Source organism: Microcaecilia unicolor, chromosome 2 (genome assembly GCF_901765095.1).
Source record: "Microcaecilia unicolor chromosome 2, aMicUni1.1, whole genome shotgun sequence".
Taxonomy (NCBI): Eukaryota; Metazoa; Chordata; class Amphibia; order Gymnophiona; family Siphonopidae; genus Microcaecilia; species Microcaecilia unicolor.
This window is the reverse complement of record NC_044032.1, coordinates 372,482,342-372,626,520: the sequence shown is the minus strand read 5'-3', so window position 1 is coordinate 372,626,520 and position 144,179 is coordinate 372,482,342.

Here is a 144,179-nt window from a genome sequence, read left to right as displayed (position 1 = left end):
TTGCCGAAAATGAATGTGCGTCAAAATAAATATTGCCATGCGTCCATTTGGGGTCTCAGACCTTACCGCCAGCCATTGACTTAGCAGTAAGGTCTCTCGCGTTAACCATGCGGTAATCGGAGTTACTGCCCGATTTTCACTGCGCAGCAGAAAATAAAATATATTTTCTGGCACACGTAGCGGACGCATGTAAAAAAGGAAATTACCGCACAGGCCACATGACAGCCGTGCGGTAACTCCGAATTGGCGTCTATATGGCTTACTAAAAGGGCTCCTCAATGTGGTACTTTTTTGTATTTTTGTGATGGTAAACATGATCACAAAAGTGACTACATGTTAACAAACAACACAGGTCACAAAATGACATGCATCTTTTATAGGTGTTTGGAGATTTTTTTTGTTTTGTTTTTTTGGGGGTCTTTTTATTTTACATGAAAAAAACAAGAATGGCACATACCAGCCATTTCACAGTCCAGAACTAAAATAACAGGAAAGATTCCTCTTCATATATTAGGAAAAAAATACACTGACAAACTGTTGTATTAATCTTTGTTATGCTTTGTAGTCTAGCACTTGCTAGTACATCTGGAGGGGCATAATGGAACAGAAACGCCTATCTCCATGGGCGTTTATCTCCGAGAACGGGTCCATGAAGGGGCGGGGCGGATCGTATTTTTTAAAAGAAAAAGACGCCCATGTTTTATTCGTCAAGGTGTGAGCTGGGCGTTTTTGCTTTTCAGCGATAATGGAATATGAAATCGCCCAGCTCAAAAACGAATAAATCCAAGGCATTTGTTCGTGGGAGGGGCCAGGATTCATAGTGCACTGGTCCCCCTCACATGCCAGGACACCAACCGGGCACCCTAGGGGGCACTTTTACAAAAACCAATAAAAGGTAAAAGAGCTCCCAGGTGCATAGCACCCTTCCCTTGGGTGTTGAGCCCCCCAAATCCCCCTCAAAACCCACTGCCCACAAGTCTACACCATTACTATAGCCCTAAGGGGTGAAGGGGGACACCTACATGTGGGTACAGTGGGTTTGGGGGGGTTGGACGACTAGTAGCACTAAGCAGCACAATTGTAACAGGTAGGGGGGGGATGGGCCTGGGTCCACCTGCCTGACGTCCACTGCACCCCCTAACAACTGCTCCAGGGACCTGCATACTGCTGCTTGGGAGGAGGGTATGACATTTGAGGGTGAAAGTAAAAAGTTGTGAAACATCATTTGTTGTGGTGGGAGGGGGTTAGTGACCACTGGGGGAGTCAGGGGAGGTCATCCCCGACTCCCTCTGGGGGTCATCTGGTCATTTAGGGCACTTTTGGGGGCCTTATTCGTCAAAAAACAGGGTCCAGGAAAAGTGTCCTAAATTCTAGCTCAAAACTGTTCCAGTATCGGCGAAGGGCGCCCATCTCTGTTCGCCCGATAACCACGCCCCAGTTCCGCCTTCGACACGCCTTCGATACGCCCCCGTCCACTTTGTCCGCATCCGCGACGGAGTGCAGTTGAAAGCGTCCAAAGTTCGGCTTTCGATTATACCGCTTTATTTGTTTTTGTGAGAAGAACGCCCATCTCCCGATTTAGGTCGGAACTTGGGCGTTATTCTCGTTCGATTATAAGCTGGCTGGTCTCTTGTTTTAATGTCCTGGCCCAAAATATTCCAGACATCTATAGGGTTAGTTATATATTTAAAGATGCTAGTCCTCAACGCTACTGAATTCCTAGTCTTCAAGCAGTGGAGGGACCCTAGTGGTCATTAAGGACTGATGTCTAAACCAGAGCTGCTAAGATATCCCGTTTCTGGAGGGAAATATTAGTCCAGTTCTGGATTTCTGAACTGATGCATTATGGGATGAGCTGCACTGATTTCACTGCGTAGAACCAGGGATTACAAACACCACACTACTGCGGGATGTACGTTCAAAACTAGGAAAGGCCAGAGTTTTTTTTCATGAAATAGGTAATTGGAAGCTCTGCTAACCCTTTGTTAGCCTTGATATCTCTTTGTGTCAATATTTATTCGTGCAGGACTAATAATATTTTCTTCATTTTTATAGCATATGTGAGCTATTGATGCCAACAGTATTTGGCTATGATATACAGCTATATCCTTGGGATTTTTCTTTTTGCTAATGCATATTATTAGTGGCTGTATAAAAAGTATTTTAGGAAGAGGCAAATTCTCAAAGAAAACTGAACATTTCACAAGGCATTTGCCCTACCCCACCCCCAAAAAACCTAATTGCTTAGTTAGACATCCTTGTAAGAAGAGAGGGTGACATTAATCTGAGAAACACCTTTTGTGGGTCAAATAACTAAGATATCGTGAGGGTCATTTTTCGATACTGAATGTTTTGCAGAAAACATCCAAAAATCCAGTAACGAACACGGCCATTTTCTAACCAGAAAAACTTTGTTTCGAAAATGGCCATTTACTAGATGTTTTTGTGTTCAGTGCATCTATCTTTCTGGACCATTTTTGAAAAAAAAAGTCAAAAGGAAAAATGTACAAAAACAAGCCACTGGGATGTATGATGTCCAGCATTCTTACAGACATTCCAGCAGAGCAGTGGGGCACATAAAGATCCCAGGTATACATCTCACTATTACCCCCTTTTACTGTATGACAAGTCCTCCAAAATCCACCAAAAACATACTGTACCCAACTGTATACTACATTAACCCTTATGTCTGCAGGTGTCACCTATATTCTATTCTTTTATAAATCTTTCCTCTAAAACTAAAATGGACGCTTTGATCTTACTTAACAAAGATCCCTGTTTACTGAACAATTTTTCATAGAAACAAAATGGGGCAAAACTTTTAGGGGTCCTTTTACTAAGCTGCAGTAAGTGCTATAACGCAGACACATTCAAGCATCCTGCAGTAAAGGTCCTTTTGCTAAGCCGTGATAAGCGCGAGCACATGCTTAAAATGGCTTTCACCATGGGACATGATCAGGCATCCTACGGTAAGTTCCAAGTCAGCGCACTCTACCTGTGCACTAAAAAAATATTTTTACATTTTTGTTGGAGAGGTGTGTCTGGTGGGGGGGGGGGGTAGAGAGTGGGCATTCCTGCATTAATCACTTAGGGGTCCTTTTAACAAGCTGCGGGAAAAAAGGCCCCGCACTGGCAGCAGGGGCTGTTTTTCCCACACACCAATGCCCTTTTTAACACAGCAGGTAAAAAGACCCCAGGCACACATATCATGTGGTAAGAGAACTCTTACCGCATGGCCATGTGATAGGGAGCCCTTACCGCCACCCACTGAGGTGACGATAAGGGCTCCAGCACTACCCAGCAATAACCGGGCAGCTCGCAGTGATGCCCGATTATCTCTGGGTTACCACTGTGCAAGCCATTTCTGGGGGGGGGGGGGGTCTTTTCCCCCAGAAATGGTGCGCGCCCGGGGCAGGACTACTGCCGGCACCCGGAAGAGCAAGCAGTAAGCTTTGGGCTTACCGCCCCTCTGTAAAAAGGCCCCTTAGCGCAGAATTAGCACAAGAGCCCTTACTACGCACAAAATAGGTGTCAGTAAGTTGTTATTGTCTGCCTTCTGTATATGTATACAAAAACATAATTTATAAAGCAATAAATAGTATTTGCCCTTATTACATTAAGGGCCCTGTTTACAAAGGCGTGCTAGCGTTTTAGCATGCGCTAACCGTGTAGACGCCCATAATATTCCTATGGGCGTCAACACAGTTAGCACACGCTAATTTTTAGCATGCGCTAAAACCACTAGCGTGCCCTAATAGTTTACAAAGGGTTTTTTTTTAGTATAAATGTTATTTGTTTTGACTAGCATAAGTAACCATATTATTTAGAGATATTTTGTATGTGGGGTAGGCAGCCACCATATCCTATTGCCCCTGCATCAATAAATGATACATATCAGTAGTGTATGAATACATTATTAGCAGTATCAAAATCTAGCAGCAACAATTATAAATACTTTTTAAAAAATTATTTAGGTATCATTCCTACAGGACCCTGGCAAATAGGTCTAATATAACAATGCACATTTAGCCACTGCAGTGTCTGGACTATCCTTCTTCAGTACCAACAATAATCATTTTTACTTAAAAGAAAAGAGATAAACATTCCCTTTTAGCACATCCCATAATTCGACTTGCAAATGAGAAGTTTACTGGCAAGACATTCCATGTACTCTAGACACTGTGTTTTACATGGAGCTTCAAATGGTGTGTGAGAGTGCCTAATGCTTCAGATAATGATTGTTATGCAAAACTGGGAACCTTGCATCATCCTTCAGATGCTAGGTGATGCAAAATAAGCCTGCAAGAGTCTGATAACATACTAAGCAAACAGGGAGATGTGAAAATGCACTGCACGGTACCAGCAGTATATGTGATGTGTACAGGGAACAGATTTGATCCAAAAATAAAATGCTAGATCTTGGCAAAGTTAAAAAGAATCTATATGAAGCTTCAAGGCTAAAGCAACAGGCTGAGAATAACATAAGCTTGGTTCAAATCCCTCTGTGGCTCTTTGTGATGTTGGTCAAGTCACTTAACCTTCCATTCACTCAGGTGCTAACTTAGATTGTGAGCCTTCTGGGGACAGGGACATGCCTACTGTAATTTATTTATTTTAAAATGTATAGAACATTCTATCTCAAGGTTCTAGGCGGTTTCCGAAAGCACATACACAATAAAATCATTTCTAACTTAAAGTTAACATATCGATGACAAATACAAAAAAATAACACATGCAAGTAATAGCCAAACATAAGATTTTCTGTCACAGCAGTTACTTTAAAAATAAATTATGTCTAAACATCAGCAAATGCTTGAGTAAACATGTATACCTTCAACTGTTTCCTAAATTGCACAGTACAACAGATTTTATGCAATGTTTCTGCTAATGTATTCCATAAGCCAGCCCTCTCTATATAAAAAATAGAGGAACGGTATTCAATCAAACACGTCGAAAGGACGGGACATCAAGCAACAATTTGCCTTCAAATCTCAAAGACCTAGTTGCCCTATAGATTTTCAAAGAACTTGCCAAGGTCAAAGGAACATTGTCATTCAAGGCTTTATGAATCAAGATCAAGATTTTAAATTGTATCCTCCGGACTACAGGAAGCCAGTGTAACACCTTTAAAATAGGTGAAATATGACCAAAATGAGTTAAATTTGACCAAAGATGAGCTGCAGCATTTTGGCAAATTTATAAGGTTCAAAGTTTATAAGCTGGCAAACCTAGTTAAAGAGAATTACAATAGTCCCACAAAGGTGTAACAAAGGCTTATACCACAGTTCTGAAATTAGATTGGTCCTTCATTCTTCGGACCCATCTAAGTTTAAAGAACACCTTTTGAATCGTACATTTTAGTTGTTCAGTAAAGAGAGTAGAATCAACCCAAACACCTAACTGGCCATCAATCATCCATATCTGATATTTTGTTGTTGGTTCTGTAAACCTTGTCTGTTGTTTATGTACTGCTAGCCATATTGAACTTAAGTATGTTCGGGATAATGTGGGGTATAAATATCAAAATAAATAAAACTATTTCAAATGTGAGGCAATAGGAATCTCCAAGTCACCTAACACAAAAGTCTTGGGTACTGATGATGGAGAGGCTTTACCAGAAAGAAACAGAACTTAAGATTTTGACAAATTTAATTTAAATCTATTGGCTGGGAGCCATGGTCTTACAGACTGAAGACAAACATTCAAAAATTGAAAAGCTGTATATAGGCGGAATTGGACATCTAAGCAGGACAAAAGATAGCTAATTGGACTGATATAAATGTTAAATAATATAGCAAAGAGCACTGAGCCTTGAGGGACACCAGAAAAAACGTCAAACCAATCAGAAAAATCATTTTCAGTTTGTACTCTAAGGGCCCTGTTTACAAAGGTGCGCTAGTGTTTTCAGCATGTGCTAAAAATTAGCGCATGCTAACTGTGTAGATGTCTATAGGAATATTATGGGCATCTACTCAGCTAACGTGCACTAAAAACATTAGTGCACCTCTAGTGCAGCTTAGTAAACAGGGCTCTAAATTTTCTTTGAGAAATGAATGATTCAAACCACTTTAGTACTTTGCCGCCAGTGATTGCAAACGGTCTATTAAATTCCCATGGTCAACAGTATCAAATGCAGCCGAGATGTCCATGAAAAACTCAACACCTCTGTCAGATCCAGCATTTATAGAATCAAAAATGTATTCCAGCAATTATTAGTGTCCAAAAAGTCTTGAAGTTGGTTCAGAACTACCTTTTCAAAATTTTTAGACAGAAATTTCAAAGTTGAGATAGGGCGATAATTATTCAAATCGTTCAAAACTCCTCTTTCATTCTTCACTAAAGGAAACACAGCTGCATTTTTTTTAAACAGCATGGACAGAAGCCTTGGTCAAAGATATATTAAGTAAGGGGTACTTTTTCTAAGGCGTGTTAACAGATTTATCGCGCACTAATGATTAGTGTGTGGTAAATGATAAAGACACCCATTATATTCCTATGCACGTCTTATCATTTAGGGCATGCTAATCATTAGCATGCCTTAGTAAATAACTTATAGGACCCACCAAATCAATTTGTATAGCTTTAATAACAGTAGGAGAACATTCATCCAATAAACGGTTGAAATTCAGCCATTTCAAAATCTCCCTAATCTGCTTTGGAGTAGTTAATGAAAAATCACTCCAAATAATGGAAGGAATAGTTAAATTACTTTTTTGAATAGAATGATTTTGGAAGGACAAAGAAATCATCTGAACCTTCCCATTAAAAAAAAGTTGCAAAATCTTGACAAGTAAGAGTACCATCTGACTTATCATTACTGTGATGAGTCAGTTTCCGCACTACTGAAAACAATTCTTTTGTACTGTTTGGGGCCTTGGAAATAAATTTATCAAAATAGCTCTTTTCTGCTGTCACAGTAAGGTTTTGATAATCTTTTAAACAGGAACGATATTCCCTAAGAGAATCCTGATTATTTGTTTTAAGCTACACTCATTCTTTCCTTCACAAGTTTTATTAAGCCAACTTGAATAGTGTCAGAAAACCAAGGTACGGAATGGTTTCTGTATTTCAAACTAGATTCAACAGGCGCTACTATATCAAGGCTATCAGCCAACAAAGAATTCCCAATAGTTTAACAATATCATCAAGTGATAAAGATTCCAAGTTAAGCAACTTAGGGTACCACAAACTCATGAGTTACAACTGAAAAGGACATCAGCCAAATCCAAAACCTCTTCTCTTACTTTAGATCATCGGTTGCCATGCTACATTTCAGGTACTGGAGGAGGGGTCATATCTAACAGCAGTACCATGACCCCCACCCAGGGGTGTGCTGGTAAATTTTTAACAACAGGCTCTTTCTCTGGACGTAGCCAGCTCTGCAGTTGGAAGGGCCAGGGGTGGCCGGGGGGGGGGGGTGGGGAGCAACACTTGCCTCTCTCTCCGCCCTCCCTTCGTGCGGGCACGCTAGGCATACCTTTGCTGGCAACCAATAAATGGACTGCCACCACTCCCAACGTCTTGCTCTGAGCAGCATGCTGAAACTTCTCACACATGCTGGAGAAGACCCAGCCTGCTGCTCTGAGCTGGAAACAAGGAGCTGGGAGCAGCAGCAGTCTATTTACTTGGCTGGCAGGGCTCAGCATCCCCACCAGCAAAGTAAAAGAGAATTCAGCAGGGGGCCCAAGCCCACATTTTGGGAGACAGTTGTTAAAGTAGCCATGGAGGGCCCTACTTTAACAACCGGCTCCCAAAATTCTTAAAAACTTAACAACCGGCTTTTGCGAGCCTGTGAGAGCCTGCTCCAGCACACCACTGCCCCCATCCCTCATTCTCCACTCAATTTATAGCCACTACAGGGTTTAACCACAGTGCACTGCTGATCCCTGCAGCATCACGGCCTCTCTTCAGTGCGGTGCTAGATCAGAGGCAACATAGCTTTACCGAGTTAGGTCTTGTCAAACGAATCTGATCTATTTCTTTGACTTGGTAATCAGAAAGCAAGAGGTACATGATGGTAGAAAAAGACTGCACAGTCTATGCAGTCTGCCCATCCACACCACTGGGCAGCTCCACAATCTCTTCCTCTCCCACAGAAACCCTCTGTGCTTGTCCTATGCTTTCTTGAATTCACATACCTTCCTCGTATCCACAACCTGAGCTGAGATGCTTCTCCTCTAACCACTACCCTTTCTATGAAAAAAAATATATATATTCATTTAGATCAGTGGTTCTGAACGCAGTCCTTGGAATATGCCTAGCCAGTAAGGTTTTCAGGATATCTGCAATTAATATATATGAGATATACCTGCATACTATGGAGGTAGTGCGTGTAAATTGACCTCATGCATATTCTTTGTGGATATCCTGGAAACCTGACTGGCTGAATGTGTCCTGAGGTCTGGGTTGAACCCCCCCCCCCCCCCCCCCCGTCTTTTTATTCCTGAATTGGTCCTCTTCATTCTCATCTTATGACCCCCCCTTGTTCCAGAGCCTCATTTTCATTGCAAAAGGCCCATCTCTTGTACACTTACATATTTCAATGTCTCTTTCGTAGCTCCCATATCCCCCCCCCCCCCCCATGTTTAGATGTTAAGTCTGTCTTCAAGAAAAAAAAATTATAACCAGGAGAAGATAGAAAGATGAAAACAACAGGTAGAATGAGAAAATTATAAGTTAAAAAAAAACTGGCATAGAAAAAAAATCAAATTTAGCTGTTGAAATTTTGCAGTATGTAGGTAATATGCACATGCTGTTTTTCTTATTTGTATGTGTAGTAGGGATCTGCATTTGTTAGCTCACACTTGGTTCAATAATACATCTTAAATATTAAGCGCAATTTTGATTTCACAAGTGTTAAGAAGTTCTAATATGTAACTAACAAAGATATTAAATTGAATATAGACAATGACCTGATAAAAAAAAATCCCCTGAAAATCAGGAAATATTATACACTGAAAACTTCAGGCCTGTGTACATCCGTAATATGTTCCTGCTGCATATTTTTCATTAAGCAAGTGAAATGAATTGGGGGAGGGGGTATCAGCCCTTCCTCTGGGCTATATGAGATTAGCAATGAAAACTGTCTATGAGGGGAAGACAGTGGAGCAGGTGAGGGAAAATGGAGGGGGTTGTGGAGATGGAGAGGCAGAGAAAGATGAAGGGGTGATCTGTGAGTATGAGGAATTGTAGAACTGAATGACAGTAAGAAGCCAGAGTAGACAGAAAGAGCAGACAAACGTGAAGACAGAAATGAGTGTATAGGAGGGCAGAAAGAATGCTTTATAACCAGTAACTTGTGTATGTTTTATGTTTCTTGTGCATATCTATTGTAAATCACAGTGAATACGATATATAAGATTTTCCAAGTGTAACCTGGGTCTCACTGACCAGCTGTGTTCTCTTCACTCAACTCGGGTCACAGCAGATTTCCAGCTATCTCCAACTATATCTTTGGTCTTTCCCCCTCCACTCACACTCCTCTCACTCAGATCAATGTCGTTCCTCAATTGAGCTTGGGCGCAGGCTGGGGCCTGATAAAGATCCGGAAGGCCATAGGATGTTAAGCTAGGCTTTATTCTGAGTATCCTCAGGAGCAGGCTCTGCACCCTCTCATGTTCAAGGAATACTCACCACACCAAGAAATTATGTTTTATGCAAAAACTTTACTGAACTCTGCAATGGGCAGTTATCCCAAATTCAATAATTCCTTATGTACAGTCGGCATTTGGTTTTAGAAGTTTTCTGTTCATCCAAGACTATTTGGTACAGTCTTATCCACTAAGTTAACAGCTTCTTTTAGCAATCCCAAAATATGTACAAATATACACCTCCTCCAGTTCAACACCCATCTCTTTGGGATGTATAATCCAAGGCTATGCTGATAGTATTGATTGTCAGCAGCAAACTCCTCCAGGATCAGACCTACTACTACTATTACTACTACTACTTATCACTTCTATAGTGCTACAAGGCATACGCAGCACTGTACACCATACACAAAAAAAGACAGTCCCTGCTCAAAGAGCTTACAATCTAGATAAGACAGGCAGACAGACAGAACAATTGTCCTTCCTTGTCTGTCCTCTCCTCAAGAGCTGCACCTCAATGGGCTGCACCCTCTGGTCTTGAACAGGCTCTTCCCTGTTCCTGTTTGTGAACTGGGCTCCCCTTGCCTACCCAGAGCACTCCCCTCAAACAGCTACTGCCTTTGGCTGACAATAACCCCCCTTTAATTCAGCCTTAGGTTATCTGACCTTTCCAGGATACCCCTCTCCTCCTAGGGTCCTCGCAGGGGTGAGGGCAACCAAAGACCATGTGCTCAAACAAACAAGAACTTTTATTACCTTCAAACTCCACCTCTACTGTCAATCACTAACTAGAAACATTTCCCACTGCTGCTTATTCCAGGAATCCACCTCCTTGGCCTGGATCCTCTACCTGCCACATCTTAGATGACTTCCCACAACTCCAGATCCCTCACCTCAGAGACTCTGGAGCATTCTCTCAGATGACTCTAGTAATCCCCATTATAATGGGAGATTACATAAATTAAAAAAATGATATGGAGGAAAAGTATTGACAGTGCCTTTCACTATAAGGCTCGAGAGCCCTCATCAACCCTAAATATGTATGCCCTGACTCTCTTTCCACAACAGACACTCTCTTCTCTGGGGGATTGCTGCCAGAACTATATATGAACAGCTCTCCAGGTTTTATAACCTGTGATGTTCGGCTTTCAGGAAGAGGGCTCCAGAGGTGGGGCTGGCAACAGCCTCCTAAGAAAGAGATGGGGATCTAAACTGGGAAAAGGGGGAGATGATCTGAAAAGAGATAATGGACGGGGACAGGATGATGGAATCAGACTGGTAAAAGAGGGTGAGGGTTGACTAAAGATAGGGTTGGGGAGAAAGCTGCTTTGAGGATATATGAGAGAGTTTTAGTGAGGAAAGGGAGAAGGAGGTGGCGGAAAAGGTGACTCAGTAAGCCACAAGCCTATGCCTCATAGAATAGACATGTATTTTCTAAACAAAAGTGCACTTTCCATTCCCTGTTTGGGTAAGTCAGAGTTAATGCGGTACATTATCTGTGCATCCATTCTTCTAGCTGCTGCAAAGCTTGGTATAGGTCTTGCTTTACAAGTATAAAAGCTAATTACAACTCAACACTGAAGCTAATCCCAGCATCTGCTAATTAAAAGATCACATCTTATGCAGACTCAGCATCACCATTCAAATGAAAACATTAATCAGTTTGGAAAATTCAAAATCAATCAGCTAGAAGTAGAAATTTTTTTAGCCCTCACTTTAGTTAATATCAGACACAAAAATTATGAGCACTAAAGAGCAAATGTCAGCTTCAATATCTGTCTTCTGATTATGAATTATTCAATTCAATAAAACAGAAAGGGTTTTTATTTCTCTTTGTAGAGATAAGAACACTGCTGTCTTTTTCCTGGTGAATTTACTTGTGAAAGGTGCCACAGTGAATACATGCTACAAGTCCATCAATTTATCTACCTACAAGCATTGGGACCTTGGAAGGTTTGTGCACGCTGTCCCAGTTTTACTATACCGACCTACCGCTAATCTCCTGATACTACTTTTGAAGTGGTACCTGAATTCAGCCTCATTTCTTGCCAGCCTTTCCCTTCCCTAAGCCCCCCCCCCCCAAAGAGAATATCAGTAATTCACAACTGTAGCCTGTTTTAATTTCCAGACACCCTGCACTCTCAAGAGTCCTCCAACTTAATTTGATCTAGGCCAATGAACTAGCAAAAGGCTAAATCATATGACATAAGGCAGTAAAGTAAAAATAAATGAAATGGCAGAAAATAACAAGGGGTTATAGCAGCAGGCTTCACCAACATTCATCCGTGGGTCCACTTCAACAACTTTACCTTGTGGTTTCACCAACACTCATCGGTTGGTACGCTTCTGTAAATTTTCCATGTGGTTTCGCCAAAACGTGTTCATGGATTCGCTTCGATAAATTTTCCTTATGATTCGAACACTCATCCATGGGTCCACTTCAATAAATTTTCCTTGTGGTTCAAATACTCATCCGTGGATCTGCTTCAATAAACTTTTCTTGTGGTTTAACCAACGTTCAAAACAAACACACACACACACAGTGAAGGTGACTAAAAATGATAGCCAGAAGATGTGATAATAACAAACGTTTATTTTCATCCAAGACTTGACAAGAGCCGTGTTTCATCCTAATAGGCCTGCATCAGGAGTCTTATGAGGATATAAGCGAAAAAGATCTGTCTGGTATTAAGTATTCCAATTATTGTAATGGTATATGGACAGTCCTGCTCTGCATCTAAAGACTGATGGTCCAGACCAAAATTACTGTTGAACTGTCTCTATTCACTTCAGCAAAATGCTGCTATCAAAATGACCAACTCCTTCTTGTCGTGGTTGATCATCCTTTGGTGTTGCATCCCTCTCTTCTGTAACGGGGGAACCAGAATTCAAAACCCACTTCTTCCAATGATACTTCTTGCAATCTTGGACATATTACTTAGCCCACATTTCCATAATCAGTAACAGTGCTTAAACTGTCAGCTGTGCACAGCAGCTCTAACAAACACTGAAACACATGAGGAAGAATCATTTTTTCACTGCAGATGGAACTGGAGCACTGCATCTCAAGAAGCCATATCTAAAAGACTCATCAACAACAGCTGACTCCTGTAAAAAGGCAGTTTAGATACAGCCAGATTTTCACCAGTCAAAGAAACAGAAAACGATGGCAGAAACAGATCAGATGGCCTATCCAGACTGCCTATTCCAAACCAACAGCCCAGTGTCTGCAATACCTTCTTCCTTCTCAGAAGTCTTCGATGCTTGTCCCACACTTTCTTGAATTCCAATAGTCTTCATCTATACCACCTCTACTGGGAAATTGTTCCAGTGTTCTCATCTCAATGGAAATAGTATTCCAGTGTTCTCATCTATATGACTACCACATGGAAACCAGTCCACTGTTCTCATATCTGCTACCTCCACTGAGAAACTGGTCCATTATTCTCATCTCTGCCACCTCCACTTGGAAACTGGTCCACTGTTCTCTTCCCTATGACCACCACCGGGACACTGCTCCATTGATCTTACTTCTACTGAAACGCTGTTCCATTGTCCTCATCTCTACCAGCTCCAATGGATCTCAAAGATTACAGGCAGAATGTCAGCTCTCTGCAGTCTTTTCTCATTAACTGCTGCTAGTCCTCATGCCTTCCTAAATTGGAACTGTATGTTCTGTGGAAATGAGCTGTTCTATGATTATAATAAAATTTATATGCTATCTAAGAGGTCCTTTTATTAAGGCACGCTAAAAAATGTCTTGCGGTAGTGTAGGTGCAGGTTTTGGGTGCGCGACGATCCATTTTTCAGCACGCCTGTAATAAAGGCCTTTTTACAATTTTTGCCGAAAATGGACATGTGGCAAAATCAAAATTGACCTAGAGGTAAAGACTCACATGGTAACTGAGCGGTAACGACCTACACGTGTCAAACGCCAATTGGCGTGCATCCGATACGCGCGTCTGAAAAGAAAAATTTTTTTTCAGATGCGCATATCAGACGCGGAACAAAAATGAAATTACCGCAAGAGCCATGCGGTAGCCGGGCGGTAACTCCATGTGGGCACATGTAGACGCTTATGCGGCTCAGTAAAGGGCCCCTAAGTTATTTCATTACTGTGTATTTCTATAGCACTAACCAATGTACACAGCACTAACTCATGTCAGGCAGCTGCAAATAGAGCATATTCCATAGAACGTAATTGAGTTTGCAATATCAATCTAAAAACTGTCTGCACAAGTAGTATAAAACAGCAGGTAATATTCCTACAGCATTCATTAACACTGGATCAACCTTTGTACTGTATGTAGAGAACTCTCCAACACACAAAATACATACTCTACTATCAAACAGCAGAGCACCAGCATAATTCATCTAAGTGTCAATACATTTTCTACCTACTTGGTATTGGTCAGTTTCCAGATATTATGACTTCAGGAAATTACCACCCTGTTCAAGAAGGCCTACCTTCCAGACGTTACTTAGTTTACTTAATATCTGTTACAGCAAATATATGGACCTTAATAATTTTCTTTTATATTTTATTATCTTGTTGTTTTAGACGATACGTTTACGATCACAATTTTTACTACGACATTATTATGACATTGTTTATTGATATTGTAGCATACCCTTGTTATTGTGTAAGCCACATTGAGCCTACAACTAGTGGGGAAATATGGGGTATAAATGTGTTAAATAAATAAATAAAATATTACATCATGAACACACATTTGCCCTGGTTTTCCCAACTTATGTCAAAGATCGTGCAGTAAGGCAAACAGGATTTCAGCTATTCCATGTGACTCCAGATCCCCTCCCTTGCCCCAAATTGAACAGAATTACACATGAGGAGACCATTTTATCTGCCAAGTGAGGTTAAGTCTGAGTTTCATATTTTCCAATCTTTTTAAACAAACTATATGCTTATATATTACAGCAACATTTTTTGAAGAAAATTGTACACATTTTAGACTGCCCGAGTCTTAGACACTTAGGTCCTGTTTACTAAGGTGTGCTACTGTTTTTAGTGTGCACTAATGCTAGAAACACCTATATGTTCCCTTGGGTATCTCTAGTGGTAGCACAAGCTAATTTTTAGCATGCGCTAAAAATGTTTGCGTGCTTACGGCGCAGCTTAGTAAATAGGGCCCTTAGTTAACCTGCTGGTTCCATTAATGTTCACCTGGCATGTCTATTTTTAACTGTTTCTATTAGATAATTGATCATGGTTCATATCTGAGATGGGCAGACCTGCTCTCAGCGTGTTCAAACCCAGGCTTGGAACTACGAATGTTTGGAAGTGAGTATCCCGTTCAGTTTTTGGAAATCACAATGTATCCTGCTGGAGTCAGATTTGTTAGGGGTCTTTTTACTAAGCTGTGGTAAGTGCTAGCTTGTGCATACCGCAAGTTAAAATGGATTAGTGTGGGATGCACATAGGCATCCTGCAGTAAGTTTTAGATTTATTTATTTATTTGTTTGTTACATTTATACCCCACATTTTCCCACCTATTTGCAGGCTCAGTGTGGCTTACAAAGTATCGTAATGGCGATTGCCATTACGGTTGATAACAAATACAAGGTTGTGTTATGGTCACAGACAACATGCTAAAAAAATCTGTTTTACATTTTTCTGGGAGGGGGCATATCTGAGGGTGGAAAGTCATCCTTTCTGCACATCAGCAAATATACATTAATGTGCACGAGATGTATCCAAAACTTGTTACTGAGTTAAGTGGGGGGGGGGGGGGGGGGGGGAGGAGGGGAGGGGGAGGGATATGGAGATTATTGATATCTTCCACCTAACTGTGGTAATTTCATCGCTTGTAACTTACTTTGTTTATGCTTAATAAAAAAGAATTGAACATACATTAATGTGCACTAATTGATTAACGCAGGATTAGCATGTGAGCCCCTATATTCTACAAAACAGGTGTCAATAAGTGCTCACATGCTAATTTTTAAGGGCCGTGTGCCTATGGCAAAATTAGGGGCCCTTTTATAAAGTGGTGGTTAGCCCAACGCAGGCTTACCGCTCGCTGAAAGGGAAGTACTGCTGGGCTACCGCAGCAGCCCAGCGGTAGTTCCCACCCCCAGCGTGTGCCATTTCCAGTGCTACAAAAATATTTTTATTTTTGTAGCGCCGGTATGTACCCAGCAGTATAATCAGGCAGTGAGTGTCCCCTAGTCTTTGTACTTTTGGAACAAGTAAAAAATCGATTTACTTCTACTCATTCTACATTGTTAATGGCCACACACTAATGCAACGTTAGCGTGTGGCCATTGAGAAAACAAAATTGTCCATTTTCCAACTGTGCGCAGGAAAAACCCATACTAGGGAGTGCTAAGGCCAACTTTTCCCTAGTCTGGTGAAAGCACTCCTGAATTATTCTTTTCAAACTCAGACTGTGAATCTAAATACAGCTGACACAGATTGACAAAGCCCGTCATGCAGAAATTTCAGTTTTCAGTGTCCATATTTATCCATACTAATTTCTGATCTGCTCATTTCAACACTACTTATCAAAAGTGTTCTAGTACATGGTGTTTAGATTTAATCCAAACTAGTGTTTATTTTTAATTCAGACATTTAGGGTCATAGTTATCAATGTGACCTAACATTAAGACATGTTATTTTACCACTAACTCGTGACATTTTAGCATGGGTCACATTTTATGTAACGAGACCTAGCCCCGATATTCAAAACCATTTAACCAGCTAGTTAAAGGGCACTTAACCGGCTATCTCCTGCTCAATATAAGGACAAAGCTGAGCAGACTTCTACAGTATATGTCCCAGAAACACCAAAGAAAGACCATGATCAAGTATATAATAACAAGTTCATTATTGATTTAATCTTGAATTGATAATGAATATGACTGTTGGGCAGACTGGATGGACTATTCAGGTCTTTATCTGCTGTCACTTACTATGTTGCAGCTGCAGCTTAAAATGGCTTACCGCGGGATGCGCTCAGGCGTCAATGTGATAATTTTTGAATCTGTGCTTGCAAACTGCACACTAAAAATATTTTTTACTTTTGCACAGGGGGCATGTCTAAGGGGTGTAGAGTGGATGTTTCTGAACTAATTAGTAAGTGCACCTGTATTACCACATGCTGATTAACACAGGATTAGAACGTGAGCCCTTACCGCCTGCAAAACAGGTGGCTTATGCAGTAATATTTTTTAATGGCTGTATGCTAATAGCAACATTAGTTTAAGGCCATTAATTCCAAAAAAAGAGAAAATCGGCCATTTTCAGGCTACGGTAAAAATGACCTTAGCATGCAGGAAAGACCCACATAAGGGCTCGCTAATGCCACTTTTTACCACAGCTTAGTAAAAGGGCCTCAAGGTGAAGTTTCCACCAAAGTACAATTGTCCATGTTTCTATGTTTCCATAGTCACATACAAGATACATATTTCATCTTTTCTTCTGCTACCATTGTATACCTTAACATCTTCTCAAATACCAGCTTTTACATCCAGAGAATACTATCATATGTGAATTGCCTTGTTACTATAAATTTATATGTGACCCAGGGTCATGTGGAATAATGTACTGGCCTCAGTATTCACTCAGTGGCTGATGGCTTAATATATTCTTAGACTGCAGGGGTACCACTTGCCCTGCCAGATATATAATTTTCCTATAACAGAGTTATTTTTTATTTGGCTTCTTCACTGGGAATGGTGCCAAGGGTAGAGGGAGATGTTCTGGAGGGAAAAACATTGCTAGCCTCTTTTCTGACACTCAGAAGCAAGCAGGCTGCCATTTCAGGCCTTGTGAAGGGCTGGGTTCTGAAGTACCCGGGATCAAGGCAACAAAGAAGAGTTATCTTTCTTTCCTTTCTGCCAAGTTGTCGAGAGGGAGCACAGGGCTCCTGAGTTTGCCAGTCTTTTACTATTCCTGGAAAAAGTGCAGGGGTTGAGGATCTTTGCCTCCTTTTTACTCTAAAGTAGAGGAGGATGGTATAGTCCTTTGACTAGTCTGAACTCTAGTAGGGTAGAGGATGTGAAGTGTATTCCTCCACCCAACTCTAGGAATACCTGGAGAGAAGTCCTAGGCTGGGATGAGTCTCACAAGCCAGGGGTTCTAAGAAGAGAGAGAAATCTGGCATAGTGTATTGAAGTTTCCCACCTGTGGAGAGAACAGAGAAGAGAGAAAGAGGATTTTGCAGGCAGAGGAGCCTATAGAGTCAAGACTGGAAGTGGAGTGGAGAAATCCAATCGTGAAGGAAGACAGGAAGAGGTATCCCAGTGTCAATTTTTGTCTTTTCTTTTTTTGTGTGTCTGTGAAGCTAAGAGTGCTTATTCTGATTTTAATTATCCAGTAAATACTATAAGGCTGTTACTGAGCTAGTATTTAACTTAATACATAAAGATGGTGGTGGCGGGGGAGTTATCAATTTGGGACACACTTAAGTTGTGTTATTTTACTGTGAACTCCAGTTATTAGTAACTAGTCTCACAGCATAAAATGGGACCTGTGCTGAAGCAGACAAGTTTGAGGTAAAATAACACATCTACAAATGAACAACCTAAGCTTTGATCAGCTGCCAGTGAGCACATAACACGTTTGGAATATCACCCCCTAACCCCCGGATTCTATATAGCGCACCTAGATATCCGGGCCAAAATCCAAGCATATTCTGTAACAGCACATGTAAATTAATTGGCTTAACAGGCCAAAGAACGTTATTAACAGCACTTAACAAGCAATAATGAGCACTAACTGGCAGCGGCGTAGCAAGAGCGCGGTGGGGGCGGTCCGCCCCGGGTGCATGCTGCTGGAGGGTGCAGAGAGCAGCCGCGCGCCTGTCGGCTCTGCTGGTTCCCTGCTCCCTCTGCCCCAGAACAGGTTACTTCCTGTTCCGGGGCAGAGGGAGCAGGGAGTCAGCGGAGCCGACAGGTGCGCGGCTGCTCTCTGCACCCTCCAACAGCCAAGAATGCACCCGGGGGGGGGGTGTTGTGATGCACCCTGGGGGGACGGACGCCGCTGCAACCGGGGGTGGGGGGTGCGCGGCAGCGATCTGCCCCGGGTGGCAGCCGACCTAGGATCGCCACTGCTAACTGGCAATAATTAGAATTTATATGCACAACTCCCTAAGTGTATTCTAAATTCTAATGTGCGCAGGCAAAAAGGGCCATGAATATGGGCAGGGAAATGGGATTTCCAAAATTTACACGCGTAGTTATAGAATATGCCCCAGTGTGCATAAATCTACATGTTGGGATTTACGCCACATTTTTTATTGGTGTAAATGGAGGCGTGTAGTTTTAGGTGCTGTAATATCAACTAAGCTTATTTTATGTACCGTGCTTAAATCTAGGCACCACTTATAAAATAATCTTAGTCAGCGCTGTTTTCTGCAGACACCATATATAAAATCTCCCCCTATATGTTTATATCTAAAATTGAAATCTAGACTGGGCTATGACTCTTCTGGGTGAGTGGAAGGGAGAAATACACAGGTTACTACAAATTTATAAAGGGGTGCCTACTTTAAGAGATCAAAAAGGCTCCTCCGTAGCCACTATTTCATCAAGACACATGGAGGGGCATTTTCAATATGATGTCTAAATCCGAATTCAGATGTTTTGAGGAAAACATCTCAAAGAAAAGTATAGGTCACAGCCATAAAACGTTTAAATTTCTGGTTCTATTATGGCTTTGAGCTAGACATTTTCATACTCAACACATCCATCTGTAAGTGCCATTTTTGAAAAAAAAAAAAGTCCCAGGGAAAAATGTAGAAAAGCAAGCCATAAGGAGGTTTGTCTGGCAGCCTCACAGACATCCCAACAGTGAAAAAGGGGCAGCCTAGTGGTCAATGCAGTGGACTTCACATAAAGGGACCCAGGTACAAAACCCACCTAAACTACTACTACTACTACTTATCATCAACTCGGGCATTCGGCACACACTCAGACGTATCAACCCCGCCCCCTTCAATACCACACTACAAGCCGTATCTTCGATAGAATTGGATTTATTTTGGCCGCAGCCAGGAACATCAAAATTGTTACAACTTAAACAAATTACATTACATCTTCTAATAATCATTATGCCAGCATGCATTTCTACCCGGGTACACAGCTTCTACATGTAGTTGCATATTCTGGGCCACAGGCCAAGCCGTACCAAGCCCCTGTGGCCCCCTGTGCTGTTTTCCAAGCACCCAACGTCACTTGGTGTCTCCCATTGAAGGAGGCACCTACTACATTTACAAAATGACGTTCTAGGCCTCCCGGCCGTCGAAGCCAGGAGACAAGCTGTATACATGTTGTTTCCTTATAACAAGGCTGCTCACATGCAAGCCTACCATTTGCATCAACTTGATAACTTTCCACACAACTTTTTCTGCAGCAGTAGTTACCCTAAACTTGTAACTGTTATGTATCAAGCTGCTGTGTACCCATTGCTGGCTGTGCATAAACATTGTAGTCTAACACCTCGCTGCGACAAACCTTGCCTCTCAAGTGGGTGGGCAGGTGGGCATTGCTCTTCTCCTGCCTCCAAATTCAAAAGGACTTCCTGTGCAGTTCGAATTCCTCTCTCCTCCTCCCTTGCTCCTCCCCTTCTTTCCTGCCCCCTCCCCTTGCTACCCCTTGTTTCCCTCCCACTACTACCTCTGCTCTCTAGCTGGCCCTCCCTGTACCCTCCCCCACACTTCTGTCTTCGCTGGCCTTCAGCCCGGTTGTGGTCGGTCCCCCTTTAACGGGTGTGCCTGGTTCTTTCTATAGCGCTACCGGACATAAGCAGCGCTTCACACTTGAACATAGAGAGACAGTCCCTGCTCGATAGAGCTTACATTTATATTGTATTGTGAGCCCTCCAGGAACAGAGAAAACCTACTGTACCTAAAGGTCCACCACAACAATAGCCCTCAAGATTGCAAGTCACTTACACCTTTAGCTACTGGAGGTATTTTTATTTTCTAGGAGGGCTCACATATTTGTACTCAAAGAGTTAAAGTGGGTATTGAACCTGGGTTCTGTTGTTCATTGTCCACTATACTGACCACTAGGGTACTCCATCCACTTGTTTGCTGTTTTCTTAGGAATGACCATAATATCTGGGGCTGTCATAGAGCCTGGTATCTACTGTCACTGTCACAGCTGTGGGGATGGGAGAGGGTCAGTGACCACTGGGGAATTAAGAAGTGGTCATGCCTTAATCCCTCCAGTGGTCAACTGATCAGTTAGGGCACCTTTTCCTGACTTAATCATGACTGAAACAGGTCTAGATAAAAACAAACTTCTTTTTTTGCCCTTTCTTTACATGATCTGTTCTTTGTTTGCAACATATCAAAGCACTACTTTTATGTCAAATGGATTGTATAAGAGGTCATTTATATGCATAGGTGGCTACATATGAGTCGAAATGAATTTATAAAATTATCCAAAAGGGGCCGATATTGAGACCATGGGAGGTTGCCCGGCTAACTCCCGCAATCAGCGCTAAACCCAGTAATTCAATGCCGGGCCATTTCCGGTGACCAGCACTGAATATCCAGTTTATTTTTGGCTGACTTGAATATAATCAGCTAAGTCATTATTCAGACATAGCCAGTTATGTTTATACCGGCAAAGATATCCCGTTTAGTCACACTGCTAAATAAAGCCACTAAAGTGATCTCAAGGTTGAAACAGCTGTGGGCTGTAGGAGGCCCTAAGACCACATTGACTATTATTCTGATGTCAATTCCTCCTTATTTAAAAAGGGCGCTTATGTCTGCTACACACATTATTTTTTGTTGTTCTCTCTTCCTTTTGTACTATTTGTTTTGTCCTGAAAGGGAGTTGTTTCCTCTGTTTTTGTATTTGAAGACTAAGGTTAACATGAGTGGACACTAAGCAATGTGAAAGCTGACATGGTCTCTAGTTCTCCTTTCAGTGACCTTACTAATGCTGGTGGGTGGGTGGGTCTGACATCAAAGTGGGGGAGGAAGGCCATAGCCCATCAGGCCCAGGTGCATGGACTCTATGCATTTATATGTTCATTTAATAAAATACGTAAGTACAATGCAATCTCTGTCTCTGCTCCAGACACGGGAAACCCTTATGCATGGCAGCTTGTATTATATGAGTTTAAAACATGCAGAAAATGTTTCATAAAATTAGCCCGTATCCTCCGGATTATATATATCATGCCCAAATTTCTGTGCTCAACTTTGTGCGTGCATTGGAGATGTGCGAGCAAATAAATTGGCTAATGAGCTCGGAAACATCAATATTTGGGTGCAAACAACAAATTATTGATGTTAATTGACAGTCTTAAAATTTTGCATGCGCATCTCGCTGCTCACTAGTCTATAAAGCATATGTAAAAATGGGGCATGACCAGGGGCATGTTCCAAAAAGTTGCACACGTATCAACAGAATTTGCCCAAAGTGTGCATAAATTGTGCACCGACACGTACATCTGTTTTTAGCAGGCATAAGTACAGCGCCCAAAAAATGAGGCACGGGATCCGCACCAAATACTAGTCTATAAAGGGTGTGCTTCCATTATAGAACAGCGCTTACCCCCAGATTCTACATAGAGCGCCTAGAGTTACGTGTGATTCCATGCATACATCTAGGCATACTCTATAACTACGTACGCAGATTAATTGTTTTAACAAGCCGTTAAGTTTTGTTAACAGCTCTTAACCAGCAATAATTGGCAAAAATTAGAATTTACGCGCATGCAGTATTAAGCATATTCTGTAATGTACTGTGCCTAAATTCTAACATGCACTGGCAAAGGGGCGTGGTTAGGGGGGTATGGAAATGGGCATGTTGTGGGTGTTCCAAAATCTACATGCATTGTTATAAAACGTGGGCTAGAGCACATAAATCTACATGCAGGGATTTACACCAGCTTTTCGTTGGCGTAAATGGACATGCATACATTTAGTCACATGAACTACACTTAAGCGTATTCTAAATACCGCACGTAGATTTACATACAGTATTTAGAATACGCTTAGACGTGATTGCCTAATCCATGTTAATTTTAAGCGCCATATATAGAGTCAGGCCCTTAACGCTTACATTTTTTCATTTATTGAATTCCCTCCAAAATGTCTAGACAATGCTCACAGACCAAAAGGCAGCAAGACATAACTATGTTTAACCAAACAAGGCAGGCAGAGGGGGAAAAAAAGTAAACTAGAAAACACAGATGTATCTATTGCTACAAATCTAAAATCTTTTCCTTAAGTAGCAGTTACAGAATATTGACAAAGTTATCTTTGAACAGCTTTATAGCCCATTAAGGGGCCCTTTTACTAAGGTGGTAGTGTAGATGCGTGTTTTGGGTGCGCGCAGAATCATTTTTCAGCGCACCTGTAAAAAAAATGCCCTTTTTAAATTTTTGCCGAAAATGCGCATGTGTCAAAATGAAAATTGGCGTGCGTCCATTTTGGGTCTGAGACCTTACCATCCGCCATTGACCTAGCGGTAAAAGTCTCATGCGGAAACCGGGCGATAATGACCTACACGCGTCAAATAGCACTTGGCGTGCGCCCAATACGCACATCCAAAAATAAATTCTTTTACAGACACACGTATCGGATGCACAAAGAAAATGAAATTACCGCAAGAGCCATGCGGTAGTTGGGCAGTAACTCCATTTTGGTGCATGCTGGGTGCACGTAGACGCTTACGAGGCTTAGTAAAAGGGCCTCTAATTATTTGACTACTCAAATGGTTCTTTTTTTTTTTTAATTAGGATTGAAGAATAAATACTGCAACGAAGAACACAAACTATTTGAAATGGGGTGAAAAATAAAGGAGCTAGTCACTCATGACTGTTGTGAGTCATTTAAAGTCACATTTCTAGTCAAGGCTATTGACATCATGTTTCTTTGTACAACTTCAGAAAGATGGAAGTACAAAATAATTTAAGAGAGAATGAGAGATTCAAACTGTGGAGCTCAAAGCCTGGTACTGACTGTACAAATGTGTACAACAGAATCCGTCAAGGCCAAAGGCTCTGCTCCCAGCACAGAACTATATATTCAGCTAATAAAAAGAGCTGCAGGGGCACAGATCGCCATCACACTAGGGAGCTATGAACGCCAGACACACTCAACATTTTGTACCATCCTGGGGGAAAGGTGAAGTGAAAAATATCAGTCTGCAAAAAACATAGCTACAGTATAGTGTACAGAGGTAAACACATTCACAAAGGAACATATTTAGGTTCTGGTTTTTTTTTTTTTAAGAAAACAGAACGTAAATACAAAATCATTATTCAGGATGGATTTAAAGATTCACGGAGATGTGTACATCAAATTGCATTTTAAAATTCAGCTATTTTTAAAGTTCTGTAAACCTAATCAGTCTTCCACACCTACAACATAAACACAACAGAATGAACAAGGAGTCAAATGCATTGGGATATTAGTATAAGAACACCTTTGAGAGCAGAAGTCAGAATTCATAAAACAGAATCTGAATTGTTTCAATTCCTGTAACTGCACAGGATGCAGATTATGTGCTCTATAAAAAGAACACGTATTCACGCACAATTAGCATTCAGTCAAAAGCAATTGAACCCACTACAACCACCAGCCCTTGTGTTTATTCATTTATTTATTTATCAAATGTCTATCGCGCATTATCTGCAAAATCTAAGTGGGTCACTGTTCAACATCCTTAAAATTATATTCACACACAGGACATTAGTCACAAATAATCAAAACTTAAAGAAAAATACAAATAAGACAACAACCTAGTCACCATCATCCAATTGCTAGCTGAAACAAGTAAGCTTTTGGTAGTTTTCTAAAACTCAATAGGTCAGAAAGACAACTGCTAGGGGGTCAGGAACCATTGTGGAGGAGGCACCAACCTGTGTGGCGGTGAAGAAGGACCAATGCCACAGTAGATGACCTCATACCTCTGCAGAACCCTGGATCGGGCAAGTCGGGGGTTGGGGGAGGGTAGAGGAGAAGTAGATTTCTGTGGCAGGACATGGTGTTTCTGAGTAACAGTGAGCAGTGTTTCCTTGGTAAGGGGCAGGGTTGGACTGGAGGAGGGTCAGGAGACTGCTGCAAAGCAGTCAGGGAGCCCCACATTTGTAAGGGGGTGTTGGGTATGAGTGGGGATGGGGTCAGGGTTGTAGCCTTGGGAAGGGCACTTATGGTGTCGGAGCCCAGGGTCAAGGTAGGGAGGCTCATACAAAGTGGCTTAGGAGGGGAGTACTGAGTGGAGTGGAGTGCCATTGCATTACATGTATCAGCTGTGCTACCATACTGCTGGTGGTGCAATTGTACTTATCTCTTCCTTTTCAGGTGGCAGCAAGTTTGGCTGTGCTACTAGCAGTCAGGACAACTAGTGTATGCAGCTTTCACAACATTTTTAACACAGAGACTCCCATTTTAGTGCAGTGGACAGTAGCTCGGACCTCTGCTATTGTTTATCACACTAAAACCCCGTGTTATCTGCTTAACACAGCTTAGCATAAGGGCCCCTAGGTCTCACTGTATAAAATAAGATCTGTGGTAAAATAGTACAAATTTGTGGTAAAATAACACAACAACAGCACGTTAGTGAACATATGCTTCTGCTCTCTGTCTAGTCCCTCTTCTTCTGTTGCTCCTGCCCCTGGCCCGCCTGCCCCCTCCACCGGCTCCACAGTTTCATTTTCCTTTTTGTCTACAAAGTAAGCCCTATACTAAGTGTTTTACAGCAAGTGCTGTTGAAATAAAAGCTGCAAGTAAAAAAAAAAAAGAAAAATTCAATAGTCATTTTAACAAAGCACTTTAAAGTCTGATAATGATTTTCAAGTAAAAAAAATGCATCCCTTCAACAGCTTTGGAACCTAATGCTGCATAATTATGACAAAACGAAAACAAGTTGTACTTCACAAGAATTAAATTGCAAAATGGGATCGAGTTTTTTCTAGCACTGGAGATTTTATAACAGGTGGCCTTATGCTCACACGCACTTGGGGGTCTTCCTTCCATCCCACCATACATCAAACATGTCTGAGAATCACCTCCTCCCATGAGAAAGTGCCATTTCTTGCCTCTTCACCTGAACAAACATAGAGGTTATATGCCACTAACAGTCCAATAGAAATTAAGACAAAACCCATATCTACTAAATGTATCCTCCTTGTTGGGTATTTTCAAAATAAAACTGGTAGGTTGATCTTATTAAACGTTAATTTCAGAAAAAAGAAATGATATTTGTCCACTGCATTCCTACGGTATCAGGCGAGTTCCCACCTGGACAGTTCTCACCAGACAGTTCCCACCCATCAGTTCCCCCCCCCCCCCCCCCCCCCCGGGACAATTTCCTCCCAGTCATTTCTCACCCTCCCTAGCTTTTTTTTTTTAACCGACCGTAGCTTCTTTTTTGTATCGGGTCCCATAAGTTCTGGCGGTGCTTTTTTTTTTTTAATGGCGTCTGGAACAAGGAGGTTAGAGCAGCATATGGATGTACACAGAGGACGTATAATAACAGAATAACTTTTCATAGGTATTCATTGTTATTAATCATAATCAGTGCATCATTTCGAGGGATTGAATTAGGTTTAAACCTAGTTTGGGGGGCATTGTCCCGTCCCCCCCATATGAACTGCAGTTTGTATTTATCTATCTATTTATTTATTTATTTACTTATTTATGACATTTAGATCCCAGATTAAACATGAATTCGGCTAAACCTAGTTTGGGGGATGTGGGGGAGCATTGCCCCCCCCCCCCACATATGAACTGCACGTCTGGAAGGGGGGAGGGATGTGTAAAAGATAATGTTGTGGTGGGGGGGGGGGGTGAAGGGGTATTGGCCTCCCCAAATGATCTGGATGAGAAAAGGGAGGGAGATTACTTGCCTTTTGTGTTTTGTATTTTTTGGGTTATGGGTGGGAACTGTCCTCCCTAGTGCGGTGGGAATTGTCCTAGGTGGGAATTATTCAGATGGGTATTAGTGGGTGGGAACTGTCTACTTGGGAACCGACCTAGAACCATTCCTACAGGTGTACCTCTGTTTTGAGTCCTTCTTAAAAAAGATGGAGTAGAAAAGGAAGGGCTGATTTTCAAAAGGTACAGGTGTCTCATGGTTAAGCCTCTACCCCTTAATTCTATAAAAGTCGCCAAAAGGTGCGGGCACAAATTTTGGCACTTGTCCAACTTGTGCATGCAACTTAATTGAATAACGAGTCAATTAGTGCCACAAGTGACTTTTATACTAAAAATCTCTTTCAGGTTTTAGGCTCCAATCCCTTGACAAAGCAATGGTGAAACGGATGTCCGTCAAGGGATTTGTGGAGCTAAAGATAAGTGCCACATCACTTTATTTATTAGTATACTGCTAGTCACTTAGCACAGTCTTTACAATTAATTCAGCAATATTTTTGCACGTTACATAGTTTTGGATGGAAGGGGATTTTTGGGGGGTGAATGTGGCTCCTTAAAATTTGAACATGTGGACTGTCGACCTTTTCCCCCATTCTTTTTCCATATGTTGATGTATTTATTTGCATGGTGATTTATTGGTCCAATACTGGTTGATATTGTTCTGATATAATTGGACCACAATGAAAGCCTTTGGATTGCTCAGATATTAAGTAACATTAGCACATGGCTATTAACACAAGAAAGAGAAAAAGGCCATTTTTATAGCTGCAGCAAAAATGGTCTTAGTGTGCAGTAAGAACCCATGCGAGTTGCACCAAGAGCAGTTTTGGCCCCAGTTTAGTAACAGGGCCCCTAAGAAACTGTCTGAGTACGCAAAGGGGCCCTTTTACTAAGGCGAGGAAGGCCTACCGTGGGCCATGTGATAATAGAACATTATCGTGGGATTTTATTTATTTGTGACATTTATATCCCACATTATCCCAAACAAGTTTTGAGTTCAGTGTGGCTTACAAATAAACAGTACAGTATACATAACAGAGACTAATGCATAAGAAAGTGATTTTTTTTATAAGAACCCAATTATACAATATAGATGTACTGGGATAACTATGGATATTTAACATTTGGAAAATCTATTAAGAATGAGAAATTGTACATGAAGCATTGAGAAAATTAATGGTAAATAAAGCAATAACCATCTCAGGTAAGTATTAGTTGTTTGAGATATGGTTGTTCTTTGTGAGGGTTTGCTTGAAGAGGAATGATTTAACGATTTTCCGGAATGGTATATTCCTGTATATTTCTTATTTTGGGTGGTAAGGAGTTCCACCATTTGGTTACTAAGTAAGTGAAGTCTGCAGAGTGGACAGTTTTGTAGATTACTTTTTTGCAATTTGGAATGTTGTCCGAGATAGTCTCTCGCCTCGCATTTAACATTTCTTTGAGATAAGTTTATTAATGGTACCATATAGTCTGGAGCTGTGACATTTAGGAATTGAAAGATAAAGGCACAAAATCTGACGGTGATTCTCGCTTTGATGGGAAGCCAGTGTAGCTAGATTATCAATAAAGAGGAGGCACTTTCAAAACAAGAGATTTTATATATGAATCTGGCTGCAGTGTTTTGAGTGGGATGCGCTGAGGTGTCCTGTGGTATTGTTCCGCTTAGTGTGTGCTAATCCCACACTGGAAAATAAATATTTTTTATTTTCCAGTGCAGGAGGTGTGTCTGGGGGGCGTGCTACCCGATTAGCATGGGAGTAGCGCAGGAGCCCTTATCGCCTCCTAAATGCAGTAAGGGCTCCTGGTGGTAATAGTCACGCACTAATGGGGAAATTAGCACATGGCCATTACAAACAAACAAAATATGAACAGTCATTTTACTGCCGTACTAAAAGTGGCCGCAGTGCATGGGGAACCCACATGCTGACCACAGCGCTGACCACTTTTTAGCGCAGCTTAGTTAAAGGACCCCAAAGAATGTAGGAAGTATCTCGGTACATGACTTGGCAGTGTACGATGTTATCAAAGTTAAATTTTATCCTTACACATAAGTTACCCTGCTTATAAAAGTAAGCAGCTAAAAACAAGATAACAATGTGCGAGATACAGCAGGTGCATATCTGTCCGTAGACTCAGAATAATTATTTGAAGATGGAGGGTAAAATTGAGAGATAACTATGTATTTCGTGGTTGCAAATGCTTTGGACCTTTTGACAGGTACATATATTTTTTTTAAACCAACTTTAAATGGCATTTTCTGTTAATTTGGCAGTGAAAAAGCGGAAAGCTTAGAAACTGTCTTTAAAAGATAAATTTAAACCAGGTTACAAAAGGGCCTGCTTTACACACATGGAAAAGAAACATTAACTAGTTAAGTTGTGCTGCACCTACTGTTTTAGTGCTGACCCCCTTGCAAGTATCAACACAGAAAGGTCAAACTCCGGCTATGCTGGACTTAAGCAAACAATGGACTTACAAGCAGAATTAATTGTGAGCAGAGAGAATAACAAAACGTTTCCTGATCCAGCTACATGGTAACTGGCTAGATTTTGTGACTGTTTAGGCTAAAATACAAGGTCCTGCCAGGCTGAATTGTATTTATTTATTTGGAAATATATTAACTACGTTTATGTAGAGATTTACCCAAGGTGGTGTACAGCAGGTACAGTTTAATATCAAACTCATAATTTTGTTAACATCATAACAATAGTAAAATAACCAAGAATAAACATAAATACAATAAGGGATCCTTTTACTAAGCCGCGTAAGTGCCTACGTGTGCCCAACACACGCCAATTCCGACTTACTGCCTGGCTACCGCATGGCCCGGTTGCGGGCGGTAATTTCAGAAAATATTTTTATTTTCTGCCGCGTGGGCGGTAATTGGCATTTAGTCGTGTGTTGACCGCTACCGCCCAGTTAACGCATGAGACCTTACTGCTAAGTCAATGGCTGGCGGTAAGGTCTCAGACCTAAAATGGACACAAGCCAATTTTCATTTTGTTGCATGCCCATTTTTGGCTCCTCCCCAAAAAGGCATTTTTTTACAGGTGCGCTGAAAAATAATCCTGTGTGCGGCCAAAACACACGCCTACACTACTGCAGGCCATTTTTCAGCGTACCTTAGTAAAAGGACCCTTAAATAAGGTAAACTTGAAAATACCAAACAGTCTGTTGTTCATTCTTAAGTAAAATAACTCCCACAGCTAACATTTTTTCTGTACAGAATCTTTAGGACAGTCACATTTCCTGCCCTGCTACAGCAAAGTGGAATGAAAAACAATCACTGACCCCCTTTTTGTACTCATCACCAGAGATACAGAACGGTTTACTGTAACAGCATTTCCATTGTTGATTTTAATCATGGGACCCATGCTTCCATGTCTATCTGACTGCTGTGTGCTTCTTTAAGCAAGGCAGCTTAAAGGTTCACCACAGAAGAAGCAGGTGACACCCTTGTTACTGGAGACAGGATCAGATGAAGGAACCCTAACTCTTAACAGCAGGCCAAGTAAGCTCTGGGTTCAATCGCTTGTCCAGTCTTTGCTTTAATATACTTAAGAAGACCAGGCAAAGTTGTCTCAGTCTTTCACTGGAAAAGAAGGTAGAGTTAGGTTTAATTATGTCAAGGCAATTTATTATTAGTTATTGGTTGTTGTTGTTGCTGTTGTTGTTTTTCATTGATTGATTGATTTTTGACAAAACCATTAATGGGAAAAGATAAAGAGGGTGTATGCACACTAAAGAGAGAAAAACTTTGCAAAGTTAATTCTGTGTACTAGAATGTCAAATAGATCATGTTACTGGCAATGCCATGCACTATTTAATTTATGGGCATGAACCAGAATTTGGAAACTTTGTTTTTGATTTGCAAATATGAAAATGTTGCAAACTTTTATGTATGCAACCCTTAATTGAATAGTTAAAATATAGCTGCACAATAAAATTATGATAAGTAGCTCATGAACTATTATTAGCATGTAGCACAATTATGTGCAAAACTAACTATAAAGAAAGGTACTTAAAGTTCTTTTCATAAAATTTGGGAAAAAAACTATACATGCTATTTTTCTATCGCACTCACCTGCATGGCAGATCCAGGAATAAAACAGTGAGGGGTCCTTTTACTAAGGTGTGCTGAAAAGTGGCCTGCACTGGTGTAGATGCGTGTATTGAGCCCGCGTAAGTCCATTTTTCTGCACACCTGCAAAAAAAAGGCCTTTCTTTTTTTTTTTTTGCCGAAAATGGACATGCGGCAAAATGAAAATTGGCGCGCGCCCATTTTGGGCCTGAGACATTACCGCCACCCGTTGACTTAGCGGTAAGGTCTCACGTATTAACTGGGCCATAACGGTCAGTGTGCGTACAATGCCGATTACTGCCCGGTTAGCGCCACGCACTGGAAAATTTCCGGGGTGCCTACTGGAAGCGCATAGAAAATGAAATTACCGCCAAGGCCACGCGGTAGCTGGGCAGTACTTCCAAACTGGCGTGCGTTGGGTGCACGTAGGCACCTACGCGGCTTAGTAAAAGGGCCCCTGAATGCTAAGATTGCCGACATGCATGAGGTTTCTAAATTACCGTGTCATTCCACGTCAAGTGGTCTGGTGGTCCCTGCGCGACCATCATGGATTTCGATGAAATTTTCAGTGAACATTCATACATATCCCCAGTGAACATTGGTAAAGTTTTACATTCGCCGATGCAATACTTGCTGAGATATAGTAATCTGTTTGACCCCATACTGCAGCCTTCGCGCAGGGACCACCAGACCACATGACATGGAGATTACTAAAGTGTGTTAAGCAGAATACACTGAACTAACATACATCTAAGTTCCAACTATACCAGAAACTACCTAGAAAAGCTTTTAAGTTTTCTGGGGTAAAGAACATATATTTATTATTGGCATAATTCAACAGATGCTTGCAAGAAAAACAGAAAATTAAGGAAGTGTCAAGAACACAAGTCTCTTGGGGCACAGAAAGAAACAATTTATGATGCTGCTTCATTTCTCTAGTTACATCCGGGTGGGCCCAGTCCCTTTGCCGTAGAAAAACAGCTTGAGCTCTGCGAAAATATGGCCTCATAAGCATGTCCAGATCTTGGAAAAAAAACAAACGGTTTATTAGTCTCTTCTGACACAGTTCATTCTAGAATAGCTGTTAGAACTAAACTGTAAAGGGATAATGGAGTTTCCTCACTTCTTCAAGTTGGTCAATAATTAAGGGCCCTGTTTACTAGGGCGTTCACAATTAGCGGACGCTAAAAACGCTAACATGTCTCCACAGCAGCTTAGTAAACAGGGTCCTGATTTTAATAAGAGACAGAAGATTTAAAATGTCCATTAGATATTTTTTGAAAGTTTTCTTTGGTGTCAGACTCAAGACCCTGGTGAAGTTCACTAATCGCAAACTGAAGCTCCTACAATCATTTTCCATTTGTCACAATTTATGATGTACATGATCTTAGGGGCCCTTTTACTGAGCTGCATTAGGCGCTAACACATGCCTAACACAGCAAAAATGGCTTCACGTGGGACGTGTTAATGCGCATTCCCTTTGCCATGCTAGTCACACATACACACAAGGAGCGACATGTTTATCCACTCCTACCCTAGCTGAGATAATGTTCAAGCACATTTCTGACCTCATGTGCAACCTTCTTTAAAGTAGTTCCTTATGTTCTTACTCCTGTTACTCTATCTTATCTATCTATGTTCCATCTTTGTTTACAGTACAACAAAAAAAGTGGGAGAGCGACCAAGGATACCAAAGACTGGAAGCTGTATGTTGATAAGAAAGTTTATTGAAGTATGAAGACTCGACACAACGTTGTGTTTCGGCCGTTTGGCCTGCATCAGGAGTCTCTTTCACAGAATGCTTCTGAAAAATGATGAAGACAAATCTTCAAACTAGCACAATAGTCTTTAAAAAGACTGTTAGAGTAGACGCGCTGGTCTAAACAGACTTCTGCACACACTGCGAAGTGGCGGATTTCTTCTTACATATACCCCATCTTTGTTTACACCCTACACTGTCTAGTAAGATGTTTTATTGTGAACTGTGTTGACATTGTAATGTAGCTTACGATGCCATATTTTGGGGCCCTTTTACTAAGTCGCGTAAGCATCTACGCGCAACCCAATGTGCGCCAAAATGGAGTTACCGCCCGGCTACTGCGTGGCTCTTGCAGTAATTTCATTTTTGGCGCACATCCAATAGGCACGTCCGAAAAATAATTTTTATTTGCACGTACGTATCGGACGCGCACCAAGTGGCATTTTACGCAGGTAGGTCATTACCGCCCAATTATTGTGTAAGTCTTTACCACTAGGTCAATGGCTGGCGGTAAGGTCGCAGACCCAAAATGGACGCGTGGCAATTTTAACTTTGCTGCACATCTATTTGGCAAAAATTTTAAAAATGCCTTTTTTTTACATTTACGCTGAAAAATGGATCGGTGCGCACCCAGAACCCACGCCTACACTAGCGCAATCCATTCTTCAGCGCACCTTACTACAAGGATCCCTTTGTAATTGTCTATTGCTTATGCTCAACTTATTCTTGCTGTACAATGCCTTGAGTGAATTCCTTCAAAAAGGCAGTAAATAAATCCTAATAAATAAATTAATTAAAAGGTATACCCTACCAATCCAAACATAAATGCCTGATCTTTGCAACACAACAAAACTAAAGAACGTAATGGACATAACACAACTCTTCCGCTGTACGATTCCCTAGTGTGGCTGTGCCACATGAGCTTTATCTTTACCACAACATCACTTTGTATTTGTTTACACCGGAGTCTGCAAACACCTCTCTGGTACTATGTAAGCCACATTGAGCCTACAAATAGGTGGGAAAATGTGGGATATAAATGTAACAAATAAATAAATAAATAAATGTGCATGCGCTAACCATGCACTACATATTTCTTTGAGGAGGCGTGTCAGGGGCGGAGAATGGGTGTTCCTGCACTAAGTATTACCATGCACTAACTGGTTAACACAAGGATAATACAGGAGCCCTTGTTACCTACAAAATAGGTGGTAGTAAGTGCTCCTGCTGCAATTGTTTTTAAAAATTGACTGCGCACTTATGGAAACGGCTATTAATGGAAAAAATAGAAAATCGGGGTATTTACGGATGAGGAAAAATGGCCTTAGCGTACGGGAAAGAGCCACGTAAAGGCAAGCAAAGGTCACTTTTTACTGTAGCTTAGTAAAAAGACCCATCTATCTTTTATTAAATTATTTTACGTCTGAATAATCTCTTCCAAGCTTTTCTCAAGACGTTTCAACTCTCTGGTCACATCAGCCAAGCTGAAGTTCTGTCTCTGAGCTAATATTTCCACATTTCTTGGAACCCCAAAAATATCTGCAGAAAAGAAAGATAGGCAGCTGAGCCACAAAAATAAATAAATGAGTGCGCGCACGTACACACACATACACAGAAAAAAAACAAAACAGAGCACTGTGTTAAGGAACTCTACTTTTATTGACTTTACCTGATCAAATAGAACCTGGCATGCTTTGCCATCAGGCTGCATAAGGGTAGACACTGAAGTGATTACAAGAGCTCTCAATCTGCACATTACGAATACAGAATATGGCACCTTCTTGTTGGCCACGGTATTTTCCAAAGCCAAGAAAAACAGTTTCTGCCTGAACCGATCAGTACACATATGGATCAGAAACCAATACATTCCCTGTTGCAAATGTGAATATTTTGGAGCTCACAAAGGTAGAAAGAATAACAAAATCCCACAGAGAAAGCCAGCAGAAGAAATACATTTTACCAGTAGTTGCCAGGAGTGCAAGTATTTCTAACTGCCTTCTTCAATACAACAGTCTTTTTCAAGACCCTTTTTTGGTAGACCCTTATCAACTATCAAATCTTGGTAGACAGATTCACATGTGCCTACCATCATGGTGGGCTGATTCCAGTTGCTATTATTAGATACAGTAAAACCTCAGTTTTCGTTGACTTCGGTTATCGTCGTTTTTTTCTTCGAAAAATTTGTCTCGGTTTTCGTCGGTTGCCTCGGATTTCGTCGGTGTGCCCACGCTGCTAATTTATTCTTTACATTAGTCTTTTATATTGATTTTATATTAATTTCTTATTGCCTTGGTTTTCATTGGTTTCGGATTTCGCCGATTGCTTTCAGATGGATTAGCGACGAAAAACGAGGTATCACTGTATATGAACTTATACACACGATAAGACTCCTGAGGCAGGCATGTTTGTGCCGAAACATGGTACCTTGTCGAGTCATCTTGATGAGTCACCAATAAAAGACTGTTTTGAAGATTAGACTGTATAAAAAGTAGTGGCATAGCTACAGGGGGCCACAGGGGCCCCAACCCCCACCAGCTAAAGCATTTGTCCCACGCTGGTCTTACATTGCCTGGTGCCCTGTCCTGTTTTCAGTTGCTGTGCACACTCGTTGTAATGAAACTGAGCATGCTGCTCCCCCCTCCTCCCCACTGCCACTGTGAAGGTACCTTGGCTGGCGGAGGAGTGGCCGCAGCAGGGTGCCCCCCCCACCTTGGGCTCTGGTCTCCCCTCCTGTCGAGGTCTGGCTATGCCCCTGATATCAAGTGTTCCTTAGTCTCCATTTGGAGCACCTGATCCATTTCCTACTTTTGGTTCCTCTGCTGAATATTTTGATGCCAACATCAATAGGTTTCTGTTCTAAGGTGTTTACACCATATGTAAAATTAGGGGGTAGATATTCAGCCAGCGGTTGTGAGTGGTAGATGCCCATAATATTCCTATGGGTGTCTACATGGTATGACACACTAAAAACAGGTCCCTAAGTGCAGACTCTGTCCCCCAACCATCCACAAAATAGCCGACTTTCACTTTAGTGGTCTGTGGTGATATTCAATAATACTAATCAGTTAAGTACTGCTGAATATTTATTTATTTTATAATGACATTTGTATCCTGCATTATCCCAAACAGAGTTCACGTTCAATGTGGATTACAATCCAGACAATTTAGTACACACAAATTTTAGTTAAAAATCTTCTAGTTATCATTGATTCCAACCCTTTTCTATTTATGAATTAGCCCGACTAAGTTAAAAGAGGGCGCTATAACTTGGCTGAGCCCTTCCAGAAAAAGAAGTGCTTCTGAGAATTAGCAATGGAATGTGGAGCATGTGAAGAGGTTTTAGGTGTGGGGGAAGGTGATTGGATGAAGTAGGAGTACAGAAATTTGAGCGGGAAAGGAGCTGAACGGAGTAGTCAGCTGAAGAGAGGAGTGTCTTGTGAAATTTTCTATTTAAATTAAGTATTAAAATTGCCCGCCCACCCAGCACGTAGGTTTTGGATGGTTAGAGAGTTTTAGGGTCTTGTATTATTGTAGGTTTTGTTGCAACTTAAGAGTTTGGGATAGAAGTTAGAAGAACTGAGTGGTGATTGTTAGAAGTGTAGGCAGTAAGGCATGTGCGATACTGCCGTGCTTTTAGGTTAAAAGAAAAGGGGTTTGAAAAATAATTTAAATTATTTGCAGTCTTGCGTTACTGCAGGCTCTGAACAGATGAGTTATGTATTGAATATATGGACCAGTATGATACCGTCTGGTCCTATTCAGTTATTTATGTTCATTTATTCTTAAAAGTTTTATTTATGATAATAAATTTGCGGCCAAGATTTGCCACCTAATAGTTGGCAAGTCTGAGTTATTGTGATTCATTTATGCTTTATGATTTATGTTCTGAATGGGCAAGGTGCGAATGCCTAAGTTAATCCTCTATGTTTATCCCACAGGTTTTTGAATTCCATCACTTCTGTCCCCACCACCTCCACCGGGAGGACATTCCAGGCATCCGCCACCTTCTTTGTGAAAAAGTATTTACTGATCTTGCTCCTAAATCTACCACGCTGCAACCTCAATTCATGTCCTCGAGCTCTACCAGTTCCTCATCTCTGAAAAAGATCCGTTTGTATATTAATACTTTTCAAATATTTGCACATCTGTCCCTGTATCATATCTCCCCCGTTCCTCCTTTCCTTCAGGGTATTCAGGTCTTCAAATCTCTTCTCGTAAGTCTTTTGGAGTAAACCCCATACCATTATTATCACCTTCCTCTGAATCACTTCAAGTCTTTTTATGTCCTTTGCAATTCAATCTCCAAAACTGAACACAATACTCCAAGAGGCCAAGTGGGGCCTCACCAATTAACTGTACAGGGGCATTAACACCTGTGTTAGGCTTTTCTCCATGCAGCTTAGCATCGTTCTAGTAATGAACGTCTCTCCTTACCCTTATACCTTTATGGAATATGAGTATCTCTAACTGAGAAACTTCATCAGTTACATCATTATCTTCACAAACAGAGGGACAGACTAAAACCTCTATTTCCTAAAATAAAGCAGCAAAAAGAAAACCAGGTACTCTCAGTCGTATGCAGTCACTCTCCCTCTAATGCATTCTCACCCTTGGCTTTAAAGAAACCATAAATCACAATAAGCATTTTCTAGAGATATTAGACTGTGCTTCTTTCACTCACTGGAAAGTAGAATGTAATGAAGTTAAGCTTTATCCAAATAAGCTGGAAGAGATCTTGCCCTAACTAAATCAACTTAAAAGATTTACTGGAAAAAAACAGGGAGAGTTCCTGAAATAACTTAAAAATTACATTGCAGACTTATTACTAGTAATATGTAACCTATCATTAAAATCAGCTACAGTACCTGAGGATTGGAGGGTGGCCAATGTAACATCAATTTAAAAGGATGATCCAGGGAGCCAGACTGGTGATCCTGAGATGGGAGCCAAGTAAAATGGTAGGAGGTATTCTGAAAAACCGAATCACATGGCTTATTGGGGCAGAGCCATCATGGAGTTAACAATGAGAGGGTTTGCCTTAACAATCTGTTAGATTTTTTTAAAGATGTGCATAAGGGTACCAAGTTGATATAGAGGTGCATTTTCAAAGCACTTAGACTTACAAAGTTACATAAAGTTACATAAAGTCCCCTCAGTGGTCATCTGGTCATTTAGGGCACCCTTTTGTTCCTTATTCATTATAAAAACAGGTCTAGCTCAAAACATTTTAGTTTTAGTCCTGGATGGTTTTGTTTTATTCCATTATAGTTGAAAAACGTCCAAGTATTAGGAACCCCCAGATCCTGCCTTTAACATGCCCCTGGAACACCCCCTTGTGATCTGAGCACACTTCTGACAGACTTCATAGCATAACGTGTACAAATTGGTTTTGAAAAAATCACTTTGGACATTTTTGTGAGAAAAACGTCAAAATTCAGATTTATGCCACCTTTTGGACGTTTTTCTCTTTTGAAAATCAGCTCCATAGTAACCTATGGAACTTTGTAAATCTAAGTGCTTTGAAAATGAGCCCCTTTGTACCTGGATTTTCAGAAGACCCCCTCGTGCATGTTCCTAAGGAAATAAAAATGTTAAGGATAGGAGGCAATAATCAACTGTGAATTGGGAATGGCGTAAAAGGAAACAGCAAGCAGGGTTATAAGGTCAATTTTCTCAATGGAGAAAGGTAGTGTGGGATTGAAAATAGTGTTTGTTAACATATTTATAAATGAACTGGAAAAGGAAGAATTGGTGAGATGATTAAATAAGAATTGGTGAGGTGATTAAATTTCCAGAGGACACAAACCTATTCATGAGCAGATTGTGAGGATCTGTAGAAGGACCCTATCATAATAGAGGACTGGCCCCTGATATTCAGCCGGCAGTGCTGTTAATGTCTGCCACTGGCGTTGAACCCAGATATTCAGCATTGAATATCTCTTTCTTTTAAGCCAGCTAACGCGTACCTGGTTAACTCGGAATTCAGAGCTAACTGGTCATTCACCAACAAATAAAGATAGGACAGCTATTTATGCACTAACACTGGCCAGTTAGCTCTGAATACCAGGCGCTAACTGGACTATGTCCCCAAAACGCCCCTGAAATAGCCAGCTTGCACTTCGGCACTAACCATTCATTTTCAGCAAAGATAACCAAGTGCTTTAAGTGCTGCTGAAAATGACCAGATAGCCAACAATAAGCGAGTTAACCAGTCGGTGGCTGTTCCCAGCTTGTTAATTCACTTTGAATATCGGCCGGTGGATGTCTTAGTGGTAAATGAAATTTAATGTGGACAAGTGAAAAGTGATGCCTATAGGGAAAATAATCCTAAGTAAATATAGGCATGCAGGACTAGATTCTATATATCATGCCAAAAAAATCAGCACCCCGAAAAAATACGCCTAGGTATATTCTATAAAGTATGCCTAAATTTAGGCACTGTTTATAGAATACGCTAGTCCGCACAACTAAATTTAATCACAGGCACTAAATGACTATGCTCAAATTAGGCGTGGACTGGGTGCATTCTATAATACGTATAGTTTTTAGAAACACCCATGACCCACCCATTCCATGCCCATGGCCGCACCCCTTTTCTAACTACGTGCCTTAGAATTTACGTGCATTAATTTACAGGATACTCTTAGACAGTTGTGCATGTAAATTCTAACTAATGCCAATTAGTGTCAATAATTGCTTAATTGGTAATAATTATCAGCACTGATTGACTTGTTAGCGAATTAAGTTGCGCACACAAATCCAGAAATCGACCGGATTTGTATGCAAAACTTGAGTCGCACTATACATAATCTGGGGGATAATGCATGGTTCCATATCAGGAATCACCACACAAGAAAAGGATTTTGGATTCAAGGAGGACAGTATGTTTAAATCTTGAGATCAGTGTGTGGTGGCTGGCAAAAATGTGAATAAAATGTTAGGAATTATTTGGATGTTATAATGCCTTCATATTAACTCACGGTATGATTGTGCCTTCCATTCATGGAATCCCTTTACTAACCTGCATTAACTGCTAATGCACACTTAGGGCCCCTTTTACCAAACAGCAGTAAAAGGAACCTTCGGTGGCATTGGCGCATGGGTTTGCTGTGTGCCAAGGCCCTCTTTTACCACCACCTGGTAAAAGGGAATTGCCGGCCCGGGAAGGAAAATGGCCATACAATAAGTGAAACACTTGCCGCACAGCCATTTCCTGGGATAGCCCTTACCACCCCTAAGCAGCTAGAAATGTAAGAAGGGGCGACAAGAATTTTTTTGGGTATATTAGTGAAAGGAGGAAGGCTAAAAATAGAATTATGTGGCGAATGATGAGGAAAAATCTAATGTACTAAACAAATACTTCTGTGTTCACAGAAGAAAATCTGGGAGAAGGATCACAATTGGCTGGCAAAGGTACATATAAGCATGGACTGGATATAGCACTGTTCTAGGATGAGGGCGTTTATGAACAACTTGAAAACCTCCCTTCTCCAGGAGTTGAGCCCCTGGGTGCAGGCGGCCAGCAGGGCTTACTGGACTGGGCAGGAACTGGACACCATAGTAACATAGTAGATGACGGCAGAAAAAGACCTGCACGGTCCATCCAGTCTACCCAACAAGATAAACTCATATGTGCTACTTTTTGTGTATACCCTACCTTGATTTGTACCTGTCCTCTTCAGGGCACAGACCGTATAAGTCTGCCCAGCACTATCCCCGCCTCCCCACCACCAGCCCCGACTCCCACCACCGGCTCTGGCACAGACCATATTAAGTCTGCCCAGCACTATCCCCACCTCCCAACCATCAGTCCCGCCTCCCACCACCGGCTCTGGCACAGACCGTATAAGTCTGCCCAGCACTATCCCCGCCTCCCAACCACCAGCCCCGCCTCCCACCACCAGCTCTGCCACCCAATCTCGGCTAAGCTCCTGAGGATCCATTCCTTCTGAACAGGATTCCTTTAAGTTTATCCCACGCATGTTTGAATTCTGTTACCGTTTTCATTTCCACCACCTCCCGCGGGAGGGCATTCCAAGCATCCACCACTCTCTCCATGAAAAAATACTTCCTGATATTTTTCTTGAGTCTGCCCCCCTTCAATCTCATTTCATGTCCTCTCGTTCTACCCCCTTCCCATCTCCGGAAAAGGTTTGTTTGCGGATTAATACCTTTCAAATATTTGAACGTCTGTATCATATCACCCCTGTTTCTCCTTTCCTCCAGAGTATACATGTTTAGGTCAGCAAGTCTCTCCTCATACGTCTTGTAACACAAATCCCATACCATTCTCTTAGCAGGAAACACACAACAGAGTCAAGACTACAAGCTGCCGGGCAGCCACTAAGACAGAAACACAGACAGGAGGGAGTCAGGACTAAAAGCTGCCAAGCAGCCACTAATAAAGAACACAGACACAAGACAAGGATATGCAGACCAGAAACAAGACTAGGAACTAAACAATAAAACCAAAGCTAACTACACACAAACCAACAAGAACCAGGCAAGAAGTCAGAATAAAACTGGACTAGGCAGAAGTGCACATAGCACACCCACATACCAGGGACCTTAGATGATGCAAAGGCAAACACAGAAGTTTCTAGGTGATTAATAAAGCCCATCAGCACCTGAGGCTCAGCTGCAGCAATCTCAAGGCAACTACGGGCGCTGTTCAGGCACAAACAAGAAAGACAAGTCTGGCAGCCCGGAAGATCCAGACCGGACTAGGCTGAAGCCTGGTAGGGACAGCAAGACAGTCTATGGCAGCCACCGGTTCTGGCACTAGAGGGCGAGGGGAGCACAAACCAGAATCAGGCAGAAAGCATACTGAAGCACAAAGTGGCTCAACATACACAGATGCAGCACAGTGGAGAAATCAGAGCCATGCTGGAAGCAGCCAGCACACAGCACACAGGAAGAACAGACAAATGCCAGCTTAGAAGCTGACCGCCAGAAATAAGGTAAGCCTGAGAGGGGTCACGACCACAGACGTGACAGAGAGCTCAGAGAGGTTCTGGTGGGTTCTCTTAAAGATTTGTTTAATAAATCCTTGGAGATAGGAGAGGGTCCAAGGGATTGGAGAAAAGCTGATGTGGTCCCTCTACACAAAAGTGGTGTCAGAGAAGCTGGAAACTACAGGCCGGTAAGCCTCAATTTTGTTACTGGAAAGTAGAGGAAGTGATGCTAAAGAAAAGGATAGTGAATTTCCTGGAATCCAATAAGTTACAAGATCTGAGACAGCATAGTTTGTCCAAAGGTAAATCTTGCCAAACGAATCTGATTGAATTCTTTGACTGGGTGACCAGAGAACTGGATTGAGGATGTGCGTTTGATGTAATCTACTTAGATATCAGCAAAGTCTTTAAAACGGTTCCTCATAGGAGGCACCTGGATAAACCTGACAGGCTAAAGTTAGGACCCTAAGTGGTGAACTGGATTAGGAACTAGTTGACAGAGAGGGTGGTGGTTAATAGAACTCACTAGAAGGAAGGAAAGGTCAGTAGCGGAGTGCCTCAAGGATCAGCTCTCGGGCCAATTCTGTTCAATATATTTGTGAGTGACATTGCCAAAAGGTTAGAAAGTAAGGTTTGCCTTTTTGTGGATGATATCAATATTTGTAATAGAGTGGATACCCTGAAGGGAGTAGAAACATGAAAAAGGATCTGCAGAAGTTAGAATAATGGTCTAATGTTTGGCAATTAAAATTCAATGCAAAGAAGCGCAGAGTGATGCAGTTAGGGAGTAGAAATCCAAGGGAGCCGTATGTTCTAGGATGTGAGAGGCTGACATGTATAGATAGGGAGAGGGACCTTGGGTGATAGTATCTGAGGTCTGAAGGTGACAAAGCAGTCTAACAAGGTGGTGGCCATAGCCAGAAGGATGCTAAGCTGTATAAAAAGAGGCATAACCAGCAGAAGATAGGAGGTGTTGATGCTCCTGTACAAGTTGTTGGTGAGGCCCAACTTGGATTGCTGTGTTCAGTTTTGGAGGCCGTACCTTGATAAGGATGTAAAAAAGACTTGAAGCAGTTCAGAGGAAGGAAACAAAAATGGTATGGGGCTTACGCCAAAAGACGTCTGAGAAGAGACTGACAACCTGAATATGTATACCCTAGAGGAGAGGAGGGACAGGGGAGATATGATACAGACGTTTAAATACTTGAAAGTATTAATATAGAAACAAATATTTTCCAGAGAAAGAAAAATGGTTAAACTAGAGGACATGTGGGGTGGTAGACTTAGGAGTAATGTCAGGAAATTCTTTTTCACGGAGAGGGTTGTTGATGTCTGGAATACTCTCCTGAGGGAGGTGGTGGAGGAAAAAACTGTGACGGAATTCAAAAAGGTGTGGGATGACCATAGAGGATCTCTAATTAGAAAATGAATGGTATTTAAAAAAAAAACTTAAATGGATGCAGGTATGTTTGCATGTCAAGTGGCACTTTAGATAGCAACTCTGGCTGTGAAGGACTAAGGCCAGTGCTGGGCAAGCTTGTATGGTCTGGGTCCTGTATATGGCAATCCGGTTTAGGACAGTGTTGGACAAACTTTTACGGTCTGTGTCCCGCAATTGACAAGCCCACTTTGGATAGGCTGGATTGGGCTTCGACAGGAAACTATGACAGGGCTGGGTGGACTTCAACGGTCTATGTCCCAGAAATTCCAAAGAGAGACAATGTTCAAATATTGTGTGTCATATTCATTGTTGGTTTAATCAAGACTTGATAATGAGTGTGACTAGTGGGCAGACTAGATGGATCGTTCAGGTCTTTAGCTAATGTCATTTACTATGCTACTATGAGAGTTGATAGCCCTTTGGTCTGACCTGGTATGCTACATTTTTATGTTCTTAAGTATTTCTATCTTATTAAGATATCTGGAAAAGCCCATACAGGTACCAAGGGACTGTCATGTGCCTACCCTTTGGCTGCTTGCCTAAAGTTGGTTTATTTGTTGGACATACTATCTTCAATTAAAGAAAACTTACAGCCAGCTCCCTAAACTGTTCATTTCCCAATGGACTTTGAGTGTGATTTCTCAAGGCACATATCCCATCCTATCCTTACTGGAAATTTCATTTAATATACCACACCTTTTGTTCAAAGCATTAGGTCTGTCACCTGATCCTCCTAAGGCCTGACAACCAAAGACCTAGTAGCATTCCAGGAGCTGTACTAAAAACCAACTGCACTGCAGAGCAAGGATCAACAAGTCCCCAACCCACATGGAATAAGAAGGCCACCCTGAAAAGAACACTATTCCCTCTACAATGCTGCACTACAATCTGGCTGGCTGTGCTAAATTCACAGTGCTCAAGATGAGAAGTTGCGAGAGAAGAGGACATTTTTCTGGTAAGTTAACACTATTTTGCTTTGTGCTTTGGGAACTTAAAAGATTTGGGTTTAAAGGAGGAATTGTAGGTTAGCATTCAGACACCTTTTCATAGAATAGTGAAAGTTGGAATTTTGGCACGTACAAGCCTATGTGTGCATATACATGTGTCAGTGCCAGTAATCTGGTTATTTACATGCATGTCTGGTGCCTAAATGCCAGCACCTACTTTATCAAATTAGCCTCTAATAGCCCCACCACCTGAGGACGAAAGGACTCACAGGAGGAGAAGGAAGAGGAGGAGGTGTGAGTGCACTGAGTGTGCTAAACCAGTGGTTTCCAAACCTGTTCCTGGAGGCACCCCAGCCAGTCAGGTTTTCAGTATATCTGCAATGAATATTAATGAGATATATTTGCATGCAATTGAGGCACTGCATGCAAATCTCTCTCTCATGAATATTCATTGTGGGTATCCTGAAAACCTGACTGGCTGGGATGCCTCCAGGAACAGGTTTGGGAACCACTGCTAAACAAAGCAGGGCCCAGCTATCCATATCCTGCACGTGACTCATTAATTTCCACACTCCATTGCTTATGCAGGAAAAAGAGAAGCATCTGTGACTACATGTGTGCTCAGAAATGAGCTCCTGCATGTTTAACAGCTATCCCTGTTGTCATTTGCTGCTACACACCACTGAGTGTGAAGTCCAGGTATAGATATTCATTTGAAAATCATACAGTGGTGATTTTTCTGTAGCACATTTCAAGCCTGAAGAAACACCAGTGGGTAAACAATGTTTTAGGAGACCTTGTGGGATTGGGGGTTGTTTAAAGGATTTTTCCTCCTTCCAATGTATTTTATGTAGGACTTATTGCTTTATCTACTCAGAAGCATTTGGATAAATGGGTGATAAATTTAATAAAATGAAATAAAAAATATTTCAGATGAGGGCCCATACAGTCTCAGAAGCATAAATCTGCGTGCACTCATTGTCAGGGCCGGTCAAACCCAGTAAGCAGGGTAAGCACCGCAGGGGGGTGCCTGCCTTCAAGGGCGCCGCTGTGGCGTGGCACCGCCCTTGGGGGGGTTAAATCTTTTATTTACCTCCGTCCCATTGGTCGTGTCATTTCAAAGCCCTGCCTGTCTCTAGCCTTCCCTCCCTTCGTGAGTTCGTTCCTGCAGAGTCCAGCCTTCTGACTTCATTTCCTTGAGGGCGGGACTCTGCGGGAACGAACTCATGAAGGGAGGGAAGGCTAGAGATAGGCAGGGCTTTGAAATGACGCGGCCGCTGGGACAGAGGTAAATTAAAAAAGACTTAAACCACGCAGGGTGGCAAGAAGGAAAAGGGGGATGTTGGGGGGAGAAGAGGGCAGGCAGGTGGCCATAAAGGGGATGGGGGCGAAGGAGAATCGCTGGACAGGGGCAGGGTGGGAGAAGAGAGAAAGGAGATGGGGGGGGGGGTGCAAACTGATAGTCTGCAGGGGGCGCCAGAGACCCTAGGTCCGGCCCTGCTCATTGTAAACTGCTGTACGACCTGCACAATGAACTTTTTTTTGTTTCATAACATAAGATAGAAAGTGACAAAAAATAAGCCAAATTAAGAAAAAAATCACTACTGATTTCACAGAAATTATTAATTTTTCTGATCAACATTGCTATTTGGAAAAGCAGGAGCATCTTACTGACAGTGCATCAATAAGTTTGAGAGCAGGGATGCTTGTCTGCTTATTTTCTCCTCAGCAATTTAACAAATTTGGCAATCTCAGCTCCCTCAAATCACTGCTAATTTATGCAACACAGTTAGTCCTGGAGAAAGAAAGAATAATCACAATTCAATTAAGATCACCATCCATAAAACAACAACTACAGGTAATGCTGATATTCAAGCCTGTGATTTCAAATGGCCTAGAAATGATCTAGGAAAAAAAGACATTTCATAAGGAACTAAACGATCCTGTTTTCTGGGGTGTGTGTGCATATGTTTAGCTGGGTTTTTAAAAAGGGTTTGGACACATTTCTGGGGGAAAAGTTCATAAATCGCTATTAAGGTAGACCTTGGAAAAGTCACTGCTTATCCCTGGGATTAAGTAGCATGGCATTTTATTACTTTTTGGAACTTTACCTGGACTGGCAGTGTTGGAAACAGGCTACTGGGCTAGACAGAACATAAGAATACTAATAAAAAAAGGCCCGTTTCTGGAGCCAATGAAACGGGCACTAGCAAGGCTTTCCTGTGCCCCTCCCCCCATCAAACGCACCTTGGTTGTTAGTGAGGGCATTGCACCGCCGTGGCCACCGTCGATGTGTGACTGTGGCCCCCCCCCCACCCAACGCACCTTCGTCGTCAGTGGGTGGCCCATTGCGGCACCCTGGCCGTCGTCGATGTGAGTGAATTGCTCCGCCTCCGCCCTCAACGTCATAACGTTTGACGCGAGTGCGGGGCCCCGAGACTGTGATTTTGTTGGCTTCAGAGCTTCAAACTTACGAACCTTGGCTTCAGTGACGTCATCACGTTGAGGGTGAGTTTTATATATATAGATAAGTGTTGCCATACCGGGACAGACCAAAGGTCCATCAAGCCCAGTAACCTGTCTTCAACAGTGGCCAATCCCAGAACAGTAAAACAGATTTTATGCCTAGTGGCATTCCTTGCCTGGATGGCACCCGGGGCGGAGCGCCGATGCGCCCCCCCCCCCCCCGGGTGCAGTGCGCCCCCCCCACTAAATTACACCTCCCCCCCCCGGCAAAATGACACCCCCCCCCAGGTGCACACCGCTGAGGGGGTGCCGCGGCGCGCACCTGCTCCGAATTCGCTAAACTTCTTTGCTCATTCGCTACAGCTCCCTCTACCCCAGAACAGGAAGTAACCTGTTCCGGGGCAGAGGGAGCTGCAGCGAACGAGCAAAGAAGTTTAGCGAACTCGGAGCAGGCGCGCGCCGTGGCACCCCCCAGCGGTGTGCACCCGAGGCGGACCGCCCCCCCCCCCTTGGTACGCCGCTGTTTATGCCACTGGTCTGACCCAGTAGGGCAACTCTTATGTTCTATGTTCTTATTTTATATTACCACATATATAAGCAGATTGAAATAAACTGTCAGGATCCCATCAGACCCTCCAGCATGTGATGAAACTTTGATGGGGGAGGGGGCACACAAAGACATACACACACACATAGTTATGGTGGTTTCATGAGCCGTCTTCCCCTTGGATAACAGTCTGGGCAAGTTCGACAGTATCAATATCTCTGATGGGATCCAAGACAATTTAAATTGTTATTACCATTTTCCTAAACCAGTTTTATAAAACCTGAGCCTTGCATGCAAAAATTCCTACTCCTGAACCGGTTATACTGAGCTATGAGGAAAATCTTCACTTGCAGTCTCAAGTCCAAAATGGCTCCAATTGGCAACTATTTAATATCTCATCAATTAGCACCAGCTCGATTTTGATGCTGTTCACTCTGATTGGCATCTAGGTTATAGTCCACAGTGACACCAGCCAGCCATTTCAGAAATCAATTTATCCCCCACGCAGGGGTGAGAAAGATTATTAATTTTAAGTACGTTAAACCATTTTTACTGATTGTTCTTTATTATGATATTCACTGTGCTGTGTCTTGATGGGTTATTTCGCCTGAAGGGTGGTGAAGCAAATTCTACAAATAAAGAAACCCATGTTTTCGCTTCTATGATGGAGAAATCTAAACAGTGCAAACTTTAATCAGAGTGCAAGCTCTGCATACCTAGAATTAGGTTATTACATGGAAAATTATTTCTGTTTTTTACTCCCATGCCAAGAAATGGATACTGCTATTTGCTCATATACATTTAACAGCATACATTTCATAGGAAGACCCCTTAGGGGGCTCCAAGATATTGATATGATCTCAGAAAACTTGCAAGAGGGTCCTGTGTTGCATCCCACTTGGGGATATCAACTTGGTAATTTAAGAATAAAGAGAACATCAAGACCCCAGTTTTGTAATATATTTTTAAAAATATATACAGTAACATCACCACCATAAAAGCTGCACATAGTATTATCTAATAAACATTTTCCAGATATATTATTTTATGGTAGAACTGTTCAAAAATTGATCCCAAATGGAACCACCATACTGTATGCATGAATTACTAAGATTTTTCCCACAGATGCAGAATGGGAATAAACCTTGTTAAGCACACCCTAGAGAATACATCCTCTATGCAGGATAAAAACGTTAAGGCTGTTCTTCCATTGCAAACACTAACGTCCTGTTTTTCAAATAGCTGCTATGTGCCTTCATCGTAAAATACAATGATTCCGTTCATAATACTAATTACATTCTAATAACTCTCAGACATCCTAATATTCATCACCGCATAAGCTTCTCTGACTTCTATATATTTAATTCCACTCGAATAAATGAACAAACCTCACTGTGTCTTTCATGTTAACAGAGAAGAGTGTTATTAACAATATCATGGGATAAGCACTTGAGCGCCCTTAGGGTTAGTTCTTTTCCAAGTCATAATAGTAATAAAAAAAGACCAACATAAAATTTTGAATTTGATTTTTTTTTAATCTAATAGTTTTTTGTTATGTATACCTTTATAATTGCACTGTGCATGAAAACAGAAGTCCTATTATAACCTGGCCATTATAGCCATTTTCATCACATTTATGCAACCCACTGACAAGTGTGTTGAAAGATAGATACAGGTGTGCAAGTACCATCTTTCAACACCCAATACAGCAAAGGACTATTTTTCTAACTAACGCATCAATACATTCATTCACCTTTATTCTTCACTTTGCAGAAGGCACAAATTCCTTCCCATCTCCCAACATAACACATGCAAATTAAGCATCTTTGCTGGACTTAAACCCCCAGATTTTAAATATGGCACCCAAAAGATACGTGCACAATTTAATTAAAAAGCTAGTTAATACGATAATTGGGTGCTAACAACCAATTATTGATGTTACTTGGCACTCATTAAAATTTGCGCAAGCAAATGGCTCTGCACTAGTCTATATTGCACGTGGGGCCAGATTCTATATATGGCACCTAAAAAATCCACACAGAAAACATTTCTAAGTGTATTCTATAAGTAGTACCTAAATTTAGGCACGGTACATAGAATATGCTTAGTCGATATCCCAGCGCCTAAACCAAGCGCATCCATTTACACCAATGAAAACATGGCATAAAACCCAGCATGTAGATTTAGGCACAGAGGGCCATATTCTATAACTATGCATGTAAATTTCAGAATGCCCATTTCTCCACCTCCAACCATGTCCCTTCTGCCTGCGTGTGTTAGAAGTTAGGTGCACTGCGTTACAGAATACGCTTAGCGAGTTGTGCCTGTAAATTCTAATTATAGAATATGGCCTCAGCGTGACTAACTTGGGTACATAAGTACATAAGTATTGCCATACTGGGAAAGACCAAAGGTCCATCGAGCCCAGCATCCTGTTTCCAACAGTGGTCAATCCAGGTCACAAGTACCCAGCAAGATCCCAAAAATGTACAAAACATTTTATACTGCTTATCCCAGAAATAGTGGATTTTCCCCAAGTCCATTTAATAACGGTCTATGGGCTTTTCCTTTAGGAAGCCGTCCAAACCTTTTTTAAACTCTGCTAAGCTAACCGCCTTTACCACATTCTCTGGCAATCAATTCCAGAGTTTAATTACACGTTGAGTGAAGAAAACTTGTCTCTGATTCGTTTTAAATTTACTACATTGTAGCTTCATCGCATGCCCCCTAGTCCTAGTATTTTTGTAAAGCGTGAACAGATGCTTCACATCTACCCGTTCAACTCCACTCATTATTTTATAGACCTCTATCATATCTCCCCTCAGCCGCCACGTTTCAGAAGGCATAAGTCTGGTGCTTAAAGTTAGGTGAAGGAATCAGTACTAAGCATGATTCTATAAAGAGCATGCACCTTTTATAGCATTGCGTGTAATGACGTTTTTTTCCGGTCCCAAACTTTGAGTGCCATTTACTGAATCCAGCCCAGCAGCATTAGTGTTGCAAAAGCAGGCTTTTTAGGTTAGTGTCCCTTTTATCCACAGTACCAATGATAAACCTGGCACGACAAATGCAGATTGTTTATGTTTTTGACCCCTATAAGCCACCAAAATAACTGGGATTTATCTCCTGAGCCTCTGTTGGCAGAGGAACAATCAAGTTCCAAGCTCGCTTACTCACAATGATGACAGTCAAGCTAGCGGCTCTTGTACTGTAGTTCAAATTGCTGTTATGTATTGCAGACGTTCCAACCAAAGAATCGCAAAGTTTCTTTTCCCAGCTTCTCTTCTTCTTTCCCTGTTCCTCTCCCATTGTTTCCTTCTCTCAGCATCTCCTCTCCTTGCTCTTCCTCAATGAAGTTGTCTTTTGGATTTATTCATACTGCTATACTCAATGCCAGGAAAGCTGAACTGTTTCTCTTCCAAGCTACCAAAAGGGTACTATAGGCCAAATTCAGTAAATATCGCTGAAAAATAGGCATCGGGAAAAAATTGCTCAGCCCTATTCTATAAAGAGCGCTTCGGGCTGAACACTCTTTATAGAATAGCACTTAGGGAGGAATTCATCAAGGTTCGCCCTTTACTGCACCTTGATGCCCCTCAGGATTCAGCAGGTTGCTAGAATACAATCAGTTACACATCTAACTACCAGTACTTAGGCACAAGGATTTACAGCAGCCACTGAGTCGGCATAGTGCATGTGTCAAAAATTAGGCGTGCATCTGCAGACTTATGTTGTATTCCGCAATGGCAATTACGTGCTTAATTGCCGGTATAGAATTTCTGTGAGTCTTACGTCCTGCACATATGTGCAGGACATGAGACTCACAGAAACAGAAGCCTGCCCTTGCACATCAGCAACGCGGCTGCACTGAAGAAGAGGACTTCAGCTGGCGGGGGTTGGGGACCCCACCAGCAATGGTACCCAACAGCAGCGGCGTGGGAGGGTTGGCGACGGGAGGGGGGTCGAAGGGGTTGGCGGCGGGGGGGAGGCAGGGCCAAATCTACAGGGGCCCATGCTCCCGTGGCCCCACGTAGCTACGCCCCTGCTTCCATCAACATCTTTACCAGGCTGAGCCCCAATTAGCTGGGAAGTGATCAACCAGCTATACAGTATAATGGCATGCAAGTGGCCCGGAAGACAGTGTTACCACTTGGACCTAAGACAGAGATGAATAAGAAGGTCTAACATAACCTTCCTGTATTAGTGGCATTTTCCTCATAGGGTGTGTGTTATTTCAACAACTCTGGGCTACCGGCAGTACCAATCTTCAGCTGCTATGCATTCCCTGGTCTAATGTCACTTTTAGCTTTATGTATAGTTCTCACTTAAAATCCTAAGCAGGTTAAAAGAGTACAAGTACTGATTTTTGAAAAATTACACACGTCCACAAAAAGGCTTAGGGCAGAATTTCCTACACAGTGAACCTAATTAGCCTCCAAACACTGCAAGAGAAGACTGAATGACAAGGAGCACGCTATGAAAAGCAAAGCAGAATAATATAAGCAGTGGTGTTCCTAGGGGGCCTGACACCTGGGGTGGATCGCCGATGCACCCCGCCCCCCGGGTGCAGCACCCCTCCCCCTGGTGCAGCGCCCCCCCCCCCTGGCGAAAGGACACCCCCCCCCCCCACCCCGGTTACTTCCTGTTCCGGGGCAGAGGGAGCATGGAAACGAAGGAAGCTGACCGGCGCGCGGCACCCCCCCCCCCAGCGGCGTGCACCCGGGGCGGACCGACCCCACGGCCCCACCCTTGGTACGCCACTGAATATAAGGCTCCAAGTATTACCTACTGAAGAGGGAGGTGCATTACTGATCCCACTGGTCAGTATTCAGAAGGCAGTGGACAGCATTTCTTTAAGCGCTGGCTGCTCTCAATTGAATTAGATCCAGATACAGTACAGTCTCAATTATCCAACCTTCACTAATCCGACCATCCAGCATGTCCAACAGACCCCCCTCCTCTCCCGGTAATATCACACTGCCTGTACTGCACAAGACAAACAGTCATGCCCTATACTGTACAATTGTTTTCATTTTTTTTCATTGATGATTAGTGTTAATAAACAATATTTTAAATAGATGCTTGTTCAATTTTTAAGGGGTTATCATCATTTTCCATGTTATCCGACTTTTCACTTATCTAACAACGGGCCGGTCCCGTTTACACTGGATAATCGAGACTGTACTGTATTTCAATGCCAGCTCCTGCTAAGAGTTACCTGGGTATCACCAATATTCAGAGGCAGTACCAAGATAGGCACCCAGTTAATTTAACAGCAGCCTTTTTGCTGACCCAAGTTAACTGAACTATTATCCAGATAAAACCAATGAATACTGGCAGTGCCTGAATAACTCCTACTTCTGCCCTGACTCCGTCCTTGGAGGCACTAAAAAGATAGGGGGTAATTTTCAAAAGGTTTCCTAAAGTTAGGCACTGGAATGATCCACGCAAAGAACAAATTCTATACCGGCAATTAAGCACGTAATTGCCCTTGTGGAATACTAACATAAGTCCGCAGGTGCACGCCTAATTTTTGACATATGCACTATGCCGACTCAGCGGCTGCTGTAAATCCTTGTGCCTAACTACTGGTAGTTAGATGTGTAACTGATTGTATTCTAGCACCTATGCATGTAAGTGCTAGGCATGCCTCTACTAGTATTCTAGAACTCATGCTCATAAGTGCTAGGCATGCCTCTGATAGTATCTAGAACCTGTGCAAGTAAATGCTAGGCACACCTCTGCTAGTATTATAGAACCTCTGAGCATAACTGCTAGGCATGCCTCTCCTACTATTTTATAACCTCTAAGCCTAAGTGCTAAGCACACCTCTGTTAGTATTCTAGAACCAGTATGTGTAAGTGCTATGCACGCCCCTGATTGCCTGAACCCATCCCAGGACCACACCTCCTTGCAGTTGTGAACTATGGATTTTTCACGCACAATTGATAGAATACCAGCTAAGGGAAGTTACCCACACAATTGCAAGTTAGTGCCAATTAACACCAATTATAGCCTACTACTGGTTGTTAATGCAAATTACCAGCTAATTATTGAACTAACTTGCACGAGTAACTAACACTATAACTTGCACTCTCAACTTTGAGTGCTAAGCCCCAAATTCTATAAATGATGCCATAAAAATCATTGCCGAAAACCACGTTCTTAGAGTGATTCTATAAACTACACCTAAAGTTAGGCATAGTTTATAGAATAAGCCAATGTGCTGTTCTTGCGACTAAAATTTAGGCACACCCATTTAGGCCATCTAAAACCTGGCCTAAATCCCTACACCTAACTTAGGTGGAAATCAGGTACATTCCTTTATAGTGCGCATAGTTTTTTGAAACACCCACAACTCACCCATTCCACACCCCCTTTTCGGCTACATGCATTAGACTTTACATGCACCATGTTAAAGAATACGCCTAGAAAGTTCTGCATGTAAATTCTAATTAAGGCCAATTAATGCCACTAATTAGTTAAGTATCAATTATCGGCGCCGATTGGCTTGTTAATAAATTAAGTTGTGCGTGTAATTTGGCCATGCGGCCAAATTATCTCGCACAACTTAAGGCGCCATTTATAGAAATTTGGGGATAGTACTACAGCGATCAGACAGGATATTCAGCAGCACTATCCAGTTATGTGCCACTGAATATGATGAGGGGATCTGGTCAGTGCTAGCTAGTTAACTGGAAAAGATCCTCTCCTACTCAGTTAACTGACCACACAGTGCACACAAACTCAATTTAATGCACATATCCTACTATTTAATACACATAAAGTTGAATTTTTATTCAAATTAATGGTTAAAAAGAAGTAAAGAAACACCCCCCCCCCCCGAAAAAAAATAGGGCAAACACAAATATTTGTCTTGTACATATCTCTGCTAGTGAATATTTTAATTTACTTTAGCCACCATTTCTCTATTGAGGTAACTTTGTTCTAAGCAACAAGTTCTATGAGGAGTGGCAAAATATTACCTGTGCAAAATAAAGGCACATTGTACCCTGCTATTTACATAATCTGTGGCATACATGGTTTTAGCACCCTGTTAATGCAAATCTACTTTCTAAAATATACAGTCATTTACTAACCATGCACTAACACAATTAACATGCACTGTTTGTGAATATTTTTGTTTTGTTACATTTGTACCCCATGCTTTCCCACTCATGGCAGGCTCAATGCAGCTTACATGGGGCAATGGAGGATTAAGTGACTTGCCCAGAGTCACAAGGAGCTGCCTGTGCCTGAAGTGGGAATCGAACTCAGTTCCTCAGGACCAAAGTCCACCACCCTAACCACTAGGCCACTCGCCTCTCAGTTGGAAGTATAGTGCACCTTTTTCTGGAGAAGAGTCAACGCCAGAAAGAAAAAAAGAATAACACTAGAGAAGTAATGTGGGCTACTTTCTTTCGTAACTGTGCATTTGTGGGCAGGAACAATTCCCATACAGACTCCTTGTGGCCCCTCTGAGAACTCCTGACAATGTGGTGTAAAATGCAAGAAGAATATATGGATTCATCATATGCTGCACTCCTCATGATTCTTCTAGCACCTCGGCATTCGCTCCCAGCCCTTGAGGTCCGCCAACAGGTCGTTTTCAGAATATCCCTAATTAATATGCATGAGATTTGCATACATACTACCCCCACTGTATGCAAAGCTCTCTCATTAGCGATATATCCCCCAAGCCTGACCTACTGGTGGCCCTCGATGACAGAGAATGAAGACAACTGCCCTAACATGTTCTGAAAATGAGTGTGAAATGAATGCACAAGTCGAAAGGCATCAGGCAGCAGTCAACAACTGTGCACAACTTAAGTTTGTGGAATACCTTGATCCAACAATAGCCTTTTTAGAATTTTTATGTCTACCATGATTTGTACCAAAATGTGTGAATTATGTGGGAAAGAAAAGGTGATCAATCTGCCAGAAAGTTGTGCGGCACAATTGCCCTTGATTATTTGTGAAACCAGTGGACCTATCCCCCCAAAAAAACATTCACTATCCTTGTGGACCCTTTGACGTGTCCTACAACTTTTCATGTAGCTCAAGTGCAACATCAAAAAAATAAATAAAAAAATTATGGAGGATAACTATTACAAATGCGTAGTCACTGAATCCCTGAATATGGCACTGAAAAGGCAAGTTATTAATAGGACAGACACACACACACACTCTCTGATTACATACAGTAAGCTTCTCTCCCTTCATAAACTAAAAATGTTAAGAAAATGAATAGTTCCACTGTAACCCTTCAATTAATTTGCCTTCATTTTAAAAGTCAATCTACTTCCAGTAGGTTTCCTAGAGATTGGTAATTTATTGGAAATCAATACAGAAGAAACTCATTCATTCCTCATCCATCTATTTTACAATTTCTCCACATTTTTTCTTTGTTTTCAACAAAAATGGCCTGAACACACACCAACAATTTCCACTGAAATTATTCTGCTTTCTGTCTTGTACAGGGGTTCTCAACCCAGTCGGGACTATCCTCAACCCAGTCCTCAGGATATCCACAATGAATATGCATGACATAGATTTGCATACCCTACCTCCACTGTATCTATCTTATGCATATTCATTGTGGGTATCCTGAAAACCTGCACTACCTCCATTATATGCAAGTCTATCATGCATATTCATTGCATATTCATCCTGAAAACCTGACTGGCTAGGTGTGTCCTGAGGACTGGGTTGAGAACCCCTGGTATAGAGTGAATGTGAGGGACTGGGAAGTCCTGGATACCCTTGTTTCTGTATACAGCTATACTGAAGTGGAAAGCTGATTTATATGTTACATTCCGAAAGGTCCTCCAAAAATACAGTTTCCCCCAAGATTCATCTGGCTATCCCCTGAAACCATTCTTGAAATGTATACTGAAACTGTTTCATAATGCTGCCTTAATAGATAAACATTTACAGTAATCTAACAAAAATGATGCCAGGTCTTATGATTATGACTGCATTTTTAATCAGAGGGCATCTTATCACTATGAGTATAATGGCTCAGTATCCTACACAAATGCTTCAAAGATGGAGAACGTTTTTACCATTAAGTACAGAACATAAGTTAGCTGTATGTAAGACTGAAATTCAGTGAACAGTGGGTAAACAGATGAGTTGAACGAGAATCTACAAAATTGGTGAATAGTTCCATTTTAGGGCTAACAGATGTTTAGAAGCACATGTTTAAGGGTCAGCTAAGGCCCTTTTCGAAGGGAATATACAATACATGATGCTAACATTCTTCTTTCCAACCCACATAAGAGTTTTCAGCTTCAGATGACGTATATTGCCTGAGGAACGGCTATTAACAGTCTTGAGAACTAATATTTTCTAGACATTCCTTCATTTTATCCATGCATAATCTCTACCCACTTTGCTGTTTCTTTCTTCAATTAATTTTGCTCTCAGTGGGTTTACACTGCATCTGCCCTACATGCTAGATAATCAGAAGATGTAAGGGCAAAAAATAGATGGCATCAACCCAGAAGAATTCGCTTCCAGTCCTTAAGGGCTGCAGGCAGATCTGGTTTTCAGGATGTTTCCTATTAATATGCTGATCTGTTTGCATATATTTGGTACAAGAATGAGGCTGTATTAACCCACGCAATGCTGCACAGATATTTTTCAGCGATTTAATAAATCTGTAGGTTGTTTGACCATGAAATCAACAATACATATGGCATACTGTATATAAAAAATAATGCATATTTTTATGCATGGCTTCCATGTAGCCTAGCTTAGGCACCCATTTACTAAAAAAAGTTAAGAAATAGGCTTAGAGTGTTTTAAAGCATAACATTCTCACACACTAAGCCCATTTCTAACGCAACCGGCTGTTTTCTTTTTGTGGGTCTCGTGCTAATTTTTCCATTAGCGTGCAAGACCTGCAAAACTATTAATGCAAGAGCATTTACGACCTCCTAATTAGGAGGCACTAGGTGCTCCTGCGTTAAGTCTGCGCTATCCAGTTAGTGCACGCTAATATTAACACGTTAGTTGGATAAGGCTTCTATGCCCGTGCCCCACCCATGGCACCCCACCTCAAAAAAATAAATAGAGCATGATTAATACGCGTTGACAGGCAAATTACTGTGAAATGCTTTAACAAGTTTTGTGGTAAGACTTTTTTTTCCTGCATTAACCCCCTAATTCTATAAAAAGTGCTAAAAGCTACATGTACAAATTTAATTGACTAATGAGGTAAACAGTGCCAATTATTGGCTTGTTAACAATTAGATTTTAATTGGAATATACACGCGTAAATTTAAGTGCAGAGTTTTACGAACGAGTTCACAAAGGAGGTGTGCAAATGGGAAGGCCATGGATGGAACAAGGGCGTTCCTAAAATTAATGCACATTAGTTAAAATATGCCTAATTTAGGCACGAAGATTTGTACCACGTTTCAGTTCGTGCAAATGGCCATGCCTAACGTTAGGTGTGATTCCCTGGCTTAAGCACTATTCTATAAACCGCACCTAATGTTACAAGTGGCTTATAGAATAGCGCTATATATAGAATTCACCAGTAGGTGTGTGTTAGCAGCTTAACTCGGCTTAGTAAAAGGGTCCCTTAATGACTTTTTGGCTGGTCCTCAGTAAGCAATCAAGATCAGCAAACCACAGTGCCTTCAACAAAAGAACAAAAACGGTAGCTATGTGAGCACTGACAACAGTTTTAAAAAATACTAATGTCACCCACAGGGGCGTAGTAGCCAGACAGTCAATTTTGGGTGGGCCTGAGCCCAAAATGGATGGGCACAGAATTCAGCCCCTTCTGGCCCCCTTCCGCTTTGTTCTCTGCATTCTGCCTCTCGCCCTACCTTCAAACACAAAATATTAAATACCTTAGTTGGTGGGGATCCCCAAACTGTACAGCTGAAGATTTCCTCCTCCTCGGGCAGCCAATGTTCTTCCAAACAGCAGCTGGCAGGCACTTAACTTGAGCTGACACCACTGCCAGGAGTCCGTATATGCTCAGTGCTTCCACACGGGTGAAATGTGGAGAGGGGCTGGTGTGCGGTGCCAGCTGTCATTTGGAAGAGCATTGGCTGCCTGAGGAGGAGGAAACCTTTAGCTGGTGAGGTTTGGGGATTTCCACAGCAAGACTGCCACAATTTTGGGTGGGCCTGAGTCCAAATTGGGTGGGCCACAGCCCACCCAGGCCCACCTGTAGCTACGCCACTGGTCACCCAGCAAGAATAACTGAGAGCAGAAAGAGATCAGCAAGTCCATCTCATCTGTGCCTTTCTCCAGTCTGCTGCAATACCTCTGAACCCCATTATCCAATGGTTTTGTGAAGGTTTCATACAAAATATGGAATCCACGTGTATCACATGGGATGGGACACTACAAAAGAAACTCCACCTCTGGAGGTTGGGGATGCAGGGTTTCACAGGGAGTATCGATTTCTACTGCTCTCAAAGAAGCTCAGTGTCCACTGTAACCAGAGCCTGTGTGCTTTATGCAGTCCCAACATTTGGAGGAAAGTTTTTACAATCACTTCAGGCAGCTCAGCCAAAGACATGCTTCAAAATGTCATTTTAACGTCTTTGAGAAGAAAAAGTACCCAAGTGTACAAAACAGCAGCTCCCCTTATGGGCCAAAAGCTCCCTCCTAGAAAATGATGACATTGCAACATCAGTAAACACAGCCTTCCTCTTATCTTAAAGCCCCTTATTTTCAGTCTGCACCTAATCGTGTGGAAAGTGTTTTATAACAGATTGCCTGACTGGGAGGCCAAATCGCTGCCTAGTTTAGGATTACTTTATAAAAACACACATGTATGTGTAAAAAGCCCCCTGAATGTCTTTTTCTGTAGGCCCTTCACTATGCCTGCACCTTTTCCACAACGCCAGCCACCCCTGCATTAGGGACTAAAAACTCACTACACTGCTCACTTTACTGTCATTTATTATTTAACAAAGGTCCTGCAGAATAAATGTCTGTAGTACGGCTCTAAACAAATTTCATTTCCAAAACCCCCGCTATCTGCAGCCCAGCGGGTTGTATTGCCAAGATAAGATCACACATTTGATTAAATGTGTCAAAAAAAAGAAACACGCCGAGCTTGCTTAATAATGTCAAATAATAAAAATGCCATGTCCACAGCATACTAATTTGCAGTGTTCTGTCTCCTTAAGGGGTTAGTTTCAATAGGCAAGGTCAACAGTACATGGGAGTTGTGCTAATTAGAGCATGTGCTAAAACACCAGGCCCCTCTCCTCCGCTTACTCAGACCGAAAGAAGACTTCGGTGCACCTGCGGCCGCTTCCTCAACATGAAAGCAGCACCCAGGAAAAGAAAGGACAGAACTCCGAGACTCTGATCGATCAGACGGGCAGGCGTTACAGTGGCATCTTTCAAGGAGGTTACCCTTTCCAATGAGAAACAACAGTCCTCACTGTCCATACAACTGAAGGGCAGAACAAAAAAATATATAGGGATCGATATTAAGCGATTTAACCCTTTAGTGTCCAACGTTCCCATCAATCTGTTCCCATACGGCTTATTACGGGAACATTGGACACTAAAGGGTTTTAAACGGCTCCTGGCCGGTTACATCACTTGTGCGGGGCTATCCACTGATATTCAAGAGCACTGAACTGGCTGCTAAACTCAAGGCCGGCCATTTTGTGGGTGGTCCGTGGGTGGAGTTGGCCTTGCTCTCATTCAAACCCAGGGTTTTGGCAGTGGGAGGGACTTTTTTCCTGAAATTTCCTTGTCATGTGGGGTAGCAATCCTTATATTTTCCTTGATCCTATCCATTTGAAGCTCTTTCTTGCTGATAAAAAAACATATATATATATATATATGAGGCTCTTTTTGCTTTTATTTTATGTATAGGTTTTTTTTCTTTTTTAAGAGTTAGAGTTAATGTTTATTAGATTTTGCTCACATCTTTCTAAGTAGTAGTTTAAGGTGAGTTACATTTAGGTAAACTGGGTATTTCTCTGTCCCTGGAGAGCTCATAATCAAATTTTGTACCTAAGGCAATGGAGGGTTAAGTGACTTGCCCAAGATCACAAGGAGCAACAGAGGGATTTGAAGTGGCCACCTCTGGAAGTCAAGACTGGAACTCTAACCACTAGGCTACTCCTTCACTCTGCCTGGGTATTCTCTGATCAGTTTTCTTAATGTTTCTTGCTACTTTTTTTTTTAAGTGTAAAACATTTTTTTTTAATTAAAGAGAGACCTGAAATGACCAACATACACCAGGCTCAGTAATTTTTGTTATATAGAATATCAAAAATTCCCCCACCACCTCCCCCCCTCCCAAACCCAGGCTGCAACCAGGTTGAAGTAAGCACAAAAAAGAACCAGATCACAGAAAACTACAGATATACCAGCTGCTCCATTGAAAACAAAATACAAGTATCTACTCCAACCCCACCCACCTACTCCACAGATCAACAGCATTATGCCACACACTCCCAAACCTTCTCCAGATTGTCCAAAAAAAAAAAAATCAACCCCACAAAGACATACTAAGGGACATGATACTAACCTTAACCCAACATTCTTATTAGTTTTTATTAATATTCTAATAGGTCTCTCAGAGTGTGGAAATAATGTGATTTCCATGTATGGGTAAAGCACACCAAATTGGCACTACCGCCAGGCTAGGGTGTGTACCCAGCAGTAATTCTGAGTTTGGAGCATGCCAAATCCCATGGTCGAAAATAATTTTCTATTTACTACCGCTGGGGCAATCTCGGCAGTAATCAGCAGTTGGCACGCGCTGCATGGTTACCGTGTGGGTAGTGCTTGAGCCTTTACTGGGTGGTGCTAAGGGCTCAGGCTGTGAATAACCACGCACTAGTTTTAATTTCAGTGCACGCCTATTTCAAAACGCCCTTTTTCCCCTCCCCAGTAAAAAAATATGTCCCAGTGTGCGCCTAAAACACGTGTCCACATTACTGCAGGCCACTTTTTACCGAGGCTTAGTAAAAGGACCCCTTTATGTGGTGCCACTTATGTGGTAGAGTGCTGAATGTCACACTTAAGCACATAAGAGATAGCCAGCCACATCAACCTGGATATTTAATGCCGATGTCCACACTAGAAGGCATGCAATGAAGCTACAAAGTAGTCAATTTAAAATGAATCAGAGAAAACAATTTTCTTCACTCAACGTGTAATTAAACTCTAGAATTCATTGCCAGAGAATGTGGTAAAGGCAGTTAGCTTAGCGGGGTTTAAAAAAAGGTTTGGCCGGCTTCCTAAAGGAAAAGTCCATAGACCATTATTAAAATGGACTTGGGGAAAATCCACTGCTTCTTTCTGGGATAAGCAGCATAAAATGTATTGTACTTTTTCAGGATCTTGCCAGGTATTTGTGACCTGGATTGGCCACTGTTGGAAACAGGATGCTGGGCTTGATGGACCTTTGGTCTGTCCCAGTGTGGCAACACTTATACTTATGTACTTATGGCCTGGCATTAAATACCTGGGAATAATGTCAGCAGTGGCTATCTAAATTCTCTCTGTTGCCAGATGAATATCGACCCGCTAGATATTACAACTCAGTCAGTCCAATAGCATTAGTAGGATGACTTTCTACAGATGCTTTAATTCTCAAACTGCAACATTTTATATTATTTAATAAAACTTGATATCCTGCCAATTGCCCGTGGGTGCTAGTAAGTGGCTCACCGAATAAAAAGGTATAAGGAAAGAAAAAGAAGTGACAATTAAAGAAAAGACAGGAAAAGAACAAAGATAGGCAAAACGAAAAGCGGTAAGTAAGGGGAACAAAGGAGGGGAGGGGGAAGGCATTAGCCTAGTGGTTAGAGCACCAATCTTGACATCCACAGCTGGCCAGTTCAAATCCCACCGCTGCCCCTTGTGATCTTGGGCAAGTTACCCAACCTCCCCATTGCCTCCAGTACAGAATTAGATTGTGAGCCCTCCAGAGACAGAGAAATACCCAGTGTACCTGAATATAACTCACCTTTAACCATCACTGAAAAAGGTGTGAGCAAAACCTAAATAAATAAAAAGTACTGTCACAAGCCTAGACAGAAAAAGTAAAATCAGCCATACACTAGTTGATATGACCACAGTTGGAGCAAAGTCTTAAACCTGTGATAGGAGTGTTCCAAACAGATGGGAAGAAAGTTCCCTAAACATGATCCCCCATAACTCTCTCCCTCACGCAGATGAATCCCATTCTTTCAGATGGGACAACACCAAGCTGCCTGGCACACACCGCATGCCACCCAGACAGACAGAGCTGGATATAGAAATTAAACAGTTGAGATGTTCCACACTATGCTTTGCTGCTGTCCTGGGTTAAGGAGGATCATGCCAATTCAGATGCCTTACTTCACAAAGTTTAGGAAAGGGCTTCCCTGCTGTAAAGGAGAGGAATTCGACCCCTGCTGAACAGACATAACAGCACTTTTGATACCAACACATATAGCCCAAGACTCTGCAAAAGGGGGGGGGGAGAGGGGTTAAAGGGTTTCACATGATCTAGAAACACCCTTTAGTTTCTGCCAGCAGCAGAGGTTTATTCACACATCTGTCCAGCTGCTTTTGGAATTGCTTTGAGTGAAAGGGGGAAGGGACACTGACAGGGAGGGAGAGGAGAGTTGACAGGGAACCATTGAAACAGCTCTTACAGGGTCAGCTGTCATTGCAATATACTTCGTATTCAAGTTACGCACCCAAGCAGAACATCAAACCCTAGGTTCAGTCCGTCCTCTGTTTTCACAGGCTTAGTCTAATGGTGAGTTTCTGGAGCTGTGCTGAATAGCAAAACGCACTGCCTCCACGGGACTTGTAAACGGCACTGTAAGCTGACAATACTAAAGCGGGGCTGTACTTGCTACTTAATGTTTCTAGTGGGGCGGTTTTTTAACTAGTGGCATAGTTGAAAACATACCCAGTGTTGCAATTATGAACAAAAAATGGGCAGCCGTGACAAGACTTCACATACATTCCGAGTATACATATGGTGTCATTGCTTTGCAACAGAACACAGAGCTATCTGGATGTGAATGCTGTTGCTACCATGTTAACCTAAATATTTTGCATCCAGCTCTTACAGGAAAAGGTTATTCTCTTCTGCACACATCATTAGCACCATGCTGCTTGTTACTTTCATTGGACTCTGGGTTTATATTTTAACAGCGTGCTGCTTGTCACTGATACCCTTCCAGCTTACAACCAGTTCTCATGCTGAACTGGATGGAGAAGCTGTTTCCACAGGTCTGGAAAGGACAGGGTTGCTATGCGACCCAGGTGAACCCTGACAGGAGGGCCCAAGTCTGGTTCTGCCCCACTCGAACCAAGGCCGCAGATGTCTTTTCTCTAGGAAAGGTAGGATGACAACTCCACAGATGCAAAGGACCATAAACCAGAACTGGATCCACCTGCCAGGCCAAACTAGGTCAAATGATAACTCAATGGAAGAGGGAGAGTGAGGCCTGCATTTCTATTTCAGTTTCTAGCAGTGATTTTAATGAAGCCATGGTAGCATCTGTGACCAAACTGTGTCACCTTTTAATTACGTAATTAATTATTACCAAAAACATTCATTCTTCGTCTAGGTTAAAGGTGTTCTTTCACCTCCCCCCAATATTCCCCATTAAAGGCAAAAATGTAATATCTTTGACTTTACAGTTTCCAAAATTATCTATAAATTACTAATGTGCACAATCATGCAAAAAAAAAATTTTTATTTGGATTTTACTCACACCTTTTTCAGAAGCAGCTCAAGGTAAGTTACATTCAGGCATACTAGATATTGCCCTGTCCCTGGAGGGCTCAAAATCTAAGTTTTGTGTCTAAGGAAATGAAAGGTTAAGTGACTTGTCCAAGATCACAAGGTGTGCAGTAGTGGAATTTAAACCAGGCACCCCCGAATGTCAAGCACAGTGCTCAAACCACTAAGCTGCTCCTCCACATTGGTGGAAAAGAGGTCCTACACATTAATGCATTTTGGCACACAATAATATGATAGAGCCTTTTAATAAATCTAGCCCTAAGTGGTCAAAGGAAAACTTGCTTTCCTCCCTGTCCAGGACTACCCGCTTGCCCAAGTAGTCATCTTAAAAGTTGCATTTTTTTTATAACGACAACTTTTTTGGGAGGGGGAGAGGGTTCTTCCTGAGGCTGGCGCAGATCCAAAGGGGAAGGAAATTTCTCTGGTGTGACGAGAGATAGGGTGATTTTGTTAATTCTGGACACATTTAGAGTAGATAGGATCAGCTATTCTCAAGTTACAAACACGCATACAGTCCATTTTAAATAGAAAAGCCTTCAGCAAGGAAAATCTGATGATAGTGGATAAAGGGCACTAGGCTGAGCACCAGGAAAGCTTGGGTCAAATCCCACTGCTGGTCCTGGTGATCTTGAGTAAATCACTTAACTCTCCATTGCCTCAGGTACAAATTAAGGGCCCTGATTACTAATCAGTGTTATAGGCGCGTAAATGTTTTAAATGTGCATTAGCCATGTACGTGCGTTAATTATGTACATACCTATAATATCCCTATAGGCACCTACATGGTTAGTGCGCGCACTAAGTGTAGGTGTGCTAAAAACACTGACACACCTTAATAAACAGGGCCCTAAATCACAAGCCCTCTCAGAACAGGGAAATACATAGTGTGCCTGAATGGAACTCACCTTGAGCTACTACTGAAAAGGTCTGAGCTAAATCTAAATAAATAAGTTATTAATAATAATAACGGGGTCGATATTCTGCTGGCAAAGATCAGTATTTCGCTGACTGCCGCCAGCATTAAATCCAGAAATTCAATGCTGGGCCATGTCCGGGCATCGGAGCCAACATATAGTCGGTTAAGTGCGATATTCAGCACTTAACCAGCAATGGGTTATCACATATAGGACAGACTTTGATGCAGTCCTATTTATGTGGTTCACCTGGCCTATAGTAGCCTAGTGGTTAGTGCAGTGGACTTTGATCCTGGGGAACTGAGTTCAATTCCCACTGCAGCTCCTTGTGACTCTGGGCAAATCACTTAATCCTCCATTGCCCCTGGTACAAAAATAAGTACCTGAATATATGTAAACTGCTTTGAATGTAGTTGCAAAATACCACAGAAAGGTGGTATATCAAGTCCCATTTCCCTTTCCCTATTAAGTGTTGAATATCGGCACTTAACCGACCAAGCACCAACTCCACCGCCAGAACGCCCCCAAATTAGCCAGTTTGCAGCTCAGCGCAAACTGCTGCTGAAAATTAGTGGTTAGCCCTGACCAGGCGATTTAACCGGCATGGAGTCATTTCTGGCCAGTTAAATCACTTTGAATATCGACCCCAATAATAATAATTTGTGCTTCAAACCAAGTATATTTTCTGGACTTTTCTCAAATTTATCAACTTGCATTCAGTGAAATGGAAAGCTTGGCAGTGTACAGTTGTGTTGACAATGACATTCCAGCTAAAATTTTCTCTAGAACCCTATACCAAGGTAGGGACAGAAACTGTGCCCCTTCCATGACAAAATGGGACAACAAACTGTAATAACCTTGCTCCTAGCTCTGACCTGAGAAGCCCTGATCTGGCAGGAGAACCGGATAGTTCTCTAGGTTATCAGGAAACTGAGGTGCTCGCTTTCTGCCGCCCTTTTGCGGCACGTGACAGTTGTTACTTGATGAACATCAGGTGGCCGGGTTAAAAAAAATAAAACTACAAATTTCCATCAGGGCTGGCCCAACCATCATGCACCATGCTGCCCCCCCCCCCCCCCCCCAGTCAAAGCAAAACAAAAGATCTGTCAGCCACACAAACTCTAAGAATCATCAATACATAACAGCTCTGTTATGAACGGTGGGCAGTTTTCAAATTGTTTATCTGGGTAAATGACTTTTGGAATCCGCTCTTTATTTGTGTGTGTGTGTGTATGTGTGAGATATAAATACACAACACGCAGAACAGCAACAAAATTTAATATTTAAAAGCACGTTGTCAGGGGGAGGGAGGGGGAGGGCAGATTAGAGGCCTGAAATTTGAGTGGTGGGCATTAAAACTGAAAGTCTGCCTGGGGCATCAAGTAGCCTTGCACCGGCCCTGAGTTCTACATCCCTAAAAATACCACCACAACCAGCATGAAGCGTTATCCTTGTTGACAACAAGCTTTACTACCAGCTACGTATTCACAGAAACAAAGTTGTGCTCTTGTGCCATCCCATCCTGCCTGCTGCCTTCAGGACAAGGTGAATTTCAGGATGGCAAAGGAATGTGGAGAAGGACTGCACTGCCGCTATCTGTTCTCCTTTCACAGAGAAGATAAATGGAAGACTTTTGGTTGCCATCTTTTCAAAGCATGACATACTTGCAAAGAAAATACAACAAAGACAAGCCTGTGGAGGTATTTCTGTTCCATTGTAGGCAGAGAATCAGTTCCACCCCTCGCCTTGCCCCAAATTATTTTTGACAACCTAAGCGAATACCTTTCGACTCTTGGTATGAAACAGACATAATTTGGAGTTTCTTTTCCATTCAGATTGCACAGGCCCCTTCTTCTTTCTATCCTGACAGCGGATTCGGTTGAATATAACCACTCCAAACTGTTTTGTTATAAAGTCTGCACACATGATTTTATTTTCACTTCCCCTAAGAAAAGCAGAGCAAAATATACTAGATTTTTAGCAGAAACTGGATACTGGCGTACCTTCGGAATTTTCAGTCACCCCCCCCCCACCCCCACCCCCACACACACAAAAGGGACTCAAATCTTCTCAATATAAATTTCTAGGAAAGTAAGACACTGGTTAAATAATTACAACAGCACTAAACACACACATACAAGCCAAAAAGACCTGAGTTGATACTAGACGTGTTGAAGTGTCTCATGCTGGTTGTCAGTCCTCAGGAAGGAGGGCAAACACCCAACCACTTAGCTCTGCATCTAAAACGCAGTGCATAAAACAAATGGAAAGGAAGAACACAGAGGTAGAAGCAGAAAGGCTGGTTTAGCAAACTACATAAAGCCCAGGCCAAGGTGAGCCCAACCCCTCTATCTCAATAGCCAGACACCACTTCCAGAGCCAAACAAGCAGGCTCCATAACTCCAGTGATGTGCTACAAGCTATCATCACTGAGCACCTAGGACTCTGAATCAATGAAAGCTGATCTCAGTCCAGCAGCAATTCCCTACAAAATCCTCTCTGCTAAACAGAGATCTTTCTCACAGTACAAAGATAAGCAACTTGTTTGTCCAGCCCCCTTCCTGCAGTCTGTGGCTATCTTTGTGTATATATTTTTATTTCTGTCTGGGAGCCATTCACTCTTCCCCAGCAGCTGGCTCTGTAGTACCAAACCGGGTGCGCAAGAATGCAAATACTTCATAATGAGTAGGCTAAATGGGAAAGTAAGTACAACAGACAGCAGTTGTTTTGGCTATAGCTGTGATTGTTAAGAGATTCACAGTGATCCATTTTCTCTGGGTTTACAGATTCTTGAACCACCACACAGACCAAGTAACACACAGACCCCAAACCTTCCAGTGTCAAACTGAAACACTGGCTTTTGCAACTGTGGTGTATAATAGCCAGACACCTCCCCCCTCCTTCAATAAAATAAAACAGAGAATAGGAGAATGAGCCATCCTGCAGACTGCAAGCTCACAGTAACCCATGGTATCAAAGGTCCCAAACAAAATTTATCCTGGAAAACAGCACACAAATGTTTCCCCTGTGATGGCATGCCTGCTATCTCATCAGCGATTTGCAGCAGCAGCCATTCATGGTATTCTGATAGGGAGAGGGGAAGGAAGCTTCAAAATTCAAATTGCCTGCAACCCCCCCCCCCCCCCCCCTCCAAACCAAGCCATTCATGCTGAGAGCCAAACACTTTCCAGCAGCAGGTCAGGCTGTATTCCCAGCAAAAAGGACAGGAACAAAAACCACACTATATTTTTTACAATCTTGCTTTTACAGTGTTTCACACTTTCTGGGCAGGGGGTAGGGAGGTTGGGGGGGCGGGGATAAATATGGCAAGCACCCTGGAGATAATTCATTTTGTTTCTCACTCCCTGATACGGATACATATCTATGTGTACACATAATGTTCATACATATATTATCTAACACATACACGAACAGAGCAGAAGTCAAGGGGGCTCTGAAATCCAGACTAAGGAATAACAAAAGAAAAACACAGCTTTCCAACTGCAGCTTTAATGGCTGTTAAAGAAACATGTTTAGTCGCCTGCAAACGTGTATTATTTCTATTAAATGAGAACATCTGCCTACACCTACCTGTAACCCGGAGAGATTCGAGATGTTATTAAAAACATCTTCCATCCCCCCTCCCCCTCCCCCTAATCTCTTAATATCTACTGTAGTGAGCCGAGCAGCTGCAGCTCTGTAGTGACACAAGGCTGAATGTTAGGTGCACGGATGGACCATCTTCTCGCATCCTGCATATAATAAGACAGGGACAAACGGGGGGATGAACAATAAGCGGGCACCAGAGGGTTTTGAAGGGACCGGGCACAATCTCAGAGTGAAACACTGAAGGCATGGTCAGAATTCTTGATTAAAAAAAGGAAGCACTTTTTCCTTTCTTTTATTTTTTTTTCTTTAACTGGTTTTTGCTTATTGCCCATAAAAAGAGAGACTCCAAAGCAGAGCATCTACCTCCCCCCCCCCCCCACCTAAAATGAAAAATAAGGATCCAGGTTACCCCTGCACCCGATCTTAAGGAGGGGTACGGGGGTTTTTAACGCAAACCCTGCAAATCCTTCAAAATCCAGGTCTAAATCTGCAGCTTCCCCAGCGCCGCCTCTATTTTTCCCTGTCATGTCTTGGTACAAATCAGTGACAAGATCTTTTGGGGGAAAGGAGGGGAGGGGGGGCAGCAAGACAGATAACCTCGGCATCTCAAACGCAGCCTAGGCAAAGCCAAAGCAAGCCGGGCTGTCAAAATAAATCCCCCCCCCCACCCCCCATCGGCAGGAGACGGCCACAGGCTCTTTGCCATGGCGATTACCTTTCTTTTTTTTGCAAAACCTCCTCTCGTCGCCCCGAGTCCCGTCAGCGGCTCAACAACCTGCAGCGAGCAGCAGCCGCCGCCTGCCCGCCTGCCATGGACAAGGATGCAAAGGAGCCAGCCAGAGCCGAGCAGAGAGAGACCACACAATTTCAAAAATCATTGAGAAAAAAAAATAAGAGAGGGGGGGAGGGGAGGGAAAAAAAAAGTCTCTCCTTTCTTCCTTTTATCGCTCCCCGCTACATAGTCTCCTCTCCAAAGCCCTCTCCCCCCTCCCCTCCTCTTCGTGTTCCCTTTGCAAAAACAGAACCGATGGATCACAGAAATCAGCTCCTCCGTTCCACCACTTCAGCCAGGTTATTCTTATTTCTCCAGCAGCAGACACCGGCTCTCTTAATATTGCTGCAGTCACTGCATGATCCTCCTCCTCCCCCTCAAGCACAAAAAAGCAATGTTTTATAGACCAAACAAAGTCCACGGTGCACACACACACACAGCTGGGATTTTGCTTCTTTTTTTCTTGTTTTGTATCCAGTCTGCTACTCCCGGGAAGAATAAGTAAGCATCATAAACGGATTGCAAATTGCACCCTCCCTTTTTTTTTCCTGGTTTTTAAATTCCGGGTGGCTTTCTCTCCTGCTAGATTTCTTTCCACGACGTGCAATTCCTCCAAGGGTTAAGCTGCAAGGCGAGAGAGAGAAACCCGCTCTCCAGGCTTTTATTTTCCTTGCTGCTGCTGCTGCAGCCTATGCCTTGCCGAGAGAAAGGTGCTCCGGGTAACATCACCAGAGAGAGAGCCTGAAAGATGCATGGGAATGAGAGACATGCATGTGCCTCTGTGCATGGCAAATCCTCGCCTCCCCAACTCTGAAGAGGCAGAGAGAGAGAGAGCTCCTGCAGCCCCCCCCCCCCCTTCCGATCGCCTTCTTCTCCCCCCCTTTAATAAGAGGGATTATTTTCAATCAGCCGCCCACATCCAGCAAGGGAGCGAGCCACCGCACCGGTGCCAGAATAAAGAAGCAAATAAATGAATAAGGAACCGAGAAGGGCGAGGAAACAGTTACTAAAGGGCTAAAAAAGAAAACGACAAAAGAAAAAAAACAACAACTAAGGGTCGCTCTAGAGGGACGACAAGCGAGAATGATGCTGGAGCAGTGCTCGGTGGCTGCTGCCGGGAGAGTGACTGAGCGGAGAGCCAGGCACCGGCACGGAGGGAGGGAGGAAGAGAAAAGAGGAGCGAAAACCCGGAGCTGGATCGCCCCCTGGCTCCAGGGACAAGGGCTCCCCCTAGCAGCAGCTCAGAAATAAGGATGGAATCATCTCTCTCTCTCATCGAAAGAATTAACTTTTGAATTTTTAGTTCATCATTTGGTTAAATATCCTTAAAAGTGTAAAAAAAATGGCCTGACTGCTTCAGTTTGAGAAAAAAAAGGCCCTTAAAATTAGATCTGCTGCCTAACTTTCTCAGTTTATTAATAGGCCACCTATTATTATTATTATTATTATTATCATTATTACATTTGTATCCCACATTATCCCACCCTTTTGCAGGCTCAATGTGGCTTACAATTCATTGTGGATACTGGAAATAGAAAAGAGTATACATCTGTTTTAGCAGAAGTTTTGGTTACTTGATGGTAAAATACATGATAGTGTTAAAGCCATAGATATTAGGTGCATGATAGTGTGAAAGCAGAAGACATTACAGAACATTCTTGGATATCTTAAGGAAAGTAGAGTTACGCGTGTTGTTCATTATGATATATTTTGTCAAAGAGATACGTTTTCAGGAGTTTGCGGAAATTGGTCATTTCATAGACCGATTTCAGGTTGCGTGGCAGTGCGTTCCAGAGCTGTGTGCTTGTATAGGAAAAGGTTGATGCATACATTGATCTGAGAAAGCCTAACTCCGGGCCTTTAATGAACACAAAACTTTATGTGTGTGTGATCAGAAAAGTAAAATTATTGTTATTATTATTGTTAGATTATTGGTATACCACCTTTCTGTGATACAAACAAAGCAGTTAATGAAAAAAAGGATAAAAAGTCCTCACAGGTGTGAAGCAAACAACAAGCAATGAGTGAGGAAAAATAAATCCAAGTAAAATGTTTCTTAAGAGTCCATTGTGTTTATTCAAATACAACACACTTGCAGTTCAGTTGGAGGCATGACTCTACACATGCCGTGTTTCGGCAATACCGCCTGCTTAAGGAGTCCAATCCTCCATGATACTGGTTCTTCTAATTTGAGACAGACCGAAGGGCATAATATACATAAGGCACTGGTGATTGAACGTGAAATGACACTGTCCTCTGCAATCATTTTGCTAAATGCAATAACACAATCTACAAGCTAACGACAAAAGGAAAAAAAAATCCTCACTGGTGTGAAGCAAACAACAAGCAATGAGTAAGGGAAAAAAATCCAAGGAAAATATTTCTTAACTCCATTGGGTTTCTTAAAATACAACACACATGGAGTTCGACTGGAGGCAGGACTCGACATAGGTTGTGTTTCAGCAATACTGCTGCGTCAGGAGTCCAATACTCCATTTAGCTGTAAAAAGTGGAGGAGTGGCCTAGTGGTTGGAGCACTGGTCTTGCAATCCAGAGGTGACCAGTTCAAATCCTGCTGCTGCTCCTTGTGATCATGGGCAAGTCACTTAACCCTCCATTGCCTCAGGTACAAACTTAGATTGTGAGCCCTCCTGGGACAGAGAGTTATCCAGAATACCTTGAGCTACTACTGAAAAAGGTGTGAACAAAATCTAAATAAATAAAAGATAAGATACACAAAAAAATAAAGTTGTCAAAATCAATCTAATGTATAAATAATAACATATTTGTAAAGGTACACTACCAGATAAAATATACATTTAATATTGCCATGGAAAATGATAATGTACAGTAAAAGGGATACCAAATAAACCAGTGAGATTTAAAAATGCATACTACCAAGAAATAGATTCATATAAATATGGACATAAGCAACCAATAAAAATAAATAAATAATCAAATGAATTTAGAAAATCAATATCAATATAAAGATTGATTTATTACAATCCACTATCCAGTAGACCAATCTGATGGAGAAAATGAGAAAAATCTACATACCTAGGTATACACAAAAAAGTAGCACATATGAGTTTATCTTGTTGGGCAGACTGGATGGACTGTGCAGGTCTTTTTCTGTCATCATCTACTATGTTATGTTACCTATGATATTGGTTCTTCTAATCTGAGACAGACCGAAGGGTGCAATATACATAAGGCATTGGTGTCTAAAGATCTCTTTTACAAAGCCGCGGTAGGGCTACCACGGTAAATCACCGTACTGCCAGACAACCACAGTAGCCCAGCGGTAGTTCTGGCCTGTGCCATGTGTCATTTCCAGCGCTTGTGAGGAAAACGTTTTTAGCGTCAGGGGCTTACCAAGTGGTAATCAGACAGTGCCACTCACAGCAGTTACTGCCAGGTTAGCGTGAGAGCCTTTACTGACTCATAAATAGGAGGCAGTAAGAACTCCCCCAGGAAATGGCCACTTGGCAAGTGTTTAACTTACCAAACAAAGTAGACTACACAGTTCTCTATTCCTTCTGATACTTCAGGATATCTCGGTAGGTCTCATAAATCACATGTATAAACCAATCCCGTTCTTGCGATTGTGAATAATCATAGACCAAAAAAAAAACCCCTCCTTCCTCAACGTGTGCTATAATGCAGTGGCGTAGCTAGGTGGGGCCAGGGGGAGCCTGGACCTCCGTAGATTTGGCCCTGGACCCCCTGCCTACGACCCTCTTGACCCCCCCTCCCGCCGCCAATCCTCCCCCGCCATCGCCATGGGCTACCTGTGCTGGCAGTGGACCCCAATCCCCGCCAGCCGAGGAGGTCCTCTTCTTCCCACGAAGGTTTCGTTCTGTTTCTGACGTCCTGCACGTTGTATGTGCAGGACATCAGACTCACAGAAACAGGTGACAGTGGGGGAGGGTTGGCGGCGGGAGGGAGGGTCAAGAGGGTCGTCGGCAGGGGTCTCAAAGTTGGCGGCAGCGGCAGCAGCGGGGGGGGGGGTCGGCAATGGCAGGGGGGGTCAGCGGCACTGGAGGGGGGGCTAAAATGTGCCCCCTCACCTCGGGCTCTGGAGCCCCTTCCCGCTGAAGTCTGGCTACGCTCCTGCTATAATGTGTGACAAACTAATGTGTGGAAAAACTATTTTTCTTCATTTTTTTTCTCTTATTTCTTTTTATCACCACAAAACTCCCAAATGACCAACAGTTCAGTAAGAGCTTGTATTGTTCCACTTATCTTTAAGCTCAGCCGGTCCCGACAAGCACCTGTTTCGCTGTCGCTTTCTCAAGGGACTAGAGCTGGGAACATTTCTGGTTATCTCACTGCTGTCTTCTGTCAGCACTGCTCAACATAAAACTATATAGTGAAAGATCCCTGTGATTTATGAGACCTTTTCCTCATAGGCGTAGTTTGACTGTTTCATTTGGGGGGGCAAAAAATGGGCGGAGCATATTAGCATATCATTTGCATATATACATATGCAAATGAATATGCTAATATGGAGGAAGGAAATGAAATTTACAGGCAAAATATCACAGATGCACATTTCAAAAAGCTGACATTTCAATTAATAAATTATGAATAAAATAAACTTTTATTTACCTTTGTTGTCTGATCATGTAGTTTTTCTATTCGCTTTGATCCCAGTGTCTTCTGTTTTATGCAGTGTCTTCTTTCCAGTAGGCTTCCCTCTGCTCCCCACCCTCCCAGTCCCATCCATCTCTTGCTCCTTCCCTCTGCTCCCCACCCCTCCCAGTCCCATCCATCTTCTGTTCCTTCCCTCTGCTCACCATCCCTCCGTCCCATCCATCTCTTGCTCCTTCCCTCTGCTGTGCCTGACCTCTCCAAATCCCATCCATCTCCTGGTCCATCCCTCTGCTCCCCACCCCTCGCAGTCCCATCCATCTCTTGCTCCTTCCCTCTGCTCCCCACCCCTCCCAGTCCCAACCATCTCTTGCTCCTTCCCGCTGCTCCCCACCCCTCCCAGTCCCATCCATCTCCTGCTCCTTCCCACTGCTTCCCACCCTCCCAGTCCCATCCATCTCCTGCTCCTTCCCACTGCTTCCCACCCTCCCAGTCCCATCCATCTCCTGCTCCTTCCCTCTGCTCCCCACCCCTCCCAGTCCCAACCATCTCTTGCTCCTTCCCGCTGCTCCCCACCCCTCCCAGTCCCATCCATCTCCTGCTCCTTCCCACTGCTTCCCACCCTCCCAGTCCCATCCATCTCCTGCTCCTTCCCACTGCTTCCCACCCCTCCCAGTCCCAACCATCTCTTGCTCCTTCCCGCTGCTCCCCACCCCTCCCAGTCCCATCCATCTCCTGCTGCTTCCCACTGCTTCCCACCCTCCCAGTCCCATCCATCTCCTGCTCCTTCCCACCCTCCCAGTCCCATCCATCTCCTGCTCCTTCCCACTGCTTCCCACCCTCCCAGTCCCATCCATCTCTTGCTCCTTCCCTCTGCTCCCCACCCCTCCCAGTACTATCCATCTTCCCTCTGCTCCCCACCCCTCACCCCCGCGCGAGGTCCAAGATGGTGACTCCGTTTACCCCCTCTCTTCCTCCCTCCCTCCGGCGCAGGCAGCAGTCTTTTCCAGCGTTCCTGGCAGCTGTAGCGATATACACGCTGCCTTCGGTCTGCCCCGGAAGCCTTCTCTTCAAGTTCCTGTTCCCACCTATGCGGGAACAGGAACTTGAAGAGAAGGCTTCGGGGCAGAGCCAAAGGCAGCGTGTACAACGCTACCGCTGCCAGGAACGCTGGAAAAGACTGCTGCCTGCGCCGGAGGGAGGGAGGAAGAGAGAGGAGTAGACGGAGACGCTCCTCTCCGTCCGCTTGGCTTTCCTGCCCTCTCTGTCTGCGTCCCGCCCGAAAGGAAATGACGTCAGAGGAAGGCGGGACGCAGATAGAGAGGGCAGGGAAGCCAAGCGGACGGAGAGGAGCGCGTGCCTGCATGTGTTTTTTTTTTTTTTAAACTTTTTTTTTTTTTTTTAACTAATGGCGCGGCAGCGCCTCGCGTCGTTTGGGGGGGCACTGCCCCCCCTCGCCCCCCCCCAGTCTACGCCTATGCTTTTCCTCCTATCGAGATATCCTCAAGTATCAGTTAGAAGGAATAGAGAACTGTGGAATGGTCTACCTAAATTTGTGAAAATCACCCCTGATCATCCGACCTTTAAAAAATACCTTAAGACCTTCTTATTCTGGAAAGCTTACGCTCCTGACCCACCCTGCACCACTGTCTATTGAATTCCATTTCTCTTTCCACATTTCCCCACCTCTGCTTTACTTACTTGCCTCTTTCATTACAATGCCACTGACTGTTGTAGACTTGATGTATGCTTTCTGTAAATTCCTGTAAGCCACATTGGGCTAGCCCTTGGGTTGGGAATATTTGGGATATAAACGCTATAAATAAATAAATGAATATGAATAGACTACCATGCAAGAGAAATTTAACGCCGATGAAACATTGTGAAAGAGCTCTGATTTAAAGTGCCGAGGCAACCCACTCTAATAAATATTCAGCTCCCGGTAATATAGAACTTTGTGGTGCAATCAAAAAATATACTTAATATTAAAAAGCATTATGATGGTTGCGGCAGCAGCGCCCTCTGGAAGATAATGGTAAAGCGGAATAGCTGTTATTTAAAGTGTCAGCATGCCGCTCTCATATGTTTTTCAGCTGCCGGTAATATAGAGCTTTGTGGGGCTTCAAAAAAGAGAACAAAATGATGATGTGAACAGCATTGTTTACTAAAGCTGATCTCAAGTTATCTGCAGCAGGACCCATTTTATTCCTATGGGCCCTGCTGCAGATAACTCAAGCTAAGCTTTAGTAAATAGGAGGGGGGGGGGGGGGGTCAGTTTATTAAAGCTGCCAAAACACTAGAATGAGAAGATCCTGCCTAAAAGGCACTTATTGACCAGTGTATATCTAACATATAATCCATGGCTATTAGAAAGTACAGCCTCCGTGCAAGAATAGTAAATACCATAATATAAATATTAAATTACTTGAACATGAAAATGACAATCTCCTCTGCAACCGTAATGCAAAATGCAAGCACGCAATCAGCGTGGAGCTTTCACTTCTAAAAAGTAAAAAAAATGCACACCCAAACAAAGTTGCTCAGACTCAGTTTTAAAAAGAGCAAAACTTCTGCACAAAAACTTCCTCATGTGTGCACAGTGTGAGAGATTAAATAAAGACTCAAGTAGAAGATAAATTTAAATGATATTATGAGAACCACGCAAGCTCAGCCTAGGAGAAAAACAGAATTCCTGCAGAAAACTCCACAAGTGTGCCAATGTACCTAAACCTTAAGTCCCAAACATGAGAAGTGAAATATGAATACCTATTCTGTTCCATGCAAGTCAAATGTGTCAATGAAATGCAACACACCTCACACCTAACATTTGAGAGAACTAGCTGTGTCAACCTTATAATGATGGTGACACAAAAGGGTTAAAGACTGAGGCCATGATGTACAAAGCCTAATGAGCGAGCAACATGGTTTTTATACCAGTTCTAACCGGTTTAGCGAGCAAGAAAACGAGACATGCACAAAAGGGTTCTCTGAGCTCTTTTCCTATCACTGTAGCAGCTAACGAAAATGGAATGCAAAGCTATTATAATGAGCTAATTACTATACAAATATGCATGCAAAGCGATGCCCAGAAGCAGTCCCTAGCATTACCGAGGAAAGTTTAATGGGTGGTCAGGAGCTGTCGGTACTGCCTATGACAGCCAAAACAGTAGAGGGAAAGGGTGGGGTTTTTGTTGGGTTTTTTTTTGTATATCTACAGTTATATTCATGCAGATTTTTTTTCTCCTGATAAAGGGCCACTAAAACAGATACCACAGTGCACACAGTACATTTTAGTCATCACTTTTTAAATCGATTGCCTACCTTCCTTTTCTTTTGAAATTAGCTGTTCTAGCATGATCGAGAACCCGGGGGTGGGAAGCAGCTGAAAGTTTTGGGATCTGCCGCCACCACCCCTCTGACCCCCCAGGAGACTGCAGCTCATATTATTGCTCTGTTTCGTCCAATGCCAGGTTCTGGTCTGCCCATGAGTTCAAAGTAACTGTGCCTCCGCAATCCTCCATGCCACCTCTGTTCTGCTTTTGCCGCTACATTCTCAAAATTGTCTGGCCGAGCACCACAATCAGCAAGTACAGGCTCCCAGCATCACAGTTTTTGAAAAGGAAAAAAAAAAAAAAAGCTACGCCAGTTTTCTGTCTGCATGTATGAGAGCCGTCTGTAGAATGTAGCCATGGGCTGGTCTGCACACACTCAGCTGGCCGACTGGCTTCCCCCATATTGCATGCAAAATACTGATCAGCTGGTCTGCACATGCTTAGCTGGCCAACTAGCTTCCCCCATATTGCACACAAATGAGCTGGGTCGCAAAAGCAATGAGCAGCTCATTTGCATGAGATTCTGTTTGGGAATCCATCTGTATTTCCAATTCGGTAATTTTTACCGATTTGAAGGTACGGATGGATTCTTAATGGGGATCTTAGTACATCTGGGCCTGAAGCTTACAAATGATAACAACTTCTTGAATTTTGCATTACAGTTGGAGAGGAGATTGTCTCAAATTAGAAGAACCAGTATCATAGGGGATTGGACTCCTGATGCAGGCAGTATTGCCTAATCACGGACCATGTCGAGTCATGCCTCCAACTGAACCGCATGTGTGTTGCATTTTAATAACATCACCTGACAAATCAGGGATGGATTCCCTACAGAAACGTCGAGACAACCAGAGAAGTAGGGAAGGGACGTAGGTCAACCAAACAAAGGAAACGCCAGAGGTTGACTGTAGTAATAGGCATTTATTGAAAAACCAGATACAGTTGACTTGACACGGTCCGTGTTTCGTCAAAACGTATGCCTGCATCAGGAATCAAGTATCTACATATGTAAATGTACAAATACAAAAGATGTATAAAAAATATGAAAAAATACATGGAGGTGTATTTTCAAAGCACTTAGCTTTTCAAAGTTACATATTAACCCATGGAACTTTAAGTGCTTTGAAAATGAGCCCTATAGTATAATATACAAAAACATATCAATAAATAGATATATACTAAGAAAAAGAAGGATAAGAATATATATATATATATATATATATATATATATATATATGCAATCAATAAAAGAGAAACCAATAAAAGATGTTTTTAAAGAATATTCAGTGTTAAAAGAATTTTAATCCAGACCCCTTAAACGCAGATTAAACTGAATATATGTGGAATGGTGTACAAAAAAATAATAATAATAAACAGATCTCAAAAAATGAGTCACAACAAAAGACCAAGTGAGGAGGAGAGACAGTCCCAGATTCCAGAGGGACACAAAAGAACTTAAATCAGCCTTCAGCTAATCTGTCTGAATGATATCCGTTGTGCCTTAAAACTGGAAAGACAAACCAAACCAGCAAACACTAAAATATAATAGCAAACAAATTGTCACTAAATCCATATGACTACTACTTGTAATGTATGTGAAGATGGCTGGAGAAATAAACCAGAATATGCTGTGCCAGACTGCTGCATATTATCGGATTGTGCAATATGTTGTTTAAATGCTTCATGAATTTGAAATCTAAACCAGCCTAAACCATACCAGCAATGCAGTAACATAGTAACATAGTAGATGACGGCAGAAAAAGACCTGCATGGTCCATCCAGTCTGCCCAACAAGATAAACTCATATGTGTATACCTTACCTTGATTTGTACCTGCCTTTTTCAGGGCACAGACCGTATAAGTCTGCCCTCCACTATCCTCGCCTCCCAACCACCAACCTCTCTTCCCCCACCTGCTCCGCCACCCAATTTTGGCTAAGCTTCTGAGGATCCAAAATTGGGTGGCGGAGCAGTTGGGGGAATGCAATGCAGTGTTATGTATTAACTACTGCGTTCAATGTCAGCATTCAAATTTCTCAGTGTGGAAGCAAACAAAAGAGCAGATCACTAGGTGGTTTTAATAAGACTTTATTGGACCAATAAAGTCTTATTAATACCACCTAGTGATCTGTTCTTTTGTTTGCTTCCACGTTGGATTTTGCAGATCATCTGCCTTCTTGTTTTCTTCAAATTTCTCAGTACACGATGCAGGAAATGACTGTGTACTGAAACAAAATAGCACATAAGACCGACACACAGCAGATTAAAATGAATGGTAATGATGCTTTTAGTTATTGGGCCGCAATGCAGAGAAATGCGCAAGAAATCACACACCAGATCTGAGGAGGCGTGAAAGTAAGGTCATTTTTGTGCATTAGCACCTGCCAGGATTTAGTTCAAATATCTTATTGAAAATTTTGAATATATACAGAACTTAAGTAACAAAAGAAATAGTCAGTTAAACTCAGGAAAGAGCATACCAAATAATTATAGGGTCCTTTTACTAAGCCGCGGTAGAAAGTGGCCTGTGGTAGTGTAGGCGCGTGTATTGGGTGCCTGCCGGACCAGTTTTTACTGCATCTACAAAAAAATGTTTTTTTATTATGGGACGGGAAAAGGGCCTGCGCTAATAATGAAAGCAGCGCACGCCCAAAACCGGCCTGAGCCCTTAATTACACTCATTGATCATGCTCAGGGACAATCCTCTGACACTTTATATTATGATCAGAGATAATAGCATGAATAAATTTGCATGCTATTATCTCTGATCGTAGGGGCGGTAAAGCCCCGCGCTGTTCCAGTGCTATTTTTAGAGCGCTGTTTGGAACAGCGCGGGGCTTTCGATCATCTGGACATAAACCATTAAAAAATAACAATAGGCCACAATTAAAATGTAGGGATAAAAATTAAGAACCTCATGTTCATTCTACACTTCATATACTGCCTTCCTGATACAGTCAAAGCAGTTTACATATACTATTCTTGCAGGTACTTTTCCGTCCCTAATGGGCTCACAACCTAAGATTATTTGTACCTGGGCCAATGGAGGGATAAGTGACTTGCCCAGTACCACAAGGAGCTGCAGTGGGAATTTAACCCAATTTCCCAGGATCACAATCCACTGAACTAACCATTAGGCTACAGTGGGATTTGAACCCAGTTCCCCAGGTTTTCAAGTCACTGCACTCACCATTAGGCTACTCCTCCACATTGAATTAATGCATCTACCACCTCTCTTGCCAGCATGGATCTGGTTCATGCCTCCCTGGAACCCTCTTTTTCTTGCTTGTCTTTCAGTCCTCCAGCTTGTACTTGTCTGCAGCTATTTAGAGGTCAGTGAGATGAGCTATGTTGAAGTTAAGCAGTCTGAGACTTCTGAAAAGTCCCATCTAATACCTTCACTGCTGATTTCAAATGGTAGAAGCTATAGGAGCTGACTTTTCAAAATGATTGGGGGAGGGGGAGTTCCTAATGCAGACTGAGATCACCACAGTTAAGAGGTTTGTTCAGTTTTGGGGTTACTCTACAGAGAAGGAGGTAGAAAGCAGTGACTACATCTGTAATAACACATGAGGAGGTATGTTAAAGAATCAGGACTGATCTAAACAATGGGATTGTTTGGCAGATCTAGGAGTCTGATTTTACTTCACTGGTTGTCAAAATTAAAAGTATTCATTTGAAAAACGCGGTGACTGTGGTTTGATTTACCCTTTGCTTCTGGGACTCTTTTGCTTTTTTTTTGCTTGGTATTCACTGCATTCCATCTCTACTTCCTTTTTGCTTTGTCTATTGTCCTACTGTCTGCTGAAATATGAAGTGAGAATGATTCTATGCTTTTTCGCCTTCTGCAGAAAACTTGGCTCTTTTAAATAGATATTTCGCTTTATATGACTTTGACTCCTTGGGTATGGGGTTTTAAGTTAAATTGCTTTATTTATTTATATATATTAGGCCCAATATTCAAAACAATTTAACCAGGCAGGAGATTAAATTGCTGATTAAATTGCACTGAGCAGGCTGGGAGTAAATATGCTGTGGCATTTAACTGGATGTGGCTGCTGAATAACTCTGCTAACACTCTCTGGGCAGTGCTGGGGAGGTTTGGGAGCAGAGTTGGGGTGGTCCTGGAATTTATGTGCTGGTATCTTTATAGCTAACAGAGCAAGTAAGATTGATTAAATAGCAGGTCCTAACTTTGCTCAGTTTAACTATGTGGGTATGGCTGAATATCGTTGACAACAATGATAAAGGGGTTGGGATGACTTCCCTGTGAGGAAAGGCTGAAGCAGCTAGGGCTCTTCAGCTTGGAGAAAAGACAGCTGAGGGGAGATATGGTAGAGGTGTATAAAATAATGAGAGAGTGGAACAGGTGGACTTGAATCGTCTGTTTACTCTTTCCAAAAATACTAGGACAAGGGGGCATGTGATGAAGCTACAAAGTAGTAAATTTAAAACAAAATGGAGAAAATGTTTCTGCACTCAACCTGTAATTAAACTCTGGAATTCATTGCCAGAGAATGTGGTGAAGGTGGTTAGCTTAGCGGGGTTTAAAAAAGGTTTGGACGGCTACTTAAAGGGAAAGGGAAATGGGACTTGATATACCGCCTTTCTGAGGTTTTTGCAACTACATTCAAAGCAGTTTACATATATTTAGGTACTTATTTGTACCAGGGCAATGGAGGGTTAAGTGACTTTCCCAGAGTCACAAGGAGCTGCAGTGGAAATCAAACTCAGTTCCCCAGGATCAAAGTCCACTGCACTAACCACTAGGCTACTCCTCCATAAACCATTATTAAAATGGACTTGGGGAAAATCCACTGATTAATTCTGAGATAAGCAGCATAAAATGTATTGTACTTTTTCAGGATCTTGCCAGGTATTTGTGACCTGGATTGGCCACTGTTGGAAACAGGATGCTGGGCTTCATGGACCTTTGATCTGTCCCAGCATGGCAATACTTATGTACTTATATACTTATGTACCTGCATAATATCTGGGTATCACCACTGACCTGAGTATTCAGTGCTGCTGTCTGGACATGCAAAAAAAGCACAAAAGGGCCTTCAGAATGGGTCGTGTTTTGGCGCAGAAAAGCGCCTGCCTTGGGTCCATTTTATTAAAGATTGTACTATTGTTCCAGTTCTGGAGCCCCTTTTGTGCTTTTTTTTTTTTTTTTTGCTGCTTTGGTTTGTGTAATTTTGGACCCTCTCTTTTGTAGTCTGGCTGTCTGGACATAGCCTGATATTGTACATCCAGGTCTACTTCAACTGGTGGAGGTGAGTTCTGCTGGCTGAATATAGACTGGATTGTATTTAACAACTAATGCAATATATTTATATTTATCAGGATTTATTTACCGCCTTTTTTTTTTAATTATTTTATTTATTCATTTTATATTACATTTATGTCCAATACATAAATGGGAAAGAAAAGAGAAAATATCAATTAAAACAAACATTAAGGAAACATATCATCTTTGTTAGTCCACATTATTGTCCACAATTGGGGGATCCAAGATCAGGAAAACAATCTCAAAGAAAATAAGAAAAACACGGAATGGTTAATCTTACAATTCATATTTTCTAAGGGAGGAAGGTTAATCGGTAATTGCAGCCGGTACAGTGATAACTTAAAGGAAGTTGCTGCAGAGGGTTCTTCATCTGTTCTTTTAACTCCACAAACTCTTATAATTTCCTGGGTTCAACAAATAAGTAATCAGGAAATAAAACACTTACAAAGGAATCGCTCTAGGAAGATCCCACCTAGGGCAATGATTCTTGGCTAGTCTGCGATTCCCTTGATAAGTCAGGAAATATATTTATCTTTGAACCCAAAAAAACTATCAGCCATATGTCGGAAATACAATTTCAAAACATTGTTCCTATCTAAATCAAAGGCAAAAGTCCCTAATAGTATAATTCTATATACAGGGTATTTTAGGAAAATTTATCTTTCTCAAGTTATTTTTCCTTAATTGGTTCTCCAGAAGTTCCAATTTTTTACAAGAAACATAATTGTCCTTCATTACCAGATTAACTGATTTTCGTAGCAAAACCATTTCCGAAATCAAAGTCTTTATTTTTTTATCTTGGACTTCCACTTTGTTAGATAAGTATTGATATAATCACATATTTATTCTTAAAAAATTTTTGACATCTGAAGAAGAGAGTTATTCACACTCTGCAGCACTTCCCATAGTACGTCCATTGTGACATTGTTTGGCTTCACCAGGTCCAATTTCTCCACAGAAACTGCTCCAGATATCTTCGGGGGGAAGAGCTCACTCTCCAATCCCCCAGTTGGTTTATTATCCGGAGTCAATGTTGCGCCAGGACCTCCACGGATAGCGTGAAAATCCTAACCAACTTCGGGCATTTCCACTGTTGACCTTCATAGCGAAGCGTTACTGTTTCCGGGTCTTGGAGAGGTCATGCCAACAGGGGGACTCAAAGTCACTCCCTCTCCACTGAGATTCGGCAATAAAGCCTTGCTGTTCCCCGAAGCAGGAACCGATATCTCCGACGTTATGACCTCGAATCTCTCCAAAGTAGACTGAGAAGTGGTGGGAACCCCAGCCGTGTTTGAGGAGGACAACACCACAGCTTTGCCTTTCTTCTTCCCCATTCTCTGGGGAGCGTGCCTACTTCTTCAGGTATTCTGGTGTAAAACGGGAACTCAACTAACGTACATCCTCCCTGGATGCCATCTTGGATCCTCCAGTTTGGGACACTCTTTGTCTGGTTTCTCCTCAGAGGCCTGTCTGATATGGGTAACCCTTCAGCATAGCCCTCTAAGTCACTGAAACACGGAAGCCCCTCCACCACTTACAAGGTGGTGTCCCTTCGGAGGGGTATTTACCGCCTTTTTGAAGAAATTCACTCAAGGCAGTGTACAGCACGAATAAGTCAAACATAAGCAACAGACAATTGCAGCAGCAAAAATATTCAAATAACAGTACAAGTTTGGCATAGTATACTACATTACAATGTGAACACAATACACAATAAAACATTTGAATAGACAGCCTAGGGTATAAGCAAAGATGGAACATATAGTGGGGAATTTTCGATATTACATTTAAGTCCAACTTTGGATGTTTTGCTAAAAATGTCCAAAATTAAAGCGGGAAATATAGCCATTTTCAAAACAGAAAAACAACTTTTTTTTTTAATGGTTATTTGCTAGATGTTTTTGTGCTCAGTGCGTTTATCTTTTTGGTCCATTAAAAAAAAAATGTCCAAGTGAAAAATACACAAAATCAAGCCATTGGGATGTAGCAGGAGCCCAACATTCTTAGTAGAATGGCCACACAGACATTCCAGGAGAGTAACGGGGCACCCTTGGGGGACACTGCACTGAACTTCAAATAAATGCTCCCAGGTGCACATCTCACCGTTGATCCCTTATCTTGTCTGCTGAGCCCTCCAAAACCCACTACCTCCAACTGTACACCACTATAATAGCCCTTCTGGGTGAAGGGGGCACCTATATGTAGGTACAGTGGGTTTCTGGTGAGTTTTGGAGGGCTCACAATTTCCACCACAAGTGTAACAGGTAGGGGGATGTATGGGCCTGGGTCCACCTGTCTGCAGTGCACTGCACCCACCACTAGACTACTCCAGGGACCTGCATGCTGCTCTAATAAACCTGAGTATAACATCTGAGGTTAGCATAGAGGCTGGTAAGTAATGCTTTTAATCACATTCTGGGGGGAGTGGGAGGGGGTTACTGACCACTGGGGGAATAAGGGGAGGTCATCCCTGATTCTCTCTGATCTTGGATACAATTATTCTCCCTCCCCCTTTCTCTCTTTTTCTGCTCCCTTACTCTCCCTATCTTCCCTTCCTTCTCCTCCCCCCATCCCTCTTGCCTGGGTCTCTCCTCTAAGAATCCTGCATTTCTCATCATTCCCCACATCCCTTCTACTTCCCCTGTTCTCTATCCCTCCTTCTCCTTTTTCACTCCTGATCACACAGATCCCTTTCCCCCTAAAAAAGGACCACATAAATTAAATGAGCACAAAGCAAATGCCAGAAAATGACTTAAAAAAAACGTAAGAACATAACGTTAGAATATAAGCGTTGCCATACCGGGACAGACCAAAGGTCCGTCAAACCCAGCATCCTGTTTCCAACAGTGGTCAATCCAGGTCACAAGTACCTGGCAGGATCCCAAAACAGGAAAAGAACACAGCAAAGGTGACAAGATGGATGACAGTACAGTACAGTACAGTACAGTACATTTTATGCTGCTTATCCCAGAAATAAGCAGTGGATTTTCCCCATTTTAATAATGGCTTATGAACTTTTCTTTTAGGAAAATATCCAAACATACAGTGCATAATTTCATAAGCAAACATATGTGCATTTATGAAAATGGATTCAAGAACTACCACAGAATCTTTAAAAATCCAGCAAAGGAAACTGGGGGAGGGGTGCATATGCTTACATAAGTACATAAGTATTGCCATACTGGGAAAGACCAAAGGTCCATCAAGCCCAGCATCCCGGCCCCAACAGTTTGTTTATTGTTGTAATTCACTTTGAACTTACAAGGGTTAAGCGGATAAGAAATTACTAAATTAAACTAAAACTGTTTTCATTTTCATCTCTTTCTTTTTTTTTTCCAGCTTTTTACTTTTCTTTCTTCTATTTGTACCAATTCCTGTCTGACGTTTGTCTCGTCCCCTTTGTCCATTATCCTCTCTCTCCATCCTCATGCCACATCCTTCCTCCTTCTCTCTTTACTCATACTGTCTCACTCCTTCTCTCCTTCTGTATTTTCCTTCCTCAGGTCAATTCCCTCCCCCTTCTTTCAGAACCTAAAACAATTTTTCCCCTTTCTGCTTCCTTCTCGCATAGAAACAGAGAAAAATGTAGGTAGATAAAGACCATATGGCCCATCCAGTTTGTCCATCCATGCCATCTACAATCCCTATTACCTCCTTAGAGATCCTATATACTTGTCCCAAGCTCTCTTGAATTCAAATACTGTTTTTGTCTCCACCACTTTCACCGGGAGGCCGTGTCACGAATTCACCACACTTTCCATAAAATATTTTCTCAGAAACTATTACAAATAGATTTGGCACATTATCTGACCTACACATTTAATAAAAATAAATAAATAAATAAATAAAAAATACAATATTAATTACGATTTATCAACTGCCTTTATGAAGAGCTTCACCAAAGGGAGTGTACATGAAGTATAAATTGCTCTTTACCTTATTCCTACTTCTATAGCTCATCTTGTCAAACATGCGTGGGATAAACATAAAGGAATCCTGTACAGAAGAAAGGGATCCTCAGGAGCTTAGCCTAGAATGGGTGGCAGAGCTGGTGGTTGGGAGGCAGGGCTAGTGTGGGCAGACATATACGGTCTGTGCTGGGGCTGGTGGTTGGGAAGGGGGACTAGTGCTGGGCAGACTTATACGGTCTGTGCCAGAGCCGGTGGTGGGTGGCAGGGATAGTGCTGGGCAGACTTATATGGTCTGTGCCAGAGCTGGTGGTTGGGAAGCGGGGTTGGTGGTTGGGAGGCGGATATAGGGCTGGCCAGACTTATACGGTCTGTGCACTGAAGAGGACAGTACAAATTAAAAAAGTAGCACATATGAATTTATCTTCTTGGGCAGACTGGATGGACCGTACAGGTCTTTTTCTGCCGTCATCTACTATGTTACTATGTGTAGCTCCCCAGAGACACAGGACACTCTCATTTCTCAGTGCCAAGGATCTCTCTCTCAGGGGTCATGTTTATGTACATGTTAACTTTTAGACACAATAGACTCAGTTCAGCGACACTTATCCAGGTATGAGTATCTCCACTGATCTGGAAAATACCGTTGAAAACCATTACTGAATGGCCAGGTTCTATCAGGAGAGCTCGGAGGTTTAGAGGTAATGTTGCTATGAAGTGCAGGTATCTGGATAACTATTTGGTAAGTTAGGAAAGCAAAATATCCTAGTAAAACTTTAAATGCCCAGCCAGTGTTTTAAAGCAATACCAAGGGGCTTTGGGGCTTTTTCACTAAACTGCTGTAAAATTTGCAGTTATTGTGGCGTAACATGGGATTTTACTGCATGGTAGTTGTAAATGTATTTATTTTGTTACATTTGTATCCCACATTTTCCCACCTATTTGCAGGCTCAATGTGGCTTACATAATACCGTAAAGGCATTCGCTAAGTTCGGTAGGGGACAAGTACAAAAGAAGTTATGGTGGTATAGGGAAGATAAGATTCAGTCACATGGGGTTAAAGGTAGGAGGGTTTGATAATTTAAAGTGGCACCTATGGGGAAGGGGGGGGTGTTCCCACTATTTTCTAATGCAGGTCGTTTAGTAACATTCATATTAGTGCACAGTGCCTGTTCCCAGTTAACGAGGAAGCACTTAGGACTAGATTCAGTAAATGGCGGCCGAATTTGGGCACTGAGAAATCTGCACGAAGTGCTATTCTATGAACAGGGCTCTGAGTTGCGCACCGTTTATAGAACAGTGATTAGAGCCGATTTCCACAGTAATCTTTGGGTGCAAAGATTTACACTGACTGAAAGCTGGTGTAAATCCTGGCATGTAAGTTAGGCACGGATCCCTGGTATTTAGTAATACTGCGTGCATCTTCAGTGAATGCCCCTGACAAAGCCATGCCCCACCCACTTTTGAGTTGCATGCTAAAAGATTTGCGCGTGGATCTTTACAGAATAGTGTGAGGCAAGATGCGTGCGCAAATCCAAATTGTTGCCGATTAGCACCAATAATTGATTGCTAGCAACCATTTATTGGTGCTAATTGTCTCGTTAGCCAATTTAGTTTATGTTTATTAAATATACCGCCTTTCATAAAATCAAAGCAGTGTGCAAATAAAATCAATTGAAATAAGGAAAGGATCGCCAGCTATGAAGAAAAAAAAAGAGAAAATAGTAGATAGTGCGTGATTGTGCACAATTTTTCACATGGAAATTTGTGCACCTTTCATAGAATCTGAGGGATAGTGCCTCCTATTGAGGAGGTGGTAAGTGGTCCTATGTTAACTCTGTGTTAGGCAGTTAGCATGTGGTAAGTGCAGTGAATTAACTCAAAATGCCTTCAATGTCTACTCTTTGCCCATGTCATGCTCCTTGACACAAAAAGCACTTACCAAGCAGTTTACAGCATGGCAACTTCTAATTACCACAAAACCCCTTAATGTGGCTCTGTGCTAGCAGTTACTGCATAGTAAACTGTACATATGGTGCTTAACACTGTTTAGAAGAAAGGCTCTCGAGCATGGAGGTTAATATTGGGAAGAATCTTTTCTAAAGTGAACCCAAAAATATCTAGAAATAGAACAAATATCTAAAAACAATCTGCAAATGAACCAAAATATTTTTTAGCTCACACCACTACTCCTGTCTAGATGCATTTCTAAAAAAAGGTTTTGTGGTTAAAGTGAAAATGTCTTGATGCGTTTTTTTTCAGACATAAATTTCTGTTAAATTTAATTTATTTATTTAGATTTTGCTCACACCTTTTTCAGTAGTAGCTCAAGGTGAGTTACATTCAGGTACACTGGATATTTCTTTGTCCAAGGAGGACTCACAAAGAACCCGAATTATAGCTACGTCATGCAAGGTTCCATGTTAGGAGTTACGGACCAAGAAAGGGATCTGGGTGTCGTCGTCGATAATACACTGAAACCTTCTGCTCAGTGTGTTGCTGCGGCTCGGAAAGCGAATAGAATGTTGGGTATTATTAGGAAAGGTATGGAAAACAGGTGTGAGGATGTTATAATGCCATTATATCGCTCCATGGTGCGACCGCACCTTGAGTATTGTGTTCAATTCTGGTCACCGCATCTCAAGAAAGATATAGTGGAATTGGAAAAGGTGCAGCGAAGGGCGACTAAAATGATTGCAGGGATGGGACGACTTCCCTATGAAGAAAGACTAAGGAGGCTAGGGCTTTTCAGCTTGGAGAAGAGACAGCTGAGGGGAGACATGATAGAGGTATATAAAATAATGAGTGAAGTGGAACAGGTGGATGTGAAGCGTCTGTTCACGCTTTCTAAAAATACTAGGACTAGGGGGCATGCGATGAAACTACAGTGTAGTAGATTTAAAACAAATCGGAGAAACGTTTTCTTCACCCAACGCGTAATTAAACTCTGGAATTCATTGCCAGAGAACGTGGTGAAGGTGGTTAGCTTGGCAGAGTTTAAAAAGGGGTTAGACAAGTCCATAAACCACTACTAAATGGATGGGAAAAATCCACAATTCCAGGAATAACATGTATAGAATGTTTGTACATTTGGGAAGCTTGCCAGGTGCTGGGCTCGATGGACCCTTGGTCTTTCCCAGTGTGGCATTACTTATGTACTAACCTAAGATTGTACCTGAGACAATGGAGGGTTGAGTGATTTGCCTGTGATCACAAGGAGCAACAGCAGGATTTGAACCGGCCACTTCTGGATTGCAAGACTGGTGCTCTAATCACTAAGCCACTGTTAAGTTTCCATCTCACATGCATTGAAGCATTTACCCCTGGATTCTATATAGTGTGCTTAGACTTAGGTGCCAAAATCGGCGCAGATTCTGTAACACCTCGTGTAACTTACTTGGCTTAACAAGCTAATGAGCGCTGATAACAGTACTTAACAAGCATAATAAACACTAATTGGCACTGATTAGAATTCAGGTGCACAACTCGCCAAGCGTATTCTGTAACGATGTGCGCCGAACTTCTAACTCATGGAGGCAAAAAGGGGCATGACTATGGGTGAGGAAATGGGCGTTCTAAAATGTAGGTGACTAGTTATAGAATTTGGCCCAGTGCGTCTAAATCTACACGCTGAGATTTACACCAGGTTTTTGATGGCGTAAAAGGCTGCACGCAGATATCAGTGCTGAAATATCAACTATTTGTATTCTATAATCGGTGCCTAAATCTGGGTGCCATATATAGGATCTCCTCCATAGGGGCTTATTTTCAAAAGAGAAAAAAACGTTTCAAACACGGCATAAAGTGGCATCTGGATGTTTTTCTCTGAACAAAGTCCAAATCTCAATTTTTGAAACTCGGATGGTCATTTTCGAAAAAGATGGACATCTATCTTTTGTGTTCGAAAATACTATGGACGTCCTGTGATTTAGGCATCTTTGTGATTTAGATGTCTTTGTTTTATGGCCATTTTCGGAAAAAAAAACGTCCAAGTGTAAAACGTACAAATTCAAGCCATTGTAACGTAGGAGGAGTCAGCATTTTTAGTAGACTGGTTCCCCTGACATGCCAGGACAGCAATAGGGCACCCTAGGGGGCACTGCAGTGCACTTCATAAAATGCTCCCAGGTACACATCTGACCGTTGCTCCCTTACCTTGTGTGCTGAGCCCCCCCAAAACCCACTACCCCCCAACTGTACACCACTACCATAGCCCTTACAGGTGAAGGGGGCACCTACAGTATATGTGGATACAGTGGGTTTCTGGTGAATTTTGGGGCTGAAACTAGGAGCTGAAACTGGGGACTGGTGTGATAGTGGGGCTGGAACTGGGGGCTGAAAAGGGGGGCAGATGGGAGAAGTGGGCTGGGGCTGGAACTGGGGGCAGGTGGGATAATGGGGCTGGACCTGGGCAGAGTGAGAAAGAGGGGGGACAGATCCTGGATGGAAGGGAGAAAGAGGGAGGGCAAATGGTGGATAGAAGGAGCAGAAAGAAAGGGCAGACAGTGGATGGAAGGGAGAGAGAGAGAGCAGACAGTGGTTGGAAGGGGGAGAGAGAGAGGGCAGACAAGGGCAGATGGTGGATGGAAGGGGCAGAGGGAGAGAGAGGGAAGACGGATGGAGGGAACAGGAGAGAGAAGGCAGATGCAGATGCTGGATGGAAGGGAGAGAGTGAAGACGAGGAAAGCAGAAACCAGAGACAACAAACTCTAAATAAAATATATTTTTTTCTTTTTTTGCTTTAGAATAAAGTAGTATTGTAGCTGTGTTAATAACTGTTTATAAAAGAACATGGAAATAAGGTAATCTTTTTATTGGACTAATTTTAATACATTTTGACTAACTTTCAGGGAACAAAACCCCCTTCCTCAGGTCAAGATAGGATATTGTAACAGCACTATAATGTATTGACCTGAGGAAGGAGATTTTGGCCTCTGAAACCTAAATGTATTAGTCCAATAAAATGGTATTATTTTCTATATTTGTTTTATTTCTATTTGCTAATTTGTAAAGTGGTGATTGGTATTTGTTAGTTTTTTTCAAATTTACATCTGCTGTCTTTGTATTTTGCACAGTACTAGGGGACATTTTCTGTTTGTGTGGTGTGTTGCATTGTATGTAGAGTCTGGCATCTTGGGGGTTCAGTTTAATTTTTGTCTAAATAGAAAGGTTATAGTTTCTTATTCTATAGTGGATTAGGGTGTATCTGTGTCTGTGAAAAAGACATGGCTTTCAGTTGGCATTGACTGTGCAGGATCTACGATCTGTACTATTCTGTCTGGTTTAGTTTTACAATAGGTGAATTGATGTTCTAGTGCTCACTGTAGTGTTTAAGATGCTTTCCTTTTCCTTGTGTGACTCGTAGAAATTACTGCTTATGGTATGGTAGAATTGCTGTATAGGTCCTGAGTGTTTTGTATTATCAGTATGCCTAGTACTGGATTTTGGAGGGGGGGGGGGGGGAGGTTAAAAATTGGCCAGCCCCGGGTGTCAAATACCCTAGATACACCACTGGTAGTGCATTAAAATTTCTCTCATTCATTATGGATATCCCAAAAACCTGATTGGCAGGGTATGCGCCAAGAACTTGGGTGAGAATGTGATTTTATGGTGCAAGGTTTCTCCAGTGAGCACAATCAGGTGCAAGCAAGTCCAGGGCCAGTGTTAGGGGGGCGGCAAACAGGGCAGTTATCCTGGGGCCCCAAGTCATAGGGGGCCCCAAGTCTGCCTGAAGCTGAAGGAGGCATAGCTTGCAAGTGGGTCTGGGGCCCTGCCCGAGTCAGTTTAGTTTCTAGGAGTTTGCTTAACCACCTTTCAGTAATTAACATCAAAGTGGTGTACAATATAATTTAAAAAAAACAGAGGGGAGAATTTGAGATGAGGATTTATTTCAGCATGCAATCAGTAGGGTTTGACAGGGCTTTGAGCCGCTGAATTGCTGAGAATGAAACAGGGCAGGTCCTAAATACTGAAAATTAGTGCAGAAAAGAATTTGTGGTTACTGTAGACTTACTGCTATGCAATAGCAACATGCATGTGCCATAAAGTTTTGATTTGTTTGTCTTTTTTCCTGAATTTGGGCATTTTACAGTTTGCTTTACAAATTTGACTTCTTAACTGTTTTCAGCAGACATTTTAGAACATTTTAAGATGCATTATACATGTGTTAAATCAATTCTATGTACACTCAAATGTTTAAAGTAAGTTGTTGAACTGAATGTGTGTTTACAAATTCACAACCTTACTGAGCAATAGCACCTTGGTTACCAGAGAAATGTACTAGCGTGGAGGTAATTTTACAGGTCAGAAGTGAACAGTGCACATAGACCGCACCTCAAATATTGTGTTCAATTCTGGTCGCCGTATCTCAAAAAAATATAGTGGAATTAGAAAAGGTGCAGAGAAGGGCGACGAAAGTGATAAATGAGATGGGACGACTTCCCTATGAAGAAAGGCTAAAGCAGCTAGGGCTCTTCATCTTGGAGAAAAGGCGGCTGATGGGAGATATGATAGAGGTCTATAAAATAATGAGTGGAGTTGAACTGGTAGATGTGAAGCATCTGTTCACGCTTTCCAAAAATACTAGGACTAGGGAGCATGTGATGAAGCTACAATGTAGTAAATTTAAAATGAATTGGAGAAAAATTTTCTTCACTCAACATGTAATTAAACTCTGGAATTTGTTGCCAGAGAATGTGGTAAAGGAGGTTAGCTTAGCGGAGTTTAAAAAAGGTTTGGATGGTTTCCTAAAGGAAAAGTCCATAGACCGTTATTAAATGGACTTGGGGAAAATCCATTATTTCTGGGATACGCATTATAAAATGTTTTGTACTTTTTTGGGATCTTGCCAGATATTTGTGACCTGGATTGGCCACTGTTGGAAACAGGATGCTGGGCTTGATGGACCTTTGGTCTTTCCCAGTATGGCAATACTTATGTATTTATAGTCTAAAGGAGAAGACACTAACTATTGTGAGCAAAGTTCAATAAGGGGCCCTATTACTAAACTGTGGTAGGACCTACACACATGCAGCAAGCGCCAAAATGAGGCTACCGCCAGGTTAGCATCCCCCCTCCCCCCGGTGCTAATTTCAGATTGGTCATGCACTCATTCCAGCAGTAGAAATTAATTTTTTTATTTTCTACCACATGCAGCGTTTCCGGCAGTAATCGGCAGTTGGCATGAGCCAAACATTTACTGCACATGTTGCGCGTGAGCTCTTACCACTAGATAAATGAGTTGTGGTAAGGGCTCAGGCCATAAATAGGTGCACACTAGTTTTAATTTTAGCCCGTTTCCCCGGTCCATTAAAAAAATGCTTTTTTTCCCAGATGTGGTAAAAAGTGGCTCAGCGCGCACCAAAAGCACACATCCACACTACCGCAAGCCACTTTTTACCACAGCTTAGTAAAAGGACCCCTAAGTGAGGTGGCCGATGAGGAGCAAGGGTTCCAAACATAACAAATAGACGAAGGGGAGACTGGCACTCAAAAGATGTGAAACCATTGTTGTTGCGCACCAAGACCCCATTTTACTGCCGCTGGTAAAAGGCTTTTTTGTTTTGTTATTAAAGGAAGGAAATGGCGGTGTGGAAAGTTAAACACTTGCTGTGTGGCCATTTCCTGGGAGGTTCCCTTACTGCTTCCTATTTAAGAGGCAGTAAGGGCTCCCAAGTAGCCCGGTGGTAACCGGGCAGTGCATGGTGCAGCCCAATTATCGCCGGGCATGCCCCCGGAGCTAGAAATACATGGAGGGGAGGGGAGGAAGATGGTGCCCATGGAGTGGAGGGGAGGAGAGGAAGATGGGAGGACATGGTGCCTGCAGAGAGAAGGAGAAGGCGAGAGAAGATAGATAGGAGGAGATGGTGTTCATGGAGAAAGGGGAAGGAAAGGGAAGAAAGAAAGTATGAGATGGTGCCCATGAAGGGGAGGGGAGTAGAGGAGAGGAGATGGTGCCCAAGGAGGGGAGGAGAGGAGAGGACAGGAGGAGAAAGAGGAGAAGAGATGATGCCCGGGGAGGGGAGAGGAGGAAGATGGGAAGACATGGTGGCCATGAAGAGAAAGAGAAATGGAGAGAAAAGAGATGGTAGAAGTTGGTGCCCATGGAGGGAAGGGAAGAGATGGAAACTAGATAGATATGACCAGGAAGAAGAAAAATGGAAGAAAGTTGAGTGTGAAAGATGGATACAGGGCAGGAAGTGAAGGAAAAGGGGGAAAAAACATAGTGAATAAGACTATAGGTCCAGGAAACAGAGTTCAGAGCACAAGAAAGCAGAATCAGACACAGTGAACAAGGTAATTTGAAAGATAAAAACACCAGACAACAAAGGTGAGATAAATTATTTTATTGATAGTTTAGTAGCTGAAATACGTCTGTTTTGAGAATCTGCTGTTTATATAGTGCACTGTACAGAAGGAAATATGATGGGGCGCTTTATGTGCTCAAGCACATGATTAAATATTTTAATATCCACTAGATATATAAAGAATATTTAGGGTGTGGAAATATATAATCGTTAGATACTGCCAAATCACATTGCATTTCCACTAGATGAAAATGTTAAAGTATCCAACAGTAATACCGTTATGTGCGTCTGAAGGAAAAAAGGCCTCAGAGAGCTCCTAGATAATGACAATCTATCGGAGCTTAAACGGGTCTATATAGATCTTCTGTTCATCATTGGCCAAAATCCTTCTGTAGTGTGTGGTGTTTTAAAGTATCCTTCACACAATTGTGTACGTGTTAAACTTGATACTCTATTTCAGATTTCACTCAAGTTGTCACACTGTAGCAAAATCACTCTACGCGGTAAACAGTGAATATATAATGTTTGAAAGAACACTTATCTTTCAAATTGTCAGCATTAAAGACCATATGATGGAAGACACGACAGAATTCATCAACCCAGTAGATCGAAGGAGATATACATGTATACTTAAGACTACTACTTCCTGCAAATCAGATCATGTTATATATTGTTTACGTCGTCCCTGCAATAAAATCTACGTAGGGCAGATATCTAGAAAATTGATTATTCAACTAACAGAACACAAAAGTGTTATACATCTTGAAAAGATTGGACTGCCACTAGTAGACATTGTAAGCTCAAGCAACACAGTTTTGATGATCTGAAATGCATTGTTTTGCAAGCAATGCAATGCTTCCCTAGAGGAGGAGACATATGTCGGATCTTGCTGCAACGGGAACAGAAATGGATATTCCGATTGCATTTGTTAGAACCAAATGGCCTTAATTCGCGTGTATAGAGTGGTATCACTTTTTTAAAAAAATTTTGTTTGACAGACACCAAATCTATTTAAACATTCATGTTTTCCCCTTTTCATTGATTGATCGACATCTACCTCGGCGTCTGACGTCACCCACTCTACAATAAGGTCAGCCATTTTGTAATAGCTCTAGCGCTATGCACAAGAATACAGCATTAAAGACCGATTCCAGTACAGTTACTTTGAGATAATTTTGAGCACTTAGGACATCGTGATTGCAAGTATACAAGTTCTTCTTTTTATGCCCACAGAAGCAGTCCCGCCACCAAGACCCTGAAGCAGCGAGACGAAATGCTAGCCATCGTTGACTTGGGGCGAGGGAGAAAAAGAATGAGCTAGAATCGTGGAATTCCCTAGTGCTGACAATTTGAAAGATAAGTGTTCTTTCAAACATTATATATTCACTGTTTACCGTGTAGAGTGATTTTGCTACAGTGTGACAACTTGAGTGAAATCTGAAATAAAGTATCAAGTTTAACACGTACACAATTGAGTGAAGGATACTTTAAAACACCACACACTACAGAAGGATTTTGGCCAATGATGACAGAGGATCTATACAGACCCGTTTAAGCTCCAATAGATTGTCATTATCTAGGAGCTATGTGAGGCCTTTTTTCCTTCAGACACACATAATGGTATTACTGTTGGATACTTTAACATTTCCATCTAGCGGAAATTCAATGTGATTTGGCAGTATCTAACGATTAAATATTTTAATAGCAATTAATTCTGAGATTTAAAACTTTTAATCGATGAACAGCCCTAGTGCCTACTTTCCTTTGGTATATGTGCATATTTAGATGTGAGCTCTTACATCGCACCTAGGTTCCAGAGAAGCGCATGTTAATAGAATTAAGTTATGTGTGTAACTTTATGCCCCACCCAGGCTGCACTCATGTGTATGTCTACTCATACTATGTTCTGTTGGAGATATGCCTGAAGTTACAGAAGAGTGTTTAAGTAAATATTTGACATTTACACATGTATGTATGCACATATGCGAATATATTCAAATCCTCAAACCCAACACTATAATGATTTATACGTACTTATACGCACTTATATAAGCTTGACAAATGATAGAAAATAACTCCTTCCATCATAAGAATTGCAAAGAAATTATGAATTTTGTATAAAAGCCTCAGCTGGTGGGTGACTCGTTTCACACGAGGAGACTCAGCCTTGTGGCATACCATAATTGTCACTGGCTTTTGCGATTTCCATTAACTCTTAACAAACAAAAACCTAAGGCTTATTTATTTATTTGTTGCATTTGTATCCCACATTTTCCTACCTTTTTGCAGGCTCAATGTGGCTTACATTATGCCGTAATGGCGATCGCCATTACCGGATTGAGAAATACAAAATAGTAATACATTAAAGTTCAAAAATGTTGAAGTAACTTATAAAGTACGTTGGATAGACAGTTCATTTCAGGCATGGGAAATAAGGGGGTGATGTGTTAATGTTCATTGGTGAAAATTGATTGAAGCGATCTCAAATATGATTGCTTATTACTACTACTACTATTTAGCATTTCTATAGTGCTACAAGGCGTACGCAGCACTGCTTATCTTCACTTAACTTAAAGGGACCTGGTGCCAACATGGGCCATGTTTTGCTGCGATTATCTATGCATCAGGGCTCAGTCCTAGACCATGCTTTAATCAGCTCCTTCCTTATTTCATGCATTTTATTTCAACATTTGATTTGAGGGTATTATTATCCCTGCTATCAATATTGGACTGGTTAAAGTTTGATTTTCATATGCACATATATGCCATTATTCTAATCCTCTATTTACATATAAATGTGTAACTGTTAAAAGTCTATTCTATATAATTACATCCATAATGCGGTAGTCAAGTGAAGTGATCTGCAGAGAAGGCTGACATCCCTCTGTGGACAGACATGGACACCTCTTTTAGGGGCCCTTTTTCTACAGTACAGTGTGCACTAATTTATTTATTTATTGCATTTGTATCCCACATTTTCCCACCTATTTGCAGGCTCAATGTGGCTTGCATTGTTCCGTAATGGCGATCGCCATTTCCGGAATGAGAGATACAAAGTGGTATTGCATTAAAGTTCATGATTGACAGAGTAGATTAAGCAGTCAAGTATAAACAGCTTATAATCAGAATGAGAGACAAAGTGATATTGCGTTAAAGTTCATTCGTGGTAGAGTAACTGAGGTAGTTGAGTATAGAGAGTTAGGTTTTATCCAGTTCTGGTATAAATTTCGCTGTCTGGTATTTAGGATGGATCATTGTGGTATGCCTTATTGAACAGGTTGGTTTTTAGTGATTTTTGGAAGTTTGTTAGGTCGTGCATTGCTGTTATGACGTTTGGTAGTGCATTCCATAGTTGCGTGCTTATGTAAGAGAAGCTGGATGCATATGTTGATTTATATTTTAGTCCTTTGCAGCTGGAATTAGCTTGCACTAAATGCTAAGAAGAACATTTTATACTTGAAGCCCATGTTACACTTATGGGCTTCTCAGCATTTTGCACGTGCTAATTCCATTAGAGCACCGATGCTCAGAAGCAAATGTGGGCAGTAGAGGCCAATAGGGCCACAACAGTGCCTGCGTTTGCTCCCACAGAATGCTGAGAGGGCTCGAGTGTGGGGAACAATGAGGATGCTGGCTTACAGCATAAATAGCATGCAAATGCATGCTAATGAGGTCTTTCAATATTCCTCCCAAATGCTCAGCGGGCAGCCCACCAAACTAGGGCACTCTTCCCTCTGTAAACTCTACAGTGGCTTGGAGCTGGAGTTAGGGTGTCTGGACATCGGGGCCACCTATTTGAAGAGTAGATTCTGTTTATTCTGTTTTGCTGTTGTCATAAATCCAGCCCTGCTTGCACTTCGAGCTAGGGTTACCATATGGCTCCAGTAAAAGGCGGACACATTGATCCAGTCTGGGTTTTGCTTCCATTGAAAGCAATGGAAGTAAAACCCAGACTGGCTCAATCTGTCCTCCTTTTTCTGAAGCCATATGGTAACTCTACCTAGCACAAGACAGAAATTGAATAGTGTACCTGAAGGACCAGCTGGAGTGTTTCTCAAAAAAAAAAAAGGAAGACCCATAGCTCTCCAGTGGGAGAGGAAGGTGAGAATGAGGGTCCTGACTGCTCACTCAGTACAGCTCTGGAGTTTCACTGCTACCAAGAAGACTAAAAGTGCAAAGGGCACTGGCTCGGCCTCAGGACAAAAGTAGCAGCAAGTAGCTCTCATCAAGTCAGCACCACTTCTTCCTCCTTCCCTCCTCCCTCTCTGGCGCTCTGGCCATGCGCTCAAGAGCTGTGCTCAACACAACTCTTGAGCGCATACGCTAGGCACCATCCTACTACAGATACAGGGGCGTAGCCAGACCTCGGCAGGAGGGGGCCAGAGCCCGAGATGGGGGGGCACTGTTTAGCCACCTCTCCCCACTGGACCGCTGCCACAACCGCACCCCCCCCGCCGCCCCCGCTTGCCTCCTGCCCCGCTGCCGCATCAGGTACCTTGTTTGCTGGCGGGGGTCTCTAATCCCCGCCAGCTGAAGTGTCTTCTTCAGGTCTGGTAGACTCCAGCACCTTCGTTGTGTGATCATCTTTTTCTGACGCCTTACGTCCTGCATGGGGCTACATGCACGGTGCAGGACGTAAGGCGTCAGAAACAGATGATCACACAACGAAGGCACCGGAGTCGACTGGCACTGACGAAGACTCTTCGGCTGGTGGGGATTGGGGACCCCCGCCAGCAAACAAGGTACCTGATGATGCGTCGGCGGGGCGGGGGCGGCGTCAAATGTAGAGGGGGCCAGGGCGTAATCTGCGGGGGCCCATGCCCCCATAGGCCCATGTAGCTACGCCCCTGCTGCAGAAGTCCCTAATGCTCAGAGCTACGAACATGCCTAAATGTGCATCTCATTAGTGTTCAGCATTAGGGAGTTCCTTCACCATGTTGATCCGGGATATTTTTCTGGTGCTTTTCGGAACAGCGCCGGAGCTTTGAACATCTGGGCCTAAGCTTTAGTAAAAGGGCTCCTTAGTACTTGTAAGGGAGCTGAAACTTGAAGTAATGAACTCAGACCACTCTGAGTCTGGTATTTTCTAAATGAAGTCCGGCACAGGCACACTCAGGAGCAGACATAGTTATTTCTGAGTCACAGCAAAAAATAATTGCAAAAACTTTACTTCAGTGAAGCTCTTCTTTCTTGGAGGGCTGAATCAATTTAATTGTACAGACTCACAAAACTTCTCAGGCTACTTCAGCTGCCTGCTAAGTCCCTGCATACACAATGCTAAAATCAGCAAAGAAAACCCAGAATGGCCCTGAACAATTTCATATTCAAGGTACGAAACCTGCAGAACCTTGAGCTGGAAAAAAAGGAATGAATCAAGTCATCAGATGAATCTAAGCAGAAAGAATGCCAGAGGAAAAATACACTCTTAAGCAGAAAGCATGTAATGTGATCAAATTTACAGGTACCACAAAAATATTCAAAGTACAGACCAACCTAAAACAGAGCTGGGCAACTGGAATCTTCCATAGTGTTAAAGGAGTTCATCAGGAAAGATGTTAACTCTTTAATTTCCTCTTAGAGACTCACATAAGAATAGCTATACTGGGTCAGACTAATGGTCCATCAAGCCCAGTATCCTGCTTCCAAAAGTGGCCAATTCAGGTCACAAGTACCTGACAGAATCCCAAATAGTAGCAACATTCATGATAGCTACATTCCTGATAGTTGCAAAAATATATCCCCTCCCCCCTCCTAGAAAGCTCTGACCACCACCTATTCCCACAAATGCTTTTTTTGTTGTTGTTTTTGTTGTTGTTTTAATTCTATCACACAAAAATCCAGAGCTTTTTTCACAGGGCAGGGTTCCAGATTATTTAGGAACACCTGGTGACACTGCACCAGTATTACAGATGGTAGAATGAAATTTGGGTTCGTTTCAAGTAAACATCTGTTCTATATGATTGGAATGCCATGGTATTGCAGGGAGTGAACTCGTTTTTTTTTTAACTGTGAGGTAACAGAGCAAAAAATAAAGACACAGTTAATGCAATTGCTTAGCACAGTGGTTTTAGTGAGCTGGCAGTAGGCCAGGAGAGGGCATAAAAGTTGTCCTGTCTACTTTTTGAAAATTTTTTACCAAAAAGTATCCACAGACATTTGTTCAGCTGCCTCTTCTATGGGAAATAATGCAATTCTGTAAATGGCGCTTAAAAGTGCATGTCCAAATGTAGGCATGCACACAATTTGCGTGCACAATTTTATTGATTGACAAACCAATTAGCACTATAATTGGGTACTAATAGTCAATTATAGACACTAATTGACGTTAATTGAAATTTACATGTGTATTTTTAGTCATGCAGATCAGTGCGTAAATTTTATGCATGGCTGTGAAAAGGGGGGCATGACCATGGGATGGTCATGGGCGGATCAGGGGTGTTCCTAGAATTTATGCACACTGCTATAGAATAGGGGGATTCACGCCTAATTTAGACCTCATTTAGACCTGAGGATTTACACCAGGGTTTACCTAGCGTAAATCCTCATGTCTAAAGTTATGTGCTAACCCCTAAATTCTGTACATGGCGCCTAAAGTTATATGCATTAAATTGGGTGCACACTCAATTTACAATTGTAACTTAATTGAATAATGAGCCAATCTGTGCTGATAATCGTGTGGTAACAACCAATTATCAGCACTAATTGGGTTTAATTAGGAGTTAGGTGCACATCAAATCTGCATCAATAATGTTACGTGTATATCTGCACTGTGCCTAACTTCTATCATGCATAACTATGTGGGACCATGGTTAGGGGTATTTGGGGGAAATTCCAGGCATGTTCCCAAAATTTAAACACGTAAGTATAGAATCACACCTAAATGTAGGCATCTATATTTAGGCCTGCTATGAACAGACCTAATTCCAGACATTCACATTTAGGCATGGTTAGGCGCCAAGCACGATTCTATAAAATATGCATACTCCTTATAGAATTGCACTAAGTGCATTTTTTTGTCGCTGATTTTCTAGACTCCTAATCTAGAATTTGGCCCTTAGCGTATTCCATAAACAGCACCTGACTTTCAGCGCTGTTTATAGACTAGCGCTTAGCACGCTATTTTTTTTGGTGCTGATTCTTCAGTATTATTTATAGAATTTGGTCCTTCATATGCATCATTTTCCAATTCTGTCCAAAATGTGCTTTTGGGAATGCCTTCTGTAACTGTAGATAAAAATATGCACACTAAAGTTAAATTTAAAAAGCATTTCCACATTCTGGAATACACTGCCTGAAAGGCTCCGCTTAACACAAAACTGTCTCTACTTCAGGAAGAAGGTGAAAGCTTGGCTCTTCAACCAGGCCTTTAATGGAAGAAGTAATTAACTTCTTAAGTCTCACTCACACAGGACATATTTATCCACTCCTACCCTAGCTGAGATAATATTTAACCATCTCTCTGATCTCATGTGCACCTTTCTTTAAATCAGTCGCCTTACTTTCTAACTCTTCTTACTCTCTTACCTATCTATATGCTACATCTTGCTTTACCCTTCACTATCAATTAAAATGTTCTATTACATATTGTGTTGACATTGTAAGTAGTATACCATGCCATACTTTGAATTGTTATTTGAATATTTTTACTGCTGTAATTGCCTATTGCTCATATTTGATCTATTCTTACTGTACATTGCCTTGAGTGAATTCCTTCAAAAAGGCGGTAAGTAAATCCTAATAAATAAATAAATAAATAAAATAAATATACAACCTGTGTTAAATGCAGAAAATGTCTGTTAAAAAATTGCACAGCTGTCTACACACAAGTGCATGCGCCACAAACCACAGGTACTTATATGTGATCTGTGCTTAGGTGTTCCTGGAGGTCTTGATTGGGCAGATAGAGTTGCAATGGATGTCCATACTTTCTGAAGTATTTGGGTAGATGCATAGAGTACACTAATACATTTATACCTCTGGAGCAGGTGTGAATTTATAGGTCAGTTCTGGGTGCCTATTTTATAAAGGCACGTAGATGCCCATGCTGTTGCTTTGAGGGTAATTTCATAGGGGGGGGGGACCTATATATTTTTTTAGTTTATTTTATTAAGGCACAGAGGTGCCTATATGCATTGTCAAAATACTAGCACAAATACTGCAGAAATCATGCCTATAAAGTAGCTGCATGTAATAAATGTAAACTGCTTTGGTTGTACCACAGAAAGGCAGTACCCTTTACTCTTTACCATAGAAAGACATGGGGATGGGGACAAGCGGTAATCCATAGTAAAAGAAAATTACTGCATTTACCACAAAACCTATTATCACACTACTACTACTACTACTTATCATTTCTATAGCACTACTAGACGTACGCAGCGCTGTACACTTGAACATGAAAAGACAGTCCCTGCTCGACAGAGCTTACAATCTAATTAGGACAGACAAACAGGACAAATAAGAGATAAGGGAATATTAAAAGTGACACTGGGGGAAGAGTAAAAAGCCTTGCTCTTGCGGTAAACACCCCCCCCCCCCCCCCCACACACACACACACAAAACCACTGTGATTACCACAGGTCCAGCATCTGCTCCTTCCTTCTTTTCTTCCTTCCTTCTTCCCTCATCTCCACACCCCTCTGCATCACATCTCAATCTAACCTCCTTGGTTGTGTCTTTTTACCTTGTGAAGAAGATCCCCTTTAGGCCTTCTCTAGGGCCTACCCTCCTCTGCTGGCTCCCATCTTCTGATGTAAGGAAAAATTAATTCTTACCTGATAATTTTCTTTCCATTAGTCCTAACAGATCAATCCAGAGATTTGTGGGTTGTGTCCCTCTACTAGCAGGTGGAGATAGAGAGAACCTCCAAGGTTTGCTATATGTGGACCTGTGCAGCAAACTGAACCTCAGTATGAAAGATACTAAAGCAGTGGAATGGAAACAATAGAAAACTCTCCTGACGTTGTCAGACCAATTGCCCAACATACTTCCACCACTTCCATATTTATTAATTTAATTTAATTTATTTTTTAAAATCAAACGAAGGAACATTCAGAACAACAGAACCCGAAAAAAACTAACCAACCGCAACAAAACCGCAGACAGTAAACCCAAGGAAGGGGCCTCTGGATTGATCTGTTGGGACTAATGGAAAGAAAATTATTGGGTAAGAATTAATTTTTCCTTCCATGGCATCCCACAGATCAATCCAGAGACTTGTGGGATGTACCCAAGCATTCCTCAAGTAGGGCAGGACACCCCGAACCCGGCAGAAATCATCGACGAGTCAAACACCGCATCTTGACAAGCTGCCACATCCACCCGATAATGACGAATGAATGTATGAACCAATGCCCATGTAGCTGCCCTGCAGATATCTTCCAGAGAAATCAAACGGGACTCTGCATAGGAGGAAGCTTGAGCTTGCGTAGAATGAGAAGAAACTTGTAAAAGGGCTTGCTTGCCCAATGCCATGTATGCCGAAGAGAAGGCCTCCCACAACCAACGGGCTATGGTGTCCTTGGATGCCATATGACCCTTCTTACTGCCTCTAAAAAGGACGAAGAGATGGTCAGAAAGACGAAATTCATTCATCATCTCCAAATACCTGAGAAGAGCCCGTCTCACGTCGAGGCAGCGAAGAGCCCGGAATTGCTCAGGGTAATCTTCCCGGCAGAAGGCCGGCAAATGCAGGGACTGCCCCAAGTGGAAACGAGAAACCACCTTGGGCAAAAACGAAGGAACTGTCCTAATCGATACCTCCGCCTCCGTAAAATGCAGGAAGGGGTCTCTGCAAGAAAGGGCCTGCAACTTTGAAATTCTCCGAGCGGAAGTAATGGCTACTAGGAAAATCGCCTTCAAGGTGAGATCCTTAATCGTAATCCCCGATAAGGGTTTGAAAGGAGGACGCTGAAGCACTTTGAGAACTAGAATAAGGTTCCAGGATGGCAGAACTGGCACATGAGGAGGGCGCAAATGATTTATGCCCCTCAAGAAACGAACCACATCCGGGTGGGAGGCGACGGACGCCCCTCGAAGCCAGCCTCTAAAACATGCCAGAGCTGCCACCTACACCTTAAGAAATCACCAAGACAAGATTACTGTCTTACAACAATAACAATAAAAAAATATATAGCTGTTGTAGTATCCTCTATTCTTTAAGTCCCCAGTGGCAATGAAGCCACTGAAGAAAAAAAAAAAACCTCCCCCACCTCAGAATTCTCAGAAATTCAAACACACTCTGAATTACATCTGAAGCTGACATATCTCAACCCTTTCACACTTCAGATTTATTTCTGTATGAAATTTAAATTAACTTCAATGTCTTCCCTATAGAATACCACAATAAAAAAAATGCTCCTCAAACTGTATACACTTTGAAGGGTTCTCACAGAACTTGTATGTATTTGAATTCTCTCTCCTTCCCTTTAAGTTCTCACAGCTTTTCAGTTAGATTAAAAATCACTACTAGGTAATTCTGATAATTATCAGAACAAATTTTCACTTTACACTTTACTTTAGAGCAGTACTTCCTCTCACCAAAGGGTCACAAAAAGGTTAGTCTATCCAAAACACCATTCACACTTTAGCTCTCACTTCCACTCACCAAACGTCTTCAAATATTAGTCAAACAAATTATTTCTTCAACTCACACTTTTAACCTCCCAGACTCTCAGATATCTACCTTGCTTGTTCAGAGTCCAACCATCTTCTCCCGTCTCCCTGAGGCTCCAGGTTCCTGTGGTGAGCTGTGCAGCCAATCAGATAAAGCTATGCAAATTTCTTTGGAGACTGCTTGCCAAAGTGAGCCCTGTACAACTCAAACGCAGTTAAAACCAATGCTTTTTTTGTAGAAAAAAAGGTGCCGGTACTCATTATGGGCGGGGTCACCACATATGGCTCCACCCCCATTGTAGCCACACCCACATTAGCCACACCCCTTATACCAGCCAAGGCGCATATAAACAGACATCATTGAAAATATTATACTAGTATAGGAGAAAAAAATAATGTGACCACCTTGACGTTAGACAGCCTGACATCATCACTGTGTGCAGCACAATTATCACAAAGCAACAAAATCTGACACATTTGTGCCTGCATTCTAGTGTCTAACTTCTTTAGCTACTGCTTCCAAATTTCCCCAGTCATTCATGAATTTGCGTTAGCCTTGTATGACACAGGAAGTCGCTTAACATTCTTGAAGCAACAGGACTGTTTGCTCTTTCCAATGACGAGTGGTTCCAACTTCTCACTCCCGTCCATATTGCAGCAAAGGAGGATCGTCAGTCGGTCCTTGGACGTTTTACTTCCTGTATTTTCGACTTGTTTGAATGCAAGTGTTCCATCAGGAATCACTCGCCAGTAGAGACTGTTTTCATCAGCATTGAAAATGTCTCGCGGTGCAAACTCATTCAAGATGGTAGGAAGAATTGAAACAACCCAATTTTCAGCACCAAAGTCATCAGCGTCTTGTTTTTCACCATGCTGTTTCTTGAATTTTATGTTGTTCCTCTCTTTCCTTCTTTCCAACCATCCAACAGTGGCTTTGAATTCAGTTAGTCCAAGACTTTCAGCTAGCTGATTAGCTTTCTCCATAAGCTGTCTGCTCCTGACTTGAGAAAACCACCGAAGAAGAGCATCTTCTACCTCCTCAGCTTTTCCCACCTTTTTCGTTTCCTGTGTGGATTTGTATTGTTTTGCCAGTCTTCCAGAAGCTGGTCTTTCTGCTTCAAGATACGTGAAATTTGACTGGGATTGACACCATGTTCTTTAGCAATAGATGCTTGACTTTGTTTTCTAATTTTTTAAGAACTTCTATTCAGTTCAGCCAGTGTTAAAGTCTTACAGTTGCGCAATGATGATGACGACTCCAGTGTACACTCTAACAACATTCTTTTGCTTCTTCTGCCTGTGGCAGTTAACCAATGAGATTTCAAATTTACCGCCCCTTTGTCATGCGCCAATCGACTTCCATATTCCACGCGTGCGCTTATACAGAGTCTTTCCGGCAGAGAAGCGGTCTTAAAACATGCATATAAGCGAATCTTGCACTTATCAGTGGTGCGCTAAACCGAAGTTTGTCCCCATAGAAATTGATGGCACCAAAAATGGGACCGAAGTACGGCATGCAGTTAAACAGAGCATGTGCTTATCTGACATGCACTTAAATAGAGTGCACTGTACTTTTAAAACAAATTGGAAGAAATATTTTTTCACTCAAAGAATAGTTAAGCTCTGGAACTTGCTGCTGGAGGATGTGGTAACAGCAGTTAATGTATCTTGGTTTAAAAAAGGTTTGAACAAGTTTCTGGAGGAAACGTCCATAGTCTGTTATTGAGATGGACACTGGGGAAACCACTGCTTGCCCCGGGATTAATAGCATGGAATGTTGCTGTACAAGTCTCCTAAGACCTGTTACCTGAAAGTCTCAGTATCTTGCAGTTAACCTTGACATACCAGCACACCTGAAGTCTCTTTCTTTTCTGATATTTTCTTTATTGAATAACACAACAAAGTACTCACAAACAGCAGTTCAGAAGATTGCCTCTTGGCACAGAGACTTTGTGATTCTGATAGTTGCTTCAGTGGATGGAGACAGAAATCTGAGAAACCCAGCTTTGCTGAGCAGGTGAAAAAACACAGCTGGGTTTTCAGGAGAGGATCAGAGCTGGTCTGCTGGAAATGTTATATCTTAACATAAAAATGTGTCCAAGGTAAAAAAAAAAAAAAAACAAGTTCTCTTCAGAGCATTTAACAGGACATGAGCTGACTGAAGTAAAATGAAGCCAGAATCATAGAGAGGTAGGAAGACAGAGGGCTAGAAAGTAGGGCACACACAAGCCCAGAGGAGAAGGTAAAAACCAATAGAAACAGAGATTGTCAATGAGGTGGCAAGCGTGGTTGCATTACCATAAACTACACTACACACAATGCTTAGCTCACATGACCTAGCAGTGACATAATAACAAACATTAACCCATTCCAGGGTTCCACTGTAACTTAGGCAAGGCTGTCAAAAGACAGTACACTCCCCGCCTGGTATCGGGAGATACCACTATCATTATCATCATTATTTATACATTCACAGCATATAAGTCCATTAACTGTAATCAGGACAACCGTCAGCTGTGGAGTCATCTTCTTCAGGACCTGAAACAAGAGACAAACAACACAACAATACTAAACAGAAAGAGAGAGAGAAAAAAAGTCTTTGAGTTTCTGATCTTCATGGTTGGATGCTAGCTCTCGGTGCTCATGCCTCTTCATATGGTACAAGGAGCACAATTTCAATGATGGGTCTGCAGAAGTTCTTTGCTGTTCCTTGTTTCACAGTTCTGACTTCAACTTTCCTGATTTTTCTCTCTTTGCTGGGGATGGTTTTGGTGACTAATGCCAGGGACCAATCATTGCGTTGAGTCTCTTTGTCCCTGAGTAAGACAATGTTGCCCTCTTGGATGTTGGTCTTACTGATCTGCCATTTGCTGTGGATCCGTAGGGTCGGCAGGTATTCTCATCTCCAGCAGCTCCAGAAGGTGTTGGCAAGGCTCTGGACTTGTCTCCATTTTCGTCTGCATAAGTCTTTACCATTGAAATCTCCAGGCGGGTTTGGAGGCACGCCTGTCTTTTGTGTTAGGAGCATAGCTGGAGTCAGGATCAAAGGTGACTCTGGATCAGAGGAAACTGGGATCAGAGCTCTTGCGTTGATGATGGCAGACACTTCTGCCAGGAGTGTGGTTAGAACTTCATGGGTGAGGCGGTTAACCCCTGTCTCTGATAACATAGAATCAAGGATGCAGCGAGCAATCCCAATCATGCACTCCCAAACTCCCCCCATATGTGAAGCATGGGGAGGATTGAATATCCACGTGCAGTGGTGGTCGTTCAAGTATCTGTTAATGGCAGGTGCGCCGTTCTTTTCTGAGTTTATTTTCAGTTCTTTGCATGCACTCATGAAGTTGGACCCACAATCAGAGCGAATCTGCTTGTCTAGACCACGGATTGAGAAAAACCTTTTGAGAGCATTTATGAAGCTTGAAGTGTGCATCGACTTTACAACTTCGATGTGGACCGCACGTATGCTCATACACGTGAACATAACAGCCCATCGTTTGCTGTTCGCACTTCCTCCTCTGTTCCGTCTCGAGATAACTGACCATGACCCAAAGATGTCTAGCCCCACTTAAATGAATGGTAGGTCAACACTCAATCTTTCAGGTGGTAAATCTGCCATTCTTTGGTCTTGATAGGAGGATGGTGACTCTCTGTGTTTGTGCTTCTTCGGGTGGTCCAAGAAGCGAAATCTTGGTGGTGGATCATATGGGCCATTCACTGTAGACAAGATGCTTCATTGGGTGCGGTGTTGCAGCTGGGTGGAGACCCTAAAGGTGAAGATGTCCTTTTTTGGGTCCCAGTTTAGGCCAAGGCGGCATTGAAATGAGGGTGTGTCCACACCCAGGTCAAGGTCCTTCGGGTCTCTAGCACGGTCTACTGAAGGGAATAACTCATCTTTACTGAACTCTTTGTTCCTCATGTTCAGGAACTCATTATCTTTTATGGAGAAGGCAGGTTTGTCTCCATCTTTGGTGTTCTGGAATACTGAGCTTCCCAGGTGTTCTCCTAAGTCTGCTGGAGAGACTGTTTTGCAGAGCGTTGGGACAATGCTCTGTTCCTTCTGGGCGGGAGCTTCTTTCGTGGTTAGATGGTTGGTACATGGCTCAAACAAGGAAGAGCGCCCGCTTTCTAGGACATTGGTGGAAAGTTCCTTGACATTTGATTTTCTTGTTCGCTTGAGGCAGGCATCGCCTACTGTTGTCCAACCCAAGTTGAGTGGGTGTGCATAGGGAGCACTGCGTGGGCTCTTGCATGATTCACAGATCTCCAGGGGTTCTGGTGCATCTCTATCCATCAAGAGCAAGATCTCAGCATCTGGATTCAAGTGTGCAAGCTGGTCGGTTATGGGCCTCAGGTAAGGGTGATTCTGGGCAGCCTGTAGCGTGGGAATATCACCCTTGTCATCTGGTATCTAGTCACATTCGACCCGTGTGGGTGACCATGGCGTGATGTCGCCATTCATAGCCTCTATCACGTAACCGCTTGCTGCTTGCCCTGCCGTCTGTATGGCCCTTGCACAAGTTTTGATGCCATCTAAGGAGTAGTTTTGGTGGATGTCGAACATGTCATAGCACTCTGATCTTGTGAGAGACCTGTTGCTCTGCTCATCTGTGATGACATACGTTTTGGCTGCTTTGTCACGTCGTCCTTCAAGGTGCACTTTGGTCAGGCATGTCTTGGTGTGGGATCTCCCTTCGCGGTTTCCTTCACACATCTTTGTGCATCTCGGAGTGGCTTAGATTGTTGATGCTCTCTCTTCCTCCATCTCCCCGCCATGATTCAACTCGGGGTTAGAGTACAGTTTGGCATCATCTGGGTGTACGGCATAGATGCTCTGGTCATTCCCATGTTCTGTACACTTGATAGGTACTTCGCAATCTTTGGCGAGATGATCTGACTTCAATTCTTCTACACATCCAGCTGTTTCCTTTCCCAGCCCATGTGGCATCGTGTACCTCTCTTTTTAGGAGTAAGCTTCATACTCGCTATGGCATCCTTGGAATCGGATTTCCATGCCCTGTAGTGCTCAGGGCGGTCATTGAACTGGGTGAGCTCTGCGCTCCCCAGATCTTTGCTGGCCAGATACTCTGCTGGCTTACCTCTTGCTGTGGTTTCAAGTCGAGCAGCTGATGTCGCTGATAGTTGGTTGGCTTGCGCCTCTCTGACGCCTGATGAGGAGTGTGGCTGTCCAGCTCCCTCTGGTTTAGGCCAAGGGACTTCAGCCAATATCCTGCTTGAGAGTGACTGCTCAAGTCTCTTTTGCCCCCACCCTGTGTGAAGGCTCAGACTCTGCAATGAGCATTTTTGCTTGGGTCCCTTTTGCCCCCACCCTGTGTGAAGGCTCAGACTCTGCAGCTGAAATGGAGCATCTCCATTGGCGCATCTTTCTGGAGCAAGTGCCAGTGGTAGTGCATCTGTGTGTGTACATGCATGTGGATCACTGTTGTCCGGGCCTGCCTCCATGGCGCACTTTGCTTTGGGCTCGCTCGTTTTAGGTAAATTGGACTCTGCTGAGAATGGGTCGGGTTCCTCAGGATATGAGGATTCTTCTGACTCAAACTGCTTCAATGAACTGGTAGGTGGTGGAGTGTGTGTCATTGCATAAGTTTTGATTCGTGGAGCGTAGTCTTCAGAGGTGAAGTGGCTAAGTTGGTTCTTTCCGCCATTCCGACCCACAGCAGCTTCGAGAGTCTTGGCCTTTGTCTCAAGTGAAGCTATTTCTTTCTCTTGCTGGAGTGCTTCTATGATAATGTCCAGCTCAGCCCTTTTACATGCAATGTCAGCTTCTCTATGTGCTGCCTCAGCTTCCATTTCAGCTTTTGCACGTGCTGCCTCAGCTTCCATTTCAGCTTTTGCACGTGCTGCTTCAACTTTCAACTCAGCCCTTTGTAACTTCAGGGCGGTTTCTTTCTCACTGTGGTGACAGTGAGCCTTAGCCATTTCCACCATAGCCCGCGCTTGCAGGGCTGCCAAACTGGCTGATGGCTGACTGGAGCGGACTGTTGCACGTGATTGGGAGGATTTTGAACTTTGCATGCATGCTTAGATGAGAAAGAGCTCAGGGAAACACTGTCCTGAGGATCTGCAATTACAGTCTCTGATTTCTTTACAGCCTCGGCCACTTCCACTTTATGCCTTTGATCTATGGCCTCTTGGAGTTCTTTTTCTACAAGACTCTACTCCATATTTGTCTCACCTAAGAACTGACAATACTCTTCATCTTCTGCTGATAACATGCATAGCTGATCTGAATTGATGAAAAACAGGTTTCCTTGTTTACCCCTGCCTTTGAAGCATTCAGTATATTTTTCTCCACCTCTTCCCAAAGCTTACTTAAAATCTCCTTATACTTTTGCTGTTTAGCTTGGTAAATTTCCAGAGCCTTTTGGGTTAACTTTTGGGTTATTCTACACTTGACCTCGGTTTGGGATTGAAGGGGAAGGGTGTCCACCGTATCTGCACTACCCCCTGGCTGCTCGTGGTTGACTGGTACAGGGGCCACTTCATCTGATACAGTCTGTTTGGTAGTAAGATCGGCCATCCTGTGCTTATCTCTGACTACTAACTGCTTCTGACTCAGACAATCTTAGAACTGCTTTCCTGAGGTGTTACAGGTGCAGCGCAAGGAACTCAAAATTGGCAGATTACCTCTCACTCTGGAATCCTGAGACACAGATTCAGAAACTGTTCAATTCTGGTCGCCGCATCTCAAGAAATATATAGTAGAATTGGAAAAGGTGCAGCGAAGGGCAACTAAAATGATAGCGGGGATGGGACGACTTCCCTATGAAGAAAGACTAAGGAGGCAAGGGCTTTTCAGCTTGGAGAAGAGACGGCTGAGGGGAAACACGATAGAGGTATATAAAATAATGAGTGGAGTGGAACAGGTGGATGTGAAGCGTCTGTTCATGCTTTCCAAAAATACTAGGACTAGGGGGCATGCAATGAAACTACAGTGTAGTAAATTTAAAACAAATCGGAGAAAATGTTTCTTCACCCAACGCATAATTAAACTCTGGAATTCATTGCCGGAGAACGTGGTGAAGGCGGTTAGCTTAGCAGAGTTTAAAAAGGGGTTAGACGGTTTCCTAAAAACAAGTCCATAAACCACTACTAAATGGACTGGGGAAAATCCACAATTCCAGGAATAACATATATAGAATGTTTGTACGTTTGGGAAGCTCGCCAAGTGCCCTTGGCCTGGATTGGCCGCTGTCGTGCACAGGATGCTGGGCTCGATGGACCCTTGGTCTTTTCCCAGTGTGGCATTACTTATGTAAGAGAGAGAAAAATTAGAAATGGACAGGAAATTCTGCATATAGAGAAAGAGAAGACGGAGCAAAGCAGAAACCAGAGAGTGGACCAACACAATTAGAAAAAATAAAATGAACAGACATCAAAGGTAGAAAAAGAACTTTAAAAAAATGTAATTATTGAAATATGTCAGGTTTTGAAATTTAAAGTTGTTATTTTTGTTTTGCTCAGTGCAGGGGGAAATGCTTTACTGCATTGGGGGTCATAAGTACATAAGTATTGCCATACTGGGACAGTATGGCAATACTTCTGTACTGGGAGGATTGTGAAAAATTACAAGAGGACCTTACGAGACTGGGAGACTGGGCGTCTAAATGACAGATGATGTTTAATGTGAGCGAGTGCAAAGTGATGCATGTGGGAAAGAGGAATTTGAATTATAGCTACGTCATGCAAGGTTCCACGTTAGGAGTCACGGACCAAGAAAAGGATCTAGGTGTTGTCGTTGATGATGATACGTTGAAACCTTCTGCTCAGTGTGCTGCTGTGGCTAAGAAAGCAAATAGAATGTTAGGTATTATTAGGAAAGGAATGGAAAACAAAAATGAGGATGTTATAATGCCTTTGTATCACTCCATGGTGCGACCGCACCTCGGATATTGTGCTCAATTCTGGTCGCCGCATCTCAAAAAAGATATAGTGGAATTAGAAAAGGTGCAGAGAAGGGCAATGAAAATGATAAAGGGGATGGGACGACTTCCCTATGAGGAGAGGCTAAAGCAGCTAGGGCTCTTCAGCTTGGAGAAAAGGCGGCTGAGGGGAGATATGATAGAGGTCTATAAAATAATGAATGGATGGAGTGGAACGGGTAGATGTGAAGCGTCTATTTATGCTTTCCAAAAATACTAGGACTAGTAGGCATGCGATGAAGCTACAATGTAGTAAATTTAAAACGAATCAGAGAAAATATTTCTTCACTCTACATGTAATTAAACTCTGGAATTCGTTGCCAGAGAATGTGGTAAAGGCGGTTAGCTTAGCGGAGTTTAAAAAAGGTTTGGGTGGCTTCCTAAAGGAAAAGTCCATAGACCATTATTAAATGGACTTGGGGAAAATCCACTATTTCTGGGATAAGCAGTATAAAATGTTTTGCACTTTTTTGGGATCTTGCCAGGTATTTGTGACCTGGATTGGCCACTGTTGGAAACAGGATGCTGGGCTTGATGGACCTTTGCAAGAGGCATATTTTCAAAGCACTTTGGGAGGCTAAGTGCCATAGATTTCTATGGAACTTTGGGAGGCTAAGTGCTTTGAAAATAAGCCTCTTGGTCTTTCCCAGTATGGCAATACTTATGTACTTATGACTAAAGGTCCATCAAGCCCAGCATCCTGTTTCCAATGGTGGCCAATCCAGGTCACAAATCAGTACAATATATTTTATACTGCTCATCCTGAAATAGGCATTGAATTTTCCCCAAGTCCATTTTAGTAATGGTCTATGGACTTTTCCTTTAGGAAGCCGTCCAAACTTTTTTTAAACCTGTATTTTTAGGGTGCTTTATTCCTCCCAACATGGTGGTCCACCCACCAATACCTAGGAAGAAATAAATCACCCAAGGCTGCATCAGTTTGCTCTTTATTAGATACCTTATTTCTTATCAAGTATTTGTACAATTAGCAGATCAGTGGTATCTCACTGAGAGTACAGAACATTGCTATACGACATTACTTTTATATCTGAGACTCCAAAGGATGTACTAGCAATCAAATACTTTTATTTTTCTCCAAATATATGTACAATAAAATGATTATAGGAATACAGTACCACAGCTACACATAGGTGTTCTCTGGGTCTGAGTCTCTAATGTCTTATTTTGGGGTCTTTTTTACCCTCACCCCAAATTACCAGCTAAAGCCAATTCACAGATATAAAAGATTCAAGAATACTTACGAGAAAGCAATAGGATTACCTGCCAATTCAGATACAATAGGATTACTTGTGTCGGGTGCTCGAGGACCTTGGCAACTGTCAGGCTTCTTCCCCGGGAGCACTGGGTTTGTGAGTCCGTGGGCCACTACCATGGAGCGGCAGTGGCAGGCAAGATCACCTCCAAGGTAGAGATGAAACAAAACTGGATCGGAACCCCGGACTGGAGTTCTACACAGGAATACTCGGAACTGGAACGCACCGGACGGGTGCGCACTGGAGTGGGGCCCGCTGGACTGGAACACACTGAAGTGGCCCCACTGGACTGGAACATACAGGAGTGAAACCCGCTGGACTAGAACACACTGGAGCGGAACCCACGGGACCGGAACCCGCTGGACTGGAACACACTGGACCTAGGCTTCACCTACTCTTAACCACCTTTCCCCGAGGGTTGAGCCCTCAGGTTCTGGCAGCCGGTAGGACTTACAGGAAAACCCGGAACTGGAATTTGCAAGCAGGAACAGCAGGAATAAGGATCCAGGAGTGCCCCTAGGCACCTAGACGAAGGTAGGGCACACCGGCAGGGAATGTCCGGGTTCCGGCAGCAGGCAGGTTCAGAGCACTGGTCAAGTCAAGGAACAAAGGCTGAAGCTCCAGAAACAAAAGAAACACACACGGAACACCAGCAGGCAAACACCAGAAGACTAGTCAACTATACATAAGCTAGTAGGAAAGCTATGCCCAAGCAAACCAGTCATACACAAGGAACATACACTAAGCAACTCAGGAGACTAGTAAAGCTATACACCAGCTAACAACAAAGCTGTGCCCAAGCTAACAAGTCATACACTGGAAACAAACACAGAGCACTAGCAAAGCTATACACAGGCTAACAAGCCAAGCGGTGCCTAAGCTGGCTAGTCAACACTAGGACCAAACACAGAGACCTAGCAAAGCTATACACAGGCTAACAAGCCACACGGTGCCTAAGCTGGCTAGTCTAACACTAGGAACAAACACAGAGAACTAGCAAAGCTATACACAGGCTAACAAGCCACACGGTGCCTAAGCTGGCTAGTCTAACACTAGGAACAAACACAGAGAACTAGCAGAGCTATGCACAGGCTAACAAGCCACACGGTGCCTAAGCTGGCTAGTCTAACACTAGGAACAAACACAGAGAACTAGCAAAGCTATACACAGGCTAACAAGCCACACGGTGCCTAAGCTAGCTAGTCAAACATAGAAACTCACACAGAGCAAACACTGAAACAGTGTACAGAGCACTCTATACACCAGGGCCCTTAGATGAAATGCAAAGGCTAGGGCTGTAGTCTCTAAGTGATTAATAAACCCTTCAACACCAGAGGCACAGCTGCAGCAAACACCTTGCAACCAAACAGAGGCTTGACACACAGAGAAGTCAGCCCATAGGAAGGAACAGCGGGAGCCATCTTGGATACTGGCAAAGAGGAGGAGGCGGCAGCCATCTTGGAAGAGGCATATCCCACACAGGTGAGGTTCAGTAGGGCAATCAGCACACAGAGCCAGAGAGAACCTAAGACAGACACAGACACAGAGACAAGCAGAAGCCAGCACAGACACTGACTCCCAGAAACAGGGTAAGTCTGAGGGCTGTCACGGCCACAGACGTGACAACTTGGCAATTGATTGGTTTTTCATGGGAGAGAGCAGCCCTGCTTGCATAAAGGTGCTGGCTGTGACAGTCTCACACCCTTAAAGCAGGAAGTACAATCACTTTTATATGTCCATTTAAGCAGGAAGTACAGTCACTTTTATATGTCCATTTAGGATACAAGTAATCTGACATATTCACACCTTATTAGATATAATATATTGTAGTCACCATCTTAGTGACCATATATGGTACCATTTACCGTACGTGCTTGGCTTTTTAAGCATTGCTAGGAATCTTTTTGTGAGACCACTCAGTTCTACATTTTTGACCATATTTTCCTGGATGTAACTGACTGCCCTGTTGGTAAATTGCACCATTCTGTTTATGAGGTTTTGGCACCCTAGCCCTTCCTTATTTTGCTGCATGGTATGTCTCAATATCTCAGGAGCCTTACTGGAACTTCAACGTTCAGATTACAATTAAAGGCCTGTATTTTTCTTGTCATTTTTAGATCCTGACCCAAAGTCTCAGGCCTTGAACCAAGGCTCTCAGTTATGATAACAATATTCAAACTGCACTAAGCTAACCGCATTCACCACATTATCGGGCAACGAATTCCAGAGTTTAAATACACATTGAGTGAAGAAAAGCTTTCTCCAATTCGTTTTAAATTTACTACTTTGTAGCTTTAATTGCATTCCCCCAAGTCCTAGTATTTTTGGAAAGAGTAAACAGATGCTTCATGACTACCCGTTCGATATTCAAGGCGATTCAACCGGCCAGAAATGTCTTCTGACTGGTTAAATTGGTTGTTCAGGGCTATCCTGGGACATTCAGTGGCACTAAATCAGACAGCCCTTCTATCCTTCTTGGGGGGGGGGGGGGGGGGGCTTGGGTTTGGGAAGGAGGTTTCCTTTGAAGCAGTTGGGAAGGAGAGGGGAGTGGAAGGGGGGAATTTTTCCAAGGAGGTTGGGAAAGAAGGAGGTGGAATTGGAAGGGGGTGGCTTCTTCTGAAAGGGTTGAGAGAAACGGATCGGAAAAAGGGCTTATTCTGTGCTTTTGGGGGGGGGGGGGGGAGAAGGGGATCGAGGGAGCAGAGGGTAATTGTATTCTTTATGTGGGGTCTAGGCCGATATTCAGCTGGGCCCACATATGTGCCTTATGCGGGTCTTGGCTGAATATTGGCCAGACAGATTTGATGCTGGTGATCTTTCTTTCATGCTCTCTTAAAAGAAACTAGTCTATATGCCAAACTCCATTTTGTCTAATGTAATAGATGCTTTTGCTCTCTGCTGTTGCATCTGTGCAGAATTCTAGGCTTTGAAGGTGACTGCCCATTGATGACACTCTTTAATGGGGAAGGGTGCCCGCAATCCTCAGAGCACTTTTCTCAAAAGCTTTCCTTGAGACAATTGGGAGATCATTCTCTCTATTTGTGTTTTTCAAGAATCTTTGGAGGTAGTTGACTTTATCCTGCTAGGATATCATGGCCATGCCTGTCACGTCAAATTTTGCCAGAATGGTTCCAATCACTTTGCCCATATTAGAGACAATGACATGGTGAATTTATATCTCTATTTCTGTAACCTAAAAAGATCTAGGTCTGAGAATGGGCCATCTCAGGTTGTATTAAAGCTGTTCTCCTTAGCCCTTCTTGATTATTACTACCACTCTGAAATAGCTGGGTCTCATATAATTCTAGTTTTATACTGGTTGATATTCAGTCCACAGGAGGCAGGCCAGCTAAGTCCTGTGATTGGTGCTGAGCCCAGATATTCAATGCCAGGCTGTTACTGGTGACCAGGGGTGGCCCAACCATTAGGCCACCTGAGGCGGGGGCCTCAGGCAGCACTCTTCAGGAGTGGCTTCTTGGGGAGTGGCATCCCCCCCTTTGCGGTGTTTTACCTCGTCATATTCCAAACCCGACAGCGGCAGCGATTCCCATATTCTGCCCTGCCACCGGCATCCACCTCTTCCCTTTACTGTGGCCGCCTCTCTGATGTAACTTCCTGTTTCATCAGAGGCTCAGGCAGCCACAGTAAAGGGAAGAGGCGGGTGCCAGTGGCAGGGCAGCGTATGGGAATTGCTACCGCTGCCGGGTATTGTGTTCGTGAGTCCTTGTGCCCAGGCGGAGCACAGATGCGAAGACTCGAACCTGCGCTCTGCTGGGCAGCCAAGCAACCCCGAGGCTTCACCTGTGGGAGTGGAAAACATGAAAAAGGATCTGAGGAAGCTAGAAGAATGGTCTAAGGTTTGGCAATTAAAATTCAATGCGAAGAAATGCAAAGTGATGCACTTAGGGAATAGAAATCCACGGGAGACGTGTGTTAGGCGGGGAGAGTCTGATAGGTACAGGCGGAGAGAGGGATCTTGGGGTGATAGTATCTGAGGATTTGAAAGTGACGAAACAGTGTGACAAGGTGGTGGCTGTAGCTAGAAGGTTGTTAGGCTGTATAGAGAGAGGTGTGACCAGCAGAAGAAAGGGGGTGTTGATGTCCCTGTATAAGTCATTGATGAGGCCCCACCTGGAGTATTGTGTTCCATTTTGGAGGCCGTATCTTGTTAAGGATGTAAAAAGAATAGAAGCGGTGCAAAGAAAAGCTACGAGAATGGTATAGGATTTGCGTTACAAGACGTATGAGGAGAGACTTGCTGATCTGAACATGTATACCCTGGAGGAAAGGAGAAACAGGGGTGATATGATACAGACGTTCAAATATTTGAAAGGTATTAATCCGCAAACAAACCTTTTCCGGAGATGGGAAGGTGATAGAATGAGAGGACATGAAATGAGATTGAAGGGAGGCAGACTCAAGAAAAATGTTAGGAAGTATTTTTTCACGGAGAGAGTAGTGGATGCTTGGAATGCTCTCCCGCGGGAGGTGGTGGAAATGAAAACGGTAACGGAATTCAAACATGCGTGGGATAAGCATAAAGGAATCCTGTGCAGAAGGAATGGATCCTCAGGAGCTTAGTCAAGATCGGGAGGTGGGGCTGGTGATTGGGAGGCGGGGATAGTGCTGGGCAGACTTATATGGTCTGTGTCAGAGCCGGTGGTGGGAGGCAGGGATAGTGCTGGGCAGACTTATATGGTCTGTGCCCTGAAGAACACAGGTACAAATCAAAGTAGGGTATACACAAAATTAGCATATATGAGTTATCTTTTTGGGCAGACTGGATGGACCGTGCAGGTCTTTTTCTGCCATCATCTACTATGTTACTATTTTACTATGTGATGACTGCCGTTCCTCGAGGGTTGAGCCCCCAGGTGCAGGCAGCCGACAGGGCTTCTGGATGTAGGCCGGGGTCAGGCGGCTGCGGTTAGCAAGCAGACAGAAACCAGGATTCAGGCAACAGTCGGACCAGGCAGCAAGCGAGGACTAATTTGGAAGCAAGCAGAAGTCAGGGCAGGTGATGAGCAGAGAGTGTGTCAGGAGTCAGGTGGCAGGCAGAGGATAATCCGGTGTTCAGGCAAAAGTCAGGTCAGGCAGCAGGCAGAAGGTAATCTGGTGTTCAGGCAAGAGGTTAGGTTAGGCAGCAAGCAGAAGATAATGCTGTGTTCAGGCGAAAGGTCAGGTCAGGCAGCAGGCAGAAGATAATCCGGAGTTCAGGCAAAAGGTCAGGTCAGGCAGCAGGCAGAAGATAATCCGGAGTTCAGGCAAAAGGTCAGGTCAGGCAGCAGGCAGAAGATAATCCGGAGTTCAGGCAAAAGGTCACGTCAGGCAGCAGGCAGAAGATAATCTGATGTTCAGGCAAGAGGTTAGGTCAGGCAGCAGGCAGAAGATAATCCGATGTTCAGGCAAAAGGTCAGGTCAGGCACGAGAAAGAAACAGTTTGGAAACAATATCTCCCCACAGCTCTCACCTACTGAATTAGAAGCCAAAGCCCTGAGGAAAGGAGCCGGCGCTCCTAAGTAGCCCCCACCATCAGAAGCAACAGGACACAGCTGGAAAGAAGGCTCAGTGTTGGCTAGCTGCTGGCAGGGGGTGGAGCCTGGTTATGGGAGGCCAATCCCAGCCACCGGAGGCGGAGCCAACTCTCCCACGCTCCCTGGGTCCTGCACCCGGAAGAGATGGAGTACTACTACTACTTAGCATTTCTATAGCGCTGCCAGGGTTACGCAGCGCTGTGTACTGGGACGCAGGCACTGCCAAAATGGCCGGTGCCTCACGGTAGGATCCAGGATGCCCCCCCCCCGGAGAGAGAGAGAGCTGGTGGAGATGGGAGGCATGGCAGCAGGACTGTAAGCCTCTCCACGAGGGCCGACGCTCAATGCTTCCTTCCACGGGGGTGGAAACGAGGAGCGGAGCGCGAGACAGATGCGGGGCAGGTGAGGAACGTGACACCAGGTTTAGCTCATGATGAGGTAAACATTGCCAGGGGGTGGCATCTGGGCCTGGGGGGGGGGGGGGGGGGGGGGGCGGCATGTTAACTCTGCCTCAGGTGGAATCTTGCCTTGGGCCGGCCCTGCCGGTGACTGGCATTGAATATCCAGTTGTTTTTTTTACCAGCCTAAACTTAACCTGCCAAGTTAATATTCACCATTGGCCAGTTAAGTTTATAACAGTCCGCTTTGGCTGCTAAACTTAGCTGGTGAAGCACTGAATATTCATGGCTATCCAGTTATATTGTGTGATATAGCCGGTTAGCCACTATGCGCTAAGCATTAATATTCAGCAGCAATAACCAGCTACCTTGCGCTGAATATTACCGCTTAGCCGAATAAGTGTTATTAAACTGTCCAGGAGCCGTTTCTGACTGGTTAAATATCAGCAGAATAATCTTTTACCGGAAGGGTTAGCCTGTTTGCCTGCAATAGTTCTAAATCCTGCAACGTTGGTATCAGATCAATCAGGGATTTTATTCACTTTTTTCTTTTTGCTGCTTCATGCACTTCATGTGCTTTTTCAAGTATTTTAACTGAATTTTAAAAACCAGAGGGTGGGCGGAATATGAGGTTCCCAGCAAAATTATCAGGTATTTGAGGGCCTGACAAAGCAAGCCACAGATTCCTTCAGATTCTAATTCTGGTTTTATATATATTTCAACATAACAGAACACGGTAGTGACCTAGTTTACAATGTATGCCCACAAATAGCTGATCCAGGTTCTTCTAAGGATATGCAAACGTTAAGTTCCAAACAGACTTTGAAGCATTTTGGTTAATAACAGGTACAATATCACTTCAGTACAAATCCCCATTTGGGTTGTAGAGCTCAGCCCAAACGTACATAAATCAGGAATCCCACACACATGGGAAAAACATAGCACACATAGGAAAATATAATACTGTGACAAATTTTAATTAGGTGTTGTAAAGCAGCACAGGAAAGCAGAACTATTCACATCGGCCTGATATTAGCAGCTAAATGTGACTACTTATTTCAAAGTGGCACTGCTCAGTTCGTTGTTCCTATCCTATCCATAGGATGGTGCTACACTATTAATCATTGACTCTTAAAATGTAATGACAATGTTACCAGTTGTATTTAGGTCATCTATGGTCCTAAATATTTGTCAAAAAGCTTTCAGATTTCCAGTTTAGTGCATCAGAGCCATTGGCTTTACAGTGAAACTACATTTTAAAAAAGCTAGTTGATAAAACATGCACCCCAAAATATGCACTCTTTGGAGGCCTTAAGTACAACTGAACAGCAACTTCATTTGGCAGAAGGATTTGTAGAGGATGAAGTTAAAGAGTGATCCGCTTTAGATTTGGCAGCAATAGCAAAGCGTGGCTTCAGTTTCGAAATTGATGAGGTCAAACTCCTGTGTTTGAAATACACAGGATTTCTTGCCAAAGGTGTTGTTAAAATCAATCAATACAAGAACTTCAAGTCTGCAGTGGCAGAAAAATCAACAGCAAACTGATCTCAAGTTTTCCAGGTACGGTGGCATTTTCTCATCAGAACAAACAGTTTAAAGATATTGCAGAGATGATGGACATTAGAGGAGCAGTTTTGGCATCCAGTGCTGACTGAACAAGGATAGCCTTATGAGTACCTTAAAAAAAATCGAACAGGGTCACGTAAAAGTCATTCATTTAAGCATGTTAATGTGCGTTAAGAGTTATAAGCTTGATGTGGGACAAATAGATTTGAAAAGAGTATACAGTAACCCTCGGATTTTATATATAGTGCCCAAAATTGCACCAACAACCAATTATTGCAGTTAATTGGCTCCAATTAGGATTTGTGTATGCATCTTACTAAGTGCTATTCTATAACGATGCTTTCACAAATCTTTTAAGAATACAGAACAAACAACCTCGCAGAAAAATGACCACAAGGAAAACAGCGAAGGGGACTCAAAGAGACAATGATGCTGCATGTGGTCTAGAAGGTTTATTGATAAACAATAATGACTCTATGGTCAACACCGACTTGACACAGCCATGTTTCGGCCAATCGGCTTGCCTCAGAAGTCTTCCTGTGTTGTATAGATAAGTAGGTTGACGTCGTTAGTTGTATATGTTCTTCAAACTAAATCATTATGGAACTGGTCCAGTCTCGTAAAATCTGGTGCTAAATTCTGTCACCTTCGCTGTTTTCCTTGTGTGCAATTCTTTCGCAATGCAGCTGAAAAGGAAGCATGAGTGAGTTAGAGGCTTTCACCAAAGATGTGCGCAGTATTATAGAATTTGGGGGATCTTCGCCTAACTTACGTGCCAGGATTTACGTCAGGTTTCAGTTAGTGTAAATCTTCACATCCAAAGTTGGGCATGGATCCTGGCACTATGCACTATTCTATAAACTGCGCACATCTTTGGTGAAAGCCTCTAACTCACTCATGCCTCCTTTTCAGCTGCATTGCGAAAGAATTGCGCACAAGGAAAACAGCGAAGGTGACAGAATTTAGCACCAGTTTTTACGAGATTGGAGCAGTTCCATAATGATTTAGCTTGAAGAATATATACAACTAACGACATCAACCTACTTATCTATACAGCACAGATTTGGAGCGCTGTTTATATAATAGCACTCAGCATGCACTTTTTTCAGCACCCAAATTTGAGCGCCATTTACTGGATCTAGTCCTTAGTGGTCAAATGCCAAAGACTGCAGAGAAAAATGTAAGGTAGGGGTCCTCTTGCTAAGCTGTGGTAAGCACTAGCGCACATTTTCCACAACCTAAAATAGCTTAACACAAGATGCGCTCAGTCAACCTATGGTCAGTTCCTAATCTGTATGTGCTACCCATGTGCTAATTTTTTTGTGTGTGGAGGGGTATATCTGGGGGCCGAGAGTGGGTGTTTCTGTGCTAATTAGTTAGCACAGCTATATTACTACCAGGGGTGTAGCCAGACTTCGGCAGGAGGGGGGTCCAGAGCCAGAGGTGAGGGGGCACATTTTAGCCCACCCCTGGTGCCGCCGACTCCCCATCGCCATTTTTGACCCCCCACAGTGCCAACCCTTTCAACCCCCTCTTCCCGCCGCCGCCAACCCTCCCCCGCCGCCGCCGCCATCAGGTACCTTTGCTGGTGGGGGTCCCCAACCCCTGCCAGCCGAAGTCCTCTTTTCTGGCGCGGCTGCGTTGCTAATCTGCAAGGGCAGGCTTCTCTTTCTATGAGTCTGACATCCTGCACAGAAACAGAAGCTTGCTCTTGCAGATCAGCAACGCGACTGCGCCAGAGAAGAGGAACCCCCGCCAGCAAAGGTACCTGACGGCGGCAGGGAAGGGCTGGCAGTGGGAGGGGGGGTCGAAGGGGATGGCAGCAGGGGAGGGTTGGTGGCGGGAGGGAGGGTCGAAGGGGTTGGCAGCGGGAAGGGGTCCAGGGCCAAATCTACAGGGGCCCATGCCCCCATGGCCCCACATAGCTATGCCCCTGATTACTCCATGTTAACTGATTAGTGCAGGGTTACCGCATGAGCCCTTACCGCCTACAAAATAGGTGTCAGTAAGTGTTAGCACAGTAATTTTTTAATGGCTTTGCACTAATGGCAACATTAGCGCATGGCTATTAATAAGGAAAATGGAAAATCTGCAATTCTACTGCTGTGGTAAAAAATGGCCTTAGCATGTGGGGAAAACCCGAATAAGGATGTGGTAAATCCATGTTATACTGCAGTTTAGTAAAAGGACTCTTAGCTTATTCTGCTTCTACCTTTTGATCATTACAGCTAAAACACTGATTCCTTGGGGGGGGGGGGGGGGGGGGGGGGGGTAGGATGGCATTTTGTGAAGACATGTGGATCTGAGCCTCTCAGCAGCATTGTGGTGGTTTATTTATTTGGATTTTGCTCACACCTCTTTCAGTAGTAGCTCAAGATGAGTTACATTCAGGTAGACTGGGTATTTCCCTATCCCTGGAGAGCTCACAATCAAAGTTTGCACCTAAAACAATGGAGGGTTAAGTGACTTTTCTAGGATCACAAACAGCAGCAGTGGGATTTAACATAGTAACATAGTAGATGATGGCAGAAAAAGACCTGCACGGTCCACCCAACAAGATAAACTCAAATGTGCCATTTTTTGTGTATACCTTACCTTGATTTGTACCTGTCTTTTTCAGGGCACAGACCGTATAGGTTTGCCCAGCACTATCCCCGGCTCCCAACCACGTCTCCCACCACCGGCTCAGACCATATAAGTCTGCCCAACACTATCCCCACCTCCCAACCACCAGCCCTGCCCACAAACAGGAGCAGTGGGATTTGAACTGGCCACCTCTGGATGTCAAGACCGGGGCTCTAACCACTAGGCTAATCCTCCACTTGCTATTCCTTACCCCCCTGTAAGATGGGAAAAAGGAAGGGAAAGACCAGAATTTTCCCTCCAGAGACTGGTTCTGCCCCTGCAAGAAGACAACTTACCCTAGATGCTTGCCAAATTGGACCAGCAGTTGCAGAAATTTCTCTGCTTCGGCTGGCTCTGTGGTTGTACACAGCGTTGAAGGGGCATCGCTTAGCCCTGTGAATCAATTGGCTCCCCAACAACCCAGAAGTGCATGCCCTGCACTAATCTGGTAGTGTGGGCACACTGCTCGATTACCATAGGGATAGCACGGAATCCCTTAGTGTCAACAAAATAGGTGTTGGCAAGGGTTTCCATAGTAATGGCCACGTGTTAATTGGGAAATTAGCTTAATTGGCCATTAAAAAACGTGGAAATGTGGCCATTTTACAGCCATGCTAAAAGCACGTGCAGCACATGGAAAACCCAAGCGCTGACAACAGCACCAACCACTTTTTAGCATGGCTTGGTAAAAGGGCCCCTTAATGTTTACTAATTATATAAAACAAATGGTATGATAAAATAACTTGATGCAAAATTACTCTCATTAAAACAATTACATAAATAGCACATTTGAAATCCCCAATATTATTTACTCTATACTTGCTGAGGTCCACTTAACTCAGCTTTTAAAAAGTTGCACAAAATAAAATTGTATGCACGTAGCCCATCAAGGGAGCATTGCCCAGCACCCCTTTAGAAACCCTGAAGACCAATTAGGATCTTTAACTGTAGGGTTTCAGATTAAGGGTTTGAGGCTGCAAGCTGCCCCCTTCTGAACACTCAGCCCCAGTTAAGCAGATCCATACAAGGAGTAACTCTATAACGGTGCACCTATAATTAGGTGCTTGGAGGGTACCAGGCAGGAACCTATTCTAAAAAAGCACCTATTTTTCTTTATACCCAGCTAGGCTAGTATTATATATACACTAGTAAAACAGGCTCGTTTCTGACACAAATGAAACGGGCGCTAGCAAGGTTTTCCTCGGAGTGTGTATGTTTGAGAGAGTATGTGTGAGATTGACTGTGTGTGAGAGAGAGAGAGTGAATGTCCGAGTGTCTGTGTGTGACAGAGAGAGAGAGTGAGACTGCTAGGTGCGAATGTGTCTCCTCTGTCCTCCCGCCAGCCACCCAGCGATTCTACTTTTTCCCTTGCCCCCACCATCCACCCACTGATGCTCTTCTCTCCCCTGCCCCCTCTCCAGCCACCCACCGAGTCTCCTCTGTCCCCTGCCCCCCCTCCAGCCACCCAGTGATTCTCCTCTGTCCCCTGCCCCCCTCCAGCCACCCAGCGATTCTCCTTCCCTTCCCCCCCCTCCAGCCACCCAGTGATTCTCCTCTCCCCTGCCCCCCTCCAGCAACCCAGCGATTGTCCTCTCTCCCCTGCCCCTCTCCAGTCACCCAGCAATTGTCCTATCTCCTCTGCTCCCCCCTCCAGCTACTCCTTCACTTTAATCAGCATATATTAAATTCCCCCCATGTGCTACAGAAAAGCACGGAGCACATCCTATATAATAAAACGCACCTCCAACGTTCTGAAGCCGTAGTTCCGGAACGTTGCAGGAATGCTTCAAGGTTTGAAGGCTTCACTTCCTCGGCTTCAGAACGTTGGAGGTGCATTTTATAGGATATATATACACTTAGGCGCAAACACTTGTACCAGCCTTAGAGACAGTGTAATTGTGGGCATCTAGCTGTGGGAGATACACACCAGTGGTGTAGCCATGGGATGGGAGGGAGGGGTCCTTGGGAGTGTAGGCTCCCCCACTTTAGGCTCAGGCTGCTCCAAACCTACAGCATCATGTTAAATGGCTGGTGGGGATGCCAAAGCCCCACTAACCAAAGAAATTTGCTCCTTGAGCTATTCCCCTCTTCCTTGTGCTGCTGCTGTAATGCAGAAGTTGTCTCCAGCCCCTAATGCCGGGAGTTCTCATTGTACTCGCTCAGTTTGCACAAGAACTGAGCATGTTCAGGGGTTCCCAGAGTTGGCAGCTGGAGGAACACTGTCAACACCTGCATTTCAGCACTACAAGGCGGAGGGGAGTGGCTCAGGCACCAAATTTCTTTGGTGGGTCTTCCTGCCAGCAAAGTTATTTTTAATGCATATGGGGGAGAAGGAGGAGGGAATGTGTTGCCCCCCCCTAGTTCACCCCTGAGCCCCCCCAAAATCAGAGGGCTGGCTACGTCTCTGATACACACATAGCTTACAGTATTTTATAAGTTATGTACTTAGCCATTCACCCAACCCATGCTCCACCCAGACTTTGCTTATGTGTTTGTTGCGACAGGGAAAAAAAAGCGGATGTCTTCTAGGTTCCTTGACAGCAGAACATCAAAAGAAGAGGAGGCAGCGTGGGGTTTTTCATTCCAGAGCACAACCTGAGCTAAGGGTTAAACAGACTCCATAGACTCAACTAGAGATGGGGAGGAGCTTTTTCCCAACAGGAACCCAATGGCAACAATTAGACATTCTAGTTGACACTGACACAGAGAAGGAGGGATCTGATGTCTCCTGCGATAAGATAAAATACTGCCTCAAGCCCAAGGAGGGAGGGTATGGATGGGGTGGACCAGGAAGTTCCCCTGAGCTGCCAGCTGAAAAGGAAGGCAGAGAAAAGGAGGAAAGAATTCTATGGTATGGTGGTCTGGGCTATAAGGATCTGCTTTCTGGGAGGCTGTGAGACAGAAGAAAAGAACAGTAAGCACTAATTCTATAGCAGCATCTGGTGTCCAGATTTCTTTATAGAACACTAGTGTAAATTGGTACTTTTACATCAACATTTAGGTGTGCCCACTTACACCATGTCAATAGCAGGTGTAAATGGCGCAGATTCTATAACAATGCATATAATTTAACAAGCATAACAAGGTAATGAGCGATGATATCAGCACTTAACAAGCAATAATGAGCACTAATTGGCACTAGGAGCACAACTCACTAAGTGTATTCTAAAGCTCGCAGGCAAGAAGGGGCGTGGTTATGGGCGGGAAAATGAGCATTTCATGGGTGTTCTAAAATTTAGGCAGCTAGTTATAGAACAAGGCCCAGTGTGGCAAAATCTATGCGCCAAAATTTATGTCACGTTTTTTCCTGGGTGTGAATGGATGCACGTAGATTTGGGCACTGAAATATCAACTGAGAGTACAGAATCTCCTCCTAAGCGTATTTTGTAATGACATGCGCTGAACTTGTAACACACGCAGACAAAAGGGGCGTGGCTATGGATGGGGAAATGGGCTTTTCATGGGTATTCTGAAATTTACACACCTAGTTATAGAATATGGCCCAGTGCGCCTATATGTGCTGGGAGTTATGCCATGTTTTCATTGGTGTGAACGGATGCATGTAGATTTATTTATTTATTTATTTATTTATTTATTTATAGCATTTATATCCCACATGTTCCCACCCACGGGCAGGCTCAACGTGGCTTACATCAGTCTGAAAGACATACATCAAACAGGCAATAAACAATCAAGTACATTGAAGTTGAGGAGGTTAGTTAGTAATTACAGAGGAGAAGAGAAGGAGAAGGGTAATAGGGTTCAATATGTCGTTATGATAGCTACAGTTCAGTAGTTATGGATACAAGGAGGGACTTTGGCGTAAGCTTTTCCAAATAAATTTGTCTTGAGAGATTTTCTGAAAGTCGGATGATCAGGAGTAGTTTTTACAGATTTAGGTAATCCATTCCACGAATGTGCACTAATATATGGAAAGGTGGATGCATAAGTGGTTTTATATTTGAGGCCACAGCATGCTGGGTAATGGAGATTTAAGTACGAATGAGATGATTTGTGAGAATTCCTTGGTGGCAAGTTGATAAGGGTGTCCATATAAGCTGGTGCTTCACCATAGAGGATTTTATGCACCAGGGTGCAAACCTTAAAAGTTATTTGGTCCTTCACAGGAAGCCAATGCAGTTTTTCACGAAGTGGTCTTGAACTTTCGAATCTCGATTTTCCATAGATCAGTCTAGCAGCTGTATTCTGGGCAGTTTGTAACTTTTTGTGAAGCATTTCTTTACACCCTCCGTATATTCCATTGCAGTAATCAAGTTGGTTTAAAACTAGTGATTGAACTAAATTGCGAAAGACTTCTCTAGGGAAATAAGGTTTTATACATTTTAGTTTCCAGTTTAGGCACTGAAATATTAACTAAGCATATTCTATAGTTAGCGCCTAAATCTAGGCACCGATTATCGAGTACCCTTAGTCGGCACTGATTTCAGCGCCAATTTTTTAGGCGCCATATATAGAATCTACCCCAAGCATGTTGCATGCGAATGTTATAGAAATACTGCTGAGCACATGTCTAGCACTTACACATGTAACTCTAACACTCATGCTCCTAAGTGCTACTGCTCTGTAACTTACATGTGCAATTCTCACCTAACTTTAGGCATTAACTTCCGGATTCTATATATGGTGCTCAAAATTGGGCATGGACACAATATGTACACCCAACTAAATTGGCTAACAAGTCAATTAGTGCCAATAATTGGGTTCTAATTGGCACCAGGGGCATAGCTACGTGGGGCCACGGGGGTCTGGGCCCCCGTAGATTTGGCCCTGGGCCCCCTGCCAACAACCCTCTCGACCCCCCTCCAACCCCTGCCGCCAACCCGCCATCAACCCGCCGTCACTGTCTGCTACCTTTGCTGGCAGTGGACCCCAACCCCCTCCAGCTGAGGTCCTCTTCTTCCTTTGTTCTGTTTATGAGTCTGATGTCCTGCCAGCAAAGGTAGGCGATGGTGACGGCGGGAGAGGGTTGGTGGCGGGAGGGGGGTCAAGAGAGTCGACGGCAAGGGGCGGTCAAAATTGTTGGTGGTGACGGCGGCGGTGGTGGGGGGTCGGCAGCTCTGGGTGGGGCTAAAATGTGCCCCCTCACCTCGGGCTCTGGACCCCCCTCCTGCCAAAGTCTGGCTACGCCCCTGATTGGCACCAATCTGAATTTACATGCATATCTTGCTATGCACTATTCTATAACAATGTGTGCCCAAATCCCATAGCGTGCAACCCAAAAAGGGGTGTTGGCATGTGAGGTGCATGGGCGGGTCAGGGGTGCTCCTAAAATATGTGTGCAGTTATAGAATGTTGGGGATACGCACCCAAGTTGGGTACCGGTAATTACCCCTGGTTTCAGCGGGTGTAAGTCCTGGCACCCAAATTATGGCGCTGAAATTGGCACTCACTTCTATTCTGCTTTGCGCCGATTTTTGAGTGTCATTTACTATATCTAGCTCTAAAATGATAGAACGAAGGAGTGTGAGTGTTTGCTGTATTGGTTAACAGAGAAATGGGAGGAGGTCTCAGTGCTCCTGGAAAACCATGAAACTTGCTTATTGGCTTCCCTAGAAGAGAAGGACTGTGTGAATATTTTGGAATGCAATTGGTGGATCCTTTAATTACTATATTTTTGGGCTTGGATGGTCAGTTAGGGCTGCAGAAAAAAAAAGTTTAAGGATTGCAGAAAACAGAAGTGTCTGGAAGAGGGGTAGGAAGAGTATAAGACAGGCCAGAGACTATGACCTGCTTTGCTCTTGTCACTCTCACTATAGAGCAGTCCTTAGGACACACCAAGTCAGTCTGTTTTTCAAGATATCCACAATGAATATACATGAGATGAATTTGCATGCATAGCCTTCATGGTATGCAAATCTACATCATGCATATTCATTGTGGATATCCAGAAAACCTGACTAGCTTGGTGGGTCCAAAGGACTGGTTTAAGAACCCCTGCTATAGAGGACTAAGCCGGTATCTTCTGCATAGCAATATAATTTCTTTAATCATGCTTAAGATTGTAGCGAAGCTTATCACAGCTGTGTACAGTTATCAGTGTTGTTTGCCCATTGACAATTATCACTGCTGTACTTACTTAGGACAGTTATCAGTGCTGTTTATACTATTGGTAATTATTGCTGCTGTGCACAATCTGGATCTATATCATTGCTGTATTCCTTATCTGAGATTGTTCTGCCTAAAGACTGTGATAGAGGATTACTACTACTACTACTACTTATCACTTCTATAGCACTACAAGGCATACGCAGTGCTGTACACCATACATGAAAAGACAGTCCCTGCTCAAAGAGCTCACAATCTAAATAGGACAGGCAAACACACAGAACAACTAAGAATTAAAGGGAATTAAAGAGGTGGGGATAGAAGGGTACAGGGCAAGTGAGTAGTGGTTAGGAGTCAAAAGCAGCGTTAAAGAGGTGGGCTTTTAGCCTAGATTTGAAAACGGCCAAAGACGGGGCTAGACATACAGGCTTGGGAAGTCTATTCCAGGCATGAGGTGCAGCGAGATAAAAGGAACGGAGTCTGGAATTAGCAGTACAAGAGAAGGGGACAGACAAGAGAGATTTATCCACAGAACGGAATACCCGAGGGGGGACATAGGGAGAGACAAGAGTGGAGAGGAACTGGGGAGTGGTAGAGTGAATGCACTTATAGATCAGTAAGAGAAGTTTGAATTGAATGCGGAAACGGATAGGAAGCCAGTGAAGGATTAACTGGGATATACTGTATTTGGGCCTAGGATTCTACAACTAAGGATTATCTGCACAGTTTCCCAATGGAAAGGAGCTGCTCTACAATACTACCCGTTGCCAGGATGCAGGACTATCCATAAAGGTGACAATACCCACTTGCAAACTATGTGCCATCAAAAATACATGCTTATTCGGTCCATAAATGTCAGCACCCACTTTATAGAATTATCCCCAGAGTGGCTTAAGGGCAGAATTCAAGCCTCTTGCCCACAAGTTTACCAGCTGAACGCCAGCCAAAGCTTTTTTTTTTTTAACCTATCAAGATATTAGTAGGCTTGAATAGTCTTGGAAACCCATTACATCAAATACAATTGACTGTAAGAAATAAAGAACAATTTGGCCCCTGTTTCATCTGTTCTTTGAGTTGGTTTGCAGACCAAAAGACCCACAAGCACCTGAGACCTGCAAATTCGAATCAAGAAACATCTCGTTCTCCATCAAAGCAACCCTTTCCAGGTTGCCATATTTTGTCTCCATATATTTTAGTGCTACATTGAGGTAGCCCCTATACCTCCTTCTATTTAATCATGTTCTTTTTTACTAGGTACCATGATCTCCTTGATATTTAGGAATCTGATTTAAATGGACTATATGGCTGAGAATGCATTTAAATATATGTGAATTGCTTATTCATATATCTTTAAGCAGTGGCGGGTGCCCTGCTGAATATAAACTTATTGCTTGCTTCACAGTCATCTATATAAATAAAAATGTAAATGTTCGTTTGTTCAAAATCTTAAATCTTCAAAAGTTCTTCACCGATTGCTTTCAAATTTGGACACAACGTTGCATTCGAATACACGCATGTTTTTATATATCTACTATTATATAGATGTCACAGCTGTCGTACTCGCGGAGCGGAAGCAGTGCGACGAGTAATTGCAAATGAAACTGAGGAAGAACGACCATCACTGAACGAGCAAAACAGACAAAGAATGGCTCAAATACGTGCCGAGGAAGCAGCAGAACAACGTGCAGCCTGACTTGATGATGCACGGTTGAGAGCACGGCGATTGCGTTCTGCAGCTTCAGATCTTCTTTGTTCTCAACAGAATCAACGTGACAGGCTGAGAGTGGCTTAAATCTCTGAAAGTTCTTCACCGATTGCTTTGAAATTTCGACACAATGTTGCATTCGAATACGTGCATGTTTTTATATACCTACAATTGCAAATCAAACTGAGGAAAAACGGGCATCAGCGAAAGAGCAAAACAGACAAAGAATGGCTCAAATACGTGCCGAGGAAACAGCACAGCAAAAAACATCGCTCGAGCCTCTTGATCAATCATTGCGAGATTTGCGTGGAAACATCAGACCATTTGGGAACACATTAATATTGCTTGCAGGAGATTTCAGGCAAACATTACCTGTAGTTCCTCGATCGACACCAGCAGACAAAATAAATGCTTGCCTAAAATACTCTACTTTGTGGCAACACGTAAAGACGTTAAACTTAACTACAAATATGCGTGTCCAGCTGCAAAACGATCAATCACCTCAGATATTCTCACATCAATTGCTGAAAATTGGGAACGGAAAGGTGCTGGTTGATCTGACCTGAGGACGAATTTCATTTCCTCATAACTTCTGCAATTTAGTGACCTCAAAAGAACAATTGGTTGAAAAAGTATTTCCCAATATTCAAACCAATTATAAGAATCACGACTCACTGAGTGAACGAGCAATTCTTGCCGCCAAGAACAAAGATGTCTACGAACTGAACAATATCATTCAGTCTAACATTCAAAGCGAGCCACTCACATACAAGTCCGTCGACACTGTTCTGGAAGCAGATGAAGCGCTTAATTATCCAGCAGACTTTTTCAATTCACTCGATCTGCCAGGGATGCCACCGAACGTACTGCAATTGAAAATCGGCGTGCCAATTATCATGTTGCGAAATATCAACCAGCCAAAGCTTTGCAACCGCACGCAGCTTGCAGTAAAAAATTTAATGAGCAATGTCGTACAAGCAACAATCTTGACAGGACCTTTCAAAGGTGAACATGTCCTCATTCCTCGCATTCTTATGATTCCAACAGATATGCCATTTCAATTTAACAGATTGCAATTCCCAATTCGATTGGTGTTTGCAATCACCATCAACAAAGCTCAGGGCCAATCTTTAGAATTCACCCGTTTACATCTATACACGGATTGCTTCTCACCTGGACAATTATATGTTGCACGTTCTACAGTCGGCAAACCAGACAATCTCTATCTCTGCACACACAATGGAACAACCAAAAATATTGTATACCCACAAGCATTGTGAAATTAAACATATTAGAAACGTGCGCTTCCTCTTTTCTTTCTTTTCCATTTAACCAGACTGAGCCACAGCAACGCGTGGCCGGGTAGAGCTAGTATATAATAAGAAGAAAAGTTTCAGCAATGGTGAAATGTTTATTTCAGCACTGGGGGAGAAATAGTGATGAAGCTAAAAAAAGGCTAAGAAAGAATACAATTGTGTTTAGATTGGTTGAATTGCTTTCTCAGTCTTTTTCCAGATTCATAGTTATGTGCTCTAACTAGGCCACGGGTGGTAAACTTCAGTCACCAAGTGCTGCAAACAAATCTGGAATGCATTTGATTTAAGAACTACAGTAATCTGTAATTCAGCTGAACTGAAAACCAGACCTGCTTGCAGCTCTTGCAGACCATAACTAAACTAGGCTATTCAACCAGCCTGCAAGTCAATCACACTGACGATAAAACAGAAAATCACTACAGTTTCTTGATACGACTCAAATCTGCAGCATTTGTTTATAAGACTGAAATGATTATAGCTTGGTAAAAGATGCAGTTCTGATTGTTTTTTTTTTGTCAAGATTTATGCATCAACCATTCCTTCTTTGTTTCCACATACATTTCTAAGGCCAAATCATTTACTAAAATTAGTTGTTTTTCTTTTAATTGTGAAACCCCTCTAGAGAAGTTTAGAATGAGACAGGATTTGTTTTGCTAAAGGCAACCTGGCAGTTGGGCTAATTGCTGACAGGCAGGGGAAAATGTTATATTATATTCCAATGCCTCATTATGGAACTGGGGGGAAGGGTCCAGCCATATGCAAATTCTTAAGTACATAAGTAATGCCACACTGGGAAAAGACCAAAGGTCCATCGAGCCCAGCATCCTGTCCACGACAGCGGCCAATCCAGGCCAAGAGCACCTGGCGAGCTTCCCAAATGTACAAATATTCTATACATGTTATTCCTGGAATTGTGGATTTTTCCCAAGTCCATTTAGTAGTGATTTATGGACTTGTCCTTTAGGAAACCGTCTAGCCTCTTTTTAAACTCTGCTAAGCTAACCGCCTTCACCACATTCTCCGGCAACAAATTCCAGAGTTTAATTATGCGTTGGGTGAAGAAACATTTTCTCCGATTTGTTTTAAATTTACTACACTGTAGTTTTATCGCATGCCCCCTAGTCCTAGTATTTTTGGAAAATGTGAACAGACGCTTCACATCCACCTGTTCCACTCCACTCAATATTTTATATACCTCTATCATGTCTCCCCTCAGCCGTCTCTTCTCCAAGCTGAAAAGCCCTAGCCTCCTTAGTCTTTCTTCATAGGGAAGTTGTCCCATCCCCACTATCATTTTAGTCGCCCTTCGCTGCACCTTTTCCAATTCTACTATATCTTTCTTGAGATGCGGCAACCAGAATTGAACACAGTACTCAAGGTGCGGTCGCACCATGGAGCGAGACAACAGCATTATAACATCCTCACACCTGTTCTCCATACCTTTCCTAATGATACCCAACATTCTATTCGCTTTCCTAGCCGCAGCAGCACACTGAGCAGAAGGTTTCAGTGTATTATCGACGACGACACCCAGATCCCTTTCTTGGTCCGTAACTCCTAACGTGGAACCTTGCATGACGTAGCTATAATTCGGGGTTTTTTTTCCCACATGCATCACCTTGCACTTGCTCACATTAAACGTCATCTGCCATTTAGCCGCCCAGTCTCCCAGTCTCATAAGGTCCTTCTGTAATTTTTCACAATCCTGTCGCGAGTTAACGACTTTGAATAACTTTGTGTCATCAGCAAATTTAATTACCTCGCTAGTTACTCCCATCTCTAAATCATTTATAACTATGTTAAAAAGCAGCGGTCCTAGCACAGACCCCTGAGGAACCCCACTAACTACCCTTCTCCATTTAACGTACTGTGGAAAAAGGAATCATTAACTGTGATCATTTTTATCTAAAAATGATTATAACTAGGCCTGCATTTCGATTAAAAATTTAAAAATTAAAAACGTGTGAGCAAAATCCAAATAAATAAATATTTATTTATTTATTTATTTATTTATATTTTGCCAGGCAGCTTCTTGTGACTCTGAGCAAGTCACTTATGGACCTGTTTACTAAGCTGTGCTCTAAGTGCGCTAGCGTTTTTAGCATGTGCTAAAAATTAGCATGCACTAACACTAGAGGCACCCATATATTCCTATGGATGTCTAGCATTAGTGCGCATTAAAAATTAGCACGCACTAAAAACGCTAGTGCACTTTAGTAAACAGGGCCCTTAACCTTCCATTGCCCAGAGTCACAAGGAGCTGCAGCGGGAGAAGGAGGGGAATAACATACCTTTAGTCATGCAATTAATTGTGATTATAAATTTTATGTGAAAACCTTTTTTTTATTAGAAATACAGAGAAACAGTCAGGATAAACCAACAGCATGAATTTTCATTTCATCATCCATTTTCCCCTCTCCCCACCCAATACATTATCAATCAACATCCCCTCACCCCTTCCTAAACCCTCCCTCTAAAGCATATTCCTCCCCACTACCCATCCCTCTTGCAATTACAAATTTTAATCAAAATGCAGCCTTTTCTAATTCCACTATATCTTTTTTTGAGAAGCGGCGGCCAGAATTGAACACAATATTTGAGGTGCTGTCGCACCATGGAGCGATACAAAGGCATTATAACATCCTCACTTTTGTTTTCCATTCCTTTCCTAATAATACCTAACATTCTATTTGCTTTCTTAGCCACCGCAGCACACTGAGCAGAAGGTTTCAACGTATCATCAAAGTATCATCATCTGGTGTTTTCCCCTTTTACCACTATGCCCAGCTTCCTTGCATCTTTTTTTTTATCGGTCAGAATAGGAATGTCCCAAGTGATCATAACCTCTTTATTACCCAGTATTCTCTTAGGGCTATGATCCCAATGCTTTTCTAGTACAGTGATACTGTAATGTTTACAAAGCTTCCAATGAATGAGATGTGCTGCTTGGTTGTGACTTTCTGTATAGAAATTTTCTGCCATCAAAACTTTGCAGCCAGCTACTAAATGACTACCGTTTCCAGTTCTTTAGTACAGAATCTACAGAAGTCTGTTATCAGTTTTTTCTATGCTTGCTGTAAACCATTTCATGAGTAATCCACCTGAGCAACAGCTATAAATTGCTCATCCTTAGGTTTCAATTCACTTCTCCTTAACCATTCATGTATCTGTTTTTGATCTCAATGAATGGTTTCCAGAGTAAAACAGTCAGGCTTATTTTCGAAAGAGAAGGGCACCCATCTTTAGACACAAATTGGGAGATGGGTGTCCTTCTCCCAGGGTCGCCCAAATTGGCACTAACCCCCTCCCACCCTAAATATTTTTTGCCAGCCTCAAATGTCATACCCAGCTCCATCACAGCAGTATGCAGGTCCCTGGAGCAGTTTTAGTGGGTGCAGGTCACTTCAGGCAGGCAGACCCAGGCCCATCCCCCCTACCTGTTACACTTGTGGTGGTAAATGTGAGCCCTTCAAAACCAACTAGAAACCCACTATACCACATGTAGGTGCCCCCTTTACCCCTTAGGGCTATGGTAGTGGTGTACAGTTGTGGGAAGTGGGTTTTTTTTGGGTGGGGGGGGGTTGGGGGGCTCAGCACCCAAGGTAAGGAAGCTATGAACCTGGGAGCAATTTCTGAAGTCCACTGCAGTGCCCCCTAGGATGCCCGGTTGGTGTCCTGGCATGTGAGGGGGACCAGTGCACTATGAATGCTGGCTCCTCCCATGACCACATGGCTTGCATTTGGTCGTTTCTGAGATGGGCGTCCTTGGTTTCCATTATGGCCGAAAATCTGGGAGGACCATCTCTAAGTACGACCATCTCTAAGGTTGAACTAATTTTCACGATTTGGGCGTCCCCAACCGTATTATTGAAACGAAAGATGGACGCTCATCTTGTTTTGATAATATGGGCTTCCCCGCCCCTTCACCAGGAAGTCCTGCGAGGACGTCCTCAGGAAAACTTGGGTGCCCCTTTCAATTATGCCCCTCTTTGTATTTCCTGCAGTACTTATGCATTTGTTATTTGTTTTTCCTCATTTGCCAACCTATTTCCTAGAATAGTTTTTTTTTCTTTTTAGTCACAAATTCTATTGCTTCCTTCCCTAATGGTACCAGTGGATTCTTACCACATTGTTAGTGGTATCTGTTTATAGAGGAGTGCCACAAGGTTTGTCGCTGTCAGCTTTGCTTTTCAGTATTTATCTGACTTCATTGGGAAAGTTGTTTGAAGCATTGGAGCTTTTTTTTTATTGATTATATGCTGATGATATTCAGTTTTTCTTCCCGATTACATCTTGGGGAGATGGGTTGGCAGCTCAAATGCAGGATTATATGAGAGTAATTGGGAGATGGATGAGTATGAATGGACTTGCATTGAATGCTGCAAAAATTGAGATCATATTTGTGGGGAATGATATGAAGAGTTATGGCCAAATTCCTTTTGTATTGATGAAGTTGTGTTGCCTGTGAAGAAGGAAATGAAATTGTTGAGTGTTGTATTGTATGTGAAGCTGACCATGAGGGATCAAATTGCTAGGGTTGCGTAGATTTCTTTTCAGCAACTCTGTTTATTGTATAGGTTAAAACCAATGTTAATTTTGTTTGATTTTCGAAGCTGAGAATGGTACTATTAAAAGTAGATTATTGTAATGCTTTGTATTTGGGAGTTGCGAGTTCGCGAGTGAAAGCCCTGCAAGTTATTCAAAACTGTCCCACTAGATGGATTGCTGGCACTTCTAAATTTGTTTATATAAGTCCAATTTTGAAACATCGCCACTGGTTACCAGTGAAATGTTAACCCTTTACATACCTTTCAGACCTCTAAGGAGTAGCCTAGTGGTTAGTGCAGCAGACTTTGATCCTGGCGAACTGGGTTCAGTTCCCACTGCAGCTCCTTGTGACTGTGGGCAAGTCACTTAACCCTCCATTGCCCCAGGTACAAAATAAGTACCTGTATATATGTAAACCACTTTGAATGTAGTTGCAAAATACCACAGAAAGGTGGTATATCAAGTCCCATTTCCCTTTCCCTTTCTCAAGGAGCATCACTATCTGTACCCTTATCAAAAGAAATTGTACAATGTGATACCCACCAGCAAGCCTTCTCAGGAGTAGCCCCCATGCTCTGGAATTTACTCCTAGAGGGGCTATGTCTAACTCAAGACCACCTCTAGCTCAAGAAGCAGGTGAAAGCCTGGTTCTTCTCCCAAGCCTTTAATACATAGGTTGACTGATTATACACCATTCTGTACCTGGACTAGCTTGCTTCACACACTGTAACTTTATATCTTGTTTAACTGTAGAAAGGACTTACCTTGAGTTTAGCCACCCACCTATTTATCCCAACTGACTGTGTACCACCCAGTGGCGTAGCCAGAAGTCAATTTTTGGGTGGGCCAACAGGTTGGATGGGTGGGCACTAGACAGTGGTGTGCTGGTAAATGTTTAACAACAGGCTCTCTCCCCGGTCCACCTCTGCGCCCGTCCACCTCCCCTCAAAATTGCAGAGCTGGCTATAGTCGGGGAGAGAGCCTGGGGGGGGGGGGGGGGGCAATGCATTACTGTCTCCAGGAAAAAAAAATTAAATGATCCCAGGTTCCAATTTAATTCATGTTTAATGTGGGATAAAATGCCATAAATAAGTAAATAAATATAAACTTTTAATGTTGAGCACCTGATTCTCAAAGTGGACATATTCCAAACACTATAATGAAAATAAAATTATTTTTTTCTACCTTTGTTGTCTGGTGACTGTTTTTCTGATCATGCTGGCCCAGTATCCGATTCTGCTGCTATCTGTCCTCTTAACTCCGTTTCCAGGGCTTCCTTTCCATTTATTTCTTTACTTTCCTCCTTTCTTCTTCATTTCTTGCTCTATATCCATAAGTAAAAGCTGGGTCCTCTGCAGACTTGACTGTCTAGTGGATCCAGCTTCTGCCTATTTTCTTCATCGATGTGCAGTTTTTCTCCTCTCTTCCTTTTCCCTCATCTCATCTCCTTCCTCATTCTTCCATCCCCTCCATCCATGTCCAGCATTTCTTCTCTCTCCCTTCCCTCTCATCCATCCATGTCCAGCAACCCTCCTCTCCCTTCCCTTCATCCCGCAACCCTCCTCTCCCCTTCTTCCACCATGTCCAGCAACCCTCCTCTCCCCTTCCCTCCATCCTGCAACCCTCCTCTCCCCTTCTTCCACCATGTCCAGCAACCCTCCTATCCCCTTCCCTCCATCCAGCAACCCTCCTCTCCCCTTCTTCACCATGTCCAGCAACCCTCCTCTCCCCTTCCCTCCATCCAGCAACCCTCCTCTCCCCTTCTTCCCCCATGTGCAGCAACCCTCCTCTCCCTTCTTCCACCATGTCCAGCAACCCTCCTCTCCCCTTCCCTCCATCCAGCAACCCTCCTCTCCCCTTCCCTCCATCCAGCAACCCTCCTCTCCCCTGCCCTCTCCTCTCCCCTTCTTCCACCATGTCCAGCAACCCTCCTCTCCCCTTCTTCCACCATATCCAGCAACCCTCCTCTCCCCTTCCCTTCATCCAGCAACCCTCCTCTCCCCTGCCCTCTCCTCTCCCCTTCTTCCACCATGTCCAGCAACCCTCCTCTCCCCTTCCCTCCATCCAGCAACCCTCCTCTCCCCTTCTTCCACCATGTCCAGCAACCCTCCTCTCCCCTTCCTCCATCCAGCAACCCTCCTCTCCCCTTCTTCCACCATGTGCAGCAACCCTCCTCTCCTGTCTGCCCTGTTTCCTTCCGGCCCCCCCGCCCCCGCCGTACCTTTAAATATTATAGTTTTGCTGGAGTCGCAGGCAGCCGGCATTAAAGACATCGGCAGGCTTTCGCCGGTTCCAGCAGCCTTCCCTTCCCTCGTTGCAAGTCGGATGATGGCTCCGCCCTCTTCTGACGTATTTCCTGTTTCTACGAGGGTGGAGCCATCATCCGACTTGCAACGAGGGAAGGGAAGGCTGCTGGAACCGGCGAAAGCCTGCTGATGTCTTTAATGCCGGCTGCCCGCGACTCCAGCAAAACTGTAATATTTAAAGGTACAGCGGGCGGCGGCGGCGGGCTGGGGAGGCAGATGCGGGATCGGAGCTCAGCCTGCTCCCTCCGCTCCACTGCCTCCACTGCTGGGTGGGCCTGAAACAAAACTGGGTGGGCCTGGGCCCACCCAGGCCCACCCGTGGCTACGCCTCTGGTACCACCCATCTTATTCCCATCTATATATCTGCACTTGGCCTCTCAGCTACATGGTAAGCTGTATTGTAGAAAATCATTAGTATCATATCTATGTTGTTTAAATGTTCTAATGTGTGCTTATTAAGTATTCCATTAGTATTATGCTGACATCATATATCTCTGTTATTTGAATTTCAGTGCTGTTAAATGTGTATATTTTTGATCCTTTTTCATGGTAGTCATTATTAGATTTCTATCTGCTGCTTTCAAGTTGACTACTTTTATTGTATTTATGTTTATACTTCGTCATTTTACTATTAAGTTTTATGTTAAACTGTACCTGCTGTACACTGCCTTAGGTGAATCTCTTCATAAATGCTGCTAATAAATCCCAATAAATAAATAAAATAAATATAGGATACAACATAAGACTATCATTCATTAGACTTTATCCCCTGGATTATATATAATGCGACTTGAGTTGCACGTGCAAATCAGATCGTATTCTGATTAGTGTGCGCAACTTAATTACTTTAACAAGTCAATCAGCGCTGATAATTGTCACTTAGCAATCAATTATTGACACCAACTAATTAGAATTTACATGCACAACTGTCTAAGTGTATTCTGTAAAGTAATGCATGTAAATTCTAAGGTGCATATTTGAAAAAGGGCATGGCCATGGATGTGGAATGGGCAGGTTGTAGCCATTTAAAAAAATATGCGCATTGTTATAGACTATACCCAGTCCGCGTTTGAGGCGTAGGCATTTACACCAAGTTTTACTTGTCGTAAATGCCTGTGACTCAATTTAGTTGTGCGGATGGGTGCTAGGTGTATTCTATAAACAGAGTCTAACTTTAGGCATAGTTTATAGAATACACCTAGGCATATTTTTTTTGGATCTGATTTGTAAGGTGCCATATATAGAATGTAGCCCTCTATGCAAAACTGCTTTGAGGTTCCTTTTACTAAGATGTGCTGAAAAATGGCCTTTGGTAGCGTAGGCACATGTTTTGGCTGCATGCAGGATCATGTTTCAGCACACCTGTAAAAAAATACCTTTTTTTTTTTGGGGGGGGGGGGGGGGGGGAGCCGAACATGGACGTGTGGGAAAATGAAAATTGGCGCACCTCCATTTTGGGTCCGAGACCTTACCGCCAGCCATTGACTTAGCGGTAAGGTCTCACGTGTTAACCGGGTGGTAACGATCAATGTGCTTGAAAATGCCGATTACCACCCATGCGCCAGAAAATAAAAATATTTTATGGTGCGCGTATCGGACGCACATCAAAAATGAAATTACTGCCCAGGCCATGCAGTTGCCGGTCAGTAACTCAGAATTGATGTGCATTGGGCACGTGTAGGTGCTTGCGTGGCTTAGTAAAAGGACCCCTTGGTATTTTAGGAATGCTTTGCAGCTTTATTGTCCTAAGTGGACTTTAAGGGAGACCACAATGCGATTAAGGGTAGAGGCAGTGATCAGAGTACCGTACGCTATCACAAGAGCTTCGGCCTTTTTAGTGGCTGGTCCACTTTTATGCAATATGTTGCCAGGACAGTTGTGCTTATGTGCAAGTGAGCCTCAATTTAAAAACTATTAAAAAGTACTTCTTTGTGCAGGCTTTTCTTTAATAAAGGCAAAGCAGCTTTATTTATGTGGGAAAGATCATTATTTAAGAAGTTATTAAATCTGCTTCAGAGGATTAGCATTTGAATGGCAGAAAGTAGATTAACAAAGGATAATGTATTAGTAGTATCACTGATCTTGTTGGATATGTGTGTATTGTATATGACTGTTTATTTTTAATGTGAATGTATTTGCTGTGTGTTTGCTTGAGTGGGTTATAAAAGTTTGAAATAAATAAATTAACTCTTTCAACTCATTAGAACACTTGTCTAAGCTTAATGAAGGACATAGATTCGGGATATTCATACTGCAATACATTTTACACATTTGGATCTATTGACACTGTTAAGTAAGCCTGGAGCCCTAAGATTATAGCTTGCTGGGTATAGTCTATTTTGTATGAGACTTATTCCTTCTTTGGCTCAGGAATGTACAGTCTTGGCATACACTGATTCTTATAAATGACCTCATGGGCATGGAAGAGTTTTCTTGCTCATGAAATGACCTCATGGGCATGAGAGAGTTTTTTTTAGAGTTGATGAGTGGCCTAGTGGTTAGCACACCAGTCTTGTGGTCCAGAGATGGCCAGTTCAAATCCCACTGCTGCTCCTTGTGATCTTGGGCAAGTCACTCAACCCTCCATTGCCTCAGGTACAAACTTAGATTGTGAGCCCTCCTGAAACAGAGAAATATCTAGTGTACCTGAATGTAACTCACTTTGAGCTACTACTAAAAAAGGTGTGAGCAAGATCTAAATAAATATATCTAGTTTTCCAAAGTCTTTAAAAGGCCAGCCTACAATTCCAAAGCTCTATGAGAGGGTGGGAATGGTGAGCTGATTAATGACTTGTATCTTATAACATGATGTTACTGCAATCTTTAGTATCAATTTTTGTCTTATAATATTCTTTACTGATCATCAGTGATTTATGATTGATCATCACTCCTTCCTTCACTTATATATATGTATATACACCTTCCAATTTATGTTCATTTATCTCACAGTCATCATTCACAGGGATGTTTTCAGTTTTGCTCAACTTTCCTCAAAGGAAAGTTGCCTTAGCACATTTGTCCAGACTAGAAGTAATCTTGATGTCATCTGAGAAACTTTTCACTACTTGGAGTTGTTCCACTCATCGTTGGTCACATGAACTGTAGAGCTTCAGATCATCTACAAACAGCAAGTGTTACATAATATTTTAATTGTTGCCATATTTAGGAGTAAGGCTAATCCCAGAGCCAAAAGAGCTATATTGCATTATAAAGAGATATGTGTTCAATTGTTTTTAAAAAGCAAAAGTATAACAAGAGGTTGGCCTTGCATTGTCTATACACATACTGGAATTATAGACAGTAACAAATATTTCTTTTTACTATTTTCAGGTCAGAATTTTGTAGCTTTCTGTCTTTGTTGACAGACGTTAGCATGACCTGTTATCTTTAGTGTTTAGAATTTTACTAAATGCAATACTATTTTTGAAGGACTTTTTAATTTAGCTTACATCTTTTTTTTTCAGTTGTAATTCAAGTCCCCCAGAGAGCTTACAATCTAATTTTGTAAGTGAGGCAATGGAAGGTTAAGTGACTTGTCCAAGATCACAAGGAGCAGCAGTGTAATTTGAACTAGGCTTCCATGGTTGTTAGCCTGGTTCAGTAGAAATCCACCAAAGTGGAGAACTCTGAGATTCCACAAGATGCAACAGCAGTAGAAAAAGTGGGAAAACGACCAGAGATAAGATGGACAGACTGAATACTTTTGAGTATTATGTCTGGAGTCCACAGTCATTTTCCCACTTTTTCTACTGCTGTTAGCCTGCTGACCGCTAGGCTATTCCTCCATTCCCATATGGATGTTTTTATGTTTACTGTAGATTTTAAGACTCCTGACACAGACGCACTCACCAAAACATGGCCATGTTGGGTCAGCTTTTGTTGAATAAACTCTGTGTTCTATGGTTTATTTAAGATTTACTATACTGCCCATTCTGATATCCAGGTTGGAGCAGTATACATTCAAATTAAAATCAAATAAAAATAGAAAGGAACACCAATGTCAGATAGAAAAGACAACCAAACACACACCAGAGTCTCCAAATGTGGGTACTCTTCAAAAAGGTATAAGCTTGATCTCACATATGATAATGAAGTTTTTTTTGTATATAATTATTAATTTTTGGGAGGGTTCTCAGAGTAATAGCTCACCCAAAATGA